Below are 123,033 nucleotides of genomic sequence, written 5' to 3'. Positions count from 1 at the left end.
TGGGAGATGTTTAAGCTAGAGAAAAGAAGACTCAGGAAAATGTAATTGCCATCATTAAGTGTCTGAAGGGCTCTTTTGTGGAGGAGGTATTAGATTTATTCTGTCCGGGCATAGAACCAGGGAAAATGATTGGAAGTTACAAATAAGTAGATTTAGGCTTGATGTTAGTGGGAAAAAACCCTCAACTTTCTCACAATTAGAACTGTCCAAAACTAGAACGGGCTGTTTTGAAAGGTGCTGGGTTTCTTCTCCTTGACTGTTATTGTTATTTAATTGTTTCAGTCACATCCAGCTGTTAAGTGACCACATTTTGGGGTTTTGTTGGCAAAGATACTGGAGTGGTTTTCCATTTCCTTCTCTACCTCATTTTTACAGATGAGGAAACTGAGGCAAATAGGGTTATAAGTGACTTGCCCAAGGTCACACAACTAGTAAGTGTCTGAAACTGGATTTCAACTCAGGGAGATGAGTCTTGTTGATTCCAAGCCCAGTAATCTATCCATTGTACCACCTAGAGGTCTTTGAACAGGACAACCTTTGATAGAGAATGTTATAGTAAAGATTCATTTTGTGTAGGAGTTGCACTAGATGGATGCTGAGGTCCTTTCACTCTCACATTCTAGGAGTCTAAGTAGTTCCATGGAGGATTTATGGAAGGATATGTGAAATTGTATGGGGTGAGAAAGCATACCTTTGTAGAGGGAGTGTCCACATAGTTAAGATTATAGATCCCCAAAAAACTACAGACTTATGTGTCATAGTTGTAATTGCTTTTAGTTATAGAGCATACAAACGAATTCATTTCAATTGAATAAATATTTACTAAGCATGATGGATACAACTAGGAAAAAGAAAGACGATCCCTGCCCTTAAACTGCTTACAACCTAATGGGATAAGACAACAGATGAAAGGAAGCTGAAAAGTGTGTGTGTGTGGAGGCTACCAGGAGGCCCCCCGCAGTAAGGGCATGATGTTTATGGAGCCAGAACCAAGAACAGTGGCTAATGGAAAATGGAGAGTTCCCTTGGAAGTTCTGAGCCCTCTAGGAAAGAAGACAGGGCAACTAGTTGGTGCAGCGAGTAAAGAGCACCGGGCTTAGACTCAGTAATCATAGTACGAGTTTCAAATCCAGCCTCAGATGCTTAGTAGGTGTGACCTTCGGCAAGTCACTTAACCTGTTGGCCTCAGTTTCTTCATCTGGAGTTTCTTCCTTCTGGAGAAGGAAATGGCAAACCACTCCAGTATCTTTGCAAAGAAAACCCCAGATAAGGTCTGAAGAGTGAGACTGAAATGATTCAACAACAATAAAGCAAGGCACTGGAGGAGTCTATTGCTCCACCATCCCACCCTTTAATCAGAGGAGAAATGCAGCTGAGGGAAATGAGGAGGTGAAAAAAGCTGAGTCAATCTGCATGGTGATTAGATTTTAGGTGATCAGTTTATCCTGGGGGAGATAATGTTATTCCGTGGAGTAGCAGAACTACTCATGGAAAATGGACTATCTTGGGTTGTTCACCGTTCCATGTGTATTACTCATCTCCAACTAAGCCATAAAATCCTTAACATAAGAGAGTGGTTCTTGACTGTCTGGGATATAATAACAGAAAAGGGAGGACAATAGGGTGTTAAGTTGATGGTAAAAGATATGTCCACAGCAGTGGATCTTTTTATCAGATGTAAGTTAGTCCCTTGAATGAATCAGAAAGAAAATAATGCAATAAGAGGAGGCCATAGCTCAGGGTGACCGTTAAAAGTCAATTCTCTGAGTACAAGAGACAGACTAAAAGAGGAACAAAGTTCCTAACTTGTAGGAAGCAACAGGGAACTGGAAAAAAAGGAATCGGTAAAAGACACATGGAGCCAGGAAAGCAGGAGTGTAGGCAGAGGCAGCCTCCACAAAGGGGTCAAGACTCTGGGAAGGAGGCTGCATGGGCCAATGGGGCATGAAGTATGTGAAGCTGAGACAGAAGCCTTGTAGCGGGGGAAGTCCCTGGACTACAGACTACATGACAGTAATCCTGTACTTTCTTTTTCTTCATAAAATCCTTCGTAGGAGCTTGAATCTGTTTTCCTTGGGCATAGGGTAGAGAGGGGTATATTGGAGGTAGGGAGGAGAGGGTGATGGGAGTTTGTTGACCTTTCTTTGTTTTCAATATTAACTTTGTCTTTATAAACTGTTGTAATTATTAGCAAATACTAATCAGGGTAATACTTATTGGCAATACAGTTGGAAAGAAGCAATTGAATATAAAAGAGATAGAGAAAAATCTAATACTGAGATATTATCTCAGAAGTGCTATATTTTGCTGGGGATTTGGAGATGTCAAAAAGATAAAGTGTTTAAGATGTCTACTGGACATCCAGTTCAAAGTGTCTGAAATAGTGTTGGAGATGTGAGACTGGAGGTCAGCAGAGAGTTTGAGGTAGGATAAATAAATTTAAGAATCATAAGTATAGAGATAGTAATTGTTGCTTGTCCTTCATTCTTAAGGAGCACCAAGGACATCAGGAGGGTGATGTCTTGACTTGCAAGTGAATCAGTTTTAAAGTGAGGCAGGGCTGTGCAAAGTCATCAGCCTCACTCTTTCCTCCAGAATCATCTGAGTCCAGTGGCAAGGCATATGACCCCAAATGCAATGGGCAGACCTTGGCCTTTTTAAGCTAAGATCTTTCCCATGTCTCAATTTGTCTGAAGCAACACCCATTTAGTGATTCAGTGATTTAAGGCTAGGTAAGAAATGAGGCAAAAGAGGGCCCCAAAGTTTGCCTACTTAAAAAAAAATCAATCTGGGAAGGAAGACCCTTAGAGTTTCTGGCCAGAACAGAAACAATTGCTAATTACACTTACTCAGAACCATCAAAACCCAAACAACGACTAAGTGAGGCTTGGGCTATTATTGGCTAATTAGGGAGAGCAGAGTGATCTGGGTTTAAGGCATAGTTAAGCAGCTCCATTGAATCCCAGTGGGCTTTATCAAAGCCTGGTTTTCCAGAGTACTATTTTAAGAGATCATTAATGAAATGATGTGGAACAAAAGAGTTAATTATTTCAGCTTTTTAAAAAAAGATAGAATAAACAGGTAGGGAAGAGGAAAAAAAAATCTAGTCCCCACACCCCAAGATATTTTATGAGGTTTAAGTGATCAAAAATTTATATTCCTTTGGGCAGAGCATCCACATGTAAGGGTATGTTTCCCCCTGTGGACAGAGAAAGAGGAGGGAGGAAGACAGAGATAGTAATTATATCCATGGGAGCAGATGAGATCACCAAGTGAAGTAATATGGGAGGAGAAGAGAAGAGGGTCTAGGACAGAACTCCGAGGGACATCTATGGTTAAAGGATGTGATCTGGATGAGGATCCAGCAAAGGAGACTGAGAAGTGGTCAGGAGAACCAGCAAAGAGTGATGCCTGAAAACCTAGAGAGAAGAGAGTGATCAACAGTGTCAAAGGTTGCAGAGAAGTCAAGGAGAATGAGGATAGGGAAAAGGCCATTGAATTTGACAATGAAGAGATTATTTATAACTTTGGAGGGAGCAATTTCAGTGGAATGATAAATTTACACACGAGATTGCAAAGGGTTAAGAAGAGAGTAGGAAGAGAGAAAGTGGAGGTACCTGTTATAGATGGTCTTTTCAAGTTTAGCCACGAAGAGCCAAGGAGATATAGGGAGACAGGACAATAGTTAGCAGGGATGGAAGGATCAAGTGAGGGTTTTTTCACGATGTGGAGACATGGGCATTTTTGTAGGAAGTAGGTAATGAGCCAGTAGAGGGGAAGAGAAAATAATTAAAAGACTAAGGATGACAGAGGGGCAATCTGCTGGAGGAGATCGGGTGAAATCAGATCACTTGAACAGGTTGAGGGGTCAGCCTTGGTAAGGAGTTAAGCCACCTCTTCACCTGAGACAAGGGAGAAGGAAGATAGTGTCAGAAGGCACCTGTGTTGTAGGAGATGAGAAAGAAGGGAGGAAAGGGAGCTTACAGTGAATAGTCCCAATTTTTTTCTATAAAATGAGGCAAGATTATCTGCTGAGAGAGTAGAGGGAGGAGGAGCCAAGGAAGACTTGAGGAGGGATAAGATTTGGAAGAGCTGCTGTGAAGAGTGGGATAGTGAGTTGATAAGGGAGGTATAGTAGGATTGCCTAGCAGCAGCGAGGGCCCAATTGAGGTTGTAACTGACCATTTTGCAGGATGTGCATAGGCATTTCTCATCAAGAACCACGAAGAATCCATGGTTGCAAAAGTGTTTTGGGAAAAGTATTTCTCATTGTATAGACTTTCTTCCAGGATCCATTCTTACCAAAGTAAAGATTTTGAGTGCAAGCCACTCCAAGATATATTAGCTTTGCTAGAAGAGAATCTAGAGCTACATCTTACTATGCCCATTGGGATCCCAAAACTGAACATTTCAACCACAGCTTGCTGAAAATATTAGTGTGGAGAGATCATGGGTGAGGCACGCGAAGGATCATAAGACCAGTGATTTATTACTCACAGGCTTCAAAAACACCACTTTCCAGCCCTACAATCCCACAGGCTTAGGCATACAGTCAGATGCAAACCCTGATCAAGAGCTCAGATCTCAAGGTTTCTGCTCTCTGTATACAGAGTCACAGGAACTAAGTGGAATGGGGGCCTTAGGAGCAGTTAGTCAGTGGCAGCCATTGCCAATCCCCCTCAGCAACCACCAGGGTACTATGTGATCGACAATGTCAAAGGTTGCAGTGAAACTTTGCAGACAAGGATTAGATGAAGTCTGCTTAAGTGATTATGATCATTAAAGGTTTTAATTCCCCACCTTTAATAATATAGCTGACCAAGCCAATTATTGGGACTTAGGGAATTTCTGGTACATGAGCATGTCAATCAGTGGTTAAATATGGAGTCACTTCTGTCAGCTAGGGCCTGGCTAGCTTAGCAATAGGCTGATGCTCAGAGTTAGAAACACTGAGACAAAAAAAAAAGTCAGTGTCATTTCTAGCACATGATGTACACAATTCCACCGGGACTGATGCCAGATGCACTTGCTGATATTTCAACAGGGGCCACACCTATCTATGGGCTTGGTTCACACAAAGGTGGGGTTTAAAAGTGACTGACAGCTCTGCCTGACTATTCACCAGCCCAACAACAAGAACAATCTGCTACATTTGCTTCAAATGTAGAGTTTCCACACGTTGAGGCTGTAGATCAAGAACTCTGCAATACACCAATGGATATGTGACATTTCTGATTGTTTCTTGATGATACAGACCACACCCCATCTTCATTATTCATCTTGCGTGATTCTTGTCCGTGTCATCCCTGAGGTCGCCATAGGGAGCCACCCAACGTGTTGGTATCTCAAGGATTCCAGTGGGGCTGCACCCAGTTGTCTCTCGTCCTCACCCATTTGACCAGGCTACCTTCTTTTCCTTTTGTACATTGATGACCTATTTTACCCTTTTTTGTCTTGATGGTGGTTATATGTTGCAGTTTACTCACACTCACTATTAGGAATGCTGCCTTCCTCCTTCATCCCCTCCTCCCCCTGCCCCCCCAACCTGGTACAAGTTTGTGATGGGTAAGAATAATAATAACTAACATTGACATAGTGCTTACTATGTGCCAGGCAATGTAATAAGTGCTTTACAATTTGATCCTCACAACAACTCTGGAGATAGGTGCTATTATTATTCCCATTTTACATTTGAGGAAACGAGGCTAAGTGACTTATTCAGGCTCATGTAGCTCACGTATGAGGTCACATTTGAACTCATGTCTTCCTGACTGCAGGCCAAGAACTCTATCCATTGTGCCATCTAGAGGTATACCACAGTAAGGAAATACTCACTGTTAAAAAAGCGTTATTGTTTAGTCATGTCTGACTGTTTGAGACCCCATTTGAGGGTCTCTTGGCAAAGATACTGGAGTGGTTTGTCATTTCCTTCTCTAGCTCATTTGACAGATAAGGAAACTGAAGCAAAAAGGGTTAAGTGACTTGCCCAGGGTCACACAGCTACTAAGGCCAGATTTGAATTCAGGATGATGAGTCTTCCTGACTCCAGGCCTGGCTTTCTATCCATTGTGCCACTTAGCTACTCTTTAAAAAAACAGGTGCCCAAAATTTTTCTGAACTATCCAAATCTTATTGACTTCAATCTCTATCCCACTTTTACTTATGCCTTTAACAAATACAAAAAGAAACTGAGAGTCGGGGAGGAAAATCAGGTCAAAGAACTCAGCTACTCAAATATACACTTCCTCTGTAGGTGAATTCTTTTGATCTACAAATTTGTCTTTTTCAATGAGAAGTGTCAGCCCCTGGGAATGTCAGGCTAGCAGTTTTATGGGCAAAGAGGAAAGAAGAGGGTGTAGGTCAGATGTCCTGAAGTCAGCCCTTCTCCAGTAGAGTGGGTCAGAAAACCTGAGTCTGAGTTCCCACTCTGCTACTTCTAGGCAAGTAAATCACTCAATTTCTCAGCTTCGGGGCCTTCACCAAAATGTGAATTTTACCAGATGAGAATCAGAGACTTAGAGTGGAAAGGGATCTTAAAAGTCATTGTTTGACTGTGGGAAAGTCACTTAAGTCCAGTTGCCTCACCAGAAAGCAAAAAAAAAAAAAAAGTAATGGCTGTTCATTGTGTCCAATTCTTCGTCATCCCATTTGGGTTTTTCTTGGCAGAGATACTGGAGTGGTCTGCTATTTCCTTTTCCAGTTCATTTTACAGATGAGGAAACTGAGGTAAACAGGATTAAGTGACTTACCCAGGATCACACAGCTAGTGTCTGAGGTCAGATTTGAACTCAGGAAGATGAGTCTTGCTGACTCCAGGCCTGGCACTTTATTCAATGTACCCCCTAGCAGCTCATAAGCCATGATTACTATATCTGAAAATGCACATTTACAGTCTAAATAACTATATATGTTTGAAGTCTGAAGATGGAGAAAAATTGGGTGATTCCCATAGATAAGTAAACCCATTGAGAATGAGAACTAGAAACAGTTATTGCCCAGAGACTAATATGGGAAGTCTTGATCAAGAACTTCAATTTATAATCCAACGATTTTCTGGAGAACAATTCAGAACTATGCCCAAAGGACTATAAAACTGCATACCCTTAGACCCAGCAATACCACTGCTAGGTCTGCATCCAAAGAGATAAAAGAAAAACAAAAAGGACCAATTTGTACACAAGTATTTATAGAACCTTTCAGTGGTGGCAAAGAACTGGACTTTGAGAGAATGCCCATCGTACTGAGGAATGGCTGGACAAGTTGTGCTATTGGATTGTGATGGCATACTTTGTGCTATGAGGAATGATGAGGGGGATGCTTTCAGAAACCTGGGAAGACTTATAAAACTGATGCAAAGTGAAGTAAACAGAACCAGAACATTATACACAGTAACAGCAATATTGTAATGATGGCTATGCAATGATCCAAGGCAATTCCAGAGGACTCATGATGAAAAATTCTAACCATCTCCAGAGAGAGAATTGATGAACTCTGAGCACAGATTGAAGTCGTTTTCAAATTTTTTTTGGCAACATGGCTAATTTAGAAATGTTTTACATGAAAAAAATGTGAATTTCTTAAGAGCAGGGACTATATTTTCTATTTGTATTCCTAGCACTTCATACAATGCTTTGCACACAGTAAGTGCTTAATAAATGCTTTATTCCTCCTCAAAAAAAAAATTTCAACTCTCCATTTTATGATAAACATTATTCTGGTCACCATTCTTCCACTCCTTTAATAAATTATGGCATAAGGAGGAAGACCTTGGTAGAAAAACGATTTGTTTCAGGATCTAAAACCATCTTGACACTCAGGCCTGTCGCACCCCACTCAGAGGGAGAAGACAATATTTAATAATCATTAGAAGTGCCAGGAAGTCTAGAGGAGGTGGACCGATGCTGCCATCACTGAGTAACATAATTTTTAACTAATAATCTTACAGGAAGCACACCAGTCAGGGCTCAAGAAGATGGCATTAGAGCACTATTTCCAACATATTTTTTTGTTCTGTGAACCACTTTTAACAACAGAATATTGGGAACTCCCAGGGTAATTTAATACACCACTCATAATATTCTGCTATTATTTACTACTTAAGGATCCATTAAAGAAATTTTAGTACAACCTCCCCTTGGGGATTTATAAACCATTAGAGAACCATAGCCACTTCCTCAGAGGCACCCCTAGAACCCTAATGGAGAGATATAGTGTTGTCCTAGGACCCGAGACTTATCTGTGAGAGAATTGAGTAAGGATCTTCAGAGCCAATGTGGGCTACACTGTGAGGCTAGCACCCATGATATTTCCTCACCCTCCCTTTCTTTTCCTTTTCAGAAATGAGTGGCCAGAGTTAGAGATACAGATTGTGGTCATGGAACAGAGGGTAGCTCAGATCTAGAAGAGAAATAAACTAGAACTCTTGACCTCCTCAGCATCCACATACCACAGTCTTCTCTATTTGTCTAGGACCTGACTTAATGTCATTTCGCCTCAGAGCCCAGAGAAAATTAAGTAGAATCTCGTGTCTCCCCTCACGTGAGAATTGGGTTGGAGTAGTTACTCTCAAAATCGGCAATGCTTAGAACACAGAGAGGTGCCCCACTGCTTTGATTATCACTTCGTATTACCCTTGGGATCCTATAGTTTGGGAGGAAAAGGGAGTGGGGTCCCACTACCTCTTGTGAAGGGGTAAAAAAAGACAACATTTTCAATAAAGGAATCTTCACATCTGATAAATTTTCAGCCTGGTGATAGGAAAAGCCTCTTATATCTCATTCCAAATACTCTTCTCTCAAAACTCTGGTTGTATACTCCAGAGGTTCCACCTTGCAGGTGTTCAGGAAAGAGCAAGAGAGCAGCTGCTTTCTTTCTCTCCTCCCCCCTAAGCCCCCTGCCCCTCCTGGTCTCCCCTCCCCCCATTACAAGTAAAGGTCCAAAAGACCAAGCTCATTTGGAAGGCCCCAGATGGTCTGGTACAGGGCTGGGGGAACCTGTGGCCTCGAGGCCACATGTGGCCTTCTAAGTCCTTGGGTGCGGCCTTTTGACTGAGTCCAAGTCTTACAGAACAAATCCTTTTATTAAGGGGATTTGTTCTGTGAAGTTTGGATTCGAAGGGCTGCACTTGAGGACCTAGAGGGCCACATGTGCTCATGAGGCAGCAGACTCCCCACCCCTGCCTCTGGTACATATAGACAAAATGATTGACTGGGAACCAGGAAACCTGGGCCCCTTTCCCCATTTGCTGGGTCTTGGACAAGTATCCTCATGGATCAAGAGAATCTAGACTTTTCAGAAAGCTTTATAGAAGACTTGTGTGAAGACTTCTTTCTCACAGATCCACGCCCCCATACTCTCTCTACTCATGTCTACCATCCTGGTACAATTAACCCCCCAGCCAAAGTCACCTCCTTGCTCTTTCTTGCACATAACACTCCCTAACCCTAACTCCCGTCTCTGCACCTTTGCCTTACCCAACCTCCATGCTGGGTGGGTACTCAAACTCTACTCTTAGGATCTCGTTTCCTTCAAAATTCTATTCAAATGACACCTACTACGTGAAATGCCCTTCCCCTAGATATACACGCTCACGGCCATCCCTGAGAGAAAGTCACTATTTGAGGTCTGGGCCTATTTTGTTTTTATCTTTATGGCTAACTCCTACCACACTGATTAGAACAAAATTGTTGCCAATAAATTCTCTTTTGAATGACTGACGTCATGAATACATACAGTTCAGATACAGGCTTCACCAGGACCAGGAAGCAGCAAACATAGTCTGCAAAATTGCTAGTACAATGCTCTGTACGGGTTATATAAAGGGGAAGGGTCTGGAACAGACATGATTAATAGAGTAGGAGCCAGGACTCAAAACCAGGGCCTCTGGACTCCAAGACCTGTGTTACACATTGAATAACCGACGGCAGCCATCCCAGCAATAGTAAGGCTATCTTCCTGCAAGGCAAATTGGAGAAAGGATGGCATAGGTTCGAACTGAAGTGATGACCTTTCCTCCCCGAGTAAAGTTTGCCCAAAACAGAGAAGTCAGTGATTTACTAACGTTGCCATCACATCCTTTGACTTTAAAATTAAAAAAAAAAGTTTGTAATCTCTACCACTCCTAAGGAACTACCACCATATTCCAGAAAGAGTCAGTTCAAGGCTTGATGTCCCTGGGTGGCTGAGGAAGTTAGAAACCAACTCCAAACTTTAGTACAAGTGTTTATTTCTTTCTCCTGGGCAGGTACATCCACATTCAGGCAGAGGTTTCCCCATTTTGCTCCTTCAGGAGCCCCCAAAAGAATGTTCCATTTACATGCGTTAAAAATAGCTGTCCTAGTTACAACAATGAAATATTAAGAAGCAAAACTTTGTGTAACAGTCGCTCCTAGTCACATGGTCCATGGTCACAAACATTCAAAGGATGTTTCTATCGTACAGAGTATATACAGGTTAGTGTTAGTGAGGGACACAGTGAGTCACTGATAGTTCAGTAGCTCTAATGGAAGAGCCCTGGGTTGGGATGGCCTGGCTTGCCAATGCTGGTTTTACCTGCCATAAGTTAGCCAATACTCCACACCGTGTCAGCATTGTTATTCCAATAAGGGAGCTCTTCCAAAGCCACAAGAAGCCCCCCAATCTCAAGCTAAAGCAGAATTTTATTCCTGCTCTAGGAGGGGCTTGAGCATGTGCACTTTGGGTTGGCAGGAGATTGGAAGCACCAAAGACCCTAACCTTTAATCCTCAGGAGAGGCAGAATGGTAGGTCATTATTTCCTCCTGGCTCAAAAGCCTATTTTCACAATGGAGGTGAAGGCTGGTAGCATAGCATATGAAAGAATCAATGAAAATGTCAGTGGTAGGGAAGAGGTATGACACAGTAGAAGACACTTTTTCCTGCTTGTTGCCAAGACCCCACATCTTCCTCTTGAAAAAGAGAGAAAATTCTGCATGGAAATAAACGTGAAAAAAGTAACGTGTCTCTCTCACCTCTTCCCCAGTGTGAAAATTCAGTTCCATTATCCTGGTTAGCTGCCTCTCTCATTAAAGAGACTTTCTCCCTGAGTGGGATGAAAGCAGGATCTTCTGCAAGCACTGGTAGATGTCTCACTCTTAGTTGTCTATTGCATTTTATTAAAAAAAAAATTCTGCTAAACCCAGGGGAGCTGATCAGTACTAAGAATAATACCAATATTTTTTTTAAACGTAGGAAATGAATTCAAAATCCCATATCTTAAAAGGAGAATGTGCTGAAGGTTTCTCTCCTTTGGATTAATCAATTAAAAAATAAACACTGGAGAAAAAAAGAGGGTTATATGCCCTTTCAAATGCTTCTATGAACACCTGAGACCAGCCCTATTACATCTGATAAACTTAGAGCAGAATTTCCATCTGTGAGAAAACAAGGAGGTCAAAGGCATAATAGGAAGGGTGGTTGTCCAATGGCAAACGTGAATGATGCACGTACACAATGGAGGAGACCAAATTGGCCCCAAATCCCAATCCTAAGGTCTCCTGGAAGACTATCAGTATGCACTATCCAATGCTATCCCTTTTTTCTGTCTCTATCACCTTCCCATCCCTATGTTTCATACTCAATAAGCTTACTTCTACCAAGTTGTTGCCAAGACCCCACATCTTCCTCTTGAAAAAGAGAGAAAATTTTGCATGGAAATAAACGTGAAAAAAAAGTAACACGTCTCTCTCACCTCTTCCCCATTAAGAAAATTCAGTTCCATTATCCTGGTTAGCTGCCTCTCTACCAAAGAGTCAGTGTGGCCCTGTGGCCTATTTATTCGGACAGTATTAAACTATGTATTTCACATTTAACTTCTCTTTAAAAACAAAACAAAACAAAACAAAAACAACTCTTCCCTCTATTGCAGGCAGGTAAAAAAAAATCTCTCCTAATCAGTGCAGTCAGGAAGGAGAGGGAAGAGGAGATTAAGAGATCTGATGACCTGTGCTTTTGACTCCGAGTAACTATCAAAATGTAACAGAAGACAAAGTCCTCAACGAAGGTCCAAGGAGAGACAGCTCTGTCCCCAGACTGCAGCATCTGGGCCTGTCCAGGCCTCCCACCTTTTCTTTGAAAGGAGAAGATGACTGAAATACAACTTGGGGAACAGCAGCTTCTAGGCTCCCACCATAGGGCATTTCCAACATGGACAGGAAGACAGGCAGGTGTTGGTATGTGCACCCTAGAGACTCCTGACATCTTCTCTCTGTCTAGGGTTGGCAGTCTGCCATATTCCAGCTCTCCAGCCTTGCTCAGGAGTCTGCCCTCTCTTCAATCAGCTCCACCAGCTCATGCTCTCTTCAGCTGAGCTTGTTTCATTTGCTTAGTTCATGCATTTTTCTAGTTTCCTTTAATTTCTATTCAAGAAATATAGCTTGTGTTTTCTTTTGGGAAAAAAAAAAGAAAGAAAAGAAAGAAACCACTGGAAGACTACTGGGCTGGAAACTCATTCCCGTAATGCCTCATGTGCTCATCAGTGACGGAAAGGTATGTCGCCCTCATGCTGGGAGTGTACTGGAGGGAGAAAAGAGAAAAAAAAATGAGAGCAGGAAATGCATTTCCATTATCACTCCTCATTAGGTACCTTGTTAGTTAAAGTTACATTAGAAAGTTCTAACAGTATAAAGATGTTACACCAGCAGAGGAAGCCTAGTATGGCATTCACAATCAGAAATGCACATGACAGAACAGGATATTCATAGACAGGGCAGTGTTCTCCAGACTTTTTTTTGCAAAGAGGAATGAGTTAACCCATGGAGTCAAAACACAGAAGGAGCATTTCTTCAGGAAATACCAAAGTGGAAGAGAGCACACAGACCTCTGTCATATTGAGGGGATGAGGGGGAGCCCCTAATGTGAACCCTAAATACCTCTGAAGAGGGACAGTGACTTTTATGAGACTTTTCTAGCCAAGAGCTCAAGAGCGACTAAAAATTCAGGCCTTTCAATGTTACTTTACCTGCTTTAGAACAGGTGTTCTTAACCTGGGGTATGTAAACTTGTTTAAAAACAAAACAAAAAACCCACTGTATTTCAATATCATTGGGTTTCCTTTGGAATCCCATGTATTTTGCTTTATCAATTTGCAAACGTGCTGAGAACGGGTCAGAGGTGTCACCAGACTGCCAGAGGGGTCACCAGACTGCCAGAGGGGTCTATGATGCCAACAAGGTTCAGACCTGCTTTTAGAAGAACCATTATTAGCTAGCACATCTGAAACCTTCTTAATCATCTACCCTCAAAAATTCTGAGATCTACATCTCAGCTTACAGCTTTTAAGAAGGAGGGGGAGAGTGGGTCTTTCAGCAGTATAGTTCTTTTTAAAACTCCCCCCCCCACAAGATATGCATATGATATGTGCTTAGAGAGTAGATTATTCTGCCTTTGCTAGCTTAGAAACAGAGGCTCAAATTAGTCTCTGCCCATTTTAAACTGGACTGCTTACAGCCAAGGCTGGAAAGGCAGCTTTTGAAGTAGGAGATTCGGTCCATAGGCCCACTCCTAGGAGGTGCCTGCCTGCTGCGCTGTCTATTTCTAGCTTCAAGTTTTCCCAGCTATCCCTGCTGGAAGCTCCTGACCTGCTCACCCTAAATACCAAGAGGCATGTCAATACCACAAGTGGATAGCCAGGTGCCTGCCCTCTTCATATTGCAAGAAGCCAGCTGACCTCCAAGATTCAGGAATGGGGAAGGGGTCAGGAGTCACTGGTGAAGAATGAGGCTAGTAATAATTAGCATACATGGAGAAAATGGTTGAGGGGACAGGTCAGTGTACAAGAAGCAAGGTCTTCTACAACAAGGCTGATCACATCAAAGAACCCACAATTCCTTAAGTGGCCCCAAGTAACTTAAAATATCTATGGGGATTGATGCAAGAGAGGGATCTCTAACTTCCCAGAAAAGGCAGTAGTGTGGACCTAGGAGGTGCTGCTGGGTGCTCTGGAGACGACTTTGCTAATCTATAGCCTACATTATTAGGCCTCAGGGGAGGGAATGTGCATTTATATAGTGCTTTACTATGGGGGTGGGGGTGGGGTGCAGCAATCTCCAGTCATCCTGATCTGTATCTTGCCACTGAACCCAGATGGCTCCAGAGGAGAAAGTGGGGCTGGTGACTTTGAACAGCCCTCCCTCACTTAAATTCCATTCATTTGCAAGTCCTGGCATTACCTTCCTGATGTCACGGTCTTCTTTGAGAATGAAGGATAAACAATATGCACCAGGCCCTGCGCTACATGTTTTACAAATATTTCATTTGATCCTCACAACAACCCTTGGAGGAGGGTGCGGTTATTATCTCCATTTTGCAATTGAGGAAACTAAGGCAAACAGAGGTTAAGTGACTTGCCCAGGGTCATACAGCTAGTAAGTTTCCAAGGTCAAATTTAAACTCAGGTCTTCCTGACTCTACAAGTAGTGCTGTATCCACACTGCCACCTTCTCTCCCAAGTTCTTTTGCCCAAGAAATTAGTTGCTGTGAATGACCCCAGACTAAATTTCCCTGCTTTTAAATGATTTCTTTATCATTTGTATTACTCTGAAGCACCTTCACCGAAATGCACAGTACCTTAGCCCCAGGGGAATATACTAATCTTTGAGCTTGCTGCCTGGGCTCCCTCTGGTGCTGGGGCAGGAGATAAATTTACTATATTCCACTTTCTACCACTGGGATTTTAGATGCCAAAAGCTACTCCCCTGCATCAGTCACTATATGTCTAGGGACTGCATGAAGATCTTAATATTTAATGCATTCTCATTAAGGAAACTCTGTTGAGGCAAAATAGAATTAAACATCGCCAAACATAAATTATTTCTGATTACCTATTTTCTCCCCTCATAAGCATAGATAATCAACAGTTGACCTTGGATGCAAGGCTGAAGGGCAGACAAAATAAGAATTCCTTGCCAGAGTTCTAAACTGCCTGGGACCCCTCCTCCTGGACATGGGAAAGGTCATTGGCTGCCCAGACCAACCCAGACCCAGGTTGAACCTACCACCCCCCCTCAGCCACTCTTTTGTTTTTCTCCTAGTCCCGAGGGCCGCCAGCTCTAGGGGACCCTCAGAAGTGGCTCAGATCTCCTTCAACACGGCCTGAGCAATAGCACAGCGGACAGAGCCCTAGACTTGGCCACAGTCAGGAAGGTCTGGGTTCAAATCCCATCTCAGACACCTACTGGGTGACCCAGGTCCAGCATCCTTCTCTCTTTGGGCTGTAGTCTCCTCAGCTGTAAGAGCAAGGGGTTTAGAGGTCCCATCTAGCTCAAATAATCTGCCCCGGAGGCGGGGTGGGTACAACCCGGCTTGTTCCTCAGTCTCCCTCACTTTCTCCCATTATCTACTTTCCACCTTCCCAGGAGATTCTATTCATGATCAGCGCAGCCTGGATTACTGACTAGCTCTTCCTCCTTCTGCCATCTGACTCCCTGCAAGAGTCCAAGGCTCTCACAAGCCATCTTGGGGGACATCGGTGAAAGGCTAACCTGCAACTGGAAAAGACCAAAATAGGAGTCGACACACTTCTGTTATCCACCATCAATAGGGAATTAGGTGGTCCACATCAAGACACGCTGCAGGCAAATGAAACCTCAAGCAGACTTTGGAATGACAGGACCTGGATTCAAATCCTAGCTCTGCCACTTATTTATTAGCTATGTAGCCTAGGGTAAGTCACTTGAGTTCTCTCATCTGTAAAACGGGGAGACAACTAGGTGGTGCAGTAGATAGATCACAAAGCTGGGATCAGAAAGACTCATCTTCCCAAGTTCAAATCTGGCCTCAGACATTTAATAGCTGTGTGACCCTGGGCAAGTCACTTAACTCTGTTTGCCTCAGTTTCCTCATCTATAAAACAAGCTGGAGAAAGAAATGGCAAACCACTCTAGTGTCTTTGCTGAGAAAACCCCAAATGGGATCGTGAACAGTCGGACATGACTGGAAAACAACTGAACAACAACAAAAATGAGAGGGGAGGGTTGGACTGGATGGTCTCGAAGGCCCCTGCCAGCTCTAAATCTATGGTCTGATGAACTGCTCTGTGCCTCAGTTTCCTCATCTATAAAATGAGGGTTGGGCTAGATAGCTTTTAAGGTCTCTATTTCTAAATCCACAATCCTATGACACTCTAACGCCTTCATTCCTCCTCCCCCAAAATATCCATTATTGTACCCTGCTAGAATACAGCGGTGAAAGGCATTGTGGATAGAGATGGCCAGGCACACCCCAGCTCGAGCCCTGCCTCTGACACATATTGTGTGACCCTAGGCTAATGACTTAATCTTTCAATGTTCTACCACAGAGGGGTCAAACTCAAATAGAAACTGCTCCACTGCTGTTCAGTCCTTTCTGACTCTTTGTGACCCATGGACCAAAGCACACCAGTACCGTCCATGGGATTTTCTCAGCAGAGATACTGGAGTGGTTTGCCTTTTCTTCTCCAGTGGACTGAGGCAGATAGAGGCTAAGTGACTTGCCCAGGGTCACACAGTTAGGAAGCTTCTGAGGCTAGACATGAACTCAGGTCTTCCTGACTCCAGGCCCAGCGCTCTATCCATTGAGCCACCTAAAAGCCTCTTTATATAAGAATCCCTGTAGGCAACTTATTAACTTAAAAAACTGCATATCAACATTATCTATGTTCTATTGTACTTTTATTTTGTGTGTGTATATATATATATATATTTTATCTGGTTGCAGCAGGGAGTGTTGTTAGTGTTTGACACTTCTACTCCACAAAATTCCACAAGACTACATATAAATTACAAAGAAGGTGCCAACTTTCACTAGTAGAGGGAAAACCCTACCCAGAAGTCCCCTGAATATTTCAGACTCTTTACATTTCAGTTGATCTACTCTAAAGAATGCCAGATGGTGGACACCTCAGGATCTAACACCAGCCCAGCCACTATGGGATCTCCACTCCTTCTCCTCCACTTTCCCTCGTTCTTTCAAAGGGAAAGGCTATTGAGGAGGGAGAATTTGGGAAAAGGGGAATTTACTGCCAAGACTTAGCTTCAGTAGGCCAGAGTACCGTGGGGGGCGGAGAGGCTCTTCCAATCAGCGGGACATTTTCATAGCGTGGGTTTCCACCAAAGAGCATCGCTTGGTTCCTGCAAGGTTGGAGAAGACTTGCTTAGGAGGGGGAACAGGAAAGCTAAAATAGATGGGGAAAGTGAAAACAAAAGGGGAGAGGAAGGTACAAACAGGCCAGGTAGAGGGGAGGCTCACTTCAGGAGAGAGGTGCCCACATGGGAAGATATGGGATGTGCGGCACCACCACAACTACCTGTACCTAGAAATGTCTATTAAACACCAACAGCTGCCCTCTGGTCATCCAATAGAGACTTGTGTATATAATATAATATGATATATGATAAGATATATGATATAACACAATATATAATAGCATATCGTAGCTGCTAAATATCACTGGCTGAGTAGAAGGACAGACGGAATGGCTACTGAGCACACATTAGGACCTCTGCCCCAATCCCTGGATCTCCCTAGAACTAGGGCTTCTTAACCTGAGGGCTGTGGACCTAAAAACAAATGTTTTTATAATTTTAATAAGACAATTATAATAATAGAATTGTTTCCTTTGTGTTTTGTTTTATTCAATTAAAAACATTATTCTGAAAAGGGTTCTACGATACAAGCTAAGAACTCCTACTTTGTGATACTTTTTCTTCAATTGCCTTTACTACCTTTCTATGTAGCCCTGTCTTGTCTCAATGATTCTAACCATGGCCAGCGGTGCCCCAGCCCAGGGCTAGCTCATCACAGGCCATGTACAGGGGATGCCACTTGCATTCTACAGAGTAGGGGCATTTTCTCTGTCCTGTTGGCCTAGGAAGTCAGAAGCAGGGAAGCCCTCTGCATCTCTTCTTGGGCAAAACAGAACTATGAAGGGATTTTGTACGATGATTTGTTTTCCTAACTTGGGACTTGTGGAAGCTGAGGGTGCCGAACCCACACCTCCCCTTGGCCTCACATGTATTCCGAGACAGGGGCATTTGAGACTGTCTGGGCTGGGGGATGCAGGCTGGTCTGACTGCCCAGGCTGCTGCTATAGCTACAGAAACTTCGGAGCTGTCCCCGGGTAGGGTTGTGGGCAGCGATGCGCTGGGCCTGGGGGTTGAAAGGGTCATCTTCGTCAATGTCATCATAGCTCCTGTCCCTGAAACAAGAGGCAGAGCAGGGCATGTCAGAGCCAGGAGCATGGGGCAGAACGCTAGGCGTCCTTAGCCTCACATTCATGGCCTTCCACAATCTGGCCCCCAACCCTCCTGCCTAACCTTGTTGCCTGCTACTCTACACGAACTCTCCAATCTAATCAGTCTGTTCTTTCACTTGCGTCCTTCTCTACAACTGGAGTACCCAGCCTTTTGTCATCTTTCATCCAAATAAAACAGGACTCAAGACTCACCTCTTCCCTGAAGCCCTCCATGATGGCACCAGCCCAGGACAACCTTCCCTGTCTCTAAATACCAATACCACTTAACCATACCCCTCATCTACCACTTCCCACATGTTACCTTTACTAAATAGGACATTTAACCAGCAAAACAAGACAGTATAACACTTATTTTCATATGTATACATTTTCTTTTGTGAGCACCTTGAAAGCAGGGACTGTGTTTTATTTTGACCACCTCTCCACTTCTGGACCCCAGGAGCCTTCTCTTCACTACGGCAAGGCCTCTGCCCCGATGGCTTCTGCCTGTCATTGGTGAGTTCCTCCCAGAACCTCTATTTGAGGTCCTGCCTCTATTAGCACCCATGCTAGCCATCCTGTTTTCTTCAAAGCTGGGACAGTCCATGGTGCCCCAGACCTCCTCTGCACCTTACCCTATGTGAATACCCTCCCTTCTCAGCCTATCCTCTGCTTTTCAGCTCTTTTGCATGTGTTGTCTTTCTTTTTCTTGTGTTTATATTCTCAGGGTTTAGCACAGGGCATACAGTGAGTGCTTACTACGAGCTCCATCTACCTAACTCCAGCTATCTCCCTATCTCTGAAGGGACATGGTGGGGGTGTCTTCTTATAGTTCTCATTTGGGTCCTGTTTCATCTCTAAAATTTTGTTACATTTACTTTTGATTTTTTTTTTTGGTGCATCATTCTTTCCATTTACATTGCTGCAGTTACTGTGTATACTGTTTTCTTGACTTTGTTTGCCTCACTCTGCATCAGTTCATATAAATCTTTCCATACTTTTCTGTATTTATCACACATATAATTTCTTACAGTACAATAATATTCCATTACACATATGTACTACGATTTGTTTAATTATTCCCCAATTGTTGTGGATTTATTTTGTTTCTAATTCTTGGCTATCACAAAAAATGCTGCTATAAATACTTTGAAGTTTATGTGGACTTTTTTCTTATTGATGGCTTTCTTAGAGTATAAAGCCCAGTAATGGGGTCTTTGGATCAAAGGGTATAGATATTTTAGTCACTTTATTTGCATAATTCCAAACTGCCTTTCCAAAATAGTTGTACTATTTCACAACCCCTCCAACATTGACTCTTGACATTTTTGGTCATTTTTTCCAATTTGCAGGGTGTGAGGTAAAACCTTAGGGTTGTTTTCATTTGCATTTCTCCTATTATTAGGGATTTTGGAGCATTCTTTCATGTGTTTGTGAATACTTGGCAGTTTTTTTTGAGAATTATTTGTTTATATCCTTTGAGCATTTATTTATTGAGGAATGGATATCAGTCATATGTGTGTGTGTGGGTCTGTATATGTATATGTGTGTGTGTATGTGTGTGTGTATAGAGAGACAGAGACAGGGAGAGAGAAAAAGAGAGGGAGAGAGGAAGAGAGGGAGAGAGGGAGGTAAGGAGGGAGGGAGGGGGAGAGAGAAAGAGAGAGAGAGTTTATATATCCTGGATATCAAACTCTTCTCAGAGAAATTAGATACAGATTTTTTCCCCATTTGACTACTTCCCTTCTTATCTTAGATGCATTAATATTGTCTGTACAGAAGCTTGTCAGTTTCAAGTAATCAAAGTTGTCTATTTTATATTTTGTTTGCTTCTATTTCTTGTTTGGTTAAGAATACATTTCCCACCCATAGTTTTGAGAAATATATATTCTGTTTCTCTTCTAATTTTTAATAGCATGATCTTTAATATTGAAGTGTATCCATTTTGAAAGTTTTGTGGATTATGGTATAAGATGTTAGTTTAAGCCTAATTTCGGCCAGACTGCTTTCTAGTTTTCTTGGCAGTTTTGATCAAATAGGGAGTTTTTCCCTAGGTAATTTTACATCTTCCGATTTATCAAACAATGGGTTATTGAGTTCTATTATTTCTGAATCTCCCTTGCCTATCTAGTCTGTTCCATTAATCTCTCTCTGTTCTTTAACCAATACCAGATGGTTTTGATGATTGCTGCTTTATAATATAATTTGAGGTCTGGAAGTGCATTTCTCTCTTCGTCCCTGCAGAAGCATCATCATTTCCCTCGATATTCTAGATCTGCTTTTCCAAAGGAATTTTGTTATTTTCTTTATCAAGTTCTGTAAAGTATTCCCTTGGTAATTTGATTATTTTGGCATCAAAAGAATAAATTAATTTCAGTTGTATTGTCATTTTCATAAGCACTGAATATTCATCTAGCTATTTAAGTTCCTTATTTCTTTAAGGAGTACTTTGTAATTGAATTTACACAAGTCTTTTGTGTGCTTTGGGAGGTTGATCCCCAGATATTTTGTGCATTTTGTGGTTATTTGGAATGGGATTTTCCTCTATTATTGCTTCTTGTGTTTTGCTAGTATTACTAGAAATGCGGTTGATTTTTAAGGATTTTTTGGTAGCCTGCAACTTTGCTGAAGCTATTATCTCAATTAGTATCTTTGCTGATTCCCTAAGATTTTCCAAACAGACCATCATATCATCAGCAAACAGGGGTAGTTTTATCTCCAACTTACCTACATTTATTCCTTTAATTATCTTCTCTTGTCTTATTGCTATTAGAATTTCCAGAACTATATCAATATATGAGGGGAGCGGGCATCCTTGCTTCATGCCTGTATTTATTAGAAAAGGTCCTAGTGTATTCTCTTTGCTTTTGATGCTTGATTTTAGTTTTCAGATTGATGCTTTTTATGATATTAAAAAAAGGTCCTCTGTGGTTTTGGATATTTTAGTTTTTAATATGATTAATTATGTTGATTATTTTCCTGATGTTGAATCATTCTTGCATTCCTGGCATAAATCTCACTTGATTATAATGGATGATTTTTTGGATAAATTGCTGTAGTCTGTTTGACAAGATTTTGTTAAATTTTTGAGTCAATGTTCATTAAATAATACTGGCCTATCTCTTTCTGTGTTTTATCCTTCTCTCGTTTAGGGAATTAGGTATTAGGGGTATATTTGTTTCATAAAAGGATTCTAGTGAGGTGCTTTCTTTCTCAGTGTTTGAGAATAATTTGGGTACTGTTCTTTAAAAGTTTGATAGAATTCTCCTATGAATCCATCAGGACTAGGATGGTCCTTCAGTAGTTCCTTTATGGCTAAATCTATTTCCTTTTCTGAGACTGGATTATTTAAGATTTCTAATTGGTCTTCTGAGACTTTGGGTATTTTATATTTTTAAAGGCATTTCTTTATTTCTTTTGTGTTCTCAGTTTTCTTAGCATACAATTGATCATAATATGTTCTGATTATTCTTATTATTTCTTCTGCTTTTGTTGTGATTTCAATTTGCTCATTTGCTGTTTTGCTGATTTAATTTTCCATTCTTTTTAATCATATCGACTAGGGGGTCATCAATTTTAGTAGCCTTTCCAGAGATTCAGCTTTTAGTTTTATTTATAATTTCTGTTGTTTCCAATTTATTTCTCCATCTAATCTTTAATAACTTTTCTTTTATGTTTATTTGTTGGACTTCTAATTTTTTAAAATACATATTAAAATGCCTATCTTTCCATCTTTGCATCTCCATTATGCTTAGCACACAGTAGAAATCATCTTTCTTGGTTACTAGAGAAAGTAGGGGCAACAGTGGGAAACATAGAGACATGAGACTGATAAGAGTACACTAGTATAACCTTCCCCTGCCCCATTCATTCTATAATGTAAGGTCTCATGTAACACAAGACAGCGAAGGGTAGCAACAGAAAAGGAGCTGTCTAGGGCACACTGTCTGCCTGGCTTCCTAGCAGATGGTGTGCCCTAGAAAGTTGCCTAGTTTCATCCTGGTTTCTTCTAACTACCTTTTAAGGCTGAACATCAGAGGAATTCATCCCTAAGGGGAGGGGCAGCTCAAAGATTAAAGCACCATGGTCTAACTTTAGTAAAAGCATTCTCCACCCCAACCCCACTACGGTCACCATCACCTCTCCACATTGAAGCTCCTAAAATTTCCTGGATACTTCCACAGAAAATCAACCACCTGCTGAAGGCTGAAGCCTCGACCACTCTCCTGCCCTCTTCTAGACTCAGAATGGACTCTTGTTGCTTAAATCCCAGAGCAGAGGACCCAGACTGGTCATCATATCCCTCCTTATCCCTTTGCAGAGATGAGAAACAGCAGGAGACTCCTGTCTTCTCTCTCCCATCAACCTACCTCACAACCAAATATTTCCAGGCCTGAGGCCCTGCACAGATCATGGTCGAGAAGGCCATGGCAGCCAAGAGGGAGAACAGGCCAAGATAGAGCAGCCCTTCAACACCATCATAGCAGATACCAATTAGGGCATCAAGGTAATCCTAGAAAGGGACGGAAAACTCATTCTGGAGTGAATATGACAAATCAAGGTGCCATTCTTGTTGAGTACTTCTTACCCTTTCCTCTCAAGTAGGCATTTGATGTGACTATGTTCATGTTGTCATAGACCAGTTTATTATCTCCTATCACCTTATATTTTGGGGGCAGCTAGCTGGCACGGTAAATAGAATACCTGGCTTGGAGTCAGGAAAACTCATCTTTCTGAGTTCAGATCCAGCCTCAAAATCCAGCTATACTAGCTGGGTGACCCTGGGCAACTCATTTAACTGTTTGCCTCAGTTTCCTCAACTGTAAAATGAGCTGGAGAAGGAAATGGCAAACCACTCCAGTATCTTTGCCAGGAGAACCCCAAATGGGGCCACAAAGAGTCAGAAGTGACTGAAATGACTGAACAAATACAGCCTTATATTTAAATCTTAAAGAAACTTTAAAGGACATCTGGTCTAAACCCCTCCTTAGAGGTTATGTGATTTGCCCAAGATCACACTGTTACTAAGTAGAGAAGCCTAAATTTGAACCTAGGTCTCTTTCCACTGCACATTCTCTATATTGGTATAGTGTATTGAACAAAGCCTGGGCTTGGAGTCAGGAAGACCTGAGCAAGTCACTTCATTCATGTCTGTATGTCTCGGAAAACTCCCTTGCTTTTATCTAAGTTAGAGAGATCTGAAATTTTTGTTGTAGAGGAAGCTCCCAAACTAGTAATGTCCTGCCCTAACAAAATAAAAGATCTCTTTCTCTGGTGTGCGCGTGCTCTCTCTCTCTCTCTTTCTCACACATATATACACACATACATATAAATTCTCTGTCCACACACATGCCTTCTTTAGAGGGAAGGGATTGGGTCTCTCTAGTTTTCTTTGTGCAAACAAGTCTTTAAACAATGTTTTTTGATAATAAGAGAAAGGCTGGGATCCTAACTCCCCAGGAGAACAGCTGGGTAGACAGGGGATTGTGTGTCTGCAATATGGGGCAGTGACTCATCACTCACTGAACAGAAGGCTTCAGTGACTTACTCAGAGCCTCCTTCTCCCAGCTGCTAGGAGGAATCTCAGGAGACTCATGAACCCCAACACCCTCCCCTTTACAGCTACAGCTCCTTCATGGTGAAACCTAGCCTAGGTCTCAAGGCAACTGCTCCCCACCTGCCATCCTCCATTAGTCACCCTAGCTTGGGCAAAGTTCTTAATCCTGCAGTGCGAGCCCCATATTCCCCTCCCCAGCTAATACCTTGTGCAGTCCTCTGCAATCTAACATGGCAGTCAGCTGATGGAGGCTGGACTCAGATGAGTTCAGCAGCAGCTGTATCCCAAGCAGATCTTTCTGAAGTGGAGAGAAGGGGACAAGGTTTACGGTTGCAACGATAAGCCTGCTTTTGCAAAGTAGCTTTTAAAACCAGGGGGAAGGAGCCAACCCACGAGGAAGAGGGATGGAGAGAGAATGCATTACACATTCTCAGCACCCTCTGAAAAATACTGGAAAGCAAGTCTGGCCCATGTAAGTGGGAACCTGGCTCCAGGGAACCAGGTGGAGAAAGGGAGAGGAGGGAGGAGAAAGGGAAGGGGAAGGGGAAAAGGGTGCGATGGGTATTAGTTTCTAGCTGAGGCTCTTGGATGCTCTGAGTTACAGGCAGTTAGGTCATGATGTGATCATAGGAAGTGAGTTTGAATTGGAAGGGACCTCTGAGGCCATTCTGTCCAACCCCCTCATTTTCCAGATGGGGAAATTGAAGCTTAGCCAGGAAAAGCATAATTTGTCTAAGATCCCACAGAAAGTTTAGCATCAGAGGCAGTATTCTAACTGCCTACAAAGATTAAGATAATCCTCAGTACATTCCTAACCATTTGAAGGGGCATGAGGGAAGGGTGGGGAAAAAAACTCTTAAATATCAACTGATGGAGGTGGTTGTGGGGAGAGCAGTAGGAGGAGGAGAAAATTCAGATCTCAAAATCTTATGGAAGTGAATGCTGAAAACTAAAAATAAATAAATTATCAAGGAAAAAGTAATTTATTACTAAGAAAGAGATTACCAGGCTAGATTTGGTGCCCAAAGGGCCTTTGTCAGTCCTCATCCTATTGTATGATCCTCTCTGGAAGATGGACTAAATGATCATGCCTCCCAGGCTTTAGAAAGATATGAATACTACCCTTCTTCCCCCCCCCCCACTCCTACTCCTCATCCTTACTTCCTGCTGGATGCACATTTCCTCTCCTCACCTCTGCTGTGGGGAACAAGGGCACTGCAAACTGTAATAGGCCAAGGACCTGGATCTGCATTGTAGTTAATGATCGCTGGAAGACGGTCAATGCCTGAGAGCAACAGAGAAGCAGAGCATCAGATGTCATTTGCTATTCCCCACCCTCACACTCAGAAGCCAAGGATGCACTAGAATCATTCCAGGGACCCTGCCATTACAGACCCTGGGGCTCAACCCTCCTCATGAAGCCAATGTTGACTCTTAGAATGAGCTCACCAGAGCATCCTCAATCATGCATGCCCCCTTCCAGCTAGCACTGGGATTTCCTTCCTCTTCAGTCCTGAGGGTTCCTAAAATCCATTGTATGTTTTCCCAGCACAAATTGCCCCAGAAGACAACAATACAACAAAACCAGACTGTTGAGGGTTTTAACATTTATATGTACTTAAAGGTCTGCAAAGTACTTCACAGATATGATTTCATATGATCAATAACTCTGTGATGTAGGTGCTACTATTACTGTATTTCACCACATAATTGTTGCAGATTTTATGGCAATTTTTGCAAAAAAGTGGGATGCGACCATTATGTGAAGCTTTAAAAAAGGTGTGCTAGTATTACTTAAGAATCATTTATTATAAGTAGACCCTATATCAGATTACATGCCATCTTGGAGGTGGTTGTGGGGAGAGCAGTAGGAGGAGGAGAAAATTCAGATCTCAAAATCTTATGGAAGTGAATGCTGAAAACTAAAAATAAATAAATTATCAAGGAAAAAGTAATTTATTACTAAACTGTCTTTGGTGCAAGATTAGGATGCATGGAATACTTGTGAATATACATGAAAGTTGAATACTGACAATGCACGAGCACTGAGAATTCTAGACTCACAATGCATGAGCGAGAGATAAATGCGCATCCATATGCCACTGGTGAATACATTGCTGCTATTTACCTTTTAAGTGGTGTGACAAACAGAATTATACCATGTGATGATTATGTGACAAAAAGTTCCAAACCAATTTTGGGACTGAAAAAACAGTGCGACAATTATGCCGTGAAATACAGCATTCACATTTTACAGATGAAGAAACTGAACAACTCTCTTTCTCTAAAGGACAAAAATGAGGTGGTAGCAAACACTGCCCTTGAAACTACACAAATTTATTCTTACTGGCCAAGATGCTGGTGGTGATGGTTGGGGATCTGATAGAAACTGTGATGTTATGGAGGCATAGGGCAAGGAAGGATGTGCATACCTGTTGGAATGGGTTGCTCAGGCCCTGGCTGCAGTATAGGTAGTAACGGGTTATCTCTGAAAAGCAAAGACACTGGCTGTGATGAAGGTCCTAATTGAGCATCCGCCCACTGGCAATCCAAGTGGCCCTCCCTCTGCTTCCCAGAGTCAGCTTTCCTCTTAAGAGCCACACAGATTACCTCCCTTCAATAACCCTTTGCTGGGGTTAAGGGCTCTGCTGAGGCTGCTCTTTTTGGAGATCAGAAGAGCAAATGAATTGACAACCATGTGTTATGCAACAGGCTCTGTCCTAGGTGCTGGGAGAGCACCATCACAAGGAAAAGAATGACTGAAGAAAATAGAAAACCAGGAAACTACATATTCTAGCAAAGGGGTGGGCAATAGGGGTGGGGGAAGGGAAAGGAATAAAAGAAGGAAGGGGTAATTACCAGCCTAAACTAACTGGACATAATTTGGCTTCTCTGCATTGATGTATCCCTTCACATCGCTTACCTGTACTCATCTGGCCCTGCGTGACATTCAGGATGAACTTGTCTGGAGCTACACAGAAATCGCTGGTGCCCTGTGGTAAAGAATGAAGAATTTCAGAGCTAGAAAGAAGGCGCTTCCACAGTCATCTAGTCTGACCTGTATCTGAGCAGAAATCCCCACCCCCAACACTTCAGCCTTTACCAGAAAACTTTTAACGATAAAGAACGCACTATCTCCTGAACCAGCCCGCTGCCTTTTGGGATGACTCTCATAGAAAGATTTTTCTCTTTGTCAAGCTAAAATCTACCTTTCTCTAACTTCTATCCATTGCTATTAGTTCTGCCATCTGGTGTCTACCAAAATAAATTAAATCTTCTACCTGACAGCCCTTCAAATACTACTTAAAGGCAGCTTTCCTGTTCCATCCCCTCCATCCCCACATACAACAAGAGAGTGAGGGAAAAGTAGGTTTCAAGGAAGAACCACAGGGTCCAAAGTTCACAAACAAAACATTCTGGCTGCTGCCATGAGACAGTAATATGTTAGAGACTGTAGTGATGTGTGTCTAAGTCATTTTCACATATCTGTGCTCTGCTTACCCAAGCAAACTATATAATCCTCAGGGATCAGGGAGGGTATCTTTTCTATTTCTTTTAAAATCTCTCTACCAGGACTCATGACAAAACATTCCAATCACCTCCTGACAGAGAGAGAGGTGACTGATCAGAGTACAGAACGAGAAATAGATCCACATGAATATATTCATACATAGATGTGTATATATACAGACACATACATATGTATGATATGGCCAATGTAGGAATTTGCTCTGCTTAATTATTTATGTTTATAACAGGGGTTTTATTTTTCTTTCTTAACAGGAATGGGAAGGGGAAGGCAGGAGAGAGAGAAGATGGATCTTCATTGATTGAAACAAATTTTAATTAAAACAAATCCTCTCTTCCACCTGACGGAGAACCTCATTATTTCCCTCAGTTCCTCTTTGTGAAGGGCAAATCAAAACAGAATCCAACTTAAAGTCAGGGGATTTCTTGAGAAGGCAGTGTGGTGTAGGGAAGAAAATAATGGGGGAGGGGAGGGAGCAAGCATTTGTGCTCACGTGCCAAGCAACGTGCTAAGTGCTTTTATGCTTATTATCTTATTGGATTCTTACAACAATCCTGGGAACAACCCTGTGCTGTTACTATTGAGGAAACTGAAGCAGACAGAGGTTAAGTGACATGCCCAGGGTCACACAGCTAGTAAGTGCCTGAGTAAGTGAACTCAGGTCTTCCTGACACCAAGGTCAGTGCTCTCTCTACTACGAAGGGGGGTGAGGGTCTGTTCCTGGCCTGCCACTGACTCACTCTGTGACTTCGGGCAAAGAGAGCTCTGGGTTCATATCCAGACTCTTGGCACTCAGTAGTTATATGACCGTGGATAAGTCACAGAACCTTTCTATACCTCAGTTTCCTTTTCTGTAAAATGGGGATAATAATATCAATAATACCTATTTCATAAAGTGTCATGAGAAGCAAATGAGAAGACAGGTATAAAGTGCCATGTAAATTGCAGTTATTATTATCACAATTTGTAAATAGCAGCTGCTAATACTTGTACTGCTTCATAGGTAAGCATTTAGGTAAACCTCACGGCATGATAGATTTAGAGCCACGAAGGGACCTTAGAGGTCATCTAGAACACTCCCCTTATTTTACAAAGAGGGAAGCTGAGGACTAGAGAGGTTCAAAGTCCCAACGGCAGAGTTGCAGTACGGTCTAGTAGGACCTGGTCCTAATAATTCTGTTATTTCATTCTATAACAACTCCACTGATGGCAGAAGCCAGAAGACCTGGCTCCTCAAAATATACTATCTATTTGACCCTGCACCAGCAATTCAGGCTTTCAGGTCCTTCGTTTCCTCCTCCATAAAATGAAAGGGTTGGATTAGATGGTCTCTTAGCTCTAAATCTGCAATCTTGTGAACTGTCTGTCCTCCCATGATCTCCAGATAAGTGTGAGCCACTGCAATGCACGGCCCCATAAGTCTAGTTCAGGGTGGCAGTGGTGCCTGGGGGTGGTGAGGGCTTTGGGATAAAAGGGAACAGTGCCTGGGGCAATAGGGAGTTGTTTATGACCTTCTGCAGCTGCTCTGTCCAGTCCTGTTACTGCAGTGGCCTCATTCCAACTTGGGGAATTAGCTCCTACCCATAGCTGAATGCTCTCAGGCCAAGATCCCTACCCCACCACCACTGGTGTAATAGCCTAGCTGTCACATGCTTTGTCCTGATATAGAAGCACTGGATGTCATCTACCAGTGCAGTGAGGCATGACAACAATTCAATTTTGTATATAGCTGCCATCTATCTGTATTCTGTGTACACACACACACACACACACACATAGAGTTAAGCATTTTAGAATGCCGCAGGAGAGGAAAAAAACAGTGTGGTATAGCACAATTACAAATAATTGATAAAATAATTAATATCCGTGATAATACAGGTTGGCAAGAGGCCCCGCCGTGGAGACCTTCTTCCTCCCTCTATTTCGTTTCCTGTGATGGGCTCCCCAAAGCAATAGGGAGAGTAGCAATGATGAAGTATGCTACACACCTCTAGAGAGGTGACACACTTGACGTAGAACAAGACATGTATTTTCAGACCTGGCTGACTGGGCAATTTGTTGTGCTTGACTATGTATATTTGTTACAAAAATTTTATATTTCTTTTTTTTCCCCCTCAATGGGCAGAGTAGGGAGGTAGAAGGAAAGAAAGGTTAAAGATTAAGATTCCTTCTCCATCCTTCCTCCACTTCAAATTGCAAAGGGGTCAGAAGGAAATCACAGACAAGCATACAATAATGCTACATAATAGAGATGTCCAGTTTCATGTATAATTCTTTTCTGTTGTTTGTTCTACAGTGTATAGGACATACTCCTTTTATTTAGGGTTAAGTTTAGAATTAAAAAAAAATAAAGGGAGACAGATAGAGTATGATTGTCCTTGAGGGAGAGAAGATGAAAATACAACTAGTTAAAATCGGATCAAGTATAAGAGGTTTCCTTTCCTTTTTTGAACTTTTTCCTTTCTTTTTTTTAAAAGTAAAAAAGGTGTTGAATAAGTGTATATATACACGTGTGTATATACACACATATACACATGCATGTGTGTAAATATGTGTAGATCTATATCTACATATGTTTATCTCTCTCTATATCTATCTACACACTTCCCAGCAAACATCCAAATAAGCACCTTTAACCAAGCAAGTTTCCTGAAACAGTCTGGTCGAGCTGCCTAATAATGTCATTTTTCTGGGTGAGTTTTGGAATCCAAGTAGGGCCAATGGCCTCATGGCCACAGCTGTCAGCTGGGATATTCTCAGTATGACTAATCCTGCCTCTCAGTAGCCATAGACATTACAGGTTTAAGTTGCCTTGCTCACCTTCCCTGAGGATGCTGCCTGCTGCAGGGGTGGGTGTGAGTAGGGGGAGAGGGTGCAGGGTGTGCCACTCTACCCCCCCCCATGAAGCCGCAGGTGTCTTTCTTGTTGCTAATGAAGACAAATGCACAAGGTCACAGCTGGTGCCCATGGGAGAAATTACCTAATAATCAGTCCAAACTGGAAAATTTCTAGCTGGCTGACTAAGAAAGGGAGGGCAAACACATGGGGAATTGCCTCCAATAACCTCAAATTCTTACTATAGGAAGACACAAGCTTGGCAAGTTCACTAACTAGTTATAGACTCCTTTTGGGTAGGGGTTCTCAACCTGGGGTCCATGAACTCCTAAATATTTTGATAATTGTATTTCAATATCACTGATTTCCTTTGTGATCCTCCCTGTTTTACTGTAGGCATATAAAAAGCATTCTGAGAAGGGCTTCACTAGACTATCCAAAGGGTCTATGACACAGAAAAAAATGAAGAGATCCTGCTTGACTCGTACTTTACTCTTGGAAGACAATGTGGTATAGTGGAAAGAGCCCTAGCTCCAGAGTCAGAGCACACAGCTTTGAATCCTGCCTCCAACACTTAGTACACCCAGGTGACCCTGGGCAAGTCACTCAATCTAGCTGCATCCCAGTTTTCTCATTGGTAAAATGAAAGCAATGGACCCTGAGACCTCTGAGGTCATTTTTAGCTCCCAATCTATGAGTCTATAGACTGACAGATGCTCTAAGGGCAGCTAAGGAGGCACAGTGGATGGAGCACCAGACCTACAGTTAGGAAGACCCAAGTTCAAATCCAGCCTCAGAGATTTACCAGCTGTCTGACCTTGGGCAAGTCATTTTACCTCTGTTTGTCTCAGTTTCCTCATCTGTAAAATGAGGATAACAATAGCATCTACTTCCCAGGGTTGTTTTGAGGATCAAATGAAATAGTAATTGTAAAGTGCTTATCACAGTGACCGGAACATAATAGGTGTTTAATAAATGTTAGCTAGTAGTAGTATTAGCAGTAACAGCAGTAGCATCAGTAGAAGTAGTAGTAGTTAGGAGTATGAGACAACTTCAGAGGGCATCTAGCTCAATCTCTATCTAAGCAGGAATTCCCCTTAAATCATGACCCCAACAAGTGGTCATCTAGTCTCTATATGAAGACTTTCAGTGACAAGGATGTACCCAATTTACTGAGGTTTTGGCTGGGTTCTAATTAGTAAGAAGATTTTTCTTATATCAAGTCAAGATCTGCTTCTCTGCAAGGAACACCCACCACTCCTATGGTAGCCCTCTGGGGCCAACCAGAATCTTCCTAAATGCTTGTGCCTTCCCTCTGAGATTAACCCTCAATTACCCAGTACATGCTTGTTTGTACATAATTACTTGCTGTTATTTCGCTCATCCTTGAGGCCTGACTAAACTCATCAGGGAAATGGCACCCTCCTCGAGGGCAGGGGCTGTTTTTAGTTCTCTTTGTATCCCTGACAGTTAGCTGAACTCAAGTAGGTACTTTAATAAATGATGGTTGACTTGGCTTCTTCCATATGACTGATTTTTTCCTCTTTAGGGTTTTACAAGCTAAATTTCTCTGACTCCTCCTATTTCTAATATTATGTACTTTTCATCTCATTCTTCTAGGATGGAAGCATACTGCCCTTACTTTTGGCATAGCTGACCAAGAACTAGCTTTACAGCCAGAAAACTTGAGTTCTACTACCACCTGGACAATCTAGTGGCTAAGTGACCCTGGGTTGGTCGCTTAATCTCTCAATGACAGAGACAGCTCTCTAGGACTACAAGATACAGGGAGGATGCCAACCTGTACCAAAAAGATGGAGTTTCCCCATCTTAGAATTTCCCTTAACAATGAAATTGCAGGTCTCATCCTATCCCCTAAGAATACCTTTTAGCCTTAATTAAATGTTTTCAATGAACAAACAGCCCCTTTCTCTTCCTCTCCCCCCCAAAAAGGAAAAAAAAAACCCTTGTACATATGCATAGTCAAGCAAAACAAAATTTTTGCCCCAATTAAAATTCATAAAGCTTTCATAACTCTTCTTTCATTTAATCGTGAAAACAGCCCATAGAGGGAAGTAGAGCAGAGAATACACTCACAGTTGGAAGAAATTGAGATACTGAAGGGTAAAGCATTCAAGGTCAGGTTTCTGACTCTCATGTGCAGTGTACTTTCCACTACTCTGCCTCAGGTCAAATGCCAAGAATGGCATGACACTGATGGGGGCTCAATCCTAGGTGGCAGAGTGTGATTGTTGATGAGGTGGGGGTGGGGGTGTAGAAGTGAGGACAGGGTCAGTGCAATACACATTAAGGCTAGCCTTCTGGCCACATTGCTTTAGCAACTAGGCCGAGAGAGTGAGGCTTCAGCTCAGGAGACAACCCAAAAGCGCCTTTACACAATAACTCATTGACAGCCTCACATCCCCTCCCCATCTCCTCCTCCCACCACTTCCTTTTAAAATGCATCTGTATTTCAAATCCTGTCAAAGGCCCATTCAGCTGGTCTTTCTCTGCTCAGCTCTCACACAAAGGCCTGCCTAAACTCATTAGGGAAATGGCATCTCTAGTTCACTCTCTTGCTCCCAGAGGAATGCAAGCGATTAAATCAGGACTTGTTTCCTTAGAATTGGAAAAAGGCTCCTCCTCTCCCCTTCCCCCCTCAAAAAAAGGGGGGAATCATGCTGGTACAAGCTGCAATCTGCAAGTAACTCACAGGCTGTCCTGGTACCAGGCTTTTGGGACACAGGAACAGCTTGGCAACTTGCTAAATCCCTTTACACTCACACTTCTCCATTTACTAACATGCCAGTAAGAGTCAGGGAGCTGTGAGTTTGCTGCTTCAGCGGCAGCCCAGCCTGGTTTTATTCCTCTCAGCCTCCCTCTCCTCTGCTGGCATCCACAGGCCCTTCCTGTCCCAGCCCCCTCAACCCGGCTGCGCTTCATCAGACTAGTGGTGTAGCTGGTCAGTCAACAGTAACAGCTACCACCACCACCACCACAACTGACTTTTTTTTTTTGCTTTCTGGTGAAGCAGTCAGGGTTAAGTGACTTGCCCAGAGTCACACAGCTAGTAAGTTTTATGTGTCTGAGGCCAGTTTTGAACTCAGGTCCTCCTGACTCCAAGGCCGGAATTCTATCCACTGCACCACCTAGCTGCCCCAATAACTGACATTTTTATTGTGCTTTGAGGCTTACAATGTCCATTACGCCATCCATCTCATTTGGTCACTGGAATAACCCTGGGAGGGAACTGCTATAATTACACTCTTATTCCCAGTTTACAGATCATAGTATTTGTCTGTGCAAGGGAAAATGCACATTTATTAAGCCCCTTACCAATGTGTCAGGCACTATATTAAGAGTTTTGTAAGTATCCTATTTGATCTCCCCAACAGCCCTGGGTGATAAGTACCCTTATGACCTCCATTTTACAGCTGAGGACACTGAGGAAACTCATTATCCCATGAGATGAAATTAGCTGTGAAACTCATACCTCCCATGATAGATGATTTTAATTACACCCCTATTTTATTCCAATCAATATTAATTAGTTTAGTGTGATTTCATAGGGGTAGTGATTATTAGTAATTATTAGCATTATACTCATCTATCAATATATGTTTAGTTAATCAACTAATATTAGTATAGGAAAGTCCAAATTAACACACAGTTTACATTTGGGGATAATTAAATAAGAGAGGCTCTTTCTTATCATGGGTCCCAAATTTTAAACTACAAGAGTAGAAATTCACTTGCTTGTTATGAAGTTTGCTTGCTTAATCACAGGAAGCTAACTAGAGGACCTCCACTCTTTCTTCCTGCTGAGCAGGGGGCCAAGCCCAATATTGCAGAGATAACTCAACGACATGGAAAGTCCCCCAGCTATTTTTGTTGCCCCTCCATCCCTTGTCAACCCTCCACTGCCCAACATGGGGAGATGGCCATGAGCACTGGGGCCAACAGGTTTGCCAATCAGCCCATGTGGATGTTTTAACACCTGTTTACTAGCCCAAGCCCATGGGTCTGCTTGTCAGCTCAGCGGGACCTCCTGGAAAGTCAAGATATAGGTTTGTCAACCAATGGGATTCTATTTTACGTAGACCCTCCTGGAGGGTCAAGTTCAAGATGTATCAACCAATGAGAAGCTCTATTTTTAGTTTGCTTCATCTGTATTGTCTGGTTATCAAGCACTATAAAATTGAGGCCCTGACGAAGAGGGGGCATCTCCGATTGTGAGAAAGACGAGGTCCCATACATTAAAGGGGGTCAGGTCGCTTTAATAAACAGTTATTAGATTAGAGCTCTGCCTCAGTTTCTTTTATTGAAGACTGGACATTTTTTGGACCCTACATTCCTCAGTACCTTCCCACCTCCCCCAGAGAGGGTGAAGGGTTGAGATTGGATAGCTCCTTCCAGATCCTCCATAATTTAAGGAGCTTCCTCCCTCCTCAGCTTCTTTTCATGTGTAGTCTTCTTCCATTAGATTATGAGTTCCTTGGGGGCAGGGATTGTCTTCTGCCTTTTATTTATCCCTAGCACTCAGCACAGTGTATGTAGCACAGTACATAGTGTTTGCCTAATTAATGTCTATTGACTCAAACTCTGAAGCACAGGGAGGTTAAATGACTTCCCTGGGATCACACAGCTAGTAACTGAACTCAGGTCTTCCCGAATCCAGGCCCAGAGCTCTATCCACTGAACCACCTAACGGCCTACCACTACCACTGCCACTACTACTACAGGGCAAAAATCCTTGCTGCAAGTACAACCCTAAGAGATGAGGACACTGCTTTTGAGAGAGATTAAGGATTTACCCAGAATCAGTAAATGGCAGAGATGGGATTTAAGCCCAGGTTAGTGTAAATATGATCATTCCTGTTTTACAAATGAGAAAACTGAGGCTCAGAGATGGTGAGTGACTTATCTAAGGCCACACAGCTAGTTAATGCCAGCACTTCTACTCCAACTTAAGTTTTGTGACTTCAAAACTAGTTTCCGATATGCCACCATAGAGGTGTGTTCAGAGAGACTAGTTGTAACATTTCAGTTATATTTGACTGTGACCCCATTTGGGATTTTCTTGACAAAGATACTGGAATGGCTTGTCATTTCCTTCTCCAGGTCATTTGACAGTTAAGGAAACTGAGGCAAACAGGGTTAAGAGACTTGCCCAAGTCATGCAGCTAATAAGTGTCTGAGGCCAGATTAGAACTCAGGTCTTCCGTGATTCCAGGCCTAGAGCTCTATCCATTTGCACCACCTAGCTGACCAGGGAAATATCTAACGGCAAATCAGTCAATGAGCATTTATTAAGGGCTTAGTTTGTACAAGGCACGGTGCTAAACACTGAGGGGATGCAGAGAAAGGCAAAAAAAAAGTCTCTGCCCCCAAGAAGCTCCCTTGGTAAAGGTACTCAGGAAAAGCCCCACCTCACCGCAGCTCCACTCAGTCCCCAGGAGATCAAATGGGGTAACAGCACCCATCATTTCTATAGTTCTTTATGGTTTGTAAAGAGCTTTACAAAATTATCTCATTTGATACAACTCTGGGAGGTAGGGGCTATTATTTACCCCGATTTTACAGAAATCCTCATCTGAGGCTAAGGAAGGTTATGATTTACCCAGGGTCATGTAGCTAGTAAGTGTCTGAATCTGGATTTGAACTCGGGTCTTCCTGCCAGCAGGCTCAGCGCTCTGTGCTTTATGGCGCCACCAAGTGGAAATGGAAGACAGTTTCAACTTTCTAACTCCTTGTACCCCTCCTTCGCCTAGGGCCAAATGTCACTCCCTTCATCTTTGCTTTGTCTTGCCACTGCACTCTGATGACTGACAACTTTCCTCAGCTCTGCCTTGCTTCTGTTCAGTTCCCGCTAAGTCAAGATGTCACCTCCTAGATCTCATTGGTCTTTTTGGAAAATGAAGGACAAACAACAGGGAACATCTTTGTAAGATCATCTAGTCCAACGTTCTCATTTTACAGATGAGAAACTGAGGCCCAGAGAAGTGAAGGTCACACAAGTGGCAGAGAGCTGGGATTTGAACCCAGTCCTTGGGATTGTTCTTCCCATTGGCTCACCTTCACACACAGCTGTGGGTCATTCTATTCACCTAGCCAATACGGGATCAATGAAGTCTCAAGGGTCAAGGTGCCCCTGTTATCACAGCTGTCAGCTTCCCTCCCTCCCCAGCAAAAGTTACCAAAATTTAACCAGCAATCACCAGGACATAACACGATAGCGTAGCATAGACACAGAGTGAAGAAACACGGGTTTGAGTCCCAGATCTGCCGATAATTTTCTGTGTGAACCTAGGCAAGTTATTTAACTTCTTCAGGCCTCAGTTTCCTCATTTGTCAAATGAGAGATTTGAGTTGCTGACCTCTCAAGTGCCATCCAGCTCAAGTGCCATTCTAGGATTCCATATCAGAGAAAGGGGAGACTGACACCACAGAGGTTCACCCAGAACCCCAGAAGCAGGGAGTTTGGACTTGAACCATACTTCTTTTCCCTTTTAGGCCATTTCTAGGGAATAACTAGAGAAGTCAGATTCACTCATACATTGGCCTGCTCAGCTCTGTAGGGGTGAGAGGAAATGACAAGGAGACAGAGAGACCTGAGCAGGCACAGGTGTGTATTCACACCCATAACACACACACACACACACACACACACACACACACATACACACACACACTCTCTCTCTCTCTCTCTCTCTCTCTCTCTCTCTCTCTCTCTCTCTCTCTCTCTCTCTCTCTCTCTCCCTCAGGGGACTCACCACTGCAGCTGCTGTGTCCGTGGCCAGGGAAGCCCAGCTGAGGAGGAGGGTAAGCACGCCACAGCAAAGCATCCTGGAGAGAAATGGACATAGGTAATACAGGCTTCCTCCTACCCTATGGGAGCCTAGTCATAGACTTAAGATCTACAGGTGAGGTACAGCTAGGTGGCACAGTGGATAGAGCTCTGCCTTGAAGTCAGGAGGACCTGAGTTCAAATTTGGCCTCAGACACTTAGCTGTGTGACCCTGGGCAAGTCACTTAATCCCGACTGCATCACCAGGGGAAAAAAAATCTACAGGTGAATGTAGAGGCCATCTAGGTCAACCCCCTCATTTTTCAGATGAAGAGATTGAGTCTCAGAGAGGTTAAGTGACTTGCCCAAGGTCACACAGTAAGCTGAGATGGGAAGGCAGGTCTCATGACTTCAAACTGGGCACTAAATCCCGCTGTCTCCAATGCATACTGGTGAGCGAAGCCTCCTCCCATGTTGTTCCTGTGGCTTCTTAAAATTCAGTAATTAGGTCAACCTATTAATTACAGTGACCATGACATGGGGAAAATCTATAGTGGGTTGGGGAGGCTACAAGGAACCTACGATCCTGAAGCAGTACAAATAGAAAAAAATAATTATGATTTCCTCCTAGGACAAAATAGTGCCAGAAATTGCTGCACAACCAGATCCCAACATCTCGATATACTTGGGAGAGAAAAGGGCCTAGCAAGTCTTAACTTCTCTGAGACTACATATTAGTCTCAGACTGCTAAATTAGATGCTAATGTGCTCCCTCTCTCCTAGGGCAAAGGGGCCTCAGAAAGACTGGGAGTGTTTTCAGTTTGCTGTGGAATTACTGGTGCTCAGAATTGGAGTCTCTTGGCACCCTGATGGTTTGCCTGCTCTCTCATCTACTCTTGGGGCTCTGTGAAGAGGCCCCAAGTCTGCCAGTCTGTCCATGGCCACAGAAGTGGCAAGAGACATTAAAAATGGTGGCTATGTTTCTTTACTTTAAGACACTTCAAAATGGTGGCAGGACTACAGGGATACAAGGATTAGAGGAATATAGGCAGGGATACAGCCTAGCTATGGACATATGTACAGGTAAATGTCAAAACAGTATGTTGCAGTAGGAAAAGTACTGTATTTGTAATTAAAAGGACTTGGGTTCAAATCCTACCCTACTACTTAATATAGTGAGCTGGGAAGGAAGCTACATGGAATCTACTGTCCAGAAGCAAACTGCAAAGTGCTAATTAACATTTTTCCGGGGGGTGGGGGGAAACAGGGGCAAAGACCATTAAGTTGTCAAAAATCTACATGATCTCCCAGCAAGTCATTCTATCTCTCTAGGACTCAGAGAGGGAAATGAAGGGTTGGACCCCTAAGATCCCTCTCTTTTCAGTTCAAAATGGATGATTCTATGATTCTACCCCTGTGGTTTGGTACAAAGTTAGTTACTGCCATCATTTGGACTCAGAGGATTTCTTGGGTCTATGACAGCTCTAATGGTCTATTCTTAATTTCTGCTCAAGCAGCATGCCAGGAAAAGGCAGCTTTGGAAGAAGCGCCAATGAATCCCCCCAGCCAGGTCAGGGCTTGGCTTAGGGAGGGGGTAACCATACATATCTTACCATTCCCACCTCCTCATTTTATTGGACACCCCCATCAAAGGCTCTGATATTACTTAGGGCCAAAGATACTCACGTAGCTAGGAGACATTTGGAGTGCTTAGCTAGTCCCAGGCAGGCGATGAGGCAGATAACCAGGTCCGAGATGAAAAGCAAGAGATAAGAAAGCCACCTGGGAAAGGAGGAAGGGATAGTGGTCAGAAAATTGAGAAGCAGGAGATCCACAGGCAGAGCCTGTATTTCTAAGGACGTCCAAGGTGCTTTCTGACATATCCCTTTCATTATCAATGAAATGCCCATCACCTACAGTTAAATCACTGAATAAACACGGTCCCTTCCTCAAAATGTGAAATAACCAATATGTCCTGAGCCAATGGGGTCTGCTGAGGATGGGAAAGTCTGGAGCATGATTTCTGATTGGGCCTGGAGGAAAGAAGCCCCACTTGAAAGAGGTGTCAAGGTAGAGTGGAAAGAACTTGGGACTGTGGTCAGGAGATCTGAGATGTGGGTTGTAGCAACTAAATAGCTGTGCAACACTGAATAGGTTAGTTCCCACTTTGGCCTCAGTTTCCTCTGTCCAGACTTCCTAAAGCAAAGCAGTTAGATTAGTTCATGGGTTGGTGAGGAAACTATAACTGAGGACCAAATCTGGCTTTGTACAGTCTGTGAGCTAAGAATGGTTTTTCACATTTTTTAATATAATAAAATTTTATTTAAAAATGTAAAAACCATTGTCGGGCAACTGGGTGGTACAGTGGATAAAGTAACAGGACTGAAGTGAGGAAGACTCATCTTCCTGAGTTCAAATTCGGCCTCAGAGACTGGCTAGCTGTGTGACCCTGGACAAGTCAAGTAAACCCCAAATGGGGTCATAAATATTCGGATATGACTGAAATGACTAAATAACAAAAAAAAATCCATCTTCAGTTCACAGACTGGCCAAGTGGGGGCCAATCTGCAGCATAACTGGTTGTTCTCAAACCCCCCTCCATTAGATAAGGGTCACAACCATTCTGTGATTCAGGGATAATTTTGCTGTTTGGACAAGGACTGGTATTTAATTATGAGCTCATGAAAAATTGTTGGAAACAGGCAGCAAGTGTCTCTTTGCACTTATACGCCACGTTGGCTATTCAAAGCCCAAGCAGGCCTCAGGGTGATGCACTTCTGCTTTACATCTTGGATCCACGGAAGTAGCTGGGGCTCACTGCTGACTTGAGCAAACTCCAACATGAAAAGCCAGAAGAGCAAAAGAACCACAGAACCTGGGAATTAGAAGGGACTGCAGTGACCTTGTGGCCCAGCTCAGCCCTGAAGGGACTCTCCAGTGTAACCTAGCTGAGAAATGGCTGTCAGCCTTTGCCTGAAGACCACTGAGGAGAGTGAATTCACCCATTCTAAGGCAGTCACCCATGTCATGCCTGCACTGTTCTAATTATTAGAAAGTTTTGTTTTGTTTTCCCGGCATCAAGCCCAAATCGGCTTCTTCTTTACTCCTATCCACTGATCCTGGTTCTGCCCTCTGGGATTAAATAGACCAAAGTCGGGGCAGCTAGGTGGCTGTAGTGGATAGAGCACTTGCCTCGGAGTCAGGAGGACCCTGAGTTCAAAGCTGGCCTCAGACACTTGACACTTACTAGCTGTGTGACCCTGGGCAAGTCACTTTACCCCAACTGCCTGATAAAAAAAAAAGTAAAAAAAAGTAAATAGACCAAAGTTAATCCCCCCTTCCCCATGGTAGCTTTAAAATACTTGAAGACAACTTACATGTTCCCCTTGAGTCTCCTCTAGGCTAAAACACCCCCAGTTCGTTCAACTAATCCTCATTTGTCATGGATTTTAAGGCCTATCTCTACTGTTTGCCCTATTCTCAGCATAATAACCTTTTATTGTTGTCATTCAGTCATGTCCAACTTTTCATGACCCCATTTGGGGTCTTCTTGGCAGACACTGGGAGTGGTTTGCCATTTCCTTCTCCAGCTCATTTTACAGATGAGGAAACTGAGGCAAACAGGATTCAGTGACTTACCCAGGGTCACACAGCTAGTAAGTGAGGCCAGGTTTGAACTCAAGATGAGTCTTCCTGACTCTGGGTCTAGCACTCTATTCACTACGCCATCTAGCTGCCCCCAAGAACCTACAGTTTATTTATATCCCTCTTCAACAGCAATTCCCAGAACTGAACACAATATTTCAGATTAAGTCTGATGAAGGCAGACTTCAATAGGATTACCACGTCCCAATTTCCCAATAGGAGCTATGCCTCCTATCACCTGTTGGGACTTCAACATCACGATACTGAATTTTTGTAGACCCCCCCCAACCCGTCAGATCTTTTTCAGAACTGCACTCCAATGCTGCCTCTCTCATGTTGTACTTAGGATGTTGATATCTTATACCTACCTGTAAGACTTTACATTTATCCCTGAAGTGTTCCCTACTATTAGATGCTCTCACCTGCCAAAATTCTTTTGGAACTTATTACACACTTAAAAAAAAAGAGCTGTACATAGCAGATCTGCAGTTTCACAATCTTCTTTTTCTGTTCTACACATGTATGGAAATGCCCATTTTGTTTGTGTTTAATTAAAAATAAATTTAAAAAGACCCCTTCATCCAAATACTCTCCAACATGTTTCTCTCCTCTGCTTCCAGGATTTCTTCACATGAAAAGAGATTCCAACTCCCTTCTTTTATGGATAAGGAAACTAAGTGCCAGAATTGGGAAGTGACTTATCATTGAGTGGCTACTCAGTGGCAGAGCTGAGACTAACTGGGTGTCTTGGCACATATATTACTTCTTCTGTGCATACCCTGAAATTTTAACATGGAGGGCCTGGTTGTTCAGGGCAATAGGTCACTCAAGGGTAGAGTTAACACATGAATGGGATCTGAGGGACAAGGGCTTTGCTCAGATTTTATTAAGACAGATCCAACTACTAATAACCCTTTCCCTGGATAAAGAAAGAAGAGCATGGCAGATGACCTGACCTGGGCATTTGGCATCATGGATAAATTAAGCTTATCTATATCACTGTCATTCCTAAACTGTGAGCCCCGGTGTCCTGATGCCACAGCAAACTCACAGGGGCTCTGTAGGAGACTGGAAATTCTGATCTCACCACTTAGTGAGCAAGACTGTTAGATTATTTCTTTTGGCCTAGTGGCGCCTTGAAAAAATTACTGAGACACACTAAGGTTGCTATAAACTGAGAATGTCTGGGAACCTCTGAACCATGAGCTAAGTTTATGCTTCTTTTGAGCAGAATACCAAAATCTAGGGATAATATATTATAATATACTAAATGGATAAGTGCTCAAAACATAAAATAATTAATCAGAGAGTAGGAGTTATCTTTCAGGTCCATGGTTACAGGGAGAATTCAATCAGTCAATAAATATTTATTAAGCACCTACTATGTGCCAGGCACTGTTCTAAGAATTAATAACCAAATAAACAGAGGAGGTCACGAAAGATAAGTAGGTTAATTAAATTTTACTAAAATGTATCTTTGATTTTATCAATCTGGATGTTTGCTCTAGTGATACAAATCACAAGCCATCCCATCCACCCTATCCAATGTACTGGACGTCTTCCTTGATTTTTCCCCACACAGTGAGAATAACAATGGAGTTTTCAAAAGAATAAAGAGAAATTACCAACAGCCATAACAAATAAAAATGTTTCAAATGCAAAATGCAAATTAAATAACACTGAAGTTTTACCTGACAACCATCAAATTGGCAAAGATAACGAAAGTCTGCAATATAATACAAGCACACTAATATAGCCTTGGGGAGCTGTGAATGGGTCAAACGTTCTTAAACATGATTTGGAATTATGTGCTCAATGTCACCGAACCATTCTTATTCTTTGACCCAGTGATCCCAACATAGAGCTCAAGGAGGTCAAAGACAGAAATGTCCCATATATTCCAAACTATTTATAGCAGCACTTTTCATGTAACAAAAAACTGGAAACAAAGTGGGGACCCATTGGTTGACGAACTTGAGTTACATACTTATGATAGTGAATAAATAAGATGTGATCTAAAGAGAAGACTGTTCAAGGTAGTTGCTTGCCTTAGAGAGGGGAGGGAAAGTGGCTGTGAAAGGATGCATAAAGGCTGATTTAGTCTTTTCATTTGTCTTTGCCTTGGCTCTAGAAAAGTGAACATGGCAGAGAGTAGGAAGGGTGCTGGATTCAGAGTCAGAGAACCTGGGTTCAAATTTTGCCTCTGCTATTTCTTACCCACTTAACCTTGGGTACATTACTTTGCCTCTAGAGCTCAGTTTCCTTATCATGGAGGTTGGAGCGTGTGTTATACTAGATGACCTTCAAAGTCCCTTCAGACTCTAAAACTGATGATTCTATGACCTACAAAGGGCAGAGCTAAAGGGAAGACACACTCCACTCAAAAAGGCCATCAGCTGAGAGGACATCTTATGACACTGTCTTGTGTACTGGTACATCTGCCAACAGGATACACTGGGGGTGGGGGCACACTGCAATCTGTGGCTCCAGTGAGTAAGGACAACTATCTCTGGCCCTGGGTGAGAGGTAATGCCTTTTTAAGTCTCAGGCCCTTGAACTTTCTGAGTTACCCATCTTGATATTTTTAGGTTCTTCCTTTTTTCCTTCTCCTTTGGCCAGGGTGTATTGGAGTCATTGAGTCAGAGACACTATGGTTGCTATATCGTTAAATTTGTGGTATGAGCATTTGTCCCTCAGAAACTGGCAAATGGGGCAGTTGGGTGGCACAGTGGATAGAGCTCCAGCCTTGGAATCAGGAGGACCTGAGTTCAAATCCAGCCTCAGATACTTGACCCTTACTAGCTGTGTGACACTGGGCAAGTCACTTACCCCTCACTGCCTCACCAAAAAGCAAAAAAAAAATTGGCAAATGTTACAAAATAAGGGTTTGATTTATTGTTTTTGATTGCCTAGGCTTAAGCAAGTAATAGAGAAAATGGTAATAATGCAGATTTAACTTCAAAGTGTGTTAAAAGTACTTTTTTTTTTCCTGGACAGCCATTTGTTAGCACACTGCTGCCTCTGGCTCTGTTTTCCTCTTTTCAGTGTTAAGCCATTTCAATTGCAGCCTCCAGGAGGCTGGACCCAGGGCATAGGCTTGGCAGGTCTTTGGAAAATTAACTCTACCTCACCCTTTGGGACTGGGAAATGTGGAAAGATATAGACCTAAGTCTATATATATTATTATCTATGTATTTTATATCAACTAAGATTATAAAATATTAAGAAATATTTGTATGCTATAAATAAATAAATGTGCTATAAAACATTAAGAAATATTCGTGGTCTGAAGTCCCTAGTTTCACCTAAATCAAAGACCTCCTTAGTCTTCCTAACATAAAAAAATCCAAGGAAGAATTTTGATTCCTTGAAACTAGGATTATTAATTTGTTTTAATTACGGTGACCAAGATAAAAGTGGGAATGTATTCTTGTTCGATCCAATTAAGAGACGTGTTTTTTTGCGCACCTTTGGCCAGATTCAAAAGGGAATCCTTGGTAGTGGTGTTAGAGAAAGTAACTGGTCTCAGGAAGACATTTTCTCCAAGGGTTCACTAGCATTAATATTACCATTTAAGCAAAGCAAACACACTAAACTTAAACTTTATACCAGAGGTTCTCAAAATGTGGTCCAAGGACCCTCTGGGATCTCTAAGACTATTTCAGGGGGTCCATGAAGTCAGAATTATTTTCATAACAATGCTAGGACATTTAAATTTATAATACAGTAAATACTGATATATAGATAAATATTTAATTATATTATTAATATATTACCTATTATTTTATTTATATATTATATATATATCCCACATGATTCCTATAAAATATGTATCTCCCACATGACCAAAAGTTCCTTGGAATCTTTAATAATATTTAAGAGTTGTAAAGGGGTCTTGAGAACAAAAAGACCTATACATACTATATTTACCATTGTTTTACTTTGCTGTGGAATTTTGTCTTTTGTTTCAAGATCACCCTAAAACGTAAGTGGACATTGCTTGAGTCAGAGAAAATTCTAATTAGTTGGGGGGGACTTTGCCCTTTTGGACTTTTCTCCAAGCAGGAATGTTTGTACCTTAAGAATTCTCTCTGAAGGACTTTGGCTAAAATGCAGAGTACAGAATTTTTCTTCCACAACCGGAAACCCAGCTAGGAAGAATGAAGGAAGGAAGGAAGGAAGGAAGGAAGGAAGAAGAAGGAAGGAAGGAAGGAAGGAAGGAAGGAAGGAAGGAAGGAAGGAAGGAAGGAAGGAAGGAAGGAAGGAAGAAGAAGGAAGGAAATATTATTAAGCACTATGTCCCAGTCACTGTGCTAAACACTTTACAAAGATTACCTTGTTTGAGCAAAACAACAACTTTGGGAAATAGGTGTTATTATTATCCCCCATTTTACAGTTGAGGAAACTGAGTCAGACAGAAGTTAAGTAATTTGCCCAGGGCCACCCAGCTAGTAAGTGTCTGAGGCTGGATTCCAGCTGAAATTCCTCATGGTGTTTTAAAATCTTGCCTCCACCATGGCCATTTGCCCCTTCAGCCCTTCCCTTCCTCTCTCCATTCACAAACATCAGTATACTCAAAACATTTCAACACATCTCACCACCAATGTGGGCATTTCCCCCACTGCTGCAGATCACAATCTTTTCATTCATATCTTCTCATGAAACTTTCACATTGGATATGGCCAGTGGGCAGTGGCCTTCCTCTTGTTCTTTTAACATTCTGTGGGTATCAATATAGACCTTGGGCTGTCCATCTGTTATCTCTTCCTCAAACTACATGACCAGCCCACCTCTCAGACCAGTAATGTACATGCCACAGAGCCCAAAGCTGGGTTATATAAAGATTTCAAATACCAGAACCATTTTGCCTTGTTAAAGGAAATAAAAATACAAGTGAGGAGCAGTGGCCAGTGAGTGACTACCTCACCTTAATTTAAAAAACAAAAACATTTATTAAGTACCTACTACATGCCAGGCACTGTATTTAGTGTTCTACAAATATCTCATTTGATCCTAACAACAAACTTGGGAGGTAGGTGCTAATATTATCCCCATTTTACAGATGCGGAATCTGAGGCAGACGGAGGTTAAATGACTTGCCCAGGGTCATACAGATAATAAGTGTCTGAGGCCAGATTTGGACACAGGGCATCCCGACTCTAAGTCCAGGGCTATAACCATTGTACCATCTAGCTGCCTAGGACCCCAAGTCCTAGAAAATTCTAAGCAAATTAATGACCTTTGCGTTCCACCTTTCACCTTACTACTTTCTGCCTGACTGCCAGGTTCCTCATCTGGCCTTATCAGTCATTTCTATGTTGATCTCCCACTCTAGGAGGTTGGGCCAATCCCAACATCTTTCTGTGCCTCAACTTTTTCACTGTAAATGAGAGAATTAGATTAGATCACTTCCTAAGATCCCTACTGTCCGGGCCATTTAGTTAAAAGCTAAGGGAATGGCAGAAGGGAAGAGGAAAAAGTTAAGAGTGAGAGAAAAGAGGGAGGGAATTTTTTCAGGTCCCTAAAAGGTCAAATCTTTTTATCTCCTACATGCAAAAGTCCAATAACATTTTTTTTCATTCCCCTTTATTGTCAATGGTTTTTGGCTTTATTTACACTACAAAGACCATGAGAGAGGTGGGGGTGGGGCTGTAAGGATGCCACAACAGCAGTGGGGGAGAGGGAAGAAGCTGCCCCTATCACAGCTCCCATCTACAGACCTGATCAAAATCTTCTTGAAGTACAAAATGAGGGTTCAGACCTCACTACATTCATAGGGAAGAGGTTCTGGTGTTCCCAAAGAAGGGAAGCACTCCCAATCTCTTAAACAAGACCCCAGTTTCCCACAGATTTTTCTTTCTCCTGAAATGCATTTCACACACCACAGAAAGGTGCAAGGGCTCCCAAAATAACCTGCATTTTGCAGACCCGAAAAAAACTGAGGCAGAAAGAAGAAAACACAGTTACTTAGTGACAGAGAGGCTGACCAAGGTTATATAGGTAATTGATAGAGACAGCACTTGAACTCAGGGCCCCCGGGTTTTAAAACAGTTTTGACTTCACAGATCCCCTTGGAAGAGTCTTGGGGATGCCCGGGGGTACCCAGACCACACTGAAAACGGCTGCACTTTCCCTGCCGCTTCTGTACCACACCTGCCTTCAACGTTGTTTTTCACACTTTAAATTTAAAATCTCTTGGGGGTTTTTTCCTTCCTTAAGAGATTGATGTGTTTTCAGTATTTCATGTTAAAATACCTCTAATTCATTTCACAAGAGTTTACATTTGAATTAAGTTTCCCAGGATCAATATTCCACAACTTTTTTCAAAGTCTAAAACTCTTCTAACATTTAACTCCCATTATAAAGGCAAAAGAGAGAGAGTGGAGAGGAGAGAAGAGAAGAGAGAAGACAGGAGGGCGAGAGGGAGAGGGAAAGAGAGAAAGAAATTCTAGCCATCTTGTAGTTACCCAGGTTCCAGTCATCATTGCCCTTCAGCTCAGACCCTCCTCACTTCTTGCCTGCGCACTACTACAATAGCCTCTAACTGGTCTCTGTCTGAAGTCTCTTTCCACTCCAAGCTATCTTCAACTCAGTTGACAATGTGACTTTTCCTAATCATTTTTCAGTCTGTTGTGAATTTCAGGGCTTTGTTGGAGTAAATACGTTTGAGCCAGGCAGCCTGAGACCTCTTAGGCAGCCATCTAGGCAGGAAGTTGGACAGCATGATTTTCCTATGGGTCTGTCACCGTGTTTCCTACGGTGCCTAGGATAAAATGTAGACTTCTTTAACTTGTAAAGCTTTTCACTGCCTGCCTCCAACCTACCATAATGGCCATTACAGTGGCCAGGGTTCTTCCCATTCTTCCCGGAGACTTTCAGATATTGTATGTTTTGGGCACATTGTATTTCAGCGATTACTTAATGACTGGACAGTAGCATCTACAACAATCCCTCTTATCTCATGCTTGAAATGGATCCCTATGCCTCCTTTACTATATACCCGGGTTGGCTTACTCAATAAACATGTACTGAATGCTTACCATGTACAAGGAGCTAGTGGAGGGCGGGGCATAACATCTCTGATTCTTCTGTCTCATTTGCTATACTCCTCTCCCAGTCAATAACAAAAACAATCATTGTTTCCGTGTTATGTTACAGTGTTATAAAAAGCTTTCTTGTCTAACAGTATATAATTATTACTATGCCTGTTTAAGAGATGGGGAAACTGAGTTGGAGGAAGTGAAGTTAATTTATTTAGAAGTTACGAGCTGTGGGTAGCAGAGAAAGCTAAAGAAACTCCATTTTGTCTGCAGTTACTCTATCTTGCCTCCCTTTCTGCTTGTATTACAATCCCTACACTGTCTGCAACCTTCCTTACTGCTGAAACAGTAGGGACAATCTGATCTATCAAGGCTGTGGGTTATAAGAGATGGCTAACCTGAAGAAAAGCCTTGTCCAATCCTAAGGCACCCCATACCCAATTCACTTCCTGCCTAAATTGAAACTCAATACATATGTACACACATCTACATATATACACATATAAACTTTATATACAAGCTATATACATGTACATACATACATAAGCTTTATATAAGTTTATATATAGGTGGCACAGTGAATAGAGCATTGGCCCTGGAATCAGGAGGACCTGAGTTCAAATGGGACCTCAACACTTACTCGCTGTGTGACCCTGGGCAAGTCGCTTAACTCCAATTACCTCCAAATAAAAAACCAAAATAAATAAAAAAGAATATATATACCCATGTATACACACACACATATACATACATGCATATTTATGTATGTGCGTGCATAAACACACACACTTTGGCCTTCTGTTCCTTTGGTGGGGCTCCCTTGCTGCTGAACCCAATAAACCCTTGTTGGTTCCTAAATTTGTGGTATTGGGTTTGAGTTACAGTTTTGGTTTGGGTATTGGTTCAGGTTCATTCAAAGCCCTTCACAATCTTGTCCCTACTTTCCTTTTACGTCTTATCTCTTATTATTCTGTCAGTTACCCTATGCTTTAGATAAACTGAACCATTCACTGTCCCCCAAATACTGCTTGACTTTTTCTCTCTGTATCTTTGTTCAAATAGTCCCCTCTGATCAGGATGCTCCTCAGCTCCTACAGTTCATCAGTCAATGCCATTGCTAAAATATGTTGCCTAAAAGAGAACAGCACCTTCCTCCATGCAGGCATTATATTTCTATTAGGACAGCCAAGGATTGCATTATGATTTTTGAACAACCTTGAAACACTATTTATTGATTGATGTTGAACTTGGCCTTCACTACAACCCCGAGATCTTCTTCCACATGAACTGCTGTCTAGCCACACCTCTGTAATCTATGTGGATACAGCACATCAAATCCATTTTGAAATAAACCTCTCTCCAAATGTTCTGATTCTCAGTGAAGACTGAACCATCGTTACCACAATTATGGAGAGGCTGATATTAAGCACCTAACAGTACACAGACAAAAGTACAAAGTCCTCTCACAACGAAAATCTCTAGGTAACAAAAAGTTTCTTATGCCCCAGAGGACATCCTTTAACTAGAAGATTATTTTATCCTATGGTCCACCACTAACCAGAAGAATTTGGAAAGCACTTTAAATATTTATGCAAAAAAATTCCATTTGTATATGTAGATACAGCCTCATCCTGCCTTCTGTACATTTTTAATCTAAGATATTCTTCACAGAAGAGTAACACCCACAAAAAGGCAGCAAAGCAAATTGTGGAAGAGGAGGTAATGGGGAGTCATACTGTCAGTCAGTCAGCTCAAATTTATTAAGTGCCTACTATGTGCCAGTCACTGTACTAAGTGCTGGGGATACAAAGAAAGGCAAAAACATGGTCTGTGTCCTCAGGAAGGTCACGGGGAGACAACCATGCAAAGAAGATAAAGACAGGACAAACTGGGGGTAACCTCAGAGGGAAGGCACTGGAATAGGCTTCTTGAAGAACTTGGGATTCTGGCTGAGAAGTCAGGAGGTGGAAATGAGAAGGCTGAGAGGTCCACGGTGGGCAGTCAGTGAAAATGCTCCCAGTCGATGAGTGTCGTATATGAGGATCAGCAAAAAGGCCAGGGCCACTGGACTGCAGAGTATGGAAAGAAGAGTAAGCTACAAGACTGGAAAGGTAGGAAGGGGCCAGGTTATGAAGGTCTTGGAAAGCAAAACAGAGGATTTTATATTTGATCCTGAAGGTGATAGCGAACTACTGAAATTTCTTTATATATATTTTTAATTTATGGAATAAAACAAGCATTTCCATAACATAGGATAACAAAAAGATGATTGTATATGAAATTGCAAATCCATTATGTACAACCTCCTATTCTTTTCAAATACATAATAAAGTTTCATGTAAATTTCTTTTTTCTCTCCCCCAGATGGCTACCATTAGACATAAATAGTCATGCATATGTATATATTATAATTATTCTATACATACTTCTATTTATCAGTTCTTTCTCTTGATGCAGATAGCATCTTTCTTCATATGTCCTTTATAGTTAATTTGGGTATTTATAATTGTCAGAATGACTTATTTGCTCAAAGTCATTCTTAAAACAATATTGCTATTACTGTATACAATGTTCTCTTGGTTCTACTCATTTTGCTCTTCAATTTCTTGTTGAACTTAACTCCCTAAGGATTAATTTTAGATCTCCATGGCATTTCATTTGCACGGAAGGGGATTTTGTCCTGGAGATGTGTCTCTCTAGTCAGTTATCTCTAGAATATCTTTTCTGTGCAGTTGTTCTATGTTTACTGTGTCCATATTTTGTATTTATTTATATGTGTAACAGCATATAATAATACTTAATAAACCGGAAGTTACAACATCACTAATGTGAAAATATGTTTAATAGGAATGTATATGTATAGCTTATATCAGATTGTGAGCCATCTTGTGGAGGGAGGAGACAAATTTAAAGCTCAAAAGCTTATGGAAGTGATTGTTGATAAATCAAAATAAATTAATAGGAAAAAAAGAATGAGAAGAGGAAAACCCTCGTTGTCCTAGAGATTGGGAATACAGACTGTAGAGCCAGAAAATTTAAGTTTTTTTTTTTAAGGTTTTTACTATTTACAAAAAATTAATAAATAAATTGGACGGAGGTTCAGAGATAATTGAGATGTCATTTTAATAATTAATGTGGAAATATTAGAACATTATATAAATGCTATCATCTTTATTGTACAATTCTATATTACCACTACTTTTTAAAAAATGGAGATTGACATGCTTAATAAGTATTTTGATATTTTTGAATTACAAACTCATAAGTAAACCAGAGAATTAAAATAAGGCAATGACAAAAATATTGAAAAGAAAGGTAAAAGAATCAGAGGATTGCAAGGTAATTCATGGCAAGGTCAGAGCTGGGGAGACCATTCAGGTAGCATTCTAAATTTTCTGATCAACTAGACCGTGTAAAAAATACCAGACACAATAATAATAGGAAACTGCACCTGGGAACTCATCTACAAATGCCTCACTGAGGAAGAAGAGTTGGGTGGAAGAACAGAGACCTCAATGAGAAAAGAGGCCTTAAAGCAAGGAGACTGAACAGAATTCTCAAGTCAAACTGAGGCTATTCAGGACCAAAGCAGGAAGAGAAAGAGAGAGTTTACCTGTGGATGACTAGATCCTGTGAATGGAACAATGACAAGTTGAAATTAGACACATCATTGCAAAGGGATAACACAGGTTAGAGTTAAGAAGCTTTTCTGGGGAACAAACTCAGGAAGTCTTTGTCAGCAAAGTGACAGAGTCACTTTGGAATTGCCAGCCATCTGAGTTAGAAAAGATGAGCAGCTTAATGGAATGAATCGGAGGGTCCACTTTTGGACTTGCACAATGCTAGAAGGATATCCAGCCTGGACTCTGGTCTGAAAAAAACTAGAAAGATGATTTGATGTTGGTGGGATGGCCTGGGAAGAAGCCCACTGACTTTTGTAGTTTGTGTGAACATGAGTAAAGAGGCACTTACAGAGTTGAGCAATAGAGCCTGAGGAAGCAGATGAGATTAGAATGCAACCAGTATGCAATGGCTTGATACAGAGCCCAGAGAGAAAACGGCATCCATCTGACATTGACCTATCTCAGCCTGAACCACTTCTGAAAAGTTAATGGATGGAGTTTGTGGAATGGAATGCACAGTAGTGTTTGCCCTGGTAAGATGCAACATCACTTGGTGAACTGCATCTTCTCATGTATGGGCTAGAGAAGCACAGAAAGAGAATAAACCTGAATTGAAAACAAAAGTTTACAGTGAACTTGTTACAAGAGCGAACCATAGACAAAACTTCCCTATTTGTGAAGCCAAAAGACCAAGGAACAGAGGTCACGATAGTGTGATGCAAAATCACCACCAGCACAATACAAATAAAGAAGCAGCTTTCCCTTCCTTCCCTCCTTTTTCTTCACTTTCCTTCCTTCTTTCCTTCCTTCCTTGGCTTGGAAGAACCCACAAATGAGGAATACACCCCAAAGAGGAAAGCAGAGTTGGCATACGAGAGGTTAAATTCCAAAGAATCAGCTTCAGGAAGCGGAGACGGGTCAGTGCATCCTGGACCCTGAAAACAATAAGAATGACTTCAGCATCAGGTTCATCACAACCTGATACAACCGGAGGAGTGGAAAAAGCAAGGGAAGTAGCAGGTTGGGGGCCAAGCACGGCCTGGCTAGCGTGCATTCCCTCCGCGTCCACATCTGTCACGTGCTGCGCTGAAGCTGCCGCCCTCGGGCGCAATTAGCCTGTGCCACGGTTGTCATCCTTTAGCCCCTTTCTATGAGCCACCCTCCCCACCTGCACAAAAGCTGGGCAGAGGGCATTTGAACCCCTCCCGTCTAGAAGCCCTGGTCTCAGTAACCTACAGTTCAGCAGGAAGATATTCAAAAGACATTTAGTATCTTACAGCTCAAATTCAGAAATTCAAAGTCAAGCTAACTTTCAAGCAGAAAACTCACAATTCATTTTCCAAAGGATTTCCCTCCAGAACCCGAAGATGATTTTTAACAGGGACAGCTTTTACAATGAAGACCCTCTGTACGTCCACATTCAATCAATAAGAAGTTATGGTGAGGTTGAAAAAAAATGCGAAGAAATTTAGAAGGCAAAAAGGAGCTGTTCAAATGGATGTTCCTAAATATGAAAAAGGGGGTCAGCAAAAAACACTCATTTTAGAGTTTTGGCAGAAGTCATTCTGGTCGCCCACAGAAAGTCATAAGAACAAAATCCATTATGAGTCAATTTTTAAAAATTAAAAAAAAACCCACAAGGACAATTTGAACTTAGGTTTCTTTTCTTTTCACTCCTATTCCAGTATCCAGCTTAGAAAACCAATGTGAATTTGAATGAACAGGTCACACAAGGGCCAATCGAGTGTCTTTCGCTTGTAAATACTGTCTCAGCTCAAAACAATAGGACTTGTAGCAGCTCTGCTTTCAGTGACAGGTGAATGTGTTGGAATATACTCTGATACACTGCACATGATGAAAAAACCAGTAATTTCCAACTCATGCATATGCATAAGAAACTATTTTTGCTTACCATAGAGAGACATTTGAGGCCCCCTTGAACTCTTCATGAAATAATGATGCATGAGTACTCAAATACAAAGTACGTTATGAATTGGACTGGCTTTATTTCTTTTAGATGTACATAGATTTGAAAGAAAATTGTGTTATCAGGTAAGGCAAAAGGCAATTGTGGTTTAAGGAAAAATGTCTTAAAAGATATTTTAAAAAATGGTCCCCTTTGGCTTGAAGGCAAGAATTGTTTTCACCAATTAAATAAATAGCATCTTCATATCATTATATTTGGGCTTTTGTTTCTTGAACAGCTGTGTATACAATTGTAATTTTTTGTGTGTGTGTGTCTAGGTTTAATTGGGCCTGGGACAGATTTAAGAAGGAGCCAGTTATTAAACTGATGGCTTTAAAGAGGGTTTTTTTCCCCCCCTGTAATGCTCAAAACCTATTTTAGGGGTATTTTTTAGAAGGTCATGTGAATTTTCAAAGCTGTGTGAATCTATTAGGGCAGCTAGGTAGCATAGTACATAGAGTACTGGGCCTAGAGTCAGGAAGACTCCTTTTCCTGAATTCAAATCTGGCCTCAGACACTTAACAGCTATGTGACCCTGGGTAAGTCACTTAACCCTGTTTACCTCAGTTTCCTCATCTGTAAAATGAGCTGGAGAAAGAAATGGCAAACCACTCCAGTATCTTTGCCAAGAAAACCTCAAATAGGGTCACAAAGAGTTGGACATGACTGAAAAATGACTGAACAACAACAAATGCGAATTTTTTACAATAAGGCTTGACTACATATGGCATGTTTTTTTCATAAGTGTTTGAGGCTACTTATAAGGCTTTTAAAGGTACATTAACTAGACAGGTTTTGCCACATTTGTTATTGCATTAATAAATCAAACATCACTTGGGAAAAAAAGAGAAGAAATCAGAGATCACTTATCTGAGATGGACAAAGGAGGATTGAACACACACAGGGTTTTGTACATAAATATATTAAAGTCAAGGGGTTAAGTGGAAAGATAATACTGGGGAGGAAATAATTGCAAGCAAAACAAACTTTCTCATCCCGAAGGAAGGAGGAGTAATAAATGAGAGAGGAGGAACAAAAGCAAAGCACTACAAGTGAAGGAGGCACCTTACAGTGCCTCTTAGATAACTGGGGAATGGTTGAACAAACTGTGTTTAAATATAATGGAATATTGTTGTACCGTATGAAATGATGTAAGAGACACTTTTAGAGAATCCTGGGTAGCATGAACTGATGCAGAATGAAATGAGCAGACCCAAGAGAACACAATTCATGTGAGGCCAACAACGAAGTAAAAAAAACAATTTTCAAAAACTTAAAAAGTCTTATCAATGCAATGACCATGCCTCCAGAAGACTTTTGATGAAGCATGTTACTGGCCCCAGTAGAGAGATAATGGACATAAAGCTCAGAGAGAGACATACATTTCTGGACACGGCCACCATGTAAATTCATTTTGCCTGACTATACTTATTCATTCCACGGATTTTTGTTTATTTTTTGTTCCTTTTCTTGGTTAATGGGGGAAGGGAGCACTTACCAATAATGATGGGAAAAAAAAAGGCCACTGAAGCATTTTTTTTAAGTGCAAAGAAGAGAACAGAAAGGAGTTCAGAAGAAAGGAAAGTTTTGAAAGTATTATGTAGAATTTATTATATACTTTTTAAAAAAAGCAAATATTATAAAATGGAGATTCTTGGTTTCAGAAAATCCTCATTTTGTATTGTGTGTACAGAAATGCTCATTTTTAAGTTCATAATAATCTTTTTTAATTAAAGAAGATATAATCAAAGAGGCAAAACGATTTTTGGTTAAAATGTAAATTATATGGCTAGATATTTGTCAAATGTACCTGAGAATAAAATGTATTTAGTTTGGAGGAAGTGGATTCTAAGGATCCAGTACTGAGAAACAAACAATGGTATGACATTTGAGATCGTTATCAGAAATCTGAAGCAAGATGACAAAATTTTGCCAAAAAATGCTGTTGTTCAGAGACTATGGATAAGCTTTGAGAGCCATATAGAAAGGCAGAAACATGAAGCACCTTAACTGAAGGAAAATCCTGAAAGCAGGATAGAGATCCTGAATCACTCCATCAATAATCATTCAATAAACATTTATTAAGCACCTATTATATGCCAGATACTGTGCCTGTGAATATACAATAAATCACGATTTTCCTATTTTAGATACACAGAAACAGTTAGATGTAGCTGATATCCACAGCTTGATACAAAAGAAACATTAAACAAAGATTGTTCCAAAGAAAACTGTTATTTTAAAACCGTAGTATAAGAATGATAAGGCATAGCTTCCATTCCACTCAGCACGGGAGCTCCTGAAAAAGGTTCAGCTTAAAGCAGACACAGAATAGAGAAAATAAGTAATTCTGCCTAGGACTGAGAAGGATTCTTGTACAGAGAGGTGGGAAAAATGGAACCTAGAAATGGAGCTTAGAATCTCTGCTCTAGAGTTCACTGAACAGATAAGCCAGAGCTTAGAAATACTAGTAGTGAGCCTCTAATAGCAACCACCTTAGGTACAGATGTAGAAAGGTCAACAGGTCACAAAAGAATCAGTACAGAAGTCAATCTGCCAATTAACTAAATTGTGATACTGTGGGAGAAATGGCTAGCCTTTCAGCTAGATGTAGTTCACTATTGAATTACATGTTGAATTTACATGTTGCTAGGGTTTTTTAAAATGTATATGCAGTGTTATAAATGTATTGTCATTGTTGTTTAGTTGCGTCTGAATCTTTGTGACCCCATTTGGGGTTTTGTTGGCAAAGATACTGTAGTATGCCATTTCTTCCTCCAGCTCACTTTACAGATGAGGAAACTGAGGCAAACAGGGTTAAGTGACTTGCTCAAGGTCACACAGCTAATAAGTGTCTGAGATTGTTGCTATATTTAGCTATTATTATGACTGTAATAGCTAGCATTATATCATTTTTCTCCTTATTTGAATAAAAAAAATCAAAATTTATTAAGCACCTATAATGTGCCAGGTACTGTCCTAAGTGCTGCTATTTGAAGCAGCGTGACAAGTGCTGCTTTGAATTATGATATGTGTGTTGCATAGAAATATTAATATGGATATGATGCACCTCTAAATCACTTTTGGGGACTGAAAATTTTGACTGCGGGGAGAAATTTAACACTAGCTTCTCCCAAAGTATAGTCCCAAAGACTATATGTACTATTATTGCATCTTTGAGGAGCAATGGAACCTTGGAATGACTGCTTAACTGTCATTCAACTGTCAGCAGTTTAGATGTCATTTTATGAAGAGTCTGTGAGGAGATTGAGAGCTTGACTAATGTTCTGGAGAGATTAACTGTGATAGATGAAGAGAGGACAGAGGAAAAGGATTGAGAGAACTGATTTCCTGAGAGAACTGCATTTAACCCATGGAGAGAATTTTTGAGAAAAGGCTATCCTGAGAGGACTGAATGGATTTGTGTTTCCAGAATTAAGCAGAAGTTAGTAATTGCAGCAACAGTTAAAGGTGACTTTAGCTGTGACGTTTCTCACAACTGATACACTGGAAATCTTTTTTATATCTTGCTTGTTACAGTGATAATAAATAATATAGCCAATACCTTGGAGAGACAGGACAGAAACAGAGAGACAGAGACAGAAACAGAGAGAGAGAGAGAGAGAGAGAGAAACTGGTGGTGTCTCATAGCTAATTAATGAAGGAAATATTGCAATTTTATCATTTAACTTGTAAATATCAGAATATACTCCTTGATTACATTAGAAGATGGGGTAAAAAAATGAATAAGAAAAATGATCCAACAGCAGGCAAATAGAGGGGCAGTCACCCCCCCCCCACACACACACAAACACACGCTTCACATGGAGCAGCTCACCTGCTCCATATGTACAGGTTGTTTTCCCCATAGAATACAAGCTCCATGAGGACAGGGACAGCTCATCTTTCTATTTGTATCCATGGCACTTATCATAGTACTTGACACATAGCAGATGCTTAATAAATGCTTATTTAATGAATACTGAGAAGCATAAAAAAGACTTACATAAACTAATACAAAATGAAGTAAGCAGAGCCAGTAAAGCAATATATTACAATGACTACAATGTGAATGGAAAGAACAGCTAATACCAATCAATCAATCAATCAACCAAAACTAAAGAAGAAATAGGAACACACACACATACTTCTCACTTTTGAGATGAGAGACCACAGGAGTGGAACGATGACTGTAGGGCAAGATTTTTTTTTGCTGAATTTTGTTTTTCTTTCCTCTTCTTCCCCAACCTTTGTAAACTCTGATACAAGGGATGGTTATCTAGGAAGGGGAAGAGTTACAGATACAGGGGGAATATCTATAAAAATCTATTTTAAAATGCTTGTTGATTGATTGAACTCACTCTTCGTGCAGCGGTTTCTTTCTGCTTGTGATGCATTAGGTGTATTCATGGGAAAGATATAGGGGCCAGAGTTAGGAGAGTGGCGAGAGTAGCCAATCCAGAAATTGGGGGTTAACCTTGAAACATTATCGGTAAATGCTTTCAGATCATTAGGCTGGAGAGCTTTCAAGCACTGGATGGAGAGAGGAGAGTGTATGTGCACAGCCCTTACTAGTCATGTCCTCGTGCTCTTAACGTGTGTCCAGTCTTCCCTTTACACTGGGAGCTTTCCAAGGACAGAAATAATTTCGTTCAATTCGATTCAATACAACTCCACAAGTATTTAGTAAGTGCTAGACACTACATACAAAAACTAAGTGAAAGAAAAAAAACACACTTTGCTCTCAAGGAGCTTACATTCCTCCACATCCTCAGGTCATGATGTGTGCTGAGCTATAAAAGTGCAATATTAGCCACACTTGTCTTAGCACCAGGGATTGAGTATACATCTTCCTGGGAGCCAAGGCTCTTACAGGGAGTTGAGTTTGGACACTGGAAGGTTTTTACAAAGCTTGTGAGATGTTTTAAGCACCAAAGGCTTTTCTGAATCAGCCTGTAAGAAGGTGAATGAGATCAAGATTGGAGGGAGGGGAAGAGGAAAAGAAAGAAAAGGAAAGAAGGCTATAACACAGAGCTCTATAAAGCAGGCTTATGGCAGAATGGTGCCTAAAGGAGTCTCTGGGATTGGGTATTTGGCAGTCGCAGGGAAGGTTACCTCTAGATGGTGAATCTGCCACCTCCTCCAGCTACTTTCTGCCTGCCAACAACCCCTCCCAAGGCTATATTGGAGCCCTGTCCTCACTGCTCTCCTAGACCTACATATAAATATTTAATCCTATTTGTGTATTTCATTCAACATCTTCATCCTATCCACTGTTACTAGATTAACCTTTCTAAAACAGCACTGATTATTCACTAGGCAACAAGGTGCCATTGAAGATTTTTGAGCCTGGGACCAAACTCTTGGGCCAGGCATTCAAGACCCTCCCCATTTGGCTCTCGCCCTACTTTTTCAGACTTATCTCATAGTGTTCCATAATCCCTGTACTCCAGTCACAATGCTATTCCATATGCTCCATATCCCCCTTACCTGCTGAAATTCTATTCATTATTCATGGTCCAGTTTAAATTTCAAATCTTCTATGCAGCCTTCCCTGAAACCCCTGGTTGGGCATATAAATTGGTAAGGAGAATGGCTGGAGGCAATGAAACCCATCAGGAGGTTACTGAAATAGTTCAGGTGAGGGGTGAGGAGGCCTAAAGTAGGGTGGTGGCTGTGAGTGGGGACATCAATGTGCTGGAGACAGCTCAAGCGTGGCAATGTTAAATTTTCAGTGTGAGCAGGCTTGATTTACTGTTTTTTTGACTGTCTAGATTTAAGAAAGTGATAGAGAAAATGGTAATAATGCAGATTAAACTTTAAAAGAATATCTGACACACTTTTAAAGTGAAAATGTTTCTGGTAGGGGTGTGGAGGAGGAGGAGGTCCAAATGTTAAACATTCACCAGTACACACCTGCCCCTACGTCTAAGTTACTCTTCTTCCCCTAACAGCACATCAAACCAACATTAAACTTTAAAAGAATATCTGACATACTTTTAAAGTGAAAATGTATCTGGTGGGGGTGTGGAGGAGGAGGAGGTCCGAATGTTAAACATTCACCAGTACACACCTGCCCCTACGTCTAAGTTACTCTTCTTCCCCTAACAGCACATCAACCAACATTAAACTTTAAAAGAATATCTGACATACTTTTAAAGTGAAAATGTATCTGGTGGGGGTGTGGAGGAGGAGGAGGTCCGAATGTTAAACATTCACCAGTACACACCTGCCCCTACGTCTAAGTTACTCTTCTTCCCCTAACAGCACATCAAACCAACATTAAACTTTAAAAGAATATCTGACATACTTTTAAAGTGAAAATGTATCTGGTGGGGTGTGGAGGAGGAGGAGGTCCGAATGTTAAACATTCACCAGTACACACCTGCCCCTACGTCTAAGTTACTCTTCTTCCCCTAACAGCACATCAAACCAACACAGTAATTGGTGTGAATTTAAGCAAATAGAGTAAATGCTTGTTAAATTAATTTCATTCTTTTTGTTCCTATGTTCTTCCTGTAGGTGTCTTAGACTTTTGTAAATACTGTGAGGGCAGGAAGCTTGTTTACACCCATCTAGAAAGTACCCAAGTTGTCACTACTGACAATCACCTGTTTATTTTCTCTCTCTCTCTCTCTCTCTCTCTCTCTCTCCCTCAATCAAGGTTAAGTGACAACTACTTAGTGTCTAAGGCCGGATTTGAACTCAGGTCCTCCGACTCCAAGGCCTGTGCTCTATCCCCTGTGTCACCTAGCTGCCCTCAGTCATTATTAACTCTTCTGGATGTCAGCCTGGAATTCAGGATACAGATGGAGAGCAGACCAGTGTTCTGCCTACTGTTCCCTGTCTACCACCTCCTCTCTCTCACCTGTAATATTCCACATAGGTGGTCTTGTTGGCCACCTCCGTCAGCTCCATGCTGACGTCCCTCCACACAGGCAGGCCTGAGAGCTGTAGGATGATGTTGCCTGACATCTGCTGCACAAACTTCAGCGTCTGGATATAGTCTCCCCTGGCGGCAAAGATCTCACTGAGTCGGGCCAAGTGCTGCTCCAAGTTCACCTTCATTTTCAGTGTGGTGCCTGACACCTGGGGGTGGGGCAGGAAGAAGAGAGGGGTGTAAGAGAGTCTTTCAGGGTCAGATCTGACAGCTGTCAGATGCTGGAGGTATGCAAGGCAGGCAAACACTCAGGGCTCACCACCTAGGAGGAACAATTTCTTAGCCTGTATTGGTCGAAGTTAGGGGTTCTTACTTTGGGGCCCAAGGACCCCCAGGGGAATTTATACATAGATTTCAGTCTGTTAATGTAAAAAAAATTTTAATAACTATATTTCAATAAGTTGTTTCCTTTGTAATATATTTTTATCTTATGCATTTAAAACATTCTACTGACAAGGGGTCCCCCAGACTGTCAGAGGGGTCCATGACATAAAAGAGTTTAAGAACCTCTGAACTAAGTATATACAGGACCACCTCACCCATAAAATGAGAATGAGATCTCTCATGAAAGCAGTATATAAGGATATGGTAAAATAGAATTATACAAATTATTGTAATTTATCTATGTAGCTATATACTGAGAAAGGGTATTTTTTTTTTGGCATGGAAGTTATTTCTTTTCATTCAAATAAAAGTATTTAATTTTTTTTCAATTATTGCTCTGTTTTTGTTGCTTTTGCTGCTATTCTGTAAAAGCACAATTAAAGCCTCACTGAAGTGGTGTAAGAGTCAAATCTGAGGAAAAACTGAAGCTTAAATTCAAACCCATGTAGTATTACTTAAAAAAAAAAGTAACTGCGCATATTTTTAGTGCCAGAAAATTCTATTATCCATAGCCATAGGTATTCATTTTGCATTCAGTCAAGTCATGTGTTACAGTAAAGACTCAAAACCTCCTCTGGTGGTTTCTAACACATGAAGGGTGCAAATCCCCAACACATTTGTGTACAGCAATTAAACTATGCTTCAGAAATATAAGTGGCTGGTCCCATCTCTGGCAGTGGGAGTCTGGGAGAAAGAAGGTGCTCCAGGTATTCCTTCTGGGTCAGGTCACTTCACAGCTGCTCACCTTCTTACCCTTGAATACAGTAAGGGCCCTTACACTGCTCCTCCTTCAACAGCAGACTGGCAGGAGACAGACTAACCCTGCTATGTTCCACTTCCAAAAAACGTGTGTGTGTTGCGGGGAAGGGATGTAAATAGGTGGAGAAAGAAGCTTCCCAATCTGGCCTAAAACAGATTGCTATTCCCAGATCTGGCTTCTTACAAGAGAAATGAGATCCTTGATCAAAGGGGACAAAGAAAAAATTTTAAAGCCAGACTCCCCCTCCAATAGCTCTGCCCCCCCAGTTTTGTTTCTGTTTTCCTTCACTAGGAGTAGGGTGGGGATGGATTCCAGTTTTCAAATTGTTTTTATAATAATGAATCTAATGTTTAAGATTAGTTTAGTTAATGCTTAACCCCACGTTCTAACATCTTTATAATATGATCCCTATAAAAATAATCAGATTGGGCCATTAAAACTGCTGTACAGACTGAAGATGAGCAGAACTGAACTCCAAAGTCTAAAAGCAAGATGAATTTCTGTCTCCAAAGAACACCACCAGACTCACACAAGAGGAGGGGTCTATGGCTTTTAGCTCACAGGCTTCCTCTCCATCACTTCTAATTTGAAGGCTGGTGGCTATGTTCCTGTCTCCACGACTGGCGGCAACATTCATTTAGGCAAAGGCAGAAATCGTAAGTGATGACAGTGCCGCTGCTGTCCTTGATTACCAAGTGAGTGGCACATTAAGGACATGGTGTTAGCAAGGCACTTTTCAATGCAGGGGATACAAGGTTCTTCAGTCTAGGAAATCAGTCTGGGATTCTACCAAACACTTCTCTGCAGCAGGATGGTAGCCAGGCGTTTTACCCAGAAGAGCAGCTGGTTTCTCTTTCTTTCCACCAGCTTTAGACTTCTTCACCTTCTAATGTAAGTCAAAGTAAGGAGTCTGGATTTTGAAATGAAGAAATAAAGGCGTAACTGAATAGAGAAAAGTATGTCTCAATCCACATAGCTCTGCAACTTTCAGAAATTGATGAAGGTGAAAAAAAATCTTTAGAAGCAGAAACTAATAATGACATAATAAAATTGCTTAGAAAATGAGGCTAGTTATTAATAATAACAATAACTTAAATTTGTCCCGGGTGTCCCCAAAGTCTTAGTGCTTAAAAACCTTTCTCAAGTACTAGATTAATATAGCTTAAGTTTGCAAGAAGACTTTTGGGCCATCCTGTATAGAGCTTTTAAGGTTTGCAAAGTGCTTTATGTAAATCTGATCCTCACGTACCCCACCCTCACGTATTATTAAATAGTTCCATTTTGCAGGTAAGAAAAATGAGACTGATAAGTTAAATGATTTGCCCATGATCATGTCTAGTAAGTATCTGAGGAAGACTTTGAAATTAGGTCTGAGTGTGGCATCTGAATTATTATTTTTTTTAACATTGGGCCACACAATCAGAAACCCACCTGTATATAGGCCCCATGAATTTAATTAATTAATTAAATTTAACTACAGTTACAATTACTAACTGATCCAAGTCCACTGTAATTGAAGGCAGTACTCATACAGCTGTAGCAGGGAACATATAGTTAGGTCCCATTGATTTCAATGGGTCCTAACTATGACAACATAACAATTTTCCACTTGTTTCAGTGGAGGAAGCCTCTTTACATCAAAACAGATCACACCTGCAATTTGGCCTTTAAAAATCTGACTGTGAGACTCTGAGAAGTTACATGACTTGTCCATAGTCACGCAACCAGCACAGTCCCATCTGTGGTGAGATTTCACAGAATCACAGAATTTGGGAACTGGAAGGGAATCCAGGCCAAGTCGAATGCTGGCATGGAAAGATTCCCCACTTTAACATGCCCGAAAGTGGTCCTCCACTCTCTGCTTGAAGCCTACAAAGAAGGGAAACCTACAGGGCAGCTAGGTGACACAGCAGATAGAGCACCAACCCTGAAGTCAGGAGGACCTGAGTTCAAATATGACCTCAGACACTTACTAGCTGTGTGACCCTGGGCAAGTCACTTAACCACAACTGCCCCCCCAAAAAACACCCCCAAACAAAAAAGGAAACCTACCATCTCTTGCCCATTCCATTTCAAGACAGTTCTAATTTTTCTTGATAACTAATCTGAAGTTCTATCGAAAGCAATTCCCACCCAGTACTTTTAGTTTTTGCCCTCTGAGGCCAAACAGAATAAATTTAATCTCTCCTTCATATGCTAGGCCTTCAAATATTTGAAGCTCTCAAGTCCCTCCTGAATCACTTCAAGCTGAACAGCCCCAGTTCCTTCAAATAATCCTCATATGACATGTACTTAAGACCCTTCCCCATCCTGGATGCCATCCTCTGGATACTCTTTAACTTACTAGTGGACCCAGACACTTCATCTACCAGTGGCTCTCAACCTTTTGGTCTAAGGATCTATTTACACTCTTTTAAAAAAAATTATTTTTTTAAAAAACAAATTTATGATTTTTATCATTGCTTTCTTTTTAAATTTTGAGTTCCAAACTCTCTCCTCCCCCAGCCTTTCCCCATCCAGTGAGAAGGCAAACAAATGATATCAATTGTACGTATGAAATCTCACAAAATGTATTTCCATATTAGCCATATCACAAAAAAATAAAAATAAAGCAAGAAAATTATACTTCAATTTGCACTCAGAGTTCATCAGTTCTCTGGAGGTGGATAGAGTTTTTTCATCATGACTCCTTTGGAATTGTCTTGGATCATTGTATTGATCACAGCAGCCAAGTCTTTCACATTTGATCATCATCACCACATTGCTCTTTCTGTGCACAGTGATCTCCCAGTTCTTCTCATTTCACTTTGCATCAGTTCATATCGGTCTTGCCACATTTTTTTCTGAAACCATCTCCTTCGTCATTGTCACACACAAGACTCAAAAGAAACATAAAAAGGTAAACATGAAAGCCCTAAGGGACTTAATAAAGTTAAACTGTTTATATTCTTATATGTGAAGATGACATGTGTAACTGCTAAGAATTTTATCATTATTAGGGCAGTTAGAGGGAGTCTACATAAACAGAGGGCATGAATGTGATTCGGTTATGTTGAGATGCTCTCCAAAAAAGGGGGAGGGAAAGAATGGGATGAGAAAGAAGGATGCACTGAGAGTAGGGAAAAAGGAAAGTTAGAGTGAGGAAAATTTTCTCACATAAAAGGCACACAAAAATAATAGTACTCCATCACAATAAATCAGCCATTCGCCAATCGACAACCCCTTGATTACCAATTCTTTGCCACCACAAAAGTGCTGGTATAAATATTTTTGTACATATAGATCCACTTCCTTTTACTTTGATCTCTTTAGGGTATAGACCTAGTAATGGTATTGCTGGATCAAAGGGTATTATGCACAGTACTATATACCTTTTAGGCATAGTTCCAAATTGTTCTCCAGAATGTTTGGAACAGTTCACAACTCTGCCAACAGTTTATTAGTGTACCTATTTCCCCTCATCCCCTCCAGCATTTGTCATTTCTGATATGTGTAAGGTGGTACCTCAGAGTTCTTTTAATTTGCCTTTCTCTAATTAATAATAATTTAGAACATTTTTTCATATGACCATAGATAGCTTTGATTTCTTCTTCTGAAAACCGCCTGTTTGTATCCTTCGACCACTTATTGATTGGGGAATGGCTCTAATTTTAAAAAAAATTAACTTAGTTCCCTATATATTTGAGAAACAAGGCCTTTATCAAGGAAACTTGGTATAAAATTTTTTTGACACTCCTTCATTATCTATGGTAGCAAAGTGTAGTTTCCCTGATTATCTCCTTTAATTGGGTCTATTTTTGCTTTTGCTTTGTCCGAGACCATGATTGCTACTTTTGCCTTTTTTTATTTTAGCTGAAGCATAATGGATTAGGCTCCAGCCCTTTATTTTAATTCTATATGTCTTTCTGTTTCAAGTCTGTCTCTTGTAAATAACATATTGTTGGATTCTGGTTTCTAATCCATTCTGCTCTGTTTTTGTTTTATGGGTGAGCTTATCCATTCACTGTATATTTCCCCCCATCCTACTTTCTTCTGCTTTTCCTTTTCTATTTTTATCTTGTCCCTCCTCAAAAATCTGTTTTGCTTCTGATCACTGCCTGCCTTAATCCATCCTCCCTTTTCTAACTTCCCCTACCCCATATCTCTTATCCCCTTCCCCTCTTATTTCCCTCATTGATAAGATAGGAAGATAGATTTCTATACCCAACTTAGTGGGTATCAATATTATTCCCTCTTTGAACCAGCTCTGATGAATGAGGTTCAAGCACTGCCTGCCATACCCCTCCATTATAAAAGCTTATCCCTGTGTGCCTTTTATGTGAGAAAATTTTCCTCATTCTACCTCTCCCTTTTCCCTTTTCCCTACTCCCAGTGAATCCCTCTTTCTCATCCCACTCCCCCCTCCCTTTTTTTGGAGATCATCCCAACATAACCAAATCACATCCATGCCTTCTGTCTATGTAGACTCCTTCTAACTGCCCTAATGATAAAATTCGTGGCAGTTACATGTTACCACTTTTACATATAAGAATATAAACAGTTTAACTTCATTAAGTCCCTGAGGATTACTCTTTCATGTTTACCTTTTTATGATTCTTTTGAGTATTGTGAATGAATGTCAGATTTTTGATTTAGCTGTGGTCTTTTCATCAAGAATGCTTGAAAGTCCTCTATTTCATTAAATAACATTTTTTTCTCCTTGAAGCATTATATTAAGTTTTACTGGGTGAGTGATTCTTAGCTGTAATCCTAGCTCCTTTGCCCTCCAGAATATCATATTCCAAGTTCTCCACTCCTTTTACATGGAAGCTGCTAAATTGTGTGTGATCCTGAGTGTGGCTCCGTGATAATTGAACTGTTTCTTTCTGGCTCCTTGACCTGGAGCTCTGGAATTTGGCTATAATATTCCTGGGAGTTTTCATTTTGGGATCTCTTTCAGAAGGTGATTGAGGGACTCTTACTTCTATTTTATCCTCTGGATCTAAGATATCAGGGCAACTTTCCTTGATAATTTCTTGAACTATGATGTCTAGGTTCTGTTTCTGATCATTGCCTTCAGGTAGCCCAATAATTCTCGGATTCTCTTTCCTTTATTTTCCCAGCTCACTTGATTTCCCAAGGAGATATTTAATATTTTCTTTTATTTTTTTCATTCTTTTGACTTTGTTTTATTGTTTCTTGATGTCTCGTGGAATTATTAGCTTTCACTTGCCCAATCCTAATTTTTAAGGAATTATTTCCTTCATTGAACTTTTGTACATCCTTTTCCATTTGGCTTATTCTGCTTTTTAAGGAGTTCTTTTCTTCAGTGAATTTTTGTGCCACTTTACCATTAAGCCAATTCTATTTTTCAAGGTACTATTTTCTTCACTATTTTATTGTGCCTCTTTTACTAAGCGCTTAATTCTTTTTTCATAATTTCCTTGCATCACTCTCATTTCTTTTCCAAATTTTTCCTCTACCACTCTTATCTCTTTCTTTAACGCTATCAGGAATTCTTGTTGGGCATGGGCCCGATTAGCTTTTTTTTTTTTGAGACTTCAATGTAGCTGTTTTCACACTGTCACCTTCCTGTTGGTCTTTCTTGCCACCATAGTAGCTTTTTACAGTGACGTTTTTGTTGTTGTGGGTTTTTTTTGTTTGTTTGTCATTTTTTCAACTCTGTTTCTTAACTCTGACCTTTATATTAAAGTCAGTCTCTGCTCACCTGGGGGCAGGGAGGCTCTGCCTCCAGCTTTCGGGCTTTTCTTGCATTGCTGTTTTCAGAGCTAGTTCTGGGGCTCTGCAAGTTTTCAGTACTTCTAAGGTGGCGTGATATAGGGGGAGGTGTGTTTACTGTTCTCCTGCCCTTTGCTCTAGTCTTTACCTAGGAAGAACCCCTGCTCCCCTGCAGCGGCAAGTGCTGATGCTCCTCTCTGCCCTGGACTGTGACCCAGAATTGCATATGGGCAGAGCTGCCAATCAGCACCAGCTGCAGCCAGTGCCAGCATACAGTCAGTCCCCTGTAATCTCTTTCTAGGTTGTCCAACTCCCTGTCTCTGGGCTGGTCCCTACCTGTCCACAGACCTTTCCTGCTGACCTCCTAAGTTGTCTGAGGCTGGAAAAATGTCTCACTCTGACCTTTTGTTGGCTCTGATGCTCTAAAATTTGATCTGAGGAGTTATTCTGAAGTTGTTTGGAGGGGAATCTTGGGAGAGTTCAGTTGGGTTGCTGCCAGTTCTCCACCATCTTGGAGCCACCTCCTCTCTACACTCTTAAAATTTACTGAGAACCACAACAAGCTTTTGTTTATATTGGTCATGTCTATTGATATTAATTGCATTAGAAATTAAAATTGATAAAATTTTAGAAATATTTATTTCTTAATTCATTTAAAAAGAACAATACGTTAACATGAATAACATTTTAATGAGAAATATATTTACAAGACAAAAAAATTAATGGAAAGAATGGCATTGTTTTACATATTTTTGCAAACCTCTTTAATATCTTAATTAACAAAAGACAGCTAGATGCATATCTGTTTTCGCAATCAATATATTTCAATGTTGCTTTGGTTTAAGTATAAGAAGAAAATCTGGCCTCCCACAGATATGTAGTTAGAAAAGAGAGTATTTTAATAGGCAAATAATGCCTTAGTATTAATATGAAAATAATTTCAAACTCATGCAACCTCTGGAAGAGTCTTGTAACCCCCAGGGGGTCTGCAGACCATATTTTGGGAACCATTATATTATATCATGCTGTCTCTTATATGTATTAGATACATGGACAAAAATTTTTCTGATAAAAATATTATGCAGGTCAGACAGCAGTCAAGCAGGCTTCATTTGGCCCATGGGGGCCTAGTTTGGATGCCAAGAAACTAGTCAAGGTCCATGTACCAAAAGCTGTATCTAATGAGTTTGGGGGAATTAAAAAAAAAATTCCCTTAGCTTCTGTTTTGAAAACAAGTAATTTTGCAATCTATTTGATATTGTGAAGGATACTGAAAAGGAAACCTAAGAACTTTGCTTGTTTTATTATATTGCTGATGGTATCTTTTCTTCTCAGGGTTTTTCCTCCCCTCACAAACTGGGAAGAGCGGGACCTAGAGGCTTTGCCCAGGCCCTGAACATCCTAATCACCTGCCTCCTCTCATCCACTGATACTTGGTCTGGGCTCATTCCCTACTTGCTAACAAATTCCCAGGCCTTCTTATACCCCCAAACACTATGTTACTGCCAAAGAGCTAAACCCTGCCTCTCCAAACCCTGTTGCCACCTCTCTCATCCGATGAACCTACTCCCACAGATATACCCTACGTGCCCACTCCTTACACTATATTCTACGCTCCCCCCAACCCAATCTGTAATTAGCTTTCATTTTAGATCTCTTCCCCTCATCCTCTTTTCATTTTCTGGACCTCTTTGAGGCTTGGGTGACACTGTGTCCTTGGCCATCCTTTATATTACAAGTTGTACCCTATCCAAATTTATCATCCAATCCAGAGTCTGGCGGCTTTTCTCCACTGCTTCCCAGGATAATCTCCAGCCTTTCTCAATGGATTCAGTGCCTAGTTCACAGTCGCCCTCTCTATTCCAACTCGTGTCCTCATAGTTGGGAATTTCAACATGTGGGTTTAGGCTCCCTCAAATGCCCTAACCTCCTGATTCCTCAATTCCTATTGCCTTCACTCAGCTACACAAAGGTGTGGCCACACCCTCATCTTGCCATTGTTCATGTGTTTCACTTAAATGATTAAGACTCTGAAAACCCTTTGTCATTTTTTCCCCTAATCTTATTTTCATTTTTACCACAACCTCCAATCCCTCCACATCTCAGGGTTATTCTAGGCCATCCCCCTTGCCTACAAACACTCCTCCGTCTTTTTCCACATCATTCCCCTCCACGCACTCCAAAATCCAGTCATAATGGCCTACTTTGGTGTTTGTTAAGTTGTTTTTTAGTCACGTCCAACTCTCTGTGACCCCATTTGGGGTTTTCTTGGCAAAGATACTGGAGTGGTTTGTCATTCCTTCTCCAGCTCATTTTAGAAATGAGGAAACTGAGGCAAATAGGGTATAGCGACTTGTCCAGGGTCACACAGCTAGTGTCTGAGGCCATATTTAAACTCAGAAAGATGAATTCCAGGCTGGGGGCTCTCTATACACCCTGGTGCCACCTAGCTGGTCAACTTGCTATTCCTTAAGCATGATGCTCCATCTTGGTCTCTCTGGCTTTGCACTGGCTGTGCCTCGTGCATGGAATGCACTCTCTCCTCAACCCTGTTTGGAATTCATGGTTTCCGTCAAAACTCCCCTTAAGTGCCAGCTTCTACATAAAGTCTTTTCTGATCCCTACTAGCTGTTAGTGCCCTCCCTTCACAAATTACCTTGTGCTCAATTGGCACATATTCTGTATTGTTGAATATATGTCCTATGTTTACTAATACATGTACATGCTGTTTTCCCTACTAAATTATAAGTTACTTGAGGGCAAAGACTATTTCATTTTGGTTTTTGGATCCCCAGTGTCTGGCATATAGCAGGTGCTTAGTAAATGCTTATTGATTGAGGAAACTAAGAGACACTAGGTTTACAGACTTGCTCAATACCAAGTCCAGGTCTTTTGATATCTGTGCCCAGTTCTGTTGTATGCTATTCCTCATAGGTTAGTGGCTTATAAATGCATTTGTAAAAAACACAGAAAAACTTTCACCAATGAATGCAACCTGCCAATCTGCAATTATAAATATGCCATCATCTTCCACTTAATAAGTGTAATGGCAGCTAATGAAGCACTGCCCTTGAGAAATGGTGTGATGGAAGTCATCAGAGAAATGAGCTACCAGGAAAGATGGTGGGTTGGCAACGTGGCATCAGTGAGGAATGGACAGGCCTAACACATTATACCAGAGGTGCTGAACACATGGCCAGCCAGAACCAGATTAAAATGTAATTGGGAAATGTTCAGCCAAATAAATAAATAAATAAATGAATAAATAAATAAAAAAAAGCAACACTGCAACATAGATAATGCTAATTTGTGGTTTTGTAAGTCAATGAGGCCTATAGTACAAACTGGTAAGAAAAACACTTGCATATGATATGATGTCTGACAAAACCAGGAGAACTGTTTATTATGCTGCAATAATGTAAATTAAAACAATTCTGAAAGGCATAAAAACTCTAATCAATTCAGTGACAACTTAGGACTTCAGAGGGTTGATAGGGATCTACCCGCCTTTCTCTTGGCACAGAGGTGGGGGAACTATAGGTGCAGAACGAGGCATATGATGTCAGACTTGGCCAGCGTATTGATGCATTTATTACACATTTACTATGTGCCAACCACTATGCTAAACATTGGAGATATAAGAAAAAGCAAAAACAATCCATGTCTTCAAGAAGCTCACACTCTATTCAAGAGAGATGACATGTGAACAAATATATGTATATATGTACATATGTGTGTATATACATACACACACATATATACATACATATACATATATGATAAATGGGAGATAATCACAGAAGAAAGGTACTAGCATTTAGGAAGGCTGAGAAAAGCTTCTTACAGAAAGTGGAATTTTAGCTAAGATGAAAAAGAAGCCAGGTAAGCCAACCTCTTTTGTTTTACAGATGAGAAAACTGAGGTTCAGAGAGAAGTTACTTGCTCACAGCAGTCACAGAATAGAGAGAGAGCAGGGTATACATAGTGGTTAGAATGTTGAACTTGGAGTCAGGTTGAGACTGAATCCTGCTTCAGAGACCTACTAGTTGTGGGACCTTGGTGACCCTGAACAAGTCACTTAACACTGCTAAGTCTCAGTTTCCTTAATGAGAATAATAACAGTACCTATCTCAGAGGCTCAAATAAGAGAATATGTGTCAAAGCACTTTGAAAATCTTAAGTACTATGTACTATCTATTGTCACTTGAAATTTATTATTATTGTTATTATTTAGTTCACATGGATATTCCAGGTTACAAAGAACTTCCTCCTCACAAAAAGCTGGTGAAATTAGGTACTGAGGTGAACTGATTTTCCCAAAGTCACAAAGCTACATGGAGCACCTAGGTGGTGCAGTAGATAGAGCACCAGGCTTGGAGTCAGGAAGACTTTTCCTGGGTTCAAATCTGGCCTCAGACACTTATTAACTGTGTGATCCTGGGCAAGTCACTTAACCCTGTTTGCCTCAATTTCCACTCTAGTACCTCTGACAAGAAAACCCCAAATGGGGTCATGAAGAATCAGACAGGACTGAACACACACACACACACACACACACACACACACACACACAGAACTAGATAGAAGCAGAGATAGAATTAAAATCTAGACTTCTGGACTTCTAGGCTAATACTTTCCATTACACAACACTGCTTTCCTATAGAGGGTATGAAGCTGACTCAGTGGCTGACCTGCAGTTCCTCACCTACTCCCACAAAGCCCATTTGTGATCAGTCAGAGAGATGCACAGAATCAGTGAATTCATCTCCCTTCTGCACAGGGGAGGCACAGGTACTGGAGAGAGATTATCGTCACTTTATCACCCTAGGCTCTACCAGTCACCAAGCACGCTAGAAAACTGCAGGCCTGCCAAGGAGCTGAGTCACTAGGAGTTCAATAAGCAAAGGAAGCTAAAGGTCACTGGAATGAGAGATAGGATCATGAGTACAAAGATTGGGACAAGGATCTACTTTGTTGTCTGAGCAGCATCCCCTCTTAGACGCAGCATTGCCATTAATAAGAAAACTGCCCTGATGCTATTGATGGAACAGAGAGTCAAGGACTCAATCCTGCTTGATCATTCCCATATATGGGAATTCCCTCTTCATCCCAGCCCCTCTTCCCTACACCCTCTCTCTTAACAAATTGTTAGTGACATCATCCAAATTTTTAAAGCTAAGGTTTGCAAAGTGAGTTTCACGCATCATCAATCCTCACAACTCTGACAGGTAGGTGCTATTAATGTCCCTATTTTAGAGATGAAGAAACAGAGGCTCAGCAGTTAGATGACTTGTTTATGGCCACAGAGCTAATGGAGTCAGAGCCGGATTTGAACTGGAATCCACTCCCACTGCAATGGTTTCTCTCAAGGTGGCTCTTACTAAAAACAAACAAACAAACAAAAAACCAGAAAGAACTAAAATTAATTCATGTTGAAATCTGTGAAGAAGCCAGGAAGGTCATCAATGTGTAGAGGCATTCATAGATTTCCCTCGTTTCGTGGCTAGAAGCAGCTGGTGGCACAGCAGATAGAGGGCTAGGCCTGGAGTCAGCTAGACTTGAGTTCAGATTTGGTCTCACACTTAATTGCTGTGCTCTGCCTCAACTTCCTCATCTATAAAATGGGAGAGCATGTACTTCCCAGGGTTGCTGTGAGTATCAAATAAGATAATATTTGTAAAGCGCTTAGCACAGTTCCTGGAACATGGTACATATTTAATAGATGCTTGTTCCTTTCTCTTTTGCAGGAAACAAGTGGATGAATTAAGTGTATGTTAAATATTATTTAATATATAATTATATTACACACTAATATATAAGATATTAATTACACTATAATATATAAATATATTAAATACTCTTCCTCCCACCCAATACCAGGGTAGGATCACATGCTCTAAGCCCTGAGCTGGAACCATATCCATAATCCCATTCCCAACCTCTGCCTGATCTTCCCATATTACTCAACTGCTCAAAAAACTCATTCTTGGGACAAATCTGCAGAAGCTGAAAAATATGCCACAGGGGGCTCAGACTTGGACTTGTTGCCATCATATCCTGGGGACCCCAAAGTGTCCTCCAGTATGGGATAAGGCTTTCTCCTCTATTTTAGCAAATTTCCACAAACAAAAGTACTAGGTACCTTTTGGGTTTTTCCCTCTTACCCCAAACTACCAACAGACTCTCTGAGAGTTGTTCCTCAAAGCCCCCCAGTCCCGAGTTTGAGAATAAGGGATGAGGGGTAGCTAGGTAGCACAGTGGACAGAGTACCAGCCTTGGAGTCAGGAGGACCTGAGTTCAAATTCGGCCTCAGACACTTACTAGCTGTGCGGCCCTGGGCAAGTCACTTAACCTGATTGCTTCCAGAAAAGGGAGAGGGAGAGAAAATGAGAATAAGGCATGAAAACAATGACACAGTAACAGCTTATAGACAGAAGGCTCTTCTCAGTAGTAATACATTCAGCTGGGATAGAGACAGAGGGAACAATTATAGGGCAAACACATAGTTCTACCCTTTGAGGATTTAGTGGATTGTAGGAAACTGAAGAGAAATATCCCAAGACTCTAGAGCTATACCAGGGCCCAAGGGCAACTGGGCAAAGGATCCTATGAGGTGGAAAGTTTTGTTTTATAACCTTCTCTCCATCGAGATCCCCTGCATCACCCCAGTATTTCCTTTCTATATCTGGATCTTACCCATAAATCCCAAAGGGCCAGAAAGTCTACTTCCCGAGGTAGGCTATAAGACGGAGATAAAAAGGATATTTCATCTTTTCCCATCCCCCACTCCACAATGCAGAAGGAGACACAGCACATTCTCCACATGCTAGTCATATGTCTAAGCACGCAAGTTCAAGTTCATAGTTTTGAGGCTTCCCAGTGGGGGCCAGGCTTCCTCTTTCTGAGACTCAGTTCCTGCACAAATGTTAAACAGTAATGTGGATCAGTTCACACAAGTCTTTCCACATCTCTTTAAAACTGACTTTTCCCTAATTTCTTACAGAGCAATAATTTCCCATTACATTCCAACTTCTATCAGAATTTGTTCAGCTGTTCCCCAAGTGATGGGCATCTCCTTTTGTTTCCATTTCTTGTCATCACAAAAAGAGCTGCTATAAATATCTTTGCACGTATAGGACCTTTTCCTTTTTCTTTGATTTTTTCGAGGCACAAGCAGGGGTGTGCTGATGCTAGCCTGTAACTGCTCACAAGGGCCAATTGTTAGATTTCCAGCATGAGCATTTACATCTCTGAAGTCAGCAAACACTGCAAAGCAGGCTTTGGGTTTGTTTTGTTGATTGTTTTATACTTTAAAAAGTGATGGAGAAAATGTGAATAAATCAGATGAAACTTAAAAATACATGGCAGGCACATTTTTTCAGGAGAACAGGTTGTTAAGCATTTATGAAAATACTCCCCAGAATATCAACTGAGCATGGGTATTGAGTCAAAGGGCATCACAGTTCAGTAACTTTTGCGCATCATTCCAAATTGCTTTCTAGAATGGTTAGACCAATTGCTCTCAGCTCCACCAATGAGGGTTGGGTGGAGGGAGGCTAGAGCTAGCTCTTCAAGCTTCTGGACAGCATTCAAAATGCCTACAGAAGAATCCCCCCGGCATTCCTTCAGTGCAAGGCAGCTGATATGGGGAAAATAAAGGTAAAACTATCCAGGAAATTCATGCTCACTCCAAATTTTGAATTACATCAAATTCAGCTGTCATGATTGCTTCTGGAGGCAGTCGTGATATAATGGGAAGATCATATAATTTGGAGTCAGGAGAGCAGGGTTTAAATCCTGACTGTTCCACTTACTGGCTGTATGATCTCAGGACACTCATACTTCACTTACTTCTCAGCCTCGGATTTCCCATCTGTAAAATGGGGACAATAATGCTTGCTATCTACCTCTGAACTGTTGTGAGAGGACAAATGAAAAAATAAATATGTAAAACACTTTATAAAGCCCTAAAGTGCTATAGAAATGTAAATTATTATTAACACTCCAAACTTTGGTGACATGCTTCTCAATTCTTCCCATCCTGGTGGCTCCAGCCACTACTGCTAATTGTGCCCTTTCTCAAATTTCTCCAATCTTGAATCTCAACCACATCTCCCTTTACCCCTTCATCTAAGTGATTTACACCCAATCCTTTCTAGACACAGGGACATTAACCCTAAATCTCCAGGGCTTAGCAGTAGGAACCAGTGGAAGTTGGAATGGATAGGGAATCAATACATGAGAATTCTCTTTCCCCAGACATTGTATCTCTTCTTTACAATCTCATTCTTCTATTGTTTAACATACATCCCTCTGTCCCAGAGAAACAGATTTCTCTAGAGGTGGCCACCTGATCCTGGGTCCTCTGGTGGAGTCATGTATCTAGAGGTGAGCAAATCCCTTCTCATCTCAAAGCCTCAGATTTTCTATCTGTAAAATGGGGACAATACTACTTGCTATCTACCTCCTCTCAGTCTCAGTTGCCTGGTCTATAAAACAAGAGGATTTGACTCAATGACCCCTAAAGTCCCCTCCAGTTCTAAATCTGTGATGCTATGAATTTGGAAAAAGAACAGCTGCCTCTTTAAGATGAGCTCTTTCTGAGAGACCAAGGGATTATATCCTATGAACAGCTTATAGCAGGAGGGGTAGGAGAACACGCAAATAAATATAGGTCAAACTCTGTTACAGTGAGCTCAAGGGCAGAGTCCTCTTGGTAGTGATCAGACTTGAATAAGGAGGACATTAACATTAGCCAGAGCTTCTGGATCTTCTGAGGCTCAGAATTTGCCGTTGCCTTGGTTATCAGTCACAACGGGATCAAATCTGCAGGAGTCTTACGGAGGGTAAATGTCCAATCATCCCATTTCCCTTCAGCTCAAACCGCTCCCCTTTCCTCCTGTATCCTCTTCCCCTCAATTCCATAACATGGGACAAGTTGTCACATCTAGGAGAGCAGAAACCTCAGACCTATTCGGGGACAACTTCTGAATCCTGAGATGAAGCGTTTACCTCCATGTTCAGGGTCAGCATTTAACAACATCTGGCCTCTTCTCTATTTCCTAAGAACCTATGGCTTATCTGGTAGAAATCAGGTTTAGACTAATTTCTTACACCATATTACACAATAAATTCAAAATAGATATGTGACTGAATATTAAAGATCATACCATTAAAATTAGCATGTGTGTTTCATAGCGATGGGTAGGGGAAGAATTTTTATTCAAACAAGGGATAGCAGCAATTATATACGCTAAAATAGACAATTTTGATTAAATAAAATGGAAAAGCTTTTGTACAAGCAAAACTAGCATCTAGGATAAGATGTAGCATGAGATCAACTAGGAAAAATATTTGCACCGACAACTCTGATAAGGGTTTGATATCCATTTTATATAATAAAAATACATAAGTCCAAAAGCCATTTCCTAATAGATAAGTGGTCAAATGATATGAACAAACTTCAAAATAATTACAGCCTATTAACAACCATATGAAAGAATGCTCCAAATTACAACAACAATGTACAATAACAACAACAACATCTCAGATATTTAACCCCATACCCAGAAAACTGGCAAAGATGACAAAAGCTGGGAACAGTCAATCGAAGGGCTATGGAAAGGTAGGCATATCAGTGCATTACGGTCATGTAGTCATGCAAGGTAGTCACGAATTGGTACAAACACTCTGGAAAACTATTTGGTATGATGCAAATAAAGTGACTAAATGTCCATACCTTTCATCAGAGATTCCACTGGTAGGAATACATTCCCTATGGAAGAACTGACTATCTTGTAAGAAACATGACGAGTATCGACAAGTTTGGAAAGACTTACACAAACTGATGCAAAGTGAAATAAGCAGTTAAGAAAACAACAAAAGGAGGACCAAAAAAACGTAAATAGAAAGAGCCACTGCCACAAAACAGATGAAACTGAATGTTGCAAAATTATAAAGAGCAAACTTTATCCCAAAGAAGAAGTATGAGAAAACATCTCCTTCCCCTCCTTTGCAAAGTTGGTGTCCACACACAGAACATAATATGTCATTTTTTTCTATGTTGATCAGATTTGTTGAATTCTCACCCCACCCCCTACCCTGGCTTTTTCCTCTTAAAAAAAAAAAGCTTTTGTCATAAAGAGATTCCTCTCTGGGAGAGGAAGAGGAGAGATATACAGAGGAAAGTAGGCAATGTAAAAACAAAAGATAATAGTAAAATCTATTTTTTTTAAAAGAAGCCTATCGCTCAAATCAGTCAGCCTGAAGCCCTTGACCTAAGAATACACCCAGAAAACACTAAATCAGGGATTCCTAACCCTTTTTTTATGTCACAGAACCCTTTGGCAATCTGATAAGAGTCTATGGACCCCTTCTCAGAATCATGTTTTTAAAAGAATAAAATGAAATATGTAGGATTGTAAAGGATACTGGTTATATTGATATAGTTACATATATATGTGTGTGCATATACACACATATATACATACACACACACATATACATTTTATATATATATATATATATATATATATATTTATACACACATACACTCATGTAAACTTCATGGATCCCTGGTTAAAAACCCCTGCCATAGATGCTAAACATCCTGCTCACATGTATGCTCTTTAAAGACTCTATTAATATCCTAAACTGAGTAAGAAGATGCTTTTTTTGGTGAGAGAACCAGAATTTCTTTGCTCTCTTCATAGTTTCAACGTCTGACACTTGAAGGAAAAGAGAAAAAGAGTTTAGAAAGTGATGTGAGTTGGCCACAAAGGTCCCTTAAGAGAGTCATAAAGGGATGGCTTTAGGCACTTCTGAAAATAAGTGCAATTAGATCCTTCTTTAGGCAATGTCTGGGGCCTTTTCTACCCCACACAGTCTACCCAACTAAAATAGTTCCCTTATCACTCCTGTTCCTGTCTTCTTTGTTGGACCCGAGGACAGGCCTTTACTCCATGCTCATGGAAAGGGAAACTCAAGCAAAAATTGAAAGAGGCACACAGTGCACACCCCTATGTTGGGAACTCAGAGGAGACCTTGGCAAACTAACTCTAGGATCTGTTTTGCCTTCACTGCCTTCACAACAGCACAACAGTGGTAATGCCCATCCCAATATCCTTACCAGTTCATCAATGCCTGAGAAGGTGTGGTTGGCATTATCCAAGGAATAGACCAGTTGGTATACCCCATCATTGGTCTCACTGTTTCCATAGAAACCAACTCCCACTGCAGCGCTATGCATAAGAACCAAAAAAAAAAAAAGTTAGAGGTAAGGGGAAGGACAGGAGAAAAAAGAGAACCTGATTCTGGTGTTTGCTAGAAAACCTATCCCCTCTACTCTACCCCCATAATGGTGAAGGTTTTGGCCAGGTCTGAATAGACAGCCAGGAGAAGGGAAGCACAAACTTAGGTGCCAGCAATGATTTCTCACCCCAGTAAACTTTCTATATTAGACATTTTCATTTCCTTCTTTTGCATAGGTCCTTTAAAATAAATAAGAGTTCATTAGGGATTTCCCTAAGCAGCCACACTAATTTCTTTTCATGCCTCCCTTTTTCAGGATTATCCTTGATTAGAAGGTCACCGTTTCACCTTTTAAGATTCCCATACCTCCCATCCCGTATTTCCCCACTGGTCAAAATTTTGATACATTTCAGAGCTGAAAGGGACATTAAAGGCTGATTCCCAATGCAGTTGATTCCCCTCCCTACAACATCCTTGGAAGGATAGCCAGCCTTTGCTTGAAGACTGTGAGTGATGAAGAATTTGCCCTTTCATAAGCCAGCACCACTGCTGGACAGGTTCTGTTAGAATGGTCTTCCCTACACTGAGCTGAAACACTTCAAGCTTCCACTCACTGTTTCTAGTTCTGCCCTCTGGGTTCAAGTAGAATTAAGTCTTATCTCTCTTTTACATGGCAGCCTTCAAATATTGGAAGACAGATTCCACATGCCCCTAAACCTTATGTAATTGTGGGACAAACCACTTTCCTTCTCTGACACCGTTTCCTCACACGTAAAATGCTGAGGTTGGATTAGAATAATTTCAAAGGTCCCTTCAAATTGTGGAGTTGAGATTGAAACCCAGGTCACATGACTCCTAGTCCAACATGCTTTTTGCTGTACCAAATCACGCTATTGAAGAGGTTAGGGGTGCTGAGATCCCAAGAATGCCAAGACAGACTGCCTAGAACAAATTCACATACTCAAGCCTTCTCTTAGTCAAGTGGCAAACTGAGAAACTGGGAGGCTTCCAGAGACATGATCTTAGGGCTGGGGCCCAAGCACCCCATCATTGTCAGCACCAGCTATTATTACTGTTAAAGAGGATAATATTTCCTGATATGACTACTTAAGGGCAGCAGATATTCTTAAAAGGAATTAAAAATTATACATGGTATGCCATTCCCTATTTTTAGTAAATGTGGGGTATTTCATTAACCTTTTGGAAAAAACCTCTGCAGATGCTAACTGACCCACAAAGAAAAACTCACAGAAGACACAGATGCAGAGGATTCTCTTACTGTCCAATAGTGAAAGGGATGGGGAGGCAGGGTATTCGGCATTAAAATCTCAAATTTCTATCCTTTCTTCCAAAACATCTTGAAAGAACTGACTAATGCATTAAAAGGTATTGATCCACTCTGAAGATGGAATTGATTCTGGGCTAGAATCTGGCTTTGTCCTGATCTACTGTCCAAGAACAGCATTCAGAAGAAAGAAAAGGGGATGGATAGGGGCAGAGGTCAGAAAAGCACCTAACTCCGGGATAGCTGCCCAGTGAATAATATGTTCAGTGCAGTGCCAGACTAATTATTTAGGGAGTCTTTGCTGGCGGTTTTTGCTTAGGGTTGACAAAACCCAAGCCAGCTGTGGAATTACCCATCCTTCCTGATTAAAGAAGGCCAATCTTCATTCTACTGTCAGTTGATTTTCTGGACTTTGTTCTTTATTGAATTTCTGAATTTTAACACTATTACTCAGCTGCAGTCTCGCCCTCAAACTTTCCTCCTCACCCTGGAACATTCACCTGCTCCCCTTGTGGCATTCTCAACCCAAACATTCCTCTGCTATGCCAGCCTCATTTTCCCTTCTCCCACTGGAGATTACTAAAATCACCTTGTTGGTGTTGTTCAATTGTTTCCATTATGTCCAACTCTTTATGACCCCATTTGAGGTTTTCTTGACAAAGATCCTGGAGTGGTTTGCCATTTCCTTCTCCAGCACATTTTACAGATGAGGAAACTGAGGCAAACAGGATTCAGTGACTTGCCCAGGGTCACACAGCTGGTAAGTATCTGAGGCCAGATTTGAACTCACAAAGATGAGTCTCCCTGACTCCAGGCCCAACACTCCATCCACTGTGCCACCAATGGCACATGGTAAACACTTAAGAAATGTTTGTTGTATGATTTCTAAAGTCATCTAATCTATATAATCCATTTGCTCAGGATTTTAATTATTTGATAGTAAATAAGTTGAGGTTTTCTTTTTTAAGGAAAAATATTTCTGTGTTCACATTAAACTAGCCCAGTCATGAGGCAGCTAGGTGGCACCTGGCCTGGAGTCAGGAAGACTCTTCTTCCTGAGTTCAAATCTGGCCTCAGTGACCTTGGCTAGGTGACCCTGGGTAAGTCACTTAACTCTGTTTGTCTTCAGTTTCCTCATCTATAAAATGAGCCAGAGAAGGAAACGGCAAGCCAGTCCAGTATCTTCGCCAAGAAAACCCCAAATGGGGTCACAAAGAGTCAGATACAACTGAAAAACAACTAAACAATGCCCAGCCCAGTCATGAGGGGATCCTGGCAGGAGCACTGGGTAGGGAGGCATCTAACATAGGATCAGGCTCCCCCTGGTCATGACTGCACGACTCAGACGGCTCCAAATCAGAAACCAAATTTAACAGAAGAGCACTGCCCAAGGCCAGGCCCCTGCTGCCCCACAAGGGGCCCTGCTGGCCATGGGGACCTTTCGCCAGCCCTACCCTTCCAGGTCAGGAAACTCACCAGCAGATGAGTCCAGCCGCCACAGAGGTCCAGGTGACGCAGGAAGATTTGGGTTGCTTGGTCTGTACGTCCTCATCTTGGTTACAGCAGCACAAGCAAATCAGGTAGGCGGTGACGAAGATCAAGTTCAGGCCCAAGCAGATGCCGGCCACGAGCCCCAGTAACAGCAGCGACTGAAAAAGTAACAAGACTTATGTTTTAGAGAGGGGCATCGAGGCTGGCAAAGTGGTTGTGCCGCAGGTAGGCAGGTGATGTGGGTACTGTTGTGTCCATTTTACAGGAGAAAAGGCTCATCGAAGACAGTGGGGGTGTGGGGAGGGAAGAGTCTTAACGGGGGTCCGTGAACTCACTGATAACTATTTCAACACAATTGATTCCCTTTGTAATTCTACATATTTAGTAACAGTTTATCCCGAACACAGTTTGTTTGTACAGGGTTGTTGGCATATTGTCTCCTCCATCAGACTGGGAGCCCCTCAAGAGCATGGACCGTCTAGTGCTTTTCTTTGTAGCCCCAACTGCTTAGCACGGTAATTGGGCACATAGTAGGTACTTAATAAATGCTTAATGACTAACTGAGAAGGGGAGCCTAGGCTTCAGAAGACTGACGGAGAGATTCATAACAAAAAGTTCAAAACCCTTGAGGTACGGTGACAGAAAGTCAGTCAACAAGCATTTATCAAGCCCCTACTATGTAGCAGTTACTGTGCTAGGTGCTAGGGTACAAAGACAGGCAAAGACAGTCCTTGCCCTTTCCCAACATTTGTACCTTCAGAATCAAAATCTTGAATTGCTCGTTAGTGTTGTTTAACACCATGGTATACTAAATTTTTAAGGAGAGTTTAAGGAATGAACAAAATAATGCATGGCTAAGGGAAGAATCTGTAGGTAATAAGGAATTTGTGGGTCTTTTTACAAAAGACAGTTTAAGTATGTTGACACCCTCAAGGAACTCACATTCCATGGCAGAGACGACATGCAAATAAGTGGGCATTTACAAGACACATACATAGCCAATATCAAAGCTGGAACTCAAGCCCAGGTCTTCTGACTTCCCAAACCAGAGCTCTTTCCACCAGGACTGGAGTTAAACTTCCACAACACGAGGGGGAACAGAACAAGTATTCATTAAGAGTCTACTGTGTGCCGGGCACTGTGCTGATGTGTTTTACAAATACTATCATTTGATCCAGGAAACACAGGGGCCCTTTTGTCCTTGGGAGAGATAGAGAGAAAAAAGGAACCAAACTGTTAATATATATCTGACAAACATCTATTGAGTACCTAGTGTGTGCAGAGAATCATGCTAGGCATTAAGGTTGATATAAAAAAAAATACCAGATATGATGGCCTCTATCCCTTAGGAATTTATGGTATATAACTGAGGAAGCCAGTTACAGACAGGAAACATTTAAGCCCGCTACACTTAGTCACTATGTGTGGGATACAGTAAGTAATAAAAGAGTTCAGAGAATGGGAAAATCAACGTGAGCTGGAACAGTCAGAGGTCTCCTGGAAGAAGGAGAAGATGAGCTGGCTCCTAAACGAGTGATCATTGGATAAGAGGAAGGGAGGTTTACCTCTTCTCTCTCACAGAATCCAGTTGTTTATTAAGCACACACTCTGTCGCAAGTCCTATGACCTAAAACTCTTAGACCGTGGGCTAACACAGAAATAGCAGAAGGCAGTCCTTGATCCCATGGGGATCATGGTCCAGCTGAGAGGCATGGGACAGTATCATAGCATATAATTCAATAAGTATTTATTGAGTGACTGCTATGGACCTGACACTGTTGTAGGCACTGGGGATGCAGAAATCATCAAATCTAACTCCATTTTATAGAAACTAAGGCCCAGAGAAAGGAACCGACTTGCTTTTTAATTTTTTTTAATTTTTTTTTAACAACTCTAATACTTTATTTTTCTCCAATTACATGTAAAAACAATTTTTAACATTCATTTAAAAAAATATTTGAGGTCTAAATTCTCTCCCTCCCTCCCTAAACTCCTCATTGAGAAGGCAAGCAATTTGATACAGGTTATACATGTATACTCATGCAACATATATTTCTATATTAGTCATACTGTGAAAGAAAACACAGACAATAAAAAAAAGAAAGTTATAAAAAGTATGTATGCTTCACTCTGCATTCAGATTCCATCAGTTCTTTCTCTGGAGGTGGATAGCATTTTTCATCATAAGTCCTTCAGAGTTGTCTTGGATCTTTGTATTGCTGCTGGGAACAGCCAAGTCATTCACAGTTGATCACGGTACAATGCTACTGTTGCTGTGTACACTGTTGTCCTGATTCTGCTCATTTCACTTTCCATCAGTCCATGGAGTCATTAGCTTCTACTTCTCCAATTCTAATTTTTAAGGAATTATTTTCTTCAGTGAGCTTTTGTACCTCTTTTTCCATTTGGCCAATTCTGCTTTTTAAGGAGTTCTCTTCAATGGATTTTTGCACATCTTTTTTCCCTTTTGCCAATTTCTTTATCTTCATTGGATTTTCATGCCTCTTTTACCATTTGGCCTATTCTGTTTTTTAAGGTGCTAGTTTCTTCAGTATTTTCTTGTGTGTCCTCCTTTACCACGCTACTCATTTTTTTCATGATTTTTTTTTGCATCTCTCATTTCTTTTCCCAATTCTTCCTCTACCACTCCTGTTTGATTTTTAAAATTCTTTTTGAGCACTTCCAGGAATTCTTTTTTGGGCCTGAGATCAATTCACAGTTTTCTTTGAGGATTTGGATATAGTTGTCTTGACACTGTTGTTTTCTTCTGAGTTTGTTTTAATCTTCTCTATCCCCATAGTAACTTTATGTGGGCAGGTTATTTGTTTTTGCTTGCTCACTTTTCTCGCTTATTTCTTGATTTTCAACTTTATGTTAAAGTTGGGCTCTGCTCCTGGGGTGGAGGGGGCACTGTTCCAAGTTTAGGGTTTTTCATGCTACAGTTTGCAGAGCTAGCTGTGGGGTCTGTAAGTTTTCAATTCTTCCAAAATGGTATGATCTAAGGAAAGGTGTGGTCACTGCTCTCCTGGCCTATGCTCTGGTTTGTGAGTGACCGCAAGCACCCTTTTCTGCCCTGGACCTGCGACCAGGGTGCCTGCTCCTACTAGCGTTCTTCTTTACCCTGGGACTGCAATCCGGAACCGCATATAAGTAATGCAATAGAGTCCTGCCCCCCCGTGTCAGCAAGGAGTCCCCTGTAACCTCCTTTTGACAAGTTGTCCGACCCGCTTAGTATCTATTGGCTGAGAGCTCCAGAAGCCAATTCAATTGCCTACTAAGGCCTGCTACTAGCTTGCCAGGGATTTACCCACACTCCCCTCTTATCCCAGTGACACAGACTTTTCCTGCTGACCTAAGTTGTATTGGGCTGGAAAATTGTTTCACCTTGTTCTTGTGTTAGTTCTGCTACTTCAGAATGTGTTTTGAAGCATTATTTTAAAGTTGTCTGGAGAGAAATTGGGAGAGCTCAGGTGAGTTCCACCACCTTGGCTCGCTGTTCCCCCCACTCCTCCTGTACTGACTTGCTTAAAGTCAAGTCATATAGCTCATTAGCGGCAGAGCAGGAACTAGAATTTAAGTATTCTAATTTCTATTATTATGTTTTAACTTTTTAAAAAATGTGTTTTATTTCACAGAACAAGCATTTCCATAACACAGTACAATAAAAAAAAGACGACTGCACATGAAACTACACGTCTACCAGGTACAACTTGCTAGTCTCTCCAAATATACAACAAAGTTATCAAGCAAATTTCTTTTTTTTCCCCCTCTATCCCACCTCCCTGTTCTCTCTCATATATATGTATATCTGTATGTGTGTTTATGTATATGTATGCATGTATGTATATAGGTACATGTACCTATATATGTATATATGCATGTATACATATGGGGGTATGTGTGCATATGTGTGTGGTGTGTGTGTGTGTGTGTGTGTATATATGTATATATATATAATTATTCTATACATATTTCTATTTATCAGTTCTCTAGATACAGATAGTGTCTTTCTTCATATGTCCTTTATTTTTGATTTGTGTATTCATAATAGTCAAAATGACTTAGTCGCTCAAAGCTGTTCTTAAAACAATACTGCTGTTACTGTCTACTGTATAAAATTCTCTTGCTTCTGCTCACTTTGTTCTTCATCATCCCTATGACTATCTCTTACAGTATATGGAACCCTGACAAAGCAACTTACAAGCTAACGAAGTCATCAAGGAAGAACAGCAGAACATATCAGCAGTTAAATGAATTCTAGCCCTTCGGGGCAGGAGGCATGACCTGGTTATCTCAGCAACAGGTCACTCCCTCTGGCCTGCTCAACTCCTAAAATATTCTATCGAGGGTATTACTATGATGAGGACCCCTGAATAAGTCCTCCTCCTCACTACTGCCTCCAGCCACCTCCAATCCCTAACACTACCAGATGGCCACCATCTGGCTTAAAGTTTAAGTACCTGCCAACCAGAGTTGGGCTAGTCTCCAACTGGCCGCTTGGACCTCGGGGCTCACCATATGCCCAGCAACACTCTTTGGTCCAACAACACCTGCAGCTTTCCATTCTGTGGTCTGAGCTAGTCCAGCTTCAGGGAAGAATGTATACAGGGAGAAAGGCAGACCAGATGCTGCTCAATAAGCCAATAATAAATACTGCATTTCTATCATTGGCATATTTTGTCTGTTGGAAATCGTATCGTTGGGGCCAGACAAAGAGAGCCAGCAGATACTTTCCTTGTTCTCAGTCATCTCCCAGTTTAATGGGGGAAGGAAGACAGGCACACTTAGGGAGAAAAAAAAAACACTAAACCAAAAACAAATAACAAATAACAAAAATATCAGTCAGTCTCTCTCCACTCCAAATGACTCGACTTCTCTGAAAAGCTCAAAAGGTCAGTAGAATCCCATCAGAAACTCCTCCCCCACACAAGGCACCCTCAACCACCAATGAAACCAGTGGAATCTCTCTACCCTGTCCTTTCTTCTAAACCAGGGGATCCATGAGTTTGGATAAGGGGGAAAAATGTTCTCTCTCTAGATGGTCTTGCCTCTCATTCACAACTTGGAGGTTGCAGTAACTCTTAGACAACATTCTAGCAGAACAGCTGGAGGACAATCCTCCGGGGCTGTCCTCACTCACACCGCCTGATGAAAGGGTAGAGTGGGAACCACTCTCTGGTAGGATGAATGAGAGAGAATGCTGGGATATCCCTTTGGAGTCTCTTGGAGGAAAAAGTGCTAGAGAAACAGGGAAAGAATCAGAGGAAACAGGGAAATGGGGCTGGGGAGAGGGGCAGGTTGAGGTGCCATTAACAGTGTCCAGGAGGCAAAAGTATGATGTGACTGGTACATAAAGGAGGTAGTCCCCCAACTCCAACATGGATATTACATTCCCCAAAGTAGAAAATTAGGTACTGGAGGGAAGGGAAGGAGAAACAAATTCAGAAGACTCACATCCCTGAAGCCATCTTCAATGTGTAGGTGAGAGGAGACCCATACATACCACTCAAGTTCCAGTGCTTGGTAAGTTTTAGACCTTAGAGATGGTCAGTCAATCAACAAATATTTATTAAAGTTATGTGCCCGTACTAAGTGCTGGAGATACAAAGAAAGACAAAAAAAACATGGTCCCTGCCCTCAGGAAATACATATTCTAATGGGAGAGACCACATGTAAATGATTTTTGCTGTTCAGTCATTTCAGTTGTGTCCAACTCTTCATGACTCCATTTGGGATTTTCTTGGCAAAGATCCTAAGAATGGTTTTCCATTTCCTTCTCCTGTTCATTTTACAGATGAGGAAACTGAGGCAAACAGGGTTATGTGACTTGCCCAGGGTCACACAGCAAGTACATATCTGAGGCTAGATGTGAACTCAGGAAAATTAGTCCTCCTGACTCCAAATTTGGTGCTCTATCCTTTGCACTACCTGCTGCCCTATAAGTAACTAGGTTATAAGATATATCTATAGATACATCTATACATCCTCTCTTTCTCTCTCTTCTCTCTCTCACAGTTGGATGGGAGTCTGTGAGGTGAAGACATGACATTAGTGGGGTAAGGAGGCTGGGCAAGGTGGGATTTGAGTTGAGTCTTGAAGGAGGCCAGGGAAGCTAAAAGCAGGAGCTAAGGGACAGAGCATTCCAGGCGTGGGGGACAGTCAGCTGGCCTGTCAGAGCTATAACTGTCTGTCAGTAGATCTCTCCTGGCTTGAGGTCAGACATGAGAGGATACAACTGGCCATGCTCCATGTCCAACACCAGCTCCATTTGCTTCAGAGAAGGAAAAAAAGTCAAACCCTTTCTCCAAATTCAATGTTCCAGTACCCTTAGGAACCCAGGCACCGATGAGACTTTTCTGAACCTATGCTACCAGGCGACCCTCCTCTGAAGCAAAGACTCTAGGGCCAGAAGCACAAGAGCCTTCCCCACAGAGATCCCTTCTGTAATGGAGTCAGGGCTCTTCTGCTCCTCTACCCTAATTCTTCACAGACAGGCAGCCTAGTCTAGATAGCAATCTCTGCTCCTACATCTCTAGAATCTTAGATTTTTCTGAGCTGGAAGGTGCTTTAGCCTTTTGGCCAACCCCTTAGTAGACAGATGGGAAAGTCAGCCCAGGAAGGAAAAATCATTTGGCCAGGCTGGCTAGAGGAAAAGGTGGACTGTGAACACCGGGCTTTGGGAAACCACAGAAGAGTCGAGAGGGGCAGGAAGGGGAAGAAAAGGACTCTTAAAGTGGTAAAACAAATCTGCCACATTGGCACTGGGAAGACAAGTCCTCTTGGTTTTTTAGGGAGGCAGAGAACTGAATTATATTTCATGGAGATGGGAGGGATTTCAGGACTATTTCAATTTCTCCTATATTGTTCCTCTAACATAAACAGCCTGTGGGGACATCCTAATGTCACACACTCCCCAAGTCCATCAGTCTAATATAGAAGCTGGCTACAGACAGGTTACTGAAAGTATAATCCCCTCTCAGCAAACACACACTCTGAAGTCCTTTGTTAGGATTTTTTCACCTCAAAATCCCTCCTCTTTGGCGAGAACATATAGCAGCATGGGAAGGGGAGAGAGTCTGACATGGAAGGGGAGGCCTCTGGATGGGAAAGGAGCATTTAACTAGACAAACCATCTTCTCATAGGTCTCTGTAAAATGTCACCTGCCTCTCAGGAATAATCAACTACTTTTATGTATGTATTTAACACGGCAGGTCCTCTGAGTGGATGTGGATATGTGTGTGCATATGCATGTGTGTATGCGTGCGTGTGCTCAAGCGTGTGTATGCTGTGTGCGTATGTGTGTGCGTTGGGTGAGGGGTGTCTATGTGTATGTGCATGTGTGTATTTTGTGTGCAGAAGGGGACCACACACTCTAAGTGGAAGGCAAGAGCTCTATTCTTCTGCTGCTACGCCGCAGCTGGCAGAGAACTATTTAACCATCTCCCCTCCAACTCTCCAGATAGGATGACTTACTAGCAGTGCCCTAGAGGCAGAGAATCACAGAACCATAGAACGTCAGCTAAATTAGCTAACCCAGACCAGTCATGTTATTGATGAAAAAAACTTGACACGTAAGGTCACACAGTTAGTTATTAAATAAAGGGCAGTGGTAGGTGAAGAATCCATCTCCTCATTCTCTGAGCATCACCTATTAGGCTTCCTATATTTTCCCGCTATATTCCCACCCCAAACCACAGATCTGTAATACTTGTATCCTCCCATGGACTCTCACTAATACTGAATTTCACTTCATAATCACTGATACCACATAACTGTCGCACCCCATGGTGGTTTTTTCAATTCAAAAATTGATTAATAATCTTTCATCCTGTAATCGTCGTGTGGTATAATTCTGTTCATCAAGCTGCTTAAAAGATAAACAGAGCAGCCATGTATTCACCAGTGACATACAGATACACATTTATCTCATGCATTGTGAACTGTGAGCCTAGAATTCTTAGTGCATGCACATTGTTAGTATTTCAATTTTTCTTTTCTTTTTTTTTTTTAAATATGAGGCAATTGGGGTTAAGTGACTTGCCCAGGGTCACACAGTTAGTAAGAGTCAAGTGTTTGGTCTGAGGCCAGATTTGAACTCAGGTCCTCCTGACTCCATGGCCGGCGCTCTATCCACTGTGCCACTTAACTACCTCACTATTTCAATTTGAATGTATTCCATGCATCCTAATCTTGTACCCAAAGACAGTTTAGTAATAAACGATTTTTAAGTAATACTGGCACAATTTTTCAAAAAACTTCACATAATGGCTGCACCCCACTTTGGGCATAAATCTGCAATGATTATGCAGCGAGATACAGTAATAACCAGTATCTATAGAAAAGCACTTTATGTATTTTATATCACTTTACTCTCAAAACAACTCTGGGAAGTAAGAGCTACTGTTATTTTGTTGCTGTGTGTGTGTGTTTTTTTTAAAGGCAATATGGCTTAAGTGACTTGCCCAAGGTCACAAAGCTAGTAAGTGTCTGAGGCTGGATTTGAACTCAGGACTCCAGAGCAAACGCTCTATTCACTGCACCACCTAGCTGCCCTGTGCTATTGTTATGAACCCCCATTTTACAGATGAGGAAACTGTGGCTGAGAGAACTTAAGTGACTTTCCAAGAGTCATATAGGTAGTCAGTATCTGTGGGCAGGATTCGAACTCTGGTCTCCCTGGCTCCAAGTCCAACACTTTATTCACTATAACGACTATTGCTTTAGTTCTAAATCCATTGCTCTATCTACTATACCACATTGCCTTGATACACATATCCAATACCATGTTCCAAATTCCTAAAACCCACACCTCCATAAATACAACCTTAGCCCCATTATTCACCAATTTTAGGAAGGTTTTAGTTTGTTTGTTTTTAGTTTTTTCATTTTTTAACAACGAAACCCGGATTTGGAAACATTTCCCTCCAATGGGGTACTTCAGAGCAGGTGAGCATCAGAGCAATACTGCTTGAGAATCAGCTGTGACCAAGGCACCACTCTGATCACAGGACAAGATAGCAGCTCCTTTTCTTCATAGGGGACATGATAGCCTGGACCTAAGGCACCTCAGTAATGGTCCCTCCTCTGGGAGCCTAACCTGGAGGCTGAGGAAGGGGCGACCACCTTCTTGGGACGGCCTGTAGAAGGAGAGATGCCCAGTACAGGAACGACCCTGTTGGGCAGAAATGGGGCTTTAAGAAGGGCAAGGATCATTCAGGGGAAGGCAACTCTCCCTGACCATTAGCTCCCAGAGGGTTGACTTGTTTTCTCTGGTTCAGAGAGAGCCCAGTGTGACAGTCTAGTGACTCTGATGAATGCTGGGGATGAATACCATTTCCTCATCATGACTTTCTGGTCTCAGCTACACTGGGCATGGGGCCCAAGGAAGATGCTTTCTCCCTCTAGGTAATTGGGCAGCATGGTACAATGGGAAGAGTGATGATCTGGAATAAAAAGGCCTGTTCAAATTCTGGCTCTCAGACACTTAACCACTGTTGTGACTGTGGACGAGTCACTTAACTTTTCTGGGCCTCTGTAACATGACAGGGTGGGACTACACGATCCTAGGTCTAAACCTAGGATCCAATGCCCTCCGGCCTATCAACAAGGAGATCTCAATTTTGGCTTCCTCTCACCCCTTCCTGGATGTTGGAATGAGGGTAGTGGGTGGCTGTAATTATACACTTGGTTCAGGTTTCTGCCTCTTGAATTATAATGTCAACCAATAAACGTGGGAGATAAAATTCTCTCTGCCATGTCCTAAAGAAATAACTGGCCTGTGAAATAAGAATAAGTTAGGAGGCTGGCATTGGGATTCTGTGGTTTTTTTTTTTGTTGTTGAGACAATTGGGGTGAAGTGACTTGCCCAGGGTCACACAGCCAGTAAGTGTCTGGGGCTAAATTAGAATTCAGGTCTTCCTGACTCCAGGACCAATGCTCTATCCATTGTGCCACCTAGCTGGCCTAGCCTTGGGATTCTGAAAGAGGATACTGTTTCTATAGCTTTCGCCATCCTTCCTCCTCTGAAGCCCTCTTATGTACATTCATACTCTACTATGGGGACCTAGGTGTTGCAGTAGAGAAAGCACTGGGCCTGAGGTCAGGAAGACCTACGTTCAAACTTGGCCTCAGACACTTATTAGCTGTGTGACCCTGGGCAAGTCACTTAACTCTGATAAGCTGGAGAAGGAAATGGCAAACCACTCCAGTATCTTTGCCAAGAAAACTCCAAACGGGGTCATGAAGAGTCAGACACAACCGAAAGTAATGAACCATAATAACAAAATACCTTAGTTTGCATTATATTAATGTGTATGCAGCAAGGTATATATAGTTGTTGGTGTTTTTAAATGCTAAATTTGGAGTCAGTAGATCTAGACTCGAATCCAAAGCTTTGTGACCACATTTAAGTTCTATCCTCTCCAGGCTTCAGTTTCCTCATTTGTAAATGGTGTATGATAATATTTGACCTACTATCCCACAAGGTAGTTATAAGCAAAGAGCTTTGCAAACATTATTCTATATAATGTGAGTTAATATATCTTTTCACTCTTTGAAGGAAGGGTCAAATTTCTTTGTATCCTGCCACAGTGGCCTCAAATATGGTGGGCCTTCAATAAAAAGTAGATAGGGCATTGGTCTAGGAATCAGGAATACCTGAGCTCAAATCCTGCCTTAGACACCTACCTTGTGACCCCAGGCGTGTCACTTAAAAGTCTCTCTGTGCCTCAGTTTCCTCATTTGTAAAACTGAGGAGAGAGTTGGATTTGGTGACCCCTAGGGCCCCTTCCATTTCTAAAATCTCTGACCCTATAAAGTGAGAGTGTGGTCTGTAGTGGCTAGAGTTGGGTGCCTGAAAAGACCTTGCCACATACCAGCTCTGTGATTCTGTGCTCTAGTAATTCTCTAAGACTTTTCAAGAGATCTTAACCTTTTTTAGTGTCTTGGATTCCTCTGGTACTCTGGGGAAGTCAAGAAACATCTCTTCTGAATAATGTTTTTAAATGAATAAAATAAAGAGGATTACAAAGGAAACCAATTACTAGTTCTCAAAATGTTTTCTTTTTTTTTTTTCTTTTGAGGCAACTGGGGTTAAGTAACTTGCCCAGGATCACACAGCTAGTAAGTGTCTGAGGTCACATTTGAACTCAGGCCCTCCTAACTCTAGAGCTGGTGCTCTATTCACTGTGCCACCTAGCTGCTCCTAAAAATATGTATTCCCCTTAACCTCCCCCCACAAAAAACCAAACCAAAACAAAACAAGGTCATGGAACTCAGGTTAAGAATCACTTCTCTAAGGCTATATCCTCTGCCTCAGTTTCTTCATCTATAAGATGGGGATAATAATAACACCTACTTCCCAGGGTTGTTGTGAGGATAAAATGAGATATATGTAAGGTACTTTGCAAACCTTAAAAAGCTATAGAAATGTTTGCTCATTGCACAGAAATTGGAAGAAGCTCCTTGTTGGGAGCTCTCTGTGCCAGTGAAATGACAGGTCTTTCCCCTATATTCATTTTGATCACCTTAAGAACCCTCAGGTCTATAAGAAGTGACCGTCAGTCTGCAAGCCAGGTTCCTATTGGATTCTGAGCCCGTTCCTGTATTGAACTTCCTTGTGGCTCCCATGCCCATGCCTGTTGTCCCATGGAAATTGCCAAAGCCAGGTCAATAGCCCAGATTCAGGCTTCTTTCCCTAGAAGGACACTACCATGAGGCCCTATGATTAACTGTCCAAGTCATAGCTGGGAACCAACTCCAGCAGTTAGGGAACCTTCAGGACTTGGGTCCTTCAACATACCATCAAGAAAGAATGACCCATAGTCACCCAAGATTGAATGAGAGAACAAGGACCCTAGTAAGGTTGGTAGTATTCACACTCATCTGACTGCCTAGGCCACAGAACTTGAAATAACCTCCCATGGTCTTTTCTACCACCATTCTAAGTCCTCCTTTTTCTTTAAGACCCTATTCAATTATTATGTCCCACAGAAAACCTTCCCTGATGAGCACCATTCTAGAGGAAGCTAGAGTGGGTATAGCGCTGGGGATAGAGGCAGGATGACCTGCCTCAAATCTGAATACAGATGCCTACTAGTTGTGTGACCCTGGGCAAGTCACTTAACCTGTTTGCCTCAGTTTCCTCAATTGTAAAATGGAGATAAGAATAGCATTTAACTCCAAGGTTGATATGAAGATAAAATGGAAACATAGTAGGAACTTAACACATGCTTGGATTTTTTTCCCTTTCGTTTTGATCCATCTTTGTTTTGTGCATATAAACTATCAAGGAGAAACAGCTTGCATTGTAGTTATCTGCACATACTTACAAGTTAATTTGTAAGTATTCCTAAATTAATTTCTATGTCCTTGTTGGCCTAAATTTAGAAAGGTTCATCACCAGAAGGTTAGTTACCATGTAATGAATTTGGGGGCCATAGCAACTCGTAAAGATGATCTACCAGAACTGGGGTTCTCTTAATCTTTTTGGTGTCATGACCCTCTTTAGCAGTTTGGAGAAGACTATGGACCTATGGGCAGCTAGGTGTCGAAGTGGATAGAGTGTTGGGCCTGGAGTCTGGAAGACCCGAGTTCAAATCTAGCCTCAGACACTTAACTAGCTGTGTGACCCTGGGCAAATCACGTAATCCTGTTTGCCCCAATGTCCTCTTCTGTCAAATGAGCTGAAGAAGGAAATGGCAAACCACTCTAGTATCTGTGGCAAGAAAACCCCAAATGGGGTCACGAAGAGTCTAACACAACTGAAAAATGACTGAACAACATGAATTCCTCAGAATAATGTTTTTGAGTGTATAAAGTAAAACTCATGAGGAAAATTTCAATTATACTGAAATAAGACTTAACAAAATATATTTAAAGTTCCTTGGAACTCAGGCTAAGAATCCAGGTACTAGAACATGGAGGGGTGTTAAATCTGTGTGGATAGAGGGAATCAGGATGCTGGAATTTCAGAATTAAAAGAGGCCTCAGAGGCCATCCAATCTAACTGCACCCAATGAAGCAAGGATGTTCTTCTAGGACATTCCCAGCAAGAGCCTGTATAACTCAAACCTGAAGCTCTTCAGTGATGGCAGGCTATCACTTCCTGTGCTGTTGCATTGGGATGTTTGTCCAGCTGAAATCCCCCCAAACCTGCTCCTAGTTTTGCCCTGGTGGCCAAGAACAAATGTATCCCCTTTTCTACATGAAAAGAGCTGTCTCTCCCCTTCCCACCAAAGTCAAAAGAAAACATATGCTGATGAAATCAAGTGTTTTCTGTCTTCTCAATTAGCTTCTTTTTGTTTTGAGGAAGCAACTGGGGTTAAGTGACTTGCCCAGTGTCATACAAGTAGTATCTGAGGCCAGGCTTGACCTCAGGTCCTCCTGACTCTCAGCCCAGTGTTCTATCCACTGTGACCCCTAGCTGTCCCGTCTCAATCAGTTCCTAAAACTTCCTGTCCACAGAACTCTTCAAGAAGGGAGCGCTTGTGGTCTCTTATGTGAAACGACTGCTTAATGACAGTAATAATAATGTTTTGCTGTTCAGTTGTTTCAGCACAGATTCCGAAGCCATGGAGTACCCTGGGTTCAAGTGTTGCCTCTGCTACTCATGACCTGCATCCTCTTGGTTAAATAATCAACCCTCCCAGGACTTCAGTTTCAAAAAAAAAGGGGTTCAACTAGATGGCCTCTGAGATCTCTCACCTCTAGACCTATGATCCTATGTCCTGTCCTGACGGATTAGACCAAATCATTCCAGAATGACCAGTGGGGGATCTGCTAACAATCAATTAACGACCTAAGACATGAACACCTCAAAACCACCGCTCTTCTCTCCTGTTGTTCTGTTATTTAGTCATGTTTGACTCTTCATGATACCATTTGGAGTTTTCTTAGTAGAGATACTGGAATGGTTTGCCATTTCCTTCTCCAGATTATTTCACAGATGAGGAACTGAGACAAACAGGGTGAAGTGACTTGTCCAGGGTCACACAGATAGTTAAGCGTCCGAGGCCAGATTTGAACTCAGGTCTTTCCTGACTCCAGGCCAAGCTCTCTATCCACTATACCATCTAGCTGCCTTCTCTCCTAATTTATAGTATTAAGGAACTGCTAGGTGGTGCAGTGGAGAGAGCACCAGCCCTGGATTCAGGAGGACCTGAGTTCAAATCCGGCCTCAGACACATAACACTAGCTGTGAGACCCTGGGCAAAGTCACTTAACCCCATTACCTAGTCAAAAAAAAAAGATTAAAACTAATTTGCAGTATTGAGCCACAAGATCCTCAAGAGGCTCCAGGATAGAGGGGACAGGCTATCCCAAGCTTCACATTGGCACTGGTAGCCAGAGATTGCACTCCTGGTACGGTCAAGACTTTTACAGTTTCCGGGTATGTCTGTGTTTCAAAGGGTAGGAAGAAAGCCATGGAGGTGGGGGGGGGGGGAGAGGAGAAGGCCAGATAATGATTCACAGACTAACCCAGTAGTGGATTCATACTAGAATTATCCAATCGCCAAGCACAAAGGTGCATAAGAAAAGTCAATTCAATGGAGGAACAGGGGAAGACAGAGAGGGAAAAGTAAGGGGGCCTGACTATGAGACTGCCCGACTTTCTGGGAAGTCTTAAGTTATCTCGGTCCTGTATCTGTAGTTGAAGGTGAACAACTGGTCATAGAGGATGGGGTGGGTTCAATCCTGCCAGTGACAGGTGCTGGCCAGACAAAGGCTGTCTTTTGGTGCTCGTGAATTGGGGGGAGGCAAGGGGAGGCCAATTTCCAGCTGCCCCTCTTGTATCACCCTGTCTCCTAAATCCAAAGCAAATAGCTCAGTGCTATCTGACCAAGTCCAGCTGTTGGATTCTCCCTTGGGCATACACAGAAAAGCCTGCCAGGCAAGGTTTCTCTTCTGATCTGGGAAATCACATTTGATCACCAGAGCTGCCTTTTTTCATCTATAAACAGAGAGCAGAAGATTCCCTGGAGCTATCCCCAGACAGTAGGTTCCTGAGCGAATAATTCAAGGATCTCTGATTTCATCAGTGTGAAATCCCTACCCTGACAGAAAGGGGTTACAATTTGCATATACTGGTTTTCATGAATCTGTGGCAGAAGAATAAATCTTTCTGTAATGAGTTCCTTCCCCCTGTCACTAGGCTTTTGCTCAAAGCTTAGGGATACCTGATGGAGCTCATATTCTGTTGATACAGCCTCCAAGAACTGAGGTAACCTCTGTGCCAGGATGGAGGCACAGGATTAGTGGTCTTGTGGAGAAGTAGAGATTGAATGCAGACTGAGCTGGGGGAGGGGGAAGAGAAGGGAGAAGCATTTTTGGAAATGGTTCTCGGAACAGCAGGTTGAGGGTTTGGCCAGGGAACCTGAACCAGTTTCTGCTACCTGCCTCAGTTTTCCACTCAGTCGCCCGAAGTTTCTCTGCTATTCTCTTCCTACCAAAGAGAGAAGAACAAGTTTCTGCCTGCCCCTAGGGTCCAGAGGATGCCAAAACTTTCTTCTCGCAGAGCTAAGCCAAATCAGGGGAAGGGGGCAGGGAAGGTGAGCAAGTGTTCAGGCATGCATACAGACAGACAGACATGCATGCACACATTCCCTGCAACCATGGAAGAAAAAGGGAAAGGCCCTCTATGCTGGTCAGGGAAGGAAGTGGATTATCTGACCTCTGCTTCCGGCTCTAAAGAAAGACCCAGGGCTCTTTCAATGCCAGCAGCTCATACTGTCCCATGGAGAGGAAGCAATTCTTGGGGTCAAAGTCCCTGGCATATTAGAGGGGTCAGAAAGCACTGATTAAACAGATTAGGGCCTCGTCAAAAGCTCCCCCCTGTTGCTCCTCTCTCCCTCATCCCTATAATACCGGTCCAGCTAAAGAAACACAGACTCAGCCTAGTCCCAAGAGGCAGGAGAAACACTACCTGAGTCAGTTAAAGCTGGTTTAAAAAAAAATCCTTCTGAGCCTCCTTTGCTGGATCTTCATCCAGGTGACACTTACTAACTGGGTATCTCCCAAGGCTGTCTTCGGGCCTATCTTCTAGATCATCTCATTTGGTGACTCATCACTTTCAAAGGGTCCAATCATCATCTCTATGCAAATGAATTCTCCAAGCTATTTATCTAGCTCTGCTCTCTCTCCCAGCCTCCTAGACTTTCATCACCAACTGTGTATTGGAGATCTCAAACTCAACAAGTCCAAAAAGAACTCATTATCTTTCCTGCCAAGTCCTCCCCTCTTCCCAGATTCCCTGTGACTGTTGAGGAAACCACCGCCCTTCCAGTGAGATAGGCTCACAGCCCTGGTATCACGATCAGTTCCTCACATGAAGTCTCCCCACACATCCAATCTGCTGCCTAGTCTTGTCCACCATAGCAGTATTCTGTGTCCCCTTCCCTCCAGTCACACAGACACCTTCTCAGAGCAGGGCCTTATCCCCTCCACCTAAACTACTGCAATAGCCTTCTGGTTGGTTTCTCTGCCTCAACCCTCTCCTCACTCCTGGTTATCTTCCACTAGCTACCAGAGTGATCTTAAAGATTAAAGCCTTTTTAAATGGCTGTACCACCCACACATGACAGAGGATATGCTCAAAATATTAGAAATGCACAGATTTATTTATGAAAAAAAAAATGTGATCTTGAAAAGCTCAGGTCTATCACTCACCCTCCCCCCATTCAATAAACTCCAAGGATCCCTGTTATTCTAGGATGAAATATAAAATCCTGTTAGGCTTTTAAAGCCCTATATAACCTGGACTCTTTCCAATCTTTTCCCACTTTGCTCTCCTCCACATGTTTCTCACATACAACACTCGATCTCCCCTCTTTATTTTTTTTACTGGCTGTCTCTCATTCCTGGAATGTTTTCCCTCACCTCAACCTCCTGGTTTCCCAGCTTTCTTTCAAGACTGCTCAAATTCCACTATTTTCAGATGGCCTTTCCTTGCCCCCACCCCCACCCCAAATGCTAGTGCCTCTTATCTGGGATTGCCTTTCATTTACACAGTATATACTTTCTATATATGCACGAGAATGTGAGCTCCCAGAGAGCTGGGGCCATCTTACTGAATTTCTTTGCATCCCCAGAGCTTAATGCATAGTTAGCACTTAATAAATGCTCATTGACTGACTAGATACAAGATTCTTTGACAAAAGGGGCGGTGAAATAGTATTTTAAAACTCCAGCCTCTCTTTTGGGAAAAAGGTGTTGATGGTAGTGGGAAAGTATGCGGAGAGGAAAGCGATGTGTGTGTGGGGGGTGTGATTTGTGTCTTCTTGTACAAAACGACTAATGTGGAAATGTTTTACATGATTCCACATGTATAAACTATATTAGATTGTTTGAGAATCTCAAGGAGGGGGGAGGGGAGGAAGGGATAGGATTCCAAACTCAAAACTTTTTTAAAAAATGTCAAAAAATTGTTTTAACATGTAATTAGGGAAAACATAAAATATTACATAAAAAGGGAAATTAATAGGAAAACAGATAGAAAAAATAACAGGTAACACCAGCTTTCTGCTGGGATAAGCATCTTGGGGATAGAACCTTAAGTGTCATTAGCCTCTAGCCAACTTTAATGCTTTCTGATCCAGGGCCTGAAATAAAAGAGGAAGGAGAGAAGAGAAGGAAGTGACTATGTTAATGAAAGGGGAAGTCGTCCCAAGCTGTTACCCAGTGCTATCTCCTGTATAGATAAGGAAATGACTTGTGGATGGCCATAAAGTCTAAAGATCACTGCCAAGTTTAGGAACTGATGACTTATGGCTCTCCTATAACAGGTACCATAATTGAAATGCCATTAATGACAGCTAGGCTTAGCATCACCTCTCCTCCACTCCCCCCTCCCCCCACCAAACAACAGCAACAGCTATCTCATTGGTCTCCCCGACTCCAATCCAACTTTCACACAGTAGCCCAGTTGATTTTCCTTTAAGCACAATGTCACTCTCCCCTCCCCTCCTCAATAAACTCCAGTGGCTCCCAACTGACTCTAGGATAAAATGCAAATTCCTATGTCTGACTTTTAAATTCCTTTAAACCCAGCCCCCATCTATCTTTCCAGGCTCATCACTCCCCTTCTACATTCTATGGTTCAGCCAAATCGGCCTCCTTGCTGCTCTTAACACCAGACGCTCCACCACCTTCCAGCCTTTGCACTGTATGGCCCCAATACTTGGAATGAACTCTCTTCCTCTTGTTCTCTTCCTAGAAGCCCTTATTTCCTTCAAGACTCAGCTCAAGCTCCACCTTCTGCATGGAAGAAAAGTTTTTTTTAACTCTCTCTTTCAAAACGACATTGTACTTATTTTGTATTTATTCTGTATATCGTGGTAGCCGACCAAGCTGTTTCTTCCCCAATAGTACAAATGTTCCTGAAAGGCAAGCAAGGACTGTATCACTTTTGTCTTTGTACTCCCAGTGCCAAGAACAGAGCAAGGCACACACAGGAGACTAATAAATGCTTGCTGTTTGATAGTCTTATCACTGTATCATCCTTCATTATTTGTCTTTAGCTCCCCAGTGCCAAGCACAGAGCATGGCACAAAGTAGGAGCTTAATAAATGCTTGTTTGATATCACTTTAATATCCTCATTAGAAGAGTCTTCAATTCAATTCAAGTAACCCCAAAATAGGAAAGTATCAATCCAAACAGGGATTTGGGAAGAGGGTCAGGGACAGCAAGTTCCTTATCCAGAAAGCTGGGAGTGGGAAAGATAAAGGGGGAGGGGAGGAGTAAGACTACAAGAGGGAGTATGGAAAAGTTAGAGGATAGAAGATAGTAGGACTACAAAAGGAAGGGTGGGAAAGATCAGGCGGTGGTGGGACTACAAGAAGGAGGGTGGGAAAGATAAGGAGGTAGTGAGACCACAAAAGGGAACTGAGGAGCCCAGAGGGACTTCTCTCTTAAAGCCCAAACTACTCCCACCACAGCAGACGAGAAATTAGGAAAGAGAATAAACTCTACAAGAACTCCAACTCGTTGATCCCCACCCTGGAATAGCTGTTTAAAACTACAAGTAGCCAGCTCCTTCATATGCTCCAGGCCCCTCACTACCCACCTTCTAGGGCCCCCCCGTACTTCCTAAACTAATTGCAAAGAAACCCTGGGGCAGAGAGGCTACCTCAGTTTCAAAAATGATTTGCCTCTCTTAACGCTTTCACCCCATGCTCCCAGTCTCTAATTCCTAGTTTCCCCACCTTAGGAAGAGTCCCAGAAAGAAGGAAAACGGGGAAGGGGGAGGAGAGGAGGAAAGCGGGAGACTGAGGGGAGGCGGAAAAGGGGGAAGCCGAGAGGAAGTAGAGGAGCAAGTGGGGGAGTCAGATCTCCAGGAAAGGGAGGTGGGGGGGGCGGTGCTGAGGAAGAAAAAAAGGCAAAGGGATGGTTGAAGAATGGGGCAGAGAATGGGGCTTAAGGACAGCAGGACGGGAGGGAGAACCCTAGGCTGGAGACCTCGCCCGGGACTGCACATGGATGGAGAGTGTGGGGTGTGGGGCGCACTCACTGACCTCCTGGTAACTTGGGTCCTGGGGGTTGAAGATGCTATCCACGGGCTGCAAGCGTAGGCTCAAGTGCGGGAAGCTATGCAGCCAGACGGCCCACCAGGGCGCGATGTAGTCCACCCGGGCGGCCGGCATTGCTCCGGCCCTTCCGCCCGTCTGTCCGAGCGTCCCGCCAGCCAGCAGAGCAGCCACGGCAGCCGAGACCACTGCACGGGGCGCGCTCCCGTCACCATCCCTCGCAGGCTCTCCGATCCCTCCCCTCTCCCCCGCCCCCACGCGCGCCCCCGGCCCCGCCTCGCCCCTCAGCTCTCCCGCGGGGCTCCGGGAGGGAGGCGCCTGTAAATGCAGATATGAGAGAAATAAAGAGGTCTCTACTGCCGCCCTCTCTGCCCCCGCCTCTGGGCAGGATCAGGATCTGAGATTTAAAGCTGGGTCATCTGGTCCCGGGTCAGACAACAGAAAAGTAACTTACCCAAGTACAACTAGTTTGAACAAAGGCATAAGACTATTATAAATTTAGTGACAGATGAGGAAACTGAGGTACAGAGCGCTAGAGTCACGCAGCTAGTAAACGTCTTAGACAGGATTTGAACTCATGACTTCCTGACTCCAAGCCCAGTGAGCGGGTCCACTGCTGCCATGCTGCCTCAGGTTGGCATAAGTTGCCTTCCAAAGCTTTATCATCCCCTAATCATCAATGTGTCTACCCGATGTCTTTCTTGCAGACATTTATCATTACTTCCAGTCTTACTCATCATTACTTTATACTGTTGATTATAATTATTAACTAGCCAGACCCAGAGGAGGGACTGTCTACTCTTAGGCCCTGGGGTGATGGGGGAGGGGGTGTATCCAGAAGGCACATTTAACACATTGTGAGCATCCAGGCAATATTAACCACAATAATCATATCTGGTATGGCTTTTCTCACAACCCTATGAGGTAGGTAATGCATGGTTTATTTGTCTCCATTTTATAGATGGGGAGACTGTCTGAAGATGAAATGATGGCCATAGTTGCATACCTATTACTTGACAGTCAGATGGTTCAAACTAGGGATTGAAATCATGAGACACTCCTAGGCCAGATAACATTTTAGTAAAGGAAACTGATTTAACAAAATAGCAAAGAGAGGCTATTCAGCAAAGATACAGTATTAATTCAGGAGGATGCTGCTCCCCTCCTCTCCATATGGAGATTAGCCTTATCAGGAGAATGTATTTACTCCTGGAGGTGGGTAGGTTGTAGTCTATCTATCAGCTTGAGGGGCTTCTTAACACTGGGCTTTTCATGCCTTTGGTGACTGGGACACTTTGGTTTGGGCCACAGGTTCCCAAAATGGGTGATAGTGGCCCCTAAGGAGCGCTAGAACAATCCAGGGAGGGCAGTAGTAGCCTCAGGCGCAATTAGGAGGTATTGAGTAAAAATAAGGGAGTAGTGGACGTAAGGAAAGAAGAAAAGAGAAGAAAATTTTGAAAAACACTTCCTACATGTTTCATCTGTTGTGTAAACAGAGTTAAAGTTGTAGTGATTACATTGTTTTCCAAAAAAACCCACAGAAAATGCCAGTTTTAACCTATCAGTGGTCAAGTCTGCTGACAGGTCTTAACAAGCAAGTGTTGGCAGGTGAGCATATCTCCATTTGTGGGGAAGTCCAGCATGCATTAGCAAGAATATGTGCGTGTAATGACTTGCTTACAATATGATACTATATTGTTACATGATACAATATCAAATCATCAAAATTTCAATGCAGGGAAAACCCCACAAATTTACAATAAATTATTGAATTTAAGATGTGACATTTTTAAAAAAATCATATATTTTTTGAAATGACCCAAATTTTAAAAAAACCATCGAAGGGTCAAAGAAAGTAGATTTCGGGGGATGAGGAGGGAGGAGGGGCGCTGAGTAATTTTTTTGAAAGGGGGGTTAGTAGTAGGCTGAATAAGTTTGGGAACCTTTGGTTCGAGCCTTAGTTCCATGGATCAATTAAGTTTTGAAGTTGTTTTCATTAACTTTTAAGGGAAAAGTTAGCATAACCTATTAGGAGTAGATGTTACTGTTACCACAGCTATTAAATTTTATTTTTTATTTTATTTTTTTTATTTTATTAATTTATTTTGATTTGTCAGCAATCACTTCCATATGCTTTTGAGTTGAGAATTTTTCTCTCCCTTCCTCCCCCCCACCCTCCCCAAGACGGTATACAATCTGATATAGGCTTTACATTTACATACCCATTAAACATATTTTCACATTAGTGAAGTTGTAAGTAAAAATTAAAACCAATAGGAGGAGCCATCAGAAAGATGAAACAAAACTCAACAGAAGGTAAAAATAAATGATAGCGATTCGATTTCCATAGTTCTTCCTTTGGATGTGGACGGCATTTTCCATCCTGAGGCCTCTGGAGATGTCTTAGATCCTTGTAATGCTGAGAAGGGTTCAGTTTAACAATATTAGTCATTGTGTAACATGGATGTTATTGTGTACAAAGTCCTCTTGGTTCACAGCTATTAAATTTTAAAAGTGGGATTGGAGCTCTAAACTGCTAATCCATGATACTTCCTCTATATTATGAGTGATCCAACGAGGATAGGAGAGAGTGAAGGGCTAACAGATTAAGGTATGAGCAGGCAGAAATAGGAAATACAGAACACAAACTTCTCTCCTTTCATTCTCTGCCCTCCTCTCTGTCCTGACACCATCTTCCCATCCAGGAATCTTATAAAGAAGATTCTTGTTCAATCATGACTGCTGAGATTCCATGACAGTGAATCACTCTCCACCTCACAGTTTATATAGTATCTTCCTTTCCCCACTCCACACCGCGACTGCTTCACTCCTTTCCTTCTAGACGAAAAGCAGTACATGTAAACCATGGCAATGTATTGCAGCTGATTCTCTCCCTCTCTCTGTCTCTTCCTATGCTTGCAGCTCACCTGGGAGTGTTGCTTAGCTTGGTGCTTAACAGGCTGCTAACTATTGTAATCTACAGATCCTCCACTCCCATTCCCCAACTACAATTCAGTTTCCCTCTTGATTAGCAATAATAATTTGTTTCATATTTTTTATAGCACTTTGAGTTTATAATGCACCTTCCTCATAATAAAACTGCCATTAGGTAATGCAAGATTTGCCCCAGTTCACCTAGATAGTTTCAGGGCCAGGACAGAATCCAGGTCCTTACCCTGTGGGGTAGCTGAAATAGAGTGTAGAATGAGCAGCCTGAGGACACTCAATCCTTTCTGTGCCTTCTGGCCAGCTGGATTAGGAGCAAAACTTAATCCTTCTCAGGATTTTCCTATCTCCTTTCCGGGGGCTGGTTAAGGGTAAAAGTCTTTTCTCTGGGCCCTACTCTCTCTTCTCTACTCCCCCTCCTCTCCGCCCTCCCCTCCTCCTCCCCCCCCCCCCCCCCCCGCCCCCAACCCCAGTCCCTTTTCTCTCTGAAGAGCCAGTTTGTATTTAGTCAGCTTGTGTTGAGGACTATCTCACTTCTAGCTGATGAGGTTTAGGGGTGATGGGACCCCAAAATCACAATACAGGGGGCCTGCTCAAAAGAATTCGACCCAAGCCTTCTTTCAGCCAAAGACAAGGTTTATTAGAACATCTGTCCAAGTAGTTTGGGGTGAGGGGAGGAGGAGCCTAAGGAGATCTGGATGGGAGGGGAATGGCCAGGGGCCATAGGAAGGTAAGTCAATGGAGGGGAGATTGGGTGTAGCCACAATGAAAGGCCAGTTGATGGGATTATACCCTCAGGCTAACGCCAGAGATTTGGCCATGGGATAGTCCAGGGTTTTTCCTTTCTGGGGCCCAGATCCCATCCCCATCATAGCCACTTGCTAGGACTACTGCCCTCCAGGTCCAGAAGGTTAGTGGGGTAAGGGGACAATACACCACAAACCAAGTCAATAAAACATTTTAACAAGTATCAACTGGCCACAAGGCACGGTTGGAATGCAAAGCAAAGATAAGATTCTGTGAAATAAAAATTAAATACTACCTGCCCTCAAGGAGCTTACATTTTAAATGCACGAAGTGCACAATATTTTGAAAAGGGAGAAATTGGACTAGCCACTGGGGGCAGGGTAAAGTGGGAATCAGGGAAAGCTTAATTCAATTCAGGTAATATTTATGAGGGCAGCTAGGTGGCATAGAGCATGAGTGTTGGGCCTGGAGTCAGGAAGACCTATCTTCAATTCAAATCTGGCCTCAGACATTTCCTAGCTGTGTGACCCTGGACAAGTCACTTCACCTCTTTGCCTCAGTTTCCTCATCTGTCAAATGAGCTGGAGAAGGAAATGGCAAACCATTCCAGTATCTTTGCCAAGAAAACTCCAAAGGGGGTCATAAGGAGTCAGACACAACTGAACAACGACAAACACCTGTAGTGTACAAGGCTCTGTGCTAGATGCTAAACCTATATAGAAGAAAAACACCACAGGTGGACCTAGAGGGGTAGGGGTGCAGCATGATATGAAGAGCAATTAAGTGTAATACTAGGCAAAGAGATTCAAACAAGGTGTTCTAAACATTTGAGAAAGGAAAGATCACTTTCTTTGGAGGTTGGTAATTGGGGGAGGGGGGAAGAAAAAATCAAATATAAGCTCCTTGATGGGAGGATCTCTGTTTTTGTATAAGGGCTTAATAAATGTTGAATTGAATTGAAGTAGCTCAAGCTGGAGTTTGAGGGTAGAAAAAGATTTCTACTAGCTAACATAGAAGAGAATATATTCCAGGAATGTGGAATATTCCTTGGGAAGTAAGGAAGCAGGAGAGTTCTTGGTGAATTCAAGGAATTTTTTTTTTCTATCAGGGAATGAACAGGAGTCCAGTTTGGCTGGAACATAAAGTGGGTGCGGGGAAGTATAATTAAGTTGCAAAGGCAGATTGGAATCAGACTGTGGAAAACCTTAAATGCCAGGCTGAGCTGGTACTTTATCCTCAAGCCACAAAGGAGCCTCGGAAGGATTTTGAACAGGGGAGTGATATAGTAGGACCCCTATATTAGGAAAACTATTTTGATACCCAGGTAAAGTATAAACTAGAAAGGGGAAAGACTGGAGGCATTTAGAAAACTATTGCAAAAATTCTGGAGCGAGATTAGGGCAGACACTGACATTTTGGGGTGGTAGCTCAGTAGGCAGAGAGAGAGAGAAGGGATGAATTTGAAATGTGGTCTAGAGACAGACCAGGCAGGACTTGGCTACTAATTGGATTAGGGGACAGGTGGGGAAGGAAGACTCTAAGATATTTCTCACTTTTTCAGGATATATTTGAAACATAATTCCATAGACAATGGAGCATATGCCAGAAATTTACTTCAATGGACCCCACATGAATCTTGGGTCTGCCAATTATTAGCTGTGTGTGGTTGTTCAGTTGTGTCCAACTCTTCGTGACCCCATTTGGGGTTTTCTTGGCAAAGATATTGGGATGATTTGCCATTTCCTTCTCCAGCTCATTTGACAGATGGAGAAACTGAGACTAAATAACTAAATAACTCGCCCAGGGTCACAGCTAGTATCTGAGGCTAGATTTGAACTCAGGTCTTCCTGATTTCATTCCTGGTGCTCTATCCACTGCACCACCTAGCTGCCCTTACTAGCTGTGTGGTCTTGCACAAATGACTTAACCTCTCTGGAACTCCTCAGTTTCCTCATCCAAAAAATGAAGGAGTTTGACTACATGACCTCTAACATCCTTCTAACTAGTCTATAAGCCTATGATAAAATTCAACAAATATTAAGTGCCTACTCTATGGAAGGCCCTGTGTTAGGTGTTGGAGCATCAGAGATAAAAAGGAAGCATTTTCTTTTCAAGGTTTACATTCTATTGAGAGAATACAGGTACCCAATGAACACATCTTTAAAGAAAGTAACTTCAAGTGAGAGAGAGCACTAACAACTGGGAGCATCCCCAAAGACTTCATCTATAAGCCCCACCTGAGTCGTGTATGGAAGGAAACTGGAGAATCTAAGAACAAAAGTCAGAAAGGACCTTCTAGGCATGGCTGACCATCTGTACAAAGGCATGCAAGTGGGGCAACTGAGTGGCTCAGTGTACATCATTACATGATAGGCATGGAAAACCACCTGTTCAAAGGCAAGATGATGGGAGAAAAAAAAACATCACAAAGGGAAAAGCTAATAGATCAGATAGACTAACTGTGGGTATAAAGACGAAAAATGTAAAATGACTTGAAAGGTAAGTGGCAGCCAAATTGTGGAAGGCTTTAAATGCTAGACTAGGGAGTTTATATCTTATCCTAGAGGCAATAAAGAACCAAGGAAGATTTTTGACTTAGAGGAGTCACATGGTCAAACCTGTTTTTAAGGGATATCAATTTGCCAGCTGTATGCCAGATTTGTAGAAGGGGCCCCACCAAATCTAAGATTCCATTATTTTATATATACAACTAAGCCCTGGCCTGCCTTGCAGAAACAAGAGACAATTTAATATCAGCTATCATTTGGTTGGCTTTGATGGGATCCCTTGCAAAAGCACTGCCCAGTTTGGGTGGCTGGCAGGGGGAGATTGGATTGGGGGAAAATAGGTATAACAGGTATCGGTGGATTCCCAAAGAGAAGCGTTTGTCTTCTGCATCCTCCTAAAGATTCCTTCCTTGTCCCACCTGTTTGCCTTAGAAGTGTCCCAGGGTCCAGCCCTTTTGTCTGATTGCTGCCAATACTCCAAGGTCAGCAATTCTGGGGAAGCAGCAAGAATGAGGAGCCAGTATCTGGCTGTCTCTGCAGCACCAGTCAAGCGAGGTCTGTGTTGCACAAGGTACAGTGATTAATTACAGCCCTGCCCGAATTATATGCTGGTGGTTTCTCTAGTTTCTTCCTAGCCATTTCTCCAGCCCCTAAACACATCCAAAATCTCGTGGAATCTACAAATTTTGTCATTACAATCACCATGATGATTATGATAAAATCTCCTGTCCCCTTCCTAAATCTCCCACCATGGGCATATGCATTTGAAAAACAGGGGTATGTGGGTTGGTGGTGGGAGAATAAGAATGTACTAGAACTTTTTGTTTTGCCCCCAATAAATATTAAGCATCAGCTAAATGCTGGGTATACAAAGAAAGAGAAAAGATATTCCCTGCTCTCAAGGAGCTTCCAAGCTAATGGAGGAAACAACATGAAAACAACTATGCCCAAACAAGATATAAACAGGATAAATTGGAAATAATCAATATATCCAAGACAATTCTAAAGGACTTATGATGAAAAATGCTATTCACCTCTGGAGAAAACATGGAGCCTGGATGTAGATCGAAGCATGCTTTTTTTTAACTTTCTTTTTTCGGTCTGTGTTTTCTTTCGCAACATGGCTAATAATGGAAATGTTTTGCATCACTTCACATGTATAATCTATATCAAACTGCTTGCCTTCTCAAGGCAGGGAAGCAGAATTTGGAACTCAAAATTTTAAAAAATGTTAAAAAAGTAAAACTAAAATTAAATAAAGGGGTTGGGGGAAAAAAAGGAATAATCAATACAGAAAGCACTAGAATTAAGGGAGATCTGTATAGGCTTCCTATAGAAGGTGGGATTTTAGCTGAGACTTGAAGGAAGCCAGAGAATGTAGGAGGCAGAGATGAGAAGGGAGAGCATTCTGGGAATAAAGGATAGCCAGTAAAAATTCTTAGGAGATGGAGTGTCTTGTTTGAGAACTTAAACTCAATAATACAGAATATCTATGTCCTCCTTTTCTATCTCCCCATTTCTAATCTTGCCCTTCCTTCTTCCATATCCTGTGACCCCTTCCCCTTCCTATTCACACAGTCCCAACCCTTGTTCATGCCCTCATCACCTCCAGATGGAGTAACAGGTCTATTAACTGCTCTCCCTATGTCAGTCTGATCCCCTTCTCTTTCGTTACTAAACTGATATTCCAAAAACACACCTAACCACGTCACTCCCCTGCTCAGAAATCTTCAATATCCCAACTGTCTTAGGACTTGGACTAAGTTACTGAGAAAAGAGAGACTGTGAGGTTCCTCTTCTCTACCTCCTTAACTCCAGTTTCTTAGGAAAATGTGACTCTCCAAAGTAACCAACGATCTCTTTAATTGCCAAATATAATGGACTTTTTCCAACCCTCATCCCAGTTGATTGATCTTTCCGCAGCACCTGGCACTGTCAATGCTGTCTCTCTTGGTTCTCCTACCTGTTTCTGCTGAATCACCCATATCATGTTCACTGTGTATGGAACTAGGGTTGTACCCAGGCCCTCTTCTATTTTCTCTCATAGGAGGATCTTATCAGCTCCCTTGAATTTAATTATTTCTATGCAGATGACACCCAAATATATATATACCTAACCCTAGTCTCTCCTTTGCTAGTTACAGTTAATTCAGTATGTCCAAAACTGGATTATCTTCCCCTCAAACCTCTTTTCTGAAGGTCCCCATTTCTGTCATGGGAACTGGTATCCTTTCAGTCACTTAGGTTTTGCAAATTCAGTGTTATCCTGGCCTCTTTATTCTTCTCTCCACATATTTCAATCAGTTGCCAAATCTCCATATGATCAATACCTCCAAATCTTTCACAACTATCTTCTCTCTACTGACAAGATCATTAAGCCTAGTTCAGGTTTTCATCTCCTTTTGCCTTGACTTCTAGTTCTCTCTTCTACATTGTGGGGGTTAGGGGAACAGCACCCAGCGATCTGAAAAATCCACATAAAACTTTTTGGCCCTCCCTTTGTACTCCAGAAAAAGTCTGATTTTTTTTTCTTTTATGGTATTTGCAGTACCTTATTATAAAGTTTAAGTATTCGGTTATAGGCTGTGTCGTCTTTGCGTGTCTATGGCTTTCACAAAATTCCCACTCTTATGCAAACTCACAATATATGGAAACCACAATGGGGAAACTCGAGATGCGGAAAGGATAACTTCATAAGAGCCTGACGACTATTTAGGTTTCAAGTCTCTCCCTTAATACAACTGCCCAAGTGATGTTCCTAAAGTACAAGCCTGACCAAGTTACTCTCATATTCAATAAACTCCAATGGTTCTCTCTTACCTGTAGGGTCAAATATTTTTGTTTTGGATGAAGTTAATTTCTGGACGATTCTATTTTAAATTCAAACAATGGGTTGCTTTTCATTCATTGTGACACAGCTCCACCTAGTGACCTACTAAATGTTTAGCCTTCTCTCCCTGTCAAATAGAGGATAGTGAACTCCCAGATCAGTGTCTCCAAAGTGGGATGCCAAGGGTGATCCACTGGGATAGAATCTTAGAACTTTAAAGGGGCAACCTAGTTTAGGTAAAACAAGTGTCACTCCCAGTGCATAGTGGATTGTGAATTCATTTGTTAAAAATATAAAAATGCAACCTTTTATTTTGCAAGAACTTGTTGACATTAAGATGGAAATTTACTAGCTCAATTTCAAGAAAAATTTTTGCATAATTAGTGAAAAATGAGTGCTGTGATTTAGCCAATGCAGCCAATGGTGTATTTCTTCCTTTCAGATCTATGTGTCTTCAGTTACTGACAGTCATTAAAAACAAGTATCAAAATAAATTTACAAATGGACCTTTGAATTGCTATTACAAGTGTTAGATTTTTTAAAATGAAGCATATCCAATCACTTTGCTCTTTATAAAAATGCTAATACTTTAACAAGACCAAAAGGGTCTACTTTAGCCAAATTAGCCAAAAGACTACTTTAAAATCTGCATCCTTTAAAATTTCTATTTTGTTTTACAATACTGTACATAAGTGCAATAGTATATATAAGAAATTTACAAATATTAGAAGTGCACATTAAATATTTTAACTGGAATGCATGATCAAAAAAAGCACATCAAAGGCCCAAATCTAGGAAATACAAAGCACAAACTACGGTCACATGTCCGTTTAGATGTTATTTTGTTAACTTTTCTTATGTAACACACATATCAAAGTAACAGTTTAATTTTTCAGCCTCCATGATGGATACTGAGAATCTTACTTATTGTAACTGCAACATTTATTTATAAGAGATTTTTTTGGAAAAGGATCCTATATACCAAAATATTCACAGTAGCACTTTTTGTGGTAGCAAAAAATCCAGAAACAAAGTGGAAACCTGTTGATTAGAAAATGGCTGAACAAACTGTGGCATGTGAATAATCAAATATTATGTCAAAAGAAATTTGGGGAATTCAGAGAAATATGCAAAGTTCTTTGAAATGATAGAGAGAACCAGGAAAATAACATACTCAATGACTAAAATAATGTAAATGAAAATAACACTACAATGAACTTGAATATTGCATAATTCTAAGAACAATTTGGCACTAGAGATAAGGAAATGCATTGCCCTCCTTTCCTTGGAAAGGGAGGGGTAGGCAAGATGTGAGGGGGAACTATGGTCTTTTTCTTTTCTAGGCAATTAAGGTTAAGTGACTTGCCCAGGGTCACACAGCTAGCAAGTGTCAAGTGTTCGGTCTGAGGCCGCATTTGAACTCAGGTCCTCCTGACTTCAGGGCTGGTGCTCTATCCACTGCGCCAACTAGTTGCCCCCTAAGAGGAACTATGGTCAAACAGGGTACTTGTTTTCGGTTGTTTTAACTTTTTCCTACAAGAGATGGTTCCTCTGGTTATGTGAGGGCATATTATCAGAAACTTAAGACAGATGGAAAAAACAAAAGGCAACAATAGAACATTTTTTTGAACAGTTCGACTACACATGTTCAGAAAAAATCACATCAAGAGCACATATTGCCCAGATTAAGAAAACTGGCTGGAAACCCAGAGTTAGTCAACGTTGAGAAATGTTGCAAACAGAAAATAAACTAGGTCCAGAACTGAGGAGGGTTCAAGCTGGATCCCAGTTGAAAATGACTTTTCAACTATTAAACGGTATCTAGGAATAGTGACGATGACCTCATAATTAAAAATTAACAATCACAGCTAATCCAAAAGGCAATGGAGATACATTTGTGTAAGTAAGCTGCAGCATATTATCAATGACTTAAACAAAAATCAACAGATGTTATGCAGCTATGTGCTAGACACTGGAGACAGACAAAAAAATTAAGCTGTTTCTACTTTTAAAGAGCTTACTGGAAAAGATATGGGCTTGTCATGTAGTGAGGGTAACAAATAACAAGGGAGGAGAGAGATTGAATATTGATCCAAATTATGGCTTGAAGACAAATGTAGAGTGGGATGCAACATTCATCCCATCCTCAAACCAATAACACCCACCTTGGGGTCATTCCACAGTCCCTACACTGACACAGGAGGCAGAACCTGTGGGTGTTACTGACTCACACACATAGGAATGCAACAATAGATATCTTGAGACACTTTTAACTCTTCCTATCAGATCATTCAAATACCGCTAAATCTTTTTTTTGGGAGGCAACTGGGGTTAAGTGACTTGTCCAGGGTCACAGAGCTAATAAATGTCAAGTGTCTGGTCTAAGACTGGGTTTGAACTCAGGTACTCCTGATTCCAGGGCCAGTGCTCTATCCTTTGCGCCACCTAGCTGCCCCAAAGATATGAACCACTTTTTTTTGGGGGGGGGGGTGAGGCAATCAGGATTAAGTGACTTGCCTAGCTCTAGGGTCACACAACGAGTAAGTATCAAGTGTCTGAGGGCACATTTGAACTCAGGTCCTCCTGACTCCACGGCCAGAACTCTACCCACTGTACCACCTAACTGCCCCTGAGGCTGCTAAATCTTAAAGGAAATTGAGATCACAACTTAAAATTTAAATAACTTTTCCAAATTTCTGTGACTGCTCAATCATCCATCATCATTATGTTTGTGGGTGTTCCCCAAAATTATTTCCTGAGCCCTCTTCTCTACTTTTGTGGCAACCTGAGATTAAACCCTGGTCTTTCCTGTAAACCGGTCTCATATCACCAACAGGGACATTGGACAATTAAAGCTGGAGGTAGCAGAGACATCTAAGTCAACACAGCCAAACCAACTTATCTTCCTGTTACCCCCAATTCACTCTTCTAAACTTTACCTATCAAAAACACCAGAATTCTTCTGGTTTCTGCAATCATAACCACAGTGTTATCTGTGGACTCTCCATCTTCCCCAAGGCAGCTTGCCCCTTTCCCCTTTTAAGTACATATTTGACTGTGACTCAGTTAATAAACCTTTATTAAGTACCTACTATATGCTAGGAACAGTGCTAAGTCCTGGGAATACAAAGAAGGGCAAAAGATAGTCCCGCTGTCAAGGAGTCCAGTCTAATGGGGAGACAACCTGCAAAGAATCACAGGGCTTCCTGCAAGTGGGATTGTGGCTGAGATGAGGGAAGATGCATTCTGAGTTCTAAGTGCCTTGTTTAAGCAACAGCAAGGATAGTGATTAGATGTAGAGCAGTCAGGCAAGGGGGAGAAGGGGGGGGGATGGTGAGGGCCTGCATCAGCATTATTGAGAAGGGTATGGTATATTCTTGTTACAAAAGTGAAATCCACAGCTTCTGGCAACTGACTGGATATGGGGGACCAGTAAGATGTGAGGAACTGAGGATAACACCCAAGCTGTGAGCCTGGGGAACTGGGAAGAAGGTGGTGAGGGTAATAGTGGTGAAGATAATGTAAGGTATTTGGCTTTAAAAGCCCACCACAACTAGGCCTCATGCTATTTCTCCAGCTTCATATATTGCCCTCTTTTGCAAATTCTACAGTTCAGCCAAATTGGTTTCTATTTGTCAGAATTTGACTTCTTAAATGCTCACCCTAACAATCTTGTATTTGTTCTATACACATACATACATGCTGACTCCTCTTACCTCTCTCACTGCACTAAAACCAGTGTTTATTATTTGACAAGCATGAACCTGCTTTCAACAGCTTCCAGTCCAAGACACTCTTTCCCTCAGTCTGCCTGGACTGGTTTAACACAATACTATAAAGTCAATATATTAACATCAGCCTCTCAAAGTCAGTTCTGGTTCCCAGGATTCATCTTCAGAATCAGATCAAAAAAAATTACGTCCTACCCGATGATGGAACATCTGATCTAAAGATTACAGTAAGGCTGTCCAAAGAAAAGGGGTGGAAGATGACAAACCATCTCCATGAATGAATTCTTCAGAAGCAGTAACATAAGCATCACCTCTCCCCCCAAGAAAAGACGAGACACCCAAGAATTCTTTTTTTCCCCCTACATTTTAATACAGGTGGAACACTGAATGATTCCTTCACTTCAGCTCCTTCACAGCCAAACCTAAAGGGAAGGAGACAGAAAAGATGAGTCACCCAGAAGACAGACTTTCACAGTAATTACCACTGTCTGTCTAGAAACACTTTTAACATTTGTAGTGTAGCTAAGGGAAAAGTTGGCAAAGCCTAGAAAACATCATCAGTCCCCAAAGATGTTTAGTTTAAACAAGCATTAAGACTGACTGCACTGAAACAATGAAAATGGGCCCACACATCCAGACAGTGAGAGATTCCAATTAAGTCATACAAATCTAAAGCTACACTGTCTCAAACCTTCCCCCAACCCCCAAGAGGAGAGCAGAGAAGTCAGGGTTTCAAAAGTTTCAGTTTAGCTTAGCTATAGCCTCTTTCAAGAATCACTCTTCTCATTTGGCAAATACTAGAACATCTTTATTTTTGTTAAGTGTTTCATATTACCTGGGCAGATAATATAAAATCTAGATCCCCTAGATTGCTAAGTCCCAATACAACCAAGATGATCTAACAATAGTTCATAAGTAGTAGTTACAGTTAATAAATAACTTTACCCATAATCTTGTGTCAAGTATTATTACACCTCTTTTACAGATGAAGCAAACACCCATGCTTTTCCCTATTCAACTCCATTTTTTAAAAAATGGAGCAATATTCTTGGTTAGCTTACATAGTATAGCTGAAATGAGAGGCACAAGTTGAAAACCTCAATTTATTTGAGTTAACTAGAAAGAAACTAATAACAGGTGACTTCATGCCTTTGCCAAAGCAAGCATTTCAGGTAAAGGATGCAATCATATCTAAAGAAATACATCCATGACCCTAATCACTATGTATGATAATAGGCCAACTTACCAAGGCAACATCATGGATAGAGTGCTGGACCTAGATTCAAATCCCACCTCTGTAACCATGGGCAGACTCAGATGTTAAGTTAAAACAGGTCATGAGCCAGCCCTTGCACTAGGAAGCATTAGTGCTTTATGTGAAACATTCAAGTAGGCAAATGGCCACATTTATGCAGCTCTTTCAGGTTCATGAAGCACTTCCCTCCACAATCAAACAAGGTAGGCAAGCCTTAAACCCTGTTTGGTCTTCTGGCTCAAAGTTCAGCACTGTTCTACTGCAGGTAATACCTGGAGTGAGCCAAGTGACAAGGCTCACCAGATGTGTCTTGGAGTTGTTTCCAAGGCACAAAAGCTTACAAGCAAATCAAACTGACAGTCCTTTAACAGTAGGTATCTTGGAAGCACCCACTTTATAAATATAATTTACTGTCAAAACACAATCTAGCCTTCTCTCACATTCTCGGTTGGCCTTTTTAGAAAACAGGTTCCCATTTCAGCTTTTGTGACCAAGACTTTGAGGCCAACTCACCAGGAGGCAGGGACTGTTTAAGTTTCTCTGCCTTCTCTTTGTCTGTGATGACCAGTGTGTACAGGTACCTGCTGCAGCGAACCTTAAACTTCACATTGTCCTTGTTTTTCTTGATCTTGACAGCTACAAGAAAAAGGCCCCAAAATTACTAAGAGAAAGGACACATGACAATGCCAAAGCCGTGGAGGCAGCCATTTAGGGGACAGGAAGGAAGCTAGATCGTCCACATAAATGATCTTGAAACGAGACTGAACAGCAAGATTATACATCATTTTCCCAGACTTCACCAAAAGACAGCTATTTCCCTACATCAAGAGCAAGCTTTTGATAAAACTTTACACCAAGTTTTAAGACAAAACCTCAAATTAAAGACTAATCTGTTTGAAATCTTACATCTGCATAATGGCCAGGCTAATGTGAAAAAGTGTCAGCATATTTCCATACATTCTAGAGGTACTTAAGATGGGCAGAACACATCTGCTTCTTCGGATGGGTTACAGTAATTCCATCAGAATCCTCAAACTCCTTGTTTAGCACTTTAAAAACAGCATACAGAATACCCCAAGAGCTTATCATTACAAAAGCTGTTAGAATGCTAACAAGTAAGAAGCAGGTGGTTAAGTACTGAATTTAGGGATTTGTGTCAAAGTACTTAAGCACAAGTGACTGAAGAGAAAAAGCGACACACAAAAAATTCCAGAGGAAAGCAGACTTACAATTGAATTAACTCAACATCAAAACCTGCAATTCCAGTCATTTCAACACTTCTAAGGGATATTGATGTTAAGCGCTGGCACTCACAAGAAATAACACTCCAGTAATTTGAGACCACAACCAAAGCTTCATATAAACTCAGTAATCTAAATTTCCATTCAAATGAGCAAATTCTTATGTCCCAACATCTCTACTGAACATTCTACTTTGCATAACAGATGTACTCATAAAACTCCGGATGCCAAATGAATTTCTGCAAAATACCTTGTATATGAAGTAGAGAATTCAAAAGTACCCATTGGTGGGTAGGTAACCTAATTTAATACTTTTGCAAGTTTTGCACTAGATTAAAAATGAAATAATTTAGGTTCCTTCACTTACTGGCTTTGTGATTCTGGGAAAAATCACTTAGCCATAGCTTCTTCAGCTCCATATCCTGAACCTATTTAGCCATACATCCCACATCCTCTCCCCTGAGCAGTATCACATATGCCCCCACATTTAATTATTTGCCAGTCTCTAGTTCCATTTCCTAGGCCAGTTACGTGGCACAGTACATAGAGTGCCAGGTATGGAATTAGGAAGACCTGAGTTTAAATATGACCCCAGATACTCACTAGGTGTGTGACCCTGGGTAACTCACTCAACCTTATTTGCCTCAGCTTCCTCATCTGTAAAATGAGCTGGAGAAGGAAATGGCAAACCACTCCAGTTATCTTTGCCAAGAAAATCCCAAATGGGGTCATCGAAGAGTTGGACAGAACAAGAATTCCATCTCCATATTTTACTGGATTTTTAATTAAAACTTGATACATGTAAGAAGTACTCTAAGTATCAAGTACTACAAAATTACCATTGTAGCATTTAGAGCAGGAAAGATCATGTAGTCAAGTTCCCTTCTATAACTGAGGACCTGAAAAACTGGGAATTTCTGTCAGGATTTGAACCTAGTTCCTGACTACAGATCCAGTCATTTTTCCAAGGAAGGAAAATATATTTCCTACTGGAGAGTAAAGAGGACATCAGGAAAGGTCCACAATGGGAGTATTCATCGTTTAAAAAAATTATTTTTGTTATAAAGGCATGCCTGAGTCCTCTTCTAAACTTCCTTCTGTAAAAATTCGTTTCATTGACCTCCCCCCCCATAACTACCCCTACCTACTAACTCCTTGTTCCCTTGGAAGTCCTCCCTTAATTCTCCCCTTTCCCTCACTCCCAAACCAATCAGATGTACTCTGGGTATTCATATGAGGGACACTGGCATAGGGACAAAACAAGAAGGTTCATGTTGGGCTAAGTTTGCAAGGGTTTTCTTTGGACTTAAGCCTCAAAGAGGCTGTGCTAAGAAAGGACAATAAGAGACAGAAGGGAAGAAGGACAGGAGTGAAAAGAAAGACAGAGAAATCTAACGGCTGGAAGCTAATATTTGGGCCTACTACTGGCTCTAAACCCTGGCTATCCCACATTTGATATCTTCCCTTCTCTGTGCCTCAGTTTCACCTCCTTTCTTGGCAGGATCAAGTGAGAGCTGGTACATGTAAGCAATCTTATAAACACGGTGTAATGAAAAGTGCTGGATTCAGAAACAAAGGGCCTACGTTTAAATTTTAGTCGCTACTTAAAACAGTGAGACCTTATATGAGTAAAATGAGGTTAGTGCCTTCCAGCTCTAACACAGTAATTCCTCCTCCACACTTACTCACACCCTCTTTTTCACTTATGCCTAGTTAGTATTGCTTAAAGTCACTGTTTAGTCTGACAATGGCTCTGAGCTTCTTTAGTCCCTATTCTGCCACTAACTAGGCAGGTAAGTGGGTTGAACCAGATCTCTTCTGAGTCTCCTTTAAAACTTCTTAGTTCTATGACTCTAAACAAGGGGTTAGCAGTTTTTGTATTATGGATGCCTATGGACCCCATTCTCAGAATACTGATAAATGCACACATACAGAACATACTGGATTACAAAAGAAAGCAATTACATTGGCATAACCCCCCCCCCAACTTTGTGATCTTAGATTAACCCTTGATCTAGGCTGACTATATACTAGTGCTAGACAATTAAAAGTTTATTTAAAAAACAAAATTCACGCATGCTACCATAAGAGTCTTTTCTCAGAGAATGTTAACAGGCCTAAGCTCTAGACATCATTATGTATGTCATAAACAGCTTGCTGCAGCTAATTTAACTCCTAAATAAATTTTTCTCTAAAATATGCACATTTAGCCAACATTTTGGGGTGGGGCAAGTCTCAAATATCGAAGAAGCAGGAAAGATAACTTACATTTGGCATCTTTTCGCCTAGCCGTCAGCAGGAAGTCTTTTATTTCCTCGATTTTTCGGGGCTGCAACACAATCAAAACACTAGTTGGGTATCACTGCTGCTGAAGACTATCCCACCCTCCATAAGAAATGACAAAACCAATCAATCAATACAAATTTCTTCAAGTACCAAGCACTGGCCATAAACTACAAAGCATTACACAATCGTAAAAGGATTCTTAACCTCTTGTGTCAAGGACTCCTCATGAATGAGGTTTTCAAATACACAAAATAATGCAAAATTATAAAAGAAGCCAATTATATCAAAATAGCTATCAAGATGTTTTTAAAACAGAAGCTCACAAATTCCAGGTTAGGAAACCCTGATCTATTTCAATGCCTTCATTTTAGTGATGAATTAAAAAAGGGGGGGGCGCCAAAAGAGGTGGCTTGCCTAAAGTCACAGTAAACTACGATTTGAACTCGGATCTTATGGTTAAGGCTCCCTTTCCCAAAAGGAAAAGCACAAACAAAAGAAAACAGTTTGGCATAGAAGGGATACCATGCCTGGGCAAGGGAATAAAGACTTGGGTTCAAATTCCACCCCAGGAGGTGACTAGCTGTGTGACCCACACTGCAGGTCAGGGAGGCAGCTGGATGGTGGATAAAGGGCCGGACTTGCGAGTCAGAAAGTGGGAGTTTAAATCTAGCCTCATGCAATTAACGGTGGTGTGACTGTGCGCAAGTACCTTAGCCACCTGCCTCAGTTTCCTCATCTGTAGAATGGGGACAATACCCCCTCTCTCCCAAGGGTATTGCGAAGGTGAACATACACCTTTGTACGGCGCTTTGCAAGCGTTAAAGCACTTTGTACGTGGTAACTATTATTATCTAGTTAAAAGGAGGAGGCTGGGCTTAGGCCTTCCAGCCTCTTCCCCATTTTTAAAGGAAAGCAGACCTGTGGGCACACGGGCCGCGGGCCCCGACGACTCACCATGGCGGCGGCGGCAGGACGAGGGAGCAGCGTGTGGTCCGAGAGGTCGCGCCTGCAAAAAAGGAGGGGAACATGGCGTCGGCGGGACGGGACCCCCAGCGATCCCAGCCCGATTCCACGTCCCGCTACGGGAACAAGGTCCCTGGTTATAACCCAGTTACGCCCACCCATCCCCTGGAGAAGCCCCGAGCAGCCCCGGCCCCCCACAACCGGAGGATGGCATCGGATTCTCCGCACCGGCTTACCACGGGAGAGATACTCACAACTGCCAAGGCCGGAGGAAGACAGAAAAGGATGAACTTCCACTTCCGGCCAATTAAGACCGCCCACAGTAACCGGGGCACTACGGTATCCGCGAGGGATCAAATATCATAGTCTTGCGTTTCCCTTCTTCCTCCCTTCAGTCTTTCTTGACCCGGTGTGTGTCCCAGAATTCTAAAGGAAATTCAGTTTCCCAGCGTTATCTCTTTGAAACGGCCGTACATTTACAAACAAACAAACCCACCCTGGGTTTAATGTAGGGCAGCTTTCCCCCTTCCAATCTATTCTATTTTCTACTGCCTGATTGTTGAGTTGTGGAAAGACCCTTGAATATGAAATGGAGACACCTGGGTCCTTGTTGTAGCTCAACCACCAACTTGTGTGATTTTGGGGCCAGAGATTTAAAAATCTTTGGGTCTCATTTTTTCCACCAATAAAGTAAAGGAGTGAGTGAACTCTATGGCTTTGTGATTTCAGTACTTAGTGCAATTCCTAGCGCAAAGTAGGCACTTCGTAAATGCTTGCTGATTCTTTGGGGGAGAAAAAAATTATACATAATATATATGTATGTGTATATATATATGTATGTATGTGTGTGTATACATATATATGTGTGTGTGTGTATATATACATATACATATATACATATTCCGTCATACACACACACACACACACACACACACACACACATATTCCCTTCTAAAGTTTGTGATAGTGAAGAGGAAATCTAAGCACAGTCTCACATACACCCTAGTTTTTCAGAAAGGAGATTTCAAAATGTTCAGAAGAAAAATGGGTCTAGGTAGATAGAACTATCCAGAAAGATAGATCCATGGACTAGGATCATTTCCCACTCAGCTGGATTTTTTAAAACTTCTCCATCACGTCCCACAGGAACCTTTTCATCCTGCAAGATCATCTCAACCTTAGAACTCACACCTCATCATCTCTCTCTGCCTGTGAATTGCCTCTGCATGGAGGCTGAGAGGAGAGCTCCTCCCAGATCCTTCATTTAAGGTGTCTGCCCAGTCTATCCATCTCTTGATTTCCCACCCAGCTGAACTCCTTCGTATATCACCTTGAGAGCAGGGGCAGACATTGGTAGCCTGTTAAGGTTGGCTGTTGGGATGAAATAAGATACTCACAGATCACTAATTAAAAAAAGGAGTTTACTTAACTATCATAACATAGAAACCATATCAGCAAGGATACAACATTACTCAGCCTTCTTTGCCTCCTTATGGAAATGCATCTGGTCTGATTGGTAGGGTACAGTGACTTACATAGTTTTGAAGTTCTCACTAAACCTGAGAGGTCTAAACTCATTGTGAATGGTACTTCTTATGACCAGGAAGTTGTATTAAGAAAGGCAGGGGACAACCAGTTAATAATCACTGACATTTCTTTTAAAGTTTGCAAAACATTTAGCATATAATGTCTCGATTAATCTTCACATGATCAGTACAAGCCTTGACTCTTGTTTTGGGGGAAATGGCTGAACCTTAGAGGTAACACACAACATTTTCGCCATCCTTCTAATCACCCAGATTTGTGGCTTTAATGTCATACTTAATACTCTTCCTCATCTCACATATCCAATCAATTGCTAAATCTTGTCATTTCTTCCTCTATAACCTCTCTAATACACCCCTTTCTCTTTACTTATCACCTTTTATCTGAACTACTGCAATATCTTCCTATTGAATGCTTTTTGCCTCAAATCTCTCTCAATTCCAGTCCATTCTTCCTTTAGCTGACAAGTAATTTCATAAAGGACAGGTGTGGTCATGTTTCCCTGCTACCCAATAAATTCTAATGGCTCCCTATTACCTGTACGATCAGACGTAAACTCCATTTGGAGCATTTAACTTTCTTCACAATTTATCCCCTTTCTTTACTATTTTTCTTATATATTATTGCTCTCCATTCTCTCTGTGTTTCAGCCATACTGGTCTGCTTGGTGTTCCTCACAGATGACTCTTCATCTCTCATCTCTGGGCCTTTGTACTCTGGGCCATTCCTGAAATGCTCTTCCACTTCTCCTCTGTCTTCCTGAATCTCTGATTTCCTCTAATACTCAGCTTAAGTATCAACTTTAGAAAGATGCCAATCTGGGTTCTCACAGCTCCTGGTGCCTTCCATTATCAAGGTTACCTTATATCTGCTTGTATGTGTTTTGTCCATGTTGTCTTTCTTCATTAGAATGTAAGTATCCAGTCTGACTGAAGATCAAAGCATACTTTTTTATAACTTTATTTTTGTTTATTTTTTGGTTTGTGTTTTCTTTCACAACATGACTAATATAGAAATGCATTTTGCATGATGATACACATATAACTTACAAAAATTGCTTGTGTTCTTAACAAGGAGGTGGAAGAGTATGAAACTCAAAATTTTAAAAAATGAATGTTAAATTTTTTGCATGTAATTACATTTTTACATGTAATATATATATGTGTGTATATATACATATATATACACATATATATATGTATATATATTTGAATGTAAGCTCCTTGAGGGCAAGAGCTGTTTCATTTTTGTCTTTATACACCCAGAAGTTAGTATAGCACTTTACATGCAAGGAGCATATGAGGTTGTAAGGAGGGTGAATTTTAGTGTGTGTAAAGTGGATTTTTTATTATTCTTTCTTAGAGTTTTCTTCCTAGAATCCATAGCCGTAACAATCTCTACTTCCCAGGAGTTAGATATGAGTTCTCACAATCTTGGTTCAAAACAGTTTCTACCACACTTGTGCAGTAGATACAGGGGTGAAGTGATATAAAATTGTGAGGCTATCACTGGCAATGTGCCTTCTTTGTCTGTTGCCCTATAAAGCAAGTGGGCACTGGTAAGTGACCCCCATAGGGGTGAATGTGTAGGCTGAATGCTGGGCATGCCTTGATCGACCCCCATCAAGTCTTGGGAGGGGTAATCTCTGTGTTTGCCTCAACCAGCCCCCATTGAGGTTTGAGGGGATTTAGGGGAGAGCATAAGTTGTGCTGGTCTCGACTGACCCCATTGAGATGAAGGGATTGTGGCCCCTGCTTCATGCTGGCCTCTGCAAGAAGGGCTGTTGGGGAATGCTGTAGGAGTCGGGGCTCCCATTATCAGCAAACTGCCTTTGAGAAATCTAGACTAGAATAAAGCAAGCTTATTTAACCCTTTATTATGACTCCATTCCCGTCTTCCTGTCTGACTGGATCAAAAGCCAACCTGCTGGTAAGAGAGATGCTAGACGCCCTCTTGTGTCTCCTTCCTAACAAATGTAGGTGTATTTACTTGTCCAACTGGGGTGTTCAAGGAAGACTAGCACTCCTGGTGTGAGGGCTTGCTGAGCCCTTTTCAGGGCTGCTCATTCACCTTTGGTGTCAATCCTCACCTGTGGCTCCAGGGCAATTGTAGCATGGCAGGTGCCACACCCCTGTAAACTGTCTCAGTAGATGGGCTAAACCAGGTTGAAGGCCTCAAACCTGTCAGTGTACTAAGGTGGTATCTACCTCAAGCTTAGGATGACTTTCCCTGGCAGAATGGGCAGGTGAGAACACTTTGTTTCAATGGCTCAAGTAGGTGCCATGGAATGCTTAGAGCTCGGTCAAACATCGAAGACATCCAAGGTCATCCACTGAATCTAAGCCATTATCAGTGGTCTTGACTGGACTTTGATGACTCAGGAAGAGAGTGAGGCTGATAACTTTGTGCAACTCTGCCTCACTT

General features: G+C 41.7%; 2 protein-coding genes across 5 annotated transcripts; both read right to left on the bottom strand.

The window, feature by feature from the left end:
* Nucleotides 1–10,208: 10,208 nt before the first annotated feature.
* TTYH2 (tweety family member 2) lies at nucleotides 10,209–100,796 on the bottom strand. 2 transcript variants are annotated; one of them, XM_021002519.1, is made up of 14 exons: nucleotides 100,547–100,796; nucleotides 81,022–81,194; nucleotides 78,139–78,250; nucleotides 60,077–60,297; nucleotides 38,621–38,716; nucleotides 36,921–36,993; nucleotides 26,707–26,776; nucleotides 26,216–26,271; nucleotides 24,976–25,068; nucleotides 23,989–24,081; nucleotides 22,597–22,739; nucleotides 18,005–18,190; nucleotides 17,045–17,123; nucleotides 10,209–12,531 (listed from the first exon to the last, which is right to left on the bottom strand). In XM_021002519.1, exons 1-14 carry the CDS (start codon nucleotides 100,673–100,675, stop codon nucleotides 12,448–12,450), a joined length of 1,608 nt encoding a protein of 535 aa, XP_020858178.1. In that variant the 5' UTR covers nucleotides 100,676–100,796; the 3' UTR covers nucleotides 10,209–12,447. The 2 variants fall into 2 exon arrangements, with proteins under 2 accessions (XP_020858178.1, XP_020858179.1); XM_021002520.2 differs by lacking the exons at nucleotides 60,077–60,297; nucleotides 100,547–100,796 and having other exon boundaries at nucleotides 81,022–81,185.
* A 12,868-nt stretch (nucleotides 100,797–113,664) lies between these two features.
* RPL38 (ribosomal protein L38) lies at nucleotides 113,665–119,383 on the bottom strand. Of its 3 annotated transcripts, none has more exons than XM_021002613.2 (5): nucleotides 119,319–119,383; nucleotides 119,020–119,107; nucleotides 118,084–118,144; nucleotides 115,088–115,210; nucleotides 113,665–113,741 (listed from the first exon to the last, which is right to left on the bottom strand). In XM_021002613.2, the coding sequence occupies exons 2-5, from the start codon at nucleotides 119,056–119,058 to the stop codon at nucleotides 113,716–113,718; spliced, it is 249 nt and encodes an 82-aa protein (XP_020858272.1). In that variant the 5' UTR covers nucleotides 119,059–119,107; nucleotides 119,319–119,383; the 3' UTR covers nucleotides 113,665–113,715. The 3 variants fall into 3 exon arrangements, with proteins under 3 accessions (XP_020858272.1, XP_020858273.1, XP_020858274.1); XM_021002614.2 differs by having other exon boundaries at nucleotides 119,056–119,107; nucleotides 119,319–119,376; XM_021002615.2 differs by having other exon boundaries at nucleotides 119,056–119,107; nucleotides 119,301–119,344.
* Between the last annotated feature and the right edge of the window lie 3,650 nt (nucleotides 119,384–123,033).

The sequence above is a fragment of the Phascolarctos cinereus genome, unplaced genomic scaffold (assembly GCF_003287225.1).
Source record: "Phascolarctos cinereus isolate Bilbo 61053 unplaced genomic scaffold, phaCin_HiC Scaffold_5;HRSCAF=322, whole genome shotgun sequence".
In the NCBI taxonomy this organism is placed as follows: Eukaryota; Metazoa; Chordata; class Mammalia; order Diprotodontia; family Phascolarctidae; genus Phascolarctos; species Phascolarctos cinereus.
The sequence above is the reverse complement of the archived record's forward strand: the minus strand, read 5'-3'. Positions and strand labels throughout refer to the sequence as shown.

Coding starts and splice junctions, on each gene's coding strand:
- TTYH2 (XM_021002519.1), bottom strand. CDS start 100,675: ATGCCGGCCGCCCGGGTGGACTACATCGCGCCCTGGTGGGCCGTCTGG. Junction 81,195..100,546: donor AGGACCCAAGTTACCAGGAG/GTCAGTGAGTGC, acceptor TTACTTTTTCAG/TCGCTGCTGTTACTGGGGCT. Junction 38,717..60,076: donor ACCTATGTGGAATATTACAG/GTGAGAGAGAGG, acceptor CTCCTTTCCCAG/GTGGCTTTCTTATCTCTTGC.
- RPL38 (XM_021002613.2), bottom strand. CDS start 119,058: ATGGTGAGTCGTCGGGGCCCGCGGCCCGTGTGCCCACAG. Junction 118,145..119,019: donor CGCGGCCCGTGTGCCCACAG/GTCTGCTTTCCT, acceptor ATTGTGTTGCAG/CCCCGAAAAATCGAGGAAAT. Junction 113,742..115,087: donor TAAACAGTCCCTGCCTCCTG/GTGAGTTGGCCT, acceptor CCTTCCCTTTAG/GTTTGGCTGTGAAGGAGCTG.